Source organism: Vitis riparia, chromosome 2 (genome assembly GCF_004353265.1).
Source record: "Vitis riparia cultivar Riparia Gloire de Montpellier isolate 1030 chromosome 2, EGFV_Vit.rip_1.0, whole genome shotgun sequence".
NCBI lineage: Eukaryota > Viridiplantae > Streptophyta > Magnoliopsida > Vitales > Vitaceae > Vitis > Vitis riparia.
Window position 1 is genome coordinate 10,233,486 of NC_048432.1, and position 121,896 is coordinate 10,355,381.

At 32.9% G+C, this 121,896-nt stretch overlaps 5 protein-coding genes and 1 pseudogene across 6 annotated transcripts in view; 4 read left to right on the forward strand and 2 right to left on the reverse strand.

The window, feature by feature from the left end:
• LOC117905637 (binding partner of ACD11 1-like) overlaps positions 1-7,597 on the reverse strand; it is an 8,618-nt gene extending 1,021 nt beyond the window's left edge. The window contains exons 1-3 of the mRNA XM_034818523.1: positions 7,296-7,597; positions 5,192-5,295; positions 5,037-5,112 (exon numbers count right to left, since the gene is read on the reverse strand). Coding sequence (XP_034674414.1) covers positions 5,037-5,112; positions 5,192-5,295; positions 7,296-7,301 — 186 coding nt within the window. The 5' untranslated portion in view covers positions 7,302-7,597. The remainder of the gene's footprint in view (positions 1-5,036; positions 5,113-5,191; positions 5,296-7,295) is intronic.
• A 49,769-nt stretch (positions 7,598-57,366) lies between these two features.
• On the forward strand, positions 57,367-67,918 carry LOC117932322 (syntaxin-22-like). The gene is made up of 7 exons (XM_034853525.1): positions 57,367-57,700; positions 65,019-65,112; positions 65,447-65,586; positions 65,794-65,868; positions 66,972-67,129; positions 67,215-67,315; positions 67,685-67,918. The coding sequence occupies exons 1-7, from the start codon at positions 57,510-57,512 to the stop codon at positions 67,748-67,750; spliced, it is 825 nt and encodes a 274-aa protein (XP_034709416.1). The 5' UTR covers positions 57,367-57,509; the 3' UTR covers positions 67,751-67,918.
• A 2,083-nt stretch (positions 67,919-70,001) lies between these two features.
• On the reverse strand, positions 70,002-74,618 carry LOC117932309 (phosphatidylinositol-glycan biosynthesis class X protein). 2 transcript variants are annotated; one of them, XM_034853512.1, is made up of 5 exons: positions 74,445-74,618; positions 73,668-73,785; positions 72,098-72,488; positions 71,846-71,997; positions 70,002-70,398 (listed from the first exon to the last, which is right to left on the reverse strand). In XM_034853512.1, the coding sequence occupies exons 1-5, from the start codon at positions 74,462-74,464 to the stop codon at positions 70,105-70,107; spliced, it is 975 nt and encodes a 324-aa protein (XP_034709403.1). In that variant the 5' UTR covers positions 74,465-74,618; the 3' UTR covers positions 70,002-70,104. The 2 variants fall into 2 exon arrangements, with proteins under 2 accessions (XP_034709403.1, XP_034709395.1); XM_034853504.1 differs by having other exon boundaries at positions 71,846-72,012.
• Positions 74,619-96,095: 21,477 nt separating this feature from the next.
• LOC117905061 lies at positions 96,096-98,713 on the forward strand (annotated as a pseudogene).
• A 6,357-nt stretch (positions 98,714-105,070) lies between these two features.
• Positions 105,071-105,889, forward strand: LOC117930321 (UPF0481 protein At3g47200-like). Its single transcript, XM_034850920.1, has one exon. It carries the CDS (start codon positions 105,071-105,073, stop codon positions 105,887-105,889), a length of 819 nt encoding a protein of 272 aa, XP_034706811.1.
• An 11,644-nt stretch (positions 105,890-117,533) lies between these two features.
• Positions 117,534-118,586, forward strand: LOC117930328 (UPF0481 protein At3g47200-like). Its single transcript, XM_034850934.1, has one exon. It carries the CDS (start codon positions 117,534-117,536, stop codon positions 118,584-118,586), a length of 1,053 nt encoding a protein of 350 aa, XP_034706825.1.
• Positions 118,587-121,896: the final 3,310 nt, after the last annotated feature.

Genomic DNA, 121,896 nt, shown 5'->3' on the forward strand with positions numbered 1-121,896 from the left:
TCTGTAGTATTTAGGTTGCCAGGTTAAATGCTTTTAGTATAGAGGTTAGTGTTATGTGAAGCCAAAATTATGAGTTGACAGATTGTAATGTTCTACACCTTTCTCCTTGTATATAATCATTACTCACACGTATGGAGTCTGCTACATGATGCCCAATCCTTAACATCACATTCATCAGAAAATTGGATACATTTTTCTCACACTTCATAGTCCCCTTACTGCTTATACTAGGTCCAACTTGTACAACACTGTGATGCAGCTAGAAAATCAGGCAAGTTTATAACAGAAGTGCTAACCTCTAAGAATGATGAGAAATTAAAGCCATTATTGTGGAAAGCATCCACGAAATCTCAACCAGCTAGTGGTCCATATGGGACACTAAATGACAGGCATAGAAAATGATACAGCCTAGTCAAACCTCATTTTATTTGGAAGGACCTCTTCATTTCATAGAAAATGAAAAATACAATAAAAAAATGACAGGTGATTCTTCAATAAGAAATATATGAACCCAAATGAACAAGACAAAGAAGGCAAAGTACAGCAAACCCCAAAAAGGCCAAGTCAAGATGGTATAAATCCCCCATAAAGGATCCTAAGAGTAGGTCTGTTAACTAGGCAAGAGATTTGTAGTCTGACTGACAAAATGAGGAATCCAGAGGGCAAGAAAAAGGGAAAGAATCAGATACGTGGTAGAAAGACCTCACACAGTTGACAAAATCTAACAAGTAGAAACAATCCACTCCCCAGCAAAATCTAGACCAAAGCAAAAACGTCCAGATAAAAAGGTCCTTTAATGCTTTAGAGCTAGAAAAAGAAGGGGGTGGCTGGAGACCTTATTTCTCAAAGGCTTCACCTTCCCATAAAAAGTTTCTTTGGATCTTCTCAAGTCTTAAACTGACCTTACTTAGGATAACAAACAGGGACATGTAATCGAAAGGCTTGATAAAATGCTTTTGACAAGAGTAAGTCTCCCACCCTTAGAGAGAAATTGTCTCTTCCACATTGCTAGTCTTTTCTTAAATCTCTCCTTCATTGCATCCCAAATCTTGGAAGACTTAAAGGGGGCTCCCAAGGGAAAACCCAAATAGGAAGTGGGTAACTTACCTATTCTATAGCCTAACACTAAGGCTAAATCCTCCACATTAGCTACTCCCCCAGTAGGAATAATCTCGCTATTCTCCATATTAATTTTTAGGCCAAAGATTGCTTCAAACCACATAAATACCCAACTCAAATGTTTCAACTGATCAAGATTGGCATCACAAAAAATTGAAGTATCGACAAAGAAAAGATGAGACACTTCCAACCCCTCCCCATCCCTTCTACCCAGCTTAAAATTCAATATGAAGCCCCCAATCTTGGCCCTATACAACATTTGATTGAGAGATTCCATAGCCAAAATGAACAAGTGATGGGAAAGAGGATCCCCCTCCCTCAACCCCTTAGAACTCTAAAAAAAACTAGACAGAGTGCCATTAATAAGAATAGAGAAGGATGCCATGGAAATACACAATTTTATCTAACTTATCCACTTTTCCCAAACCTCATTTGTAGACATGATTGCCAACAAAAAATTCCAATTAACATGGTCATAAGCCTTTTCAATATTCATCTTTAGGATAAGATCAAACAAGTTGCTTTTTAATCTTAATTCAATGGCTTTGCTAGCAATAAGAACTGCATCCAGAATCTTTCTTCCCTCTATGAAAGCATATTGAAAATTTGAAACCACCTTTCCTACCACTTTCTTAAGTCTATTTGCTAACACTTTAGCTAGCAACTTGTACAATCCCCTTACTAGACTAATCTGTCTAAAGTCTTTTAAATCCTTTGCCCCTACCCTTTTAGGAATCAACACCAAGAAAGTGGAGTTTAAGCTTCTTTGGAAAGTGCCATGAGTGAAAACCCCCCTAAAAATGCCCATAATCTCAAGCTTAACAAAGTCTTAACGAAACTGCCAAAAAGCCATAGTAAAATCATCCGGACCTGGAGCCTTACCCCCACTAAGATTGGAAACAGCAACAAATACTTCCTCCTCAGAGAAAGGCAACCCTAAGCTTCTAGAACTAGCACTCCCCAACACTTCAAAACTTAAGCCCCTGATGCTTGATCTCTAATTTCCTGACTTGGAAAGAAGAGCATGAAAAACACTACATACCCTGTCCTTAATCTCTTCAACCTCCGTCAAAGTAGCCCCATTAACTCTCACTTTTGTCATCAAATTGCTTCTATTACGAGCATTGGCCATCTTGTAGAAAAACCTAGTATATTTGCAGCCCTAATTTAACCAAGTTTCTTTGGCTTTTTGTCTCTAAGAGATTTCTTCCATTAAAGCCCACTTTTTGAACTCGTCCATGGCCATCCTTTTAGCCTCCGTCTCCTCAGCTGAGAGAGGAGAAACTCTCTCTTTAGGATCCTAAAAGCTGATGGTAGAGAAAGCCTTTGCCTTGTTAAAAGAACATTTCCAAAAACTTCTTTATTCCACACCTTAAGGTCCTTTTTAAGGGCCTTTAATTTTACTGCATTGCTAGAACCCCTAGCATCATACCCCGTCCACCAAGATCTAATGAGATATTTAAAGCCCTCAGCCTTAAGCCACATATTCTCAAATCTAAAGAGAGTTTTGCTCATTCTGATCCTCCCTCAAGAACAATGGGACAATGATCTGAAATAGGCCTTGAGGCTGACTAAGAATTCAGGCCTCCACTCCACATAAACAGACCTCCATACAGAGGCAGATCCCTTAAGCAGAACTCCTCAATAAAGCCTGAATACTGTCTCTTTTTTGCAGTGAGTTTGGAACAATTTCTTCTTTCCCCGGGAAATCTGACAGAATTGAAGTTCCACTTAGACACCACGGATCATACCACATAGTTCCCAGCTCTTCCTAGAAGGCCTCTTCCCCCTCAAAATAGACCCGTGCACACCAGTAAACATCCACACAAAGCCATCCTCAGAATTCCTAAAACGACAAGAGATGGAAAATCTTCCACACTCCATATCCAACAACTCCAAAATCTTGTTGTCCCAAAATACCATAATGCCCCTCCTTGGGCTTCCGTAGCTCCCCAGTCCAAAAACCTACCAATTCCCAAACTTCTAACCATCGGTAGCAACACCTCTTGCATTTTTGTTTCTAGTAGGCATATCAAATCAACCTTCTGCATCCTAATCACAGACTTGATCAATTTCCCTTTCTCACCATCATTGGCACCTTTCACATTCCAAGAGAAAATTTTTAACTTCATCAGTCAACCGGCACCAAATCCCAACTGATTTTTTCGGGCCTCCTAGCCACTCCAGCAGAGCCCCCATAGTTGACCGAACAATTCAATCTTCTTACCTCTCTCACAAACCGAGAAATGGAAGACTTCTTCTTCTTCCAACCTAGATTAAGGGCCCCACCACCAATTCTTGCTTCCATTTTCCTCAACAGGCACTGAATTTCCTCTTCGAAACCCTCAACTGGCAGTCCTAAAAATCTACTGAAGGCTGCCCCTATCTGGTGCAATGTTAAAAAGTTTCAGGCTATAATGCCCAAATGCAGTTTTGAAACCTTGAGAGCAGCCACTTCTTAAAAATTCGACGTTAGTGGGACCAACAATATATAGTGGCCTATTTGATAGGGAAATTGAAAAGGGGAGCCTGAACTGGTTATGTAGTTCTTTCAGAGGTTAAAGTCCATTACCTCATAAGGTAATCATACCATACACATCTTTCAACAATGATCCCATGTCAAATGAGAAATTAGTATGACCTATGGAGGTGTTAAATGTTTCTTCCACCCTGAATACTTTCCGTTGGAACAGAAATCAGGCAAAATTGAATGCAAAACCTCGTTCAGGAGGGTGCTAGTGCTCTGTAGGAAACTACTAGCCACTGCTTTACATTGTTGACATTGCTTTCTTTGACTTCTTGTTTTTTGTTTGTCTGCTTAGAAGAGTCACCTTCTTTCCTTTTATTCACACTCTCTTCTTATGCACTTGTGTTCTAAATAGATTCTTGTTCTTATGAATTAAAGAATAGGAAAGAAAATAGATTTTTTGTTTCTGCTCTTGCACACTCCCACTATTTTTACCATGGACACAGACACTAACATGAAGAACCACCCAACTAATTCTGCTTGTGAATCTTTTTTTTTGATAGGTAGTTCTGCTTGTGAATCTCAATTCATCTTTTCACAATGATTCAACTCAAAGAAGGGAGTTTAGTGACAGATTATATCAGATCCAAACATAACTGGATTCTCGTTACAATGTAAAGACCTAGATCATCCAAGAACTCATCCAGGTCTTTAGTAGATGGCAAAGGGTTAGATGTTGTCACATTGCAAATGGGCTCAACAAATTTAAAAATAACCTGTTCAATAAGGATAAGGAATCTGAATTATAAGTTAATCCAGGTTAGCATATGTTAGATGCACTGATAACTGATTTCAGCCATTTCTATTCTAATAAATTGAAACAAATAAGTCCTAATCTTATGGGAAGAACCCATCTTTTTTGACAGATAGTTCATGAAATCAATTGAAACTTGTGAATGTTAATAACTGCTCTGGCAGTCACCATTCTTTATTCTCCTGCACCCAGGCTCTTAACAAGAAGGGTATAGTCACCCAAATATGTGTTTTAATTTAGGCAATTATCCATTACCACCTAGCACACAAGGGAGGATCCAGAATGGATATCTTTGAATGATTTAAAAACTTTTGGGTGTAAAGCCTGAACCCTCTGTTCCAGGAAGACAAATTTTGTGAGGTAAAACCAGTTTCCGTTCAGGTCTCAGACACATTTATATTAGAGGTTATTATACGGTGTTCAAAGATGTTATAAACGCATTAAATAATGAGTTCCAGAAGTAAATTTAGCCAAAGCAGTGAAACTGGAATTTTGGTAAATTTAATCAAAGCGGTGGAACTGGAATTTTGGTAATTTCCCTTAAAAGGAAGCATATCTTCAACCTATTTGGTGTGAAAATGAACATGAAGAGAAAATTTGCAGAACAATGCTAAATTTATAGAGAAGTGAAATCACCGAAAGAAGAGTAGCAGTCTCTGCTCCTTGCATATCCTTGAAGGTAACATATGCAATTTGAGACCTCTCATTATCACTGCATAAACGTATGATATGCTTGTTATCAGCCTTAGAATCAATCAAAGAAACCTGAGGAAATACCTAAGACGACTAACCTTTGCATTTCAACACATTCAATGTCACCAGAAAAAGAAAAGAATTCTTTGATGTCCTGCTCAGTTGCCCCTAAGGAAACATTGCTGACTTTGACAGTTGTTATCTGCAAGAAGAGGAATGAATATCTTTTACAACCTTGGAAAGGGATGATGCTCACAAGTATGATCATCCCAGACTGCAACAACATAATCATTAAAAATCTAACAAGACACTGGCTTCTCAACAATTTAGGCAGTAATACCAACTTCCAGTACAAAATATTTGTGATATTTAGGGTGCATTTGGAAACTCAATGGAATTTAAATTGTCATATTCAGGTTTAGATATCATTTGTGTTCGGTCAGTCTTTAATGACGCTGTTAGAGAAACCATGGTGTTTCTTTCATGAAATCCTGATGTTTGACCCTATATCAACACTTGTACTGTGGTTCTGATTTTCTTGTTCTTTTCTTATTCAGCTGGCGCATTCTGGATTTCCATTTTTTAACTTAAAATTGCATGTAAACTCATGATGCATCCAAGCAAGCCACCAGCAATTGACACAGTCAAGGACTGTAAAAAGCCTTTTAAGATATGCAAGACACTTCCATCCATCAACCAAAAGTTTGACAGAGTCACATGTGAAAAGAATTTAGCAATTATGTCATCTACTCCTATATAAGCAAGGCCCGGAAAGTTGCTTATTTAGTTATCTTTCCAAGTTTGTGTCTTGTCCGGAATTTAGGAAGTTTTGCTTTGTTAGAGGTTTCTTACTTTGATAGTTTCTTATTGTTTGAATCCTAGATATAATTTAACAAGTTAACGCATTTTGCACTTCTTTAATGGTGATGCTGCATTGATTTTCACTTTTTTTGGTTTTAATTAGGCAAGGGCCTATTGATTTTTCTTCTAATTGAAACTCCTAAAAGACCTTAGTAAGATTCTAAATTCTTCTTTTTTATTTTACTTCATATGTCACTGTCTGTGTTACTGCATGGATAAACAACCCTCACATAATCCCAATTTTAGCTTCCACCATCCTAAAAAATAAAAAATGTGTAGTCACTGCTCATGGCCTTACTAATTTGGACGAAAGACCATAAGAGGAAAGAAGTAAAACAGAGCTACTAATTTGAATAGAATTAAGAAGCCCAACTTCATCAACATCTTTTAAGCCCAGAGTGAAATTCAATCCAAGTTGTCTCACAAAAAAATTTCTGTCAATAAAATTGGCCTGAATTCAATTAAGCAAAACTAGCCAAACTTAGAGTCTCCTCCTTCAAGCAAGCTTTGAGCCAAGAATTGCTGTAAGCCAATGGCCCAAACTCAAATACTGCATGTATCAGGCCTAAAATTGAGACAAAACCTAGTTCCCCGGATCAGAACACCAAATTATTGTCCTGCCATTCCATCGCTACATCCTAACTAAGGTCAGTCTGAAGGAAACAATCCACATAGTTGATTCTGAAAGGCTTCAATTTAAATCCCTTATTGGCCATTACAAAATCCAAAGTCCTTTCCCCCCCTTTTGATAGGGAAATGATATAATTATGAATGAAAGTCTTATAGAACCCAAATAAAAACACATTAGTTAACATTAATATCGGAAACCACATCAAGTTAAGTATAATTCCACTTCATCTGCTTCAGCCAGACTGACAATGCCACTCAAGGTCTTATTAGGGGCAAAGTCCACTTTATCATGAAAATAAGAAAAATTCAAATGTGAGTTCAAAATGAAAAATTCAATCTGATATTTTTTTTCATATCAATTTGATGGAACGGCTAAGCACTGATACAACACACTTCTTTTCTGCAACCAAATGGAACTCTGAAACCGTCACAAGATAAATTAGCACAGCTCAGCTCAGCTCAGCTCTAATTCATCCACCTAAACCTCTACAGAAGACTTCAATTGAATACAAACATTAATGAACCAAACAGATCTACACCGATTACTTATCCAAACCCTAACTTGTTCAACAAATTCAATCAGAAAAGAGAAATATAACTCCGAATCATCCAATACACTTCAAAACTCAAAACGAAAAGACAAAAAAGAAAAAAAGAAAAAAAAAGCCAGATGTTTACATAGGCAGATACTGATAAATGATCAATACTAACCGGCATAGCGGTCAAGCAGAAGATTGAGATATGGCCGGTGGCGGAAAATGATGGGAAACTCGCCGGAGAGTCGTAAGCAAGCCGAGGGATCGAAGGCCTGTAGTCTGACAAGAGACTTTATATAGAAAGACTGGAAGGAGGGTGGGCCCCGCAGCGGTGGCACGTGGGAGAAGGATTCCGGCGAGGCACCACGGTATTGGGATTTGGGACTGGGGACAACGCACTGGGAATTTGGCAAAAGAAAAACTAGGCTCCCCGAGGCCTAACCATGCCTTAGTCCTCAAAACGTGGGAGACGGTGTCATTCAAAATTTGACTCTCTAGTCTATGGCGTGTTTGGTAACCATTCTTAAAAACAGTTTTCAATTTTTTAAATAGAAATTTCTAAAAACTATTTTCAAAAAATTCTTCCCAAAACAAGGTGTTTTCATAGAATTACATAATGGCGTGTTTGGTAACCATTCTCAAAAACAGTTTTCAATTTTTAAAAAATAGAAAACAACTCTTTAGGGTAAAAAAAACATGTTTGGCTCCAAAATTTTCTAAAAACTATTTTCAAAAAATTCTTCCCAAAACACGGTATTTTCATAGAACACTAGAAAAAAGTTCTCTTATTTTTGCTACCATGCAAGGAACATAGAACAAAAAAACTCTATTGTAAAAATCATTTAGTGCTTGAACGACTTATTATTATCTTTCAACCATTCTCTCCCAAACTAAAACCATTGTTGGAAACCATTGTTTCATATGAAGATCTTCAACTACTGGTTCTTCATCTTCAGGTTTTTGTTTTAACTTTGAAATTTGGTGACTTTTTCTTAAAACGAATTGATTTTGGAGAGTATATATTTTCTAAATAAAGAGGTTGTTTGGATGGAGCGAGGAATGATAAAGTAGTAATTTACTAATTTTTAATTTGGTTCTTCTTGAGCTAAAAAAGAGTCTTCAAGGTTGATTGTATTTTTGGATATCTTGGTTGTTAGCAACAGCTACACATGTGAAAATCAATGTGTATGAGAAGAAAACAATTTGCATTCCACATTGACATCTCCAAAACAAAGTTGGTTCTTTTAGATGGGTTTTTGTTTTTACTTGATGCGTATTGCTTATGCTCAATACCCATTTGAAGTAATTGCTTGTGCTTTGTCTTTCTACACAAGTTTTTTAATTAAAAAAATTAAGATAAGTGAAAAACTAAAAAAATAAAAAATAAAAAAAATACCAAGATGGATGGGTAGGCTTGAAGCCATTCCATGAAGTTATCTAGGAAATGTAGCATGCTAAATGTGAAAGAGAATGCACATGTAGGTGCATTCTGCTTGAGTAAGCAGTAGTGGGGCAAATGGGAAATGGAAGGAACATGTATTGATGCCTTGGTCATGCTTCATTCATTACCAACTATCACTTTATATTGTCTTTCAAAATAGGATTACAATTTGGTCCTTTGTTTTAAATCTATTAAAATTGGATAATTTTATGTTTTCAACTAAAATCTTGTGTCAAATGTTTTTGAAACTTATTTAAAAGGTTTTAAGTTGATGGTTGTTGAGTCAAAAACGACTCAATCGGTTGAATTGAATGAAGAATTGATCGACTTATTCAACTCAACCGCATAAGAGGGTGCAAAACCTTCTCTTTCTTCCAAAATACTTGTTCAACTAGTCGAGAATGAACCTCAATCAGTCAAGGGGCGGTCGAGGTCCAACGGTCACCCTTATAGAGAAATATACTGCTGGATTAAATAAACTATTTCCTCTTCTCATATTTAATTGATCTGTACGTAAATATATACAACATCACAGAGAACTATTTTAGGAAATATTTACAGCAATTACTATGACAAAATAACTATACACCAATCTCGGCTAATAATCACATAAATAGAAACAGATCAAAGACTTTATTCAAATGGCTTGATTGTAGGCTGAAATCATGAAGGTTTGACTTGATCTTGATTTTGGCAATCTTCCTTAATAGCAATCTTCCTTAATACGCCCCCGCAAGATTGAGCTTCCATTGGCAAGACCAATCTTGGTACGTAACAATTCAGTCCGTTGCCGTGACAAGGGTTTTGTCAAGAGATCAGCAAGTTGATCTTGCGTGTGAACATGACGAACATGAAGGGTCCCATTTTGAACAAGCTCTTGGACAAAGTGTAAATCAATCTGAATATGCTTCATGCGAGAATGATTAACTGGATTAAAACTTAGATGTGTGGCGCCAAGATTGTCACATAGCAACAAGGGAGGCACCTTGAGTGGAAAACCGAGTTCATGAAGTAAGGAGTTCAGCCACACAGTTTCAGACGCAGCATTGGCAAGAGCACGGTATTCAACTTCCGTCGATGAGCGAGCAACATCTCGTTGTTTCTTGGAGCTCCAAGAAATGGGATTTGTGCCAAGAAAACTAATATAAGCTGAAGTAGAGGTTCTGTCATCCACATTCCCTGCCTAGTCAGCATTAGAGAACGTGGTTAAAACTGAAGTTGTGTTTCTAGTAAGCTGAATACCATGAAAAATGGTTTGTTTCAAGTAACGAAGCAGTCTCTTCGTGGCTGTCCAGTGGGCTGTAGTTGGCTTATGCATGAATTGAGATAGCTTATTCACAGCAAACGAAATGTCCGGTCGGGTCAGTGAAAGATACTGAAGACTACCAATGACACGCCGAAAGTCAGTGCTGTCAACAGGTACTGTGCCATCAAACAATTTCAGAGAAGCAGTTGTGGATAAAGGAGTGGACACATCCTTGGCACCAAGCATATTCGTTGTGGACAATAAGTCACGAATGTATTGATGCTGTGACAAGAACAGACCAGCACAAGTAGGAATAACCTCTACTCCCAGAAAGAAGCTAAGGTTTCCCATATCTTTTAGGGAAAACTTTTCACCCAATTTCTGAATTATGTGATCCACAAACTGAATATCATTGCCAGTAATTACAAGATCATCAACGTAAACCAAAAAATAGCAAATGATAGAACCATGTGTATAAATAAACAGAGAAGAATCAGCTTTGGAATTTTTGAACCCAAGTTGAAAAAGAGCAGTTCTCAGAGCTGTGTACCAAGCTCGAGGAGCCTGTCGAAGCCCATAAATGGCTTTTCTCAATCGACACACATGATCAGGCTTACTGGTATCTTGAAACCCTGGAGGTTGCATCATATAAATAGTTTCTGTGAGGGTTCCATGTAAAAAAGCATTGTTGATGTCCATTTGTCGTAAAGGCCACCCATTCATCACGGCTATAGTCAAAACACATCGAATAGTGGCTGGCCTAACAACAGGACTGAAGGTTTCCTTGTAATCTAGGCCCGGTCTTTGAGTATAGCCTTTGGCCACAAGCCTGGCCTTAAATTTGTCCACCGAGCCATCAGCTTTGCGTTTTACTCTAAACACCCATTTACAGCCCACGGGTGTACAGTTTAGGGGGGGTGGAACCAAATCCCAGGTTCCATGTTTCATCAAGGCAATGAGCTCAGTGGACATAGCATCACGCCATTGAGGATGGTTCACGACTTGAGTCACACAAGTTGGCTCAATTGCTAGAGGAATGGGATGTTTGGAAACCAAATGAAGTTGCTTGGGTTTAAAGATGTTGTTCATGGAACGGGTTGTCATTTTGTGGAGACGAGGGTTCCTAGTTTGAACACACGAAGGGGGAATGGAATGGGACTGAGATAAAGTAAGATTAGCAATCGTGTGTGTGTGAGTCGGATGAAGGGAGGAAGGAAGAATAGGGTCATGCGAGATGGGAACATCCGAATGAGAACCGGAATTTCTAAGAGCATCAGTCAAAGGAAAATTAAGAGAAGAGAGAGAGGGGTTACCTGGAGGTGATGGAGATGCAACAAAAACATCGGCTGGAAGCATATGTGGTGGTGCCGAATCAGAGGAGTGCACGGACGGGATCACTTGAGGAGGAACTCGCACGGGCTGAGAAGAAAATGGAATAAAGGAAGTAGGGCACAGATGAAAAGAAGACTCGGGTTGGGCTGGGCTCTGGGCTTGCTCGGATTGAAAAGGCAGTTGGGTCTCATCAAACAACACATGCCGAGACACATAAGTTTTGTGGGTCTTAAGATCCAAACAAATATAGGCATTTTGAGTTGGAGAATACCCCAAAAAAAGACATGGAATGGACTTAGGTTGCATCTTGTGATTATTATATGGACGTGTAAGGGGATAGCAAAGCGAACCAAATTTTTTTAATTTAAGATAATTTGGTTTCTGTCCAAAAAGAGCCTCAAAGGGGGACTTGTTAGTGAGAAGAGGAGTCGGTTGCCTATTTATGAGATAGGTGGCAGTTCGAAAAGCATGAGGCCAATATGAAAGAGGCAAGGAAGCATCCGAAAGTAAGGTGAGGCCAGTTTCAACAAGATGTCGATGACGGCGTTCAGAGACTCCATTTTGTTGCGGGGTGTAAGGAGCAGTAGTATAGTGACTAATGCCGTGAAGATTTAAAAAAGGTTTGAGAGAAATAAATTCACCACCATTATCAGAGTAAAGGGTTTTAATTTTGGCTTGAAATCGAGTTTCAACAAAAATTTTAAATTGTGGAAAAATAGTTGACACACTCGATTTGGTAGCCATGGGATAAAACCATATGTATTTCGTGTAATGGTCCACAAAAAGAAGATAATAACGAGAACCATCAAGACCTGTTGAGTGTGCGGGACCCCAAACATCCGTATAAATAATTTCAAGTGGACCAGTACTCGAAAGACTAGTTGTGCGAAAAGGTTGTTGATGAGATTTATTAATAGAACAAGAACGACATAACATGGACATTTTATTTGTAGTGGTAGGAAGAGAAAAAGTAGAAACAAGATTTTTAACAATGGGATAGGAAGGATGACCAAGACGCTTGTGCCACCCATCAAGCGACGTTCGTTCATGCACATTAGCAACCTTTTGTGAAAAATTTCCCACAAGTGATTCCGGAAAAATGTAAATGCCGTTCTCACATGAACCTCTTAGTAGGATCGCCCCTGTGATCGATTCCTTCACAAGAAAATAAGATGGGTGAAACTCAACATATACATTATTTTGTGCGGTAAAATGATGAACAGAAATCAATTTTTTTTTAAGATTCGGAACACAGAGAGTATCACGCAAGATAAAGGTTCGATTGGGTGAGTGTATAGCTAAAGAACCAACATGTGAAACAGCCAAACCTGAACCATCACCCAGAACCACTTCATCGGTGTCGTCATATTCGGAGTGAATAGATAAATTCTGAAGATCACCAGTGATGTTGTGGGAGGCAGCGGAATCAAGGAGCCATTTTTGCTCTTTCATGGTAGAAGTTGTTGCACTGTTTGCAGTAATTTCACTGGGCTTCAGCTGAGGACAATTTTTGGCCGTATGGCCCAACTCATCACAGAATTGGCATTTGGGCCTATAAGGCCGCTGGTTGTTGCTGGGTCGATTGGAACCATTGGGACGTCGACCATCACGATTTCCACTTCGGGCTGGAGCTTGCCCAGACTGACGCTGAGGCCCATTCGGCTTGCTATAGCTGCGTTGTTGACCTCCCGAAGAACCAGACTTCCTGGTTGTATAGTTTGCAGCGGCTACCAGTTGCTGAGTAGCAGTTTCAAGGCGGCGCAAATAATGTTCGTGGCCGACCAGAAGATCGTGGAGCTCCTCAAAGGCAAGAGACTTTTCGCGAGCTCGGATTGGTGCTGCAATTTCCCTGAAATCAGAACCTAAGCCATTAAGCACATAGAGGGTTAGGTCATCATCAGAAATGGGGTGGTCAATAATGGCAATTTCATCTGCCAGAGACTTCACAACATGTAGATAATCAGAGATAGGCCGATTTCCACGCTGTATTAAGGTGAGTTCCTCTTTTAATTGCATAGCCCGAGTTCGTGATTTGCTAGCATAGAGGGTGTTCAATTTTTGCCAAGCCTCATGGGACGTTTTTGCTGTTGCAATGAGTGGGGTGATGGTAGGGGAAGTGGAAGCAAGAAGGGCACTGAGTATAAGTTTGTCTTGCCGAACCCATTGAGTTTTGTGTAGGGCAGAAACAGAGAGATCACTCGGAGAGGGACATTGAGAGATGCCGGTGACATAATCAAGCAAATCATATCCTATGAGTAAGGCTTCAAATTGAGCACGCCATTGAGGAAAAGTAGAAGGAGTCAATTTTTCATTAATCTTGGCAGTGATATTGAGAGCAACAAGAGTGGTTTCAGTGGAGGAAATGGGGTGGGTGGTGAGATGAATTTGAGGTTGTTCTAGTGAGGAAGACATTGGGGAAATGGGAGGGATCGACTCGTTGGAGAAGGGCTCTTCTGATACCATATAGAGAAATATACTGCTAGATTAAATAAACTATTTCCTCTTCTCATATTCAATTGATCTGTACGTAAATATATACAACATCACAGAGAACTATTTTAGGAAATATTTACAGCAATTACTATGACAAAATAACTATACACCAATCTCGGCTAATAATCACATAAATAGAAACAGATCAAAGACTTTATTCAAATGGCTTGATTGTAGGCTGAAATCATGAAGGTTTGACTTGATCTTGATTTTGGCAATCTTCCTTAATAGCAATCTTCCTTAATAACCCTCCTATAAAGTGATTACCTTAGGTTGAATTAGACTATTTTTCTAACAAGTTGAATCACATTTGTGGTAAAATAAACAAAGAGAAAGATGTGAATATCATATTTGTGAAAATATAAATAAAGTGAAAGATGTGAATGTGTAATTAGTTCTTATAAATGTTTGACAACTTTATTGAGAAAATAAGAGTATATTATTTGCTTTTTAATGCATTGGATATCTACATTAAATGTTTGACAACTCTTTCTAAAGCTCAAAAGTCAAAACAAGGTAAAATTTTATAATTTATAATGTCTGTTGTGAGCATAATACTTATTTAATTGTATATTAACTAAAACCAACACAAAACAAAGAAATAATTTTAATGTTTTTAGTATTAACTAGATAGTTATAATAATTTCATTCTCATTTGAAACCTTGACTATTAATTTTTATAATAAATACAATATACAACTTTTATTAATAGAAGAAAATATAAAACATTTGTTATACGATTGTGGTGGGAATAATGGGATAAATCAACCTTACATATTGTTTTGTTTATTACCTATGCTAAAAGAAGTTGTATATGCACAGATGGCCACTGAGGTAACATATTTTGAGGAAGAAGGAATGTGGAGTGGTTATTAGAGAAGATATTCATTGATATAATTGTAGTAGAAGTGAATAGAGGTAACATGGAAAATGGGACAATCAATAGCTAAACTTGGAAAAATATGTTGGATGAAATGAATGTTAGAGCAAAATGAAATTTTAATTTAAATAATTAAAACAAAAGTTTCATAAACTACATGTCAAGCATCGTGAATTCTCAGACCTTTTAAAGCACATTGGATTTGGTTGGGATGCTGAAAGTAACACGATGCATGCTTTAGAGGAAATGTGGCAAAATTACATTCGGGTAAAATGACTGCCAAAGTAATCATTCTTTGGTTCAATTATTTTCCATTAAAACAATGCTAAGCATAAGATTTTTTATTATTTGTTTTTTTAGGCACACCTAAATGCAAAAAAAATCCGCCTTAAGGGATGTCCACACTATAAGTTGCTAGGACTCATCTTTAAACCTTCTACAGCAACCGGTGTGCTCCATTATTCCTCAACTCAAAATCCACCAAACATTGATGATGAAGATGAGATGGATGACAACCTCAACATGGTGGAGTGCATGTAGATGTAGATTGTGAAAGTCCCGATGATCCTCTATGACTAGTCATTGAAGGGGGCACAACCACTCACTCTAGAAAACGCACTAGTGATTATTATGGGGATTGTAGAGGTAAGAAAGAATCAAGACTAGGTCAAATAGGTGATGCCTTGAAAGCTTGGGCTGAAGCATCTAAGGCTAGATCTGAGACATCTAAGGCAAAAACTGATGCACTATTTGCTAGAGTTGAGAGATATAAGGGTATAACCAGTATTGAGGCTACTAGTTCCTTAGTCACTCATGAATTTAGCATAACCAAATGCATGATAGCCTTGGAAAATATTAGATTGCTTGACAATGACAAATATATGAAGGTTGTTGAAAAGTTCACATCTGCAGAGTGGAAAATTTTTTATTTATGAACATGCCTAATGAGAGGAAGAAAGCATGGATTGAGAGACTTTAGATATGGTTACTCATATTTGAACGGATTGTTATTATGCCAGTAGTGTAGTATATATTATTTATCTTTTGTTAGACTAGTTTTAATATGTTATTTAGTTTTTGTGTGGATTCAACTTGGAATTATGAAACTTAAATATAATATGTTCTTAATGTTTATTAAGCGTTATTTTATATTGTCAATTGTTTTATTTTATGTAGCACGTAATGGATGATGACAACAAAAGTAGTGGGTCATTGTATGAGTCAACTTCATCTTCTGAGGATGACGATGACTTAGATGAAGTATTTATTGCCCAGATAATGAAAGAGTATGAAGATTTTTTTTAAAGCAAGACACCTCAAAAGGACATCTATGTTAAGTGGTGCATAATTTGTAAGAGATATACTAGATGGTCATCCTCAAACATGTTACGAACTATTTCGAATGGACAAACAGACTTTTGTTGTGATCATATGAAGAGACATGAAAACTTAAAGGATACACGATGGGTGACAGTTGTAGAAGCAGTTACTATGTTTTTATTAATAGTGGGACATAATGTGAGAATGAGGGTTGTAGTAGACCGTTTTCAACACTTAATAGAGATTGTCACTTGACATTTCAAAGAAGTTAGAAGAGTATTATGTCAGCTAGCCAAAATCCTCATACGTCCCTATAATATGTCTAATGAGGTGTCTTCATATATTGCCAATAACCCTAATTATTTTCCATGGTTCAAGGTAATATCTTATATATATATATATATATATATATAATATTTCATAATTTAAAGCCATTTTATATAAGTATATCATGTTTATGTTTTTATCTGAAAAAATAACATAGAATTTTTTCTTATAGGATTGCATTGGAGCAATTGATGGCACCTATGTGAGTGTTTGGGTTCCAACTGACAGACAAGCTAGTTTTAAAGTACGAAAAACAGTCATAACACAAAATGTGGCGTGTGTGTGTATGATTTTGACATGATGTTCACTTTTGTTTATGTTGGTTGAAAGTGAACAACAAATGATGCACATGTTTTCTTAGATGCATTGACTAAACCTGAAATCCAATTTCCATGGCCAACTGAAAGAAAAATATTATTTAGCGGATTTAGGTTAGCCTTGTACATTTGGATTTCTACCACCATATCATGGTGAACAATATCACTTACAAGATTATCGAAGTACACATAATCAAACCACAAAATACAAGGAACTTCTTAATTATAGACATTCATCACTTCAAAATATTATTGAAAGGTGTTTTGGTGTTTTAAAAGCTTGATTTCCAATATTGAGGATGATGCCTTCTTACAAGCCAAGTAGACAACCATCAATTGTTGTTTCATGTTGTACACTTCACAAGAAGACCTTTTAGCGCAAGGTGAAGAGGTAACCACAAGTCACTCCATTGATTTGTCAAATGAGAGTGCAATAGCTATGGCAACATGTAGGGATGAAATTGCCCAATTAATATAGGCAAAGTATATATATATTTCTTAATTGGTTTTTATTAGTATGATATATGAAGATTTTAATAAGTACAAGAATTTTTAAAATATCATGAAATAGGCAAAATGCTGCCAAAATTTTGATTAATTTATCAATTGCATGTGTAAAGAGCAAAAATTGTTTATAAATAAATATGTTTACACTATAAAGTTTTTTTTTTAATATTTTTTTTTAAAAAAGATGAAATTACTTAAAGATAGAAAATTCAAAATTAATGAAAATTTTTGTTGTTCTAATCAAGTATGTATTTATATTTTAAAATTTTAATTTCATACATTATTTGTTTTTACTACATGATGTTAATAATAGTAAGAAAACACCCATTTTATAAAACAGATTCCAAATAGGTTTTTTTTTGTTTTTGATGTTTTATAAAACTGTTTTTATTTATTCAACCAAATGTGTTCTTTTGTTTTTAAGAATAGAAAACTGTTTCTTAGAATTCAGTTTCCAAAAGCAATTTTATTTCTGAAAATAACATAAAACATTTTTTAAAATCTCTTCTAAAAAACAATTTTTTAGGAACTATTTTTGAAAATATTCCCAAATAGAGCCTAAGTCTCCCATTCATGCATATATAGGTTGAGGTACAAATAATAAGACTGAAGTATAAAAGAATCAAATTAGGTACAAAGTAATGTGGCACAAATTATAAATGTGACACATTGTGATTGTTTCCACCTTTTGATATGTGATAATTTGGTACACATTGGGATTGGTTTCGCCTTTTGATACATATTATTTTGGTATTGCAATGCCTATATAAAATATCTATTAAACTATTAGGATTTCTTTTCTTTGTTAGAAACTTTCTTTTGTTGCTTAATGTTTTTTTTACTGATTTAATTGGTATAGTTAACAATGAAAATGGTGGCAACTATAGAAGCAAAAAACTGAGAGGAAAAGTGGGGTAAGTGAAATATAGGTCTAAATTGGGTTAATCTCATAGTTTGATGGTAACAAAATAATATTTGAATTTAACATATATATTTAAGTGTGATAGATAATAAGATTTCAAGATAAATCTTTAGGACCTTAATTTATGTAAGATTGTGTGTGTACTAAGTTAGGTTTGTATTTCTTTTTTTTTTAATTAAAACACTTTAATTCATCCAAGTGCTTCAATCTATTTTATACTTTTATAATTTGGATGAAAATCAATTTGAGAAAAAAAACCTAAACTTAAACTAGACAAGAATATAAAGGTTTTTTAAAATGCTAAGGAGTTAAAAACTATGTTCCCCATCTTAAAATCATTCATAAATTTACAAAAATTATCAAATTAATCAAAGTGTAATGGAATTGATTGAACCAATTAGGTTGAACTAGTTGAGGTTGGCTAAAGGCCACAAATTGGCATAAGCATGTTTCAACTAGTTGAGGTGAAAAATCTTGATTGGTTAAGTATGAGTATTACTTAAGAGAAGAAATCTAAGTGCGAGATATCACTTAGGGATTCTCAAATGTTAGTTATCACTTAGGAGAGTGAGATATCTCTTGAATTTATGGAAGTTTTTTTGGAATTAAGAATCCAATCATAAAAGTTTAAAGGCTTTAGCTTTAAAGTCTTATTGATATTGGAACCCTTAGCTTGAGATTGAAGCTTGAGGAGAGTAAATGTAGATTTGGTTGTACCAAATCAATATAAAAATCATAGTTTGCATTTTCTCTTCCTTTCTCTCTTTATATTCCACTGTTTTATTTATTGCTTGAATTATCACTTACATTCAAGTCAAACATAAGTGAAAAAAAGAGTGACCTCAAGCCAAACATGGGAAAGGAATGATAACCAAGGATAAAAATATCGGTAATCACGGATATATTGATACTTCGATCTTACGGATATATCGAAGATATATCGGCGGATATTTTGGAAAAAAATATGGGTAAGCTTAAAATTGTTAAAAACTCATGAAAATGTAAGGAAAACCTCATAATAATATAATTAGAAGTATAATAGACATTTTAAAGTTATTTTATTGAAAATTTTGATATATGTATAACATGATTTATCGTATTTGATAATAATATCGTATGCATCGATAAAAATATGAATTTTATAAGTGTACATTTATTATTAAATTACATATAATATTATGATATTTGATTATAATATGTCTAATTTTAAAATATATATTAATATTAAAATATGATCCATTTAATTCAATTGTATTAAACAATATAAAATAAATTATGATATATATATATATATATATATATATATATATATATATATATATATATATATATATATATATATATATATATATATATATATATATATATATAATTTTTAAATATTTAATTAATTATTAATGATATTAAAAACATTATGAAGAAAATTATATAATTTTTATACTTTTTGATAATTAATTAAAAGAAAATTTGTATTTAATTATAAAATAATTATAATTAATTTGTTATTTAAAATATTCTTTTAACATTTTCTTTATATAATGACTTTAAGTATATATATGTTTGGTGCACTTTATATTACAAGGGCGAGTTTATATCGTGAGATATCGCCGATTTCACACACCGAGGTTAAACATATGAGAAAAATGTGTGGATTGAGCCTAAATGAGAGGAATGATACCTAGGGCATGACTCAGGGTCGAACATAGGAGAAAAGATATCTAAATACATGACTCAAGGCCAAATATAGGAGACAAATGATAACTAAAGTGAAGCTCAAGGCAAAACATAGGAGAAAAAATATCTAAAGGAATGACTCAAGGTGGAACGTGGGACAAGAACGAAACTAAGGTGAAACTTAGGCCCATTATATGAGACAAATGCATTTAAAGGCATGACTCAAGGTTAAACATGGGAAAAGAACAATAACTAAGGTAGGACTCAATGTTAGACCTAAGAGAAAAGGTATCTAAAGGTGTCGATTGAGGCTAAGCATGGGAAATGAATGATAACTAAGGTGTAACTCAAGGATGAATATAAGAGAAAAGATATTGAAGAGTGTAGCTCAAGGTCGTGTTAGGATAAAGCCTTTAAAAAATAACCTAATGTAACAATTTTGGATTTATTATTTATTTAATATGATTTTAAGTTCACTTTTATCTATCCATATTCCTTATATTATATTTTACAAGCATTTTAGCTTGCATCTCATGCATTGTATATGACTTGGGTGCATTAGGATTTATATGGAAGATCTAAGTTATAAGTTCCTTGCAAGTAGATGATTTGTTAACAACTAGTCTATGGACTTAGGCAATCTATTTGATGTTGTAGTGAACTACCTCCAAATTGGAGGGATGACTAGTCTCAGCCATTAGGATGGGGTTTTGATGGTAAGTGCACTAGTATGTATGGTTATGCATTGGATAGGACCTTTGATAAGTCATGAAATAAGGTTATTAGGTATCATTTCACCAAGCTACTATGTTGTATTGTCTTTCAACATTAAGAGAATACTAAGTCTGTGTCAAAGTTAGTAATGACTTTGACTTATGAGTGAGATTCAAAAGTGATCATATATTTCTTATGGATTAACTATTGTTCATGGAAATTGGTGGCAATAGGTATCCTTAATAGAGGAACTATGATATCTCATGGACTTTGAGACAATGTGTTTCCTTAAGTGTGTTAAGATAAACTATAAACATAGTAATTCCTTATGTGAAATTTGACGTTATCTCTTTGTGAGATAACACATGTTAATTAGGTTGGGAATGTTAGATCTCTTTATTTCCTATCTTAGGCTCAAGTTAAGTGCATAAAACTTTTCCTAGGCCTCTAATATTAAGTAATGAAAGAAAAAACAACACTTTTAATAATAAAAGGATCTATATTTGTGCATTAGAAAACTTTACTTTTATTTGGATGTTCCCAAATTGATTTCCATGCGATGAAGACTTTGAAACTGCGGTGGTCGTCGTAGAACTTGTCTACTTAACAATCTTCTACCTAGTATTTCCCTTCATGGATCTTGGCATGAGAGAATGATGAGTTTCTTTATCTCTTTAGAGGGTGGCTAGGGTTTCTCTCTCATTCTCTCTAGACAATGGTGGTAGTGGTAAAAGCCTAAACCTTAGACCCTTAAAGGGGTTTATATAGAGCTCTTTATAGGCTTAAGTGATTTGAGCCCAAATTAGGCTTAGGTCACCTAATCTAACCCACTTGGGTCCTAATTAATTAATTAGCCTAATATACCAATCCAAAAAAAACAATTTATAAGATCTAGTGCAACCTTGCATTTTTTCCAAAACGCTTTTATGCACACGTATGAATTACATTTCCAAAATTCTCTCAAAGCATGCCACCATGAAATAAGAAATCGAGTAGGGGCCATTGAGACCCATAAGAAAATATTGGCTCTTTTAAAATCCAATTATGTAGTTGACTTAACACTCCACTAAAGAGAGTTTATTGCACTTTAGTATCCTATGAAATTACAACGAGACAAAGTTCAGACTTGTGACTTACTATTCATTACATACAGAATCCCTATGAATTAGTTCTCGTAATCTAACAAGGTAGTGTTATCAACCCATCAAGATTACCTCTCTAATATTTGAGTTACAGATCTACCTATTATGTGATCAATTAACATAATCTACCTCTAAGGAGGATATGCCGAATTCCATTATAGGAATTATTGCAACCATAGATTTCATGATCATATGTCCTTTGAAACACCTAAGGCGACATATTATTTCAATCCCATGAGATATTGTGATGCCTTTATTGAGAATACCTATTATCACCAACCTTTATCAATAGTTACTTAATTCGTAGGGAATATAAGACTACTTTAGGGTTTCACCCATAGGTCAAACCCTCTTATTAATTTCAGCACAAACTCAATATACTCTCATGGTTGAGAGTCCATGCAACATAATAGGTTGGTGAATCATGACAATTTGATAGCCTTACATCATGATTTCCTATAAGTCTTGTCTAATGTGTAACCACACACACTAGTGTACCCACCATGGGAATCCCATCCCAACAGGCAAGATAAGTCATCCCTCAAATTAGGAGTTGATAAACTGCAATCTCTATTGGTTTGCTTAAATCCATGAACCGACTATGACTAACTTATCATTTTGCAAGGAACCCATGATTTATATTTTATGTGTAACTACTAATGCACTTAAGTCATGTACAATACAAGTGATATGGGTTGAATGATCGAATCAATGTTAATGCATAAACAGGGATAGTAAGGAGATAATGAAATCTAACTTTGTTATATCTTGTGTTTCTTTTAGGGACTCAATCCTAAAAAACTCCTATTAGCCTTAAAAATAGACTGGATTTCGCACAAAGAATATGTTCCACAACCATATCACCTCTCTAAACTATATCATAGAAAATATATTTGTGGACCCGCATTTTTCACATGCATGCCCACTTGACTAGCGAGACTCACTTTTTCTTAAGGTAAAAAACTGTATTTTTGTAAAAACTTAGAGTCACCACTTTTATTTATTTTTAAAGGGGAAATCAAGTAAAAACAAAACCCCTAAAATGACTCATGACTTTTGGAAAAGCTGTTTATGAAAAACCTAAGTTTGGGTCCGAGGATCATGTTACTTATTGGGAAGGTACCTCAAAGAAGTAGCACCCCTCTAAGCCTTAAAAAAAGTCTCTACTAGCTAAGTTAAGGGGAATATGACAATTAGTCAGTTGATTATGGATGCATAAATGGGTTAAGGTGATTTTGAAACTCTATTATAAGTAGCATGCCAAAGAAAAATTCAAAACACAATCATAAGGAATGATAGTATGCATACCTGAATTGCAACTTAAGTGTTATCACAAGACATCAGTAGTTAGTTAAAAATAAATAAATAAAACACAAAACCTATATTTTACCCTAGTCTCTTAATACATGGCAAATTAAACAATCAATCAAAAAGATATGTTACGCATGTTGACAGTCACATTCAAAACAATGCATAACGATTATATATAAAGCAATACATCATTTATGGGATTAAGATGTGAAGGTAAGAAGTGTACTTGAATAACATAGATAACTTGCAATGTGCTTCCACAAGACATGGGAGGTTGGATCAAAGTTATAATAATAGGAAATAAAGAAAAGTCATCCTATCATGCATGGTATTCGAATAGCATAACAGAAATAACCAGAGTATAAGGAAACACCAATTATCACACATGTCATGTATACAACTCCAAAAATCAACAATGTAACAACAACAACAACAAGTTATGAGATGTCAAATGGTCTTGAATTAAACAACAATGTAGGTATGATGCAAAACTTTAAGAATAAATCCTAAGAAAATACTAAAAACATGGAATTTGATCACACCAAATCACAAAAGACTTCTCGTAAATGTCTATAACAACATACAAAAGTTTAAGCATTCAATTAAATAACATATTCAATTCAAAGTATCTAAAAGTTCCAAAAAGTCCAGAATTTGGAAAAAAATGATAGCCAATGTAAACTAAATTTTAAAACATACCTAGAGGCCTTCTAAATCTACATATATATATATATATAATCATGAAATTCATTTAAGATGTCTAAATTGTGAAGAAAAAAAATCCAAGGTCATAAAGCAATCAAAAGTATTTTAAAACACTACGCTTATTCAATTGTCCGGATTCAGTCATATGCAGTAGGTGTGACTTTGAAAAATCATATCTCCTCAAGAAAGCATATTTTTTAATATTTTATGTATCAAAATTCAATTTTAAGAAGTAAATAATCTAGGAAAAATATTCATTTAAATAAAAAGATTAAGAAGCAATCTAATTTTTCAAAGTGCTCTCGAGTGTATAGAATTAGGCCTAAACAAAGCAAGTTGAAAGAGGAGATCATAACTCAATTTTGAGCAAGGCTTTTTGACTCAAACAACACTCCAAAATCAACTAAAAGAAGTGGAAATCACCATACAATTTTTGGAATTTTTTTTAAAGCATTCTAAAATTATTAAAATGAATTTTTAAAACTGAAGGGTCCATAGTCAAGTGGAAACCAGGAGGAAACGATTAGTTTTGAAAACAATATTTCATGTTGGGGTTTCATCAAGTCCCGATTTGATATTCATAAGTTTAACCTATGTATTCTCATTAGCTTGGGAGTACAAGTTCAAACCTATGTGAAATTTGAAAACCATCAAAGGAGAATGCAACTTAGATTGAAGTGAGTTGCATAATTTCCAAAGAAAATGTGTTCTCTGCCTAAACCTAGAATGAATGTTTTTCTAAAGTCATTTATTGGTTTAAATAATTTTGAAAACAATTTTAAAGGAAGCAAAAGAAACCAAGTGGTTTAATAAACTCCAATCATTATACACAAAATATGTATTTTTTTTATTTCTTTCTTAAAAGAACTTGAAAATAAGATAAACTTAACTTGGATCACCTTTTTTGCTACCTTTCATTTGGGATCTAGAAGCCAAACCTATGATGGAGAAAAATGATTATTTTTAAAAGAAAAAAAGTAATTTTGACTTAATTCAAAATGTAAGTTTCTAAAACTTTTCCTAAAAAAAAAGTCTTTCAAAGATAAATAACCAATATCATGAATGTTAGCTAAATCACAACCAATTAACAAGCTTTCAAATATAAATGATCAAACATGAGTCTTAAAAGGGAGATCTAAGTCACAAACAAAACAATATGCTTTCAAAATAAATAATTCAACACCATGTATTAACAAGGAGATTAAACACTAAACAAATTAACAATACTTTCAAAATATCAAATAATCCAACTTCATACTTTAACGAGCAACCTAAATCTTAAGAATTTTCTAAGCTTTCAAAAATAAAAACGAGAATCAAGACTTTTAGTAGCATGAATAAAACCTAAAAGATCTAAAACCTAAAGAGAAACCAATCTTGTAAGGACAAAATTAAATTTTAATAAAAATAGCCATCAATTTATGAATATAATAACAAGGAAATTTAAAACCTAAGAATTAATAGTCTTCCAAAGATGAGAATTTTAATAACATAGCACAACCAAAGATATACATAATAACAAGAAAATCCAAAAAACTAAGAACTACCAAATTTTGAAAGATGTGAACTTTAAATATAACAGGAAAAAAAAAACTAATAACACCCAAACTGAAACAAGAGAATTAAATACTAAAACTATCCCACTTTACAAAATCAAATTTTAATAGCATGGAAAGCAACCTAATAACTCAAAACCTGAAACAAAAAAAAATTAAGCACTACAATTATCCGACTTTGCAAGATAAGACATCATGACATTGAATCAGTCAAACTAATTAATTAAAACTATAAAACTTCTTAATTATCTTGAATGAAATAAACTAAAATAGCACAATTTTCAAAATAAAAATTTTATTCCATGAAACAATTAATCTAGTGAACTATAATGAAAAATTCTAAACTAACTAAAACGAATTAAGATAAATCAAAACAAGTTTCAAAATAACTTCATCACATAGAAGCCAATTTTCTAAAACGTAAGGAATACTTAAACTAAAAGAGTGAGATCAAACCAAATCAAAGCATGAACTATAACATAATGATTTGGTTAAATTAATGATCACAAATCGCTACTACAAAAATTTCATATAATGACGTTCTCTTTCTTAGCGCTTTTAAAAAGTGTCAATATTTAATATAATTTGTAACACACAATGGCGTTTGGCAGAGACTTGATAATAAATTCTTGTCACTTCCTACAAGTGTTCTTAAATAATTCCTGTTTTTATTTCCTTGGCGCTTTGTAAAGCATCATTTCCTAACACCTTATATATAGTATATACCCATTTCTAAGATTTTATCCATACCGCCAAACAGGTCGAGCTCTCTTTCATACCAACCAAATAGATTGATGAGATACTAAAGATCTACCAACGATATCTTTTTTCCCATCGATACCAACGCTCATGGCAATCCATGAATGATCTCTTTGTCACGCTACTCTCTAACACATCATTTGACTTTGGTCATTTCACACTTTACACCTCTTTTCCATTCCTTGCATTTTATTTCACTATATTTTCTTCTTTTTTTTTAGCCTTATTCTTCCGATCTATGTCTTTTGCTTTCTCTTTTATTTAGATTCACGCTGAAACTGAAGATCAACAATCTCGTTTTCTATAAGATTTCGATTTTTTCTATTTCCTTTGGTTTGTTAATCTTTCCTTCTTTAAGACGTTTGATTTTTTTTTGTTAATTTTTATATATTGTTTGGAATTTGTAGAATTGTTGAAACAGAAGATAACAATTTCGTTTTCCATAAGATTTTTATTTTTTTCTATTTCCCTTGGTTTGTAGATCTTTCTCTCTTAAGGCATTTGATTTTTTTTTTCTTTATTTGTTTGAGGTTTGCAGATTTGCTGAAATTGAAGATAACAATCTTGTTTTCTACAAGATCTCATTTTTTTTTTCTATTTCTCCTGGTTTGTTAATCTTTCCCTCTCAAGGCATTTGATTTTTTTTTTCTTTTAATATGTTTAGAGTTTGTAGATTTGGTATAATTGTTTGAGTAGTGGATTTGCCTGTAATGAGGGAAGTTGTTGGGAATTAATTTTTCAATTCTTCATAAATTAATCGATGCAAGCTTGAGTTAATCTCAGTTCTCTCTTGTTCATGCCTTGCATTTTTCTTTTAATTTCAATTCTTAAGAAACTAGATTGATGACGAATTGTTTTGGAGTTGCAAATTGCATGCTGTTTATTTGGTTATGGTTTATTTATTTAGTTTTTAGGGATTTTATCATTATATTCTATTTTGAAAGAATTTTTAGGGTTTCCTTTTTAATATTATTATTACTATTTTTAGAGATTGGAGCAGATTCCAAGTCATGATTTGGGCAATGAGTAATGTAGATTGATATTGAGGCATGAGTCTTTCATGTTCAATTCTATTAGGATATCAAAATGTCATAAGGAGTAAGCAATTTTAAATTCCATTACTTTTGGTTTGCAATGAAACAAATAAAAAATTAAATTATCTGAAAATTTGAAACCATTCATATTTTTATTCACTATTTTAAAAATAAATAAATTTATAAACAGATATGAGAAGAGAACTACAGAGTTATCATTTTCATTCCGCCAGTTTGTGAAACACATGTATTACTATTTTATTAAATTCATAGCTATCAGGTTAAAAAGATAGAAAGTAAGCATATCTGGTTGAGTTATTGGCATATTATAGTAGGACACATGTAGATTATTTTTGGAAAGTCAAAGAGAATGCATTAAAATATTGGAGGGTCATTTAGTATCTTTGATTGCCTTCCAACTAATGAATTTGATATTATTATTATTATTATTTTTGGTGTTAAAGGGAAGATATAAGTATTGGTGTATTTGGAGGTTAAAACTTTCTAAATATTTTTTTTTTCTGTAATTTGATTTTGAAAATTAATAAATTTACTTGGTTCTTTGTTGAGTAAGATGTCCATGTGATCTCTGATTTCTTTTTTCATCCTAAGTACTTAATCCTACTAAATGACCTAACTCCTATTTCCCCTTATAATTACTTTAATCATGTCTCCAAATGATACTAATGTTACTATTTTAAATATAGAAAATTTTTGAATTATAAATAAGAAATTTCAATAGAAAAAAATTGAAGTCATGGTGCTGAAAGACTAAAATCACTACTAGAAAGTAAAGCTGGAGCAAAAACAACGAATGAAAAAGATAAGAAATTGATAGCTCCAAAATCTTGAACAAGATCCCCATTTTCTCTAGTACTTCTCTTTTTATATTCAACATTGTTTATCAACTAACCAATAGAATCCTAGGGTGAAAAGTTGATTTTCCCTTAAATCATTCTCTTGGCATATTCTAGGATTCTTCCCAATCCTAAAGTTTGTATGCTCATTCAAATGAGCTTTACCAAGAAGGTTGGAAACTTGGCACATAGTAAAATGAGTTTATGGTGTAAAGTACCACATCCATTACTATCTTAAGAAATGTCATATACCAATACAAGCAGTTGAATTCTAATTCTGCTATTTTGAATCATCATATATATCTGTTTCTTAAAACCGAGTATATTACTATTGACCAATCATTTGAACCTCATGACTTGTAGGAAAAAAATTATGCCAATTTCTTTACCGAATATATACCATTTTATTGGCACTAAGGTTTTCTTTTTAATTATCCTGATGAATGCCTTTTTTTGTTATTTTCTTATTCCAGGAAATTCCTTCGGTCATGGTTGGATGGAGATTTGGTGATGCTGAGATTGTTTATGCATTAACCAAAGCAAAAAAAAAAGGTTAAACTGGAAGTAAGTGCTAACCTACATGCAAACATTGAATTTATTTTATTTATTCTTTTTCTAATGCAAAATTTCATATACCAATTTGATTCCTATTACATCCTAATATAATATAAACTAGCTATTCTTTGTTTCTTAAAATTAGTATGCTTAAGATTCAATTTAGGCTTATCTTTCTTTTTAGTACTTACTTTTTTGTTATTTCAATTGTAGAAACAAACAAAAGAGTCTTCATTCCATCTTTTTCTTGTATATATATACTCTTCCTTTATGCATGTTTCTTATGATTTGTGAAGTGGGATTTTGATATATTTTTGTTTTGGAAAAAATGGAAAAGTGGGGTTTTCTTTTCATGCTTTCTATTCTATTGTTTGGTTCATTGATTAATGGAGGAATGTCCATGGCTTATAGAGGCTAAGATAGATCATAAGAGTGGGGATATGTTTTGTTCTTGTTCAAAATTGAGATAGGTTTGCTATGTTATTCAATACTCGAGTTTTGGATTTATACTCCTAGCAGATTCCACAAAGAATTCAGGAAATGACACTGACGGGCTTGGACACTACTTCACTAAAGCTAAAATATTCAAGAATTCAGTAATTTTAAGTTAGGCAATTTGGGAAATTTTTTCAAAGCTAAATTATTGGTTGTTGAATAATTTGGGCAATTTTATCAATCCAATATTGAGCTTCATCACTAAAGCTCCAGGTTAGTCAGATGCTTGTAGAAATAAAAATTTTGAGCTCCTAATATAGATATTTTGTTTGTTTTTCTTTATTTGATTTAAAATAGGAATATTTTATTCATGAAAAAAAATAATCCAAAGAATAGAAGGATTAGAGATCATTTCTAATTTTTATTTTTTAAGTGGGTCTTCATTTAAAGTCTTTTGATGTCTCTTTAAATATTAAATATATAAATTATTTTATTGCTAAAAGTTACTCTAGATGGCTAACTAACCACAACTAACACTAGTTTAAAATTTTAAAAGTTTCACTATTCTTTATGTAGGTTCATAAATTTGTGTTCTCCTTCTCTCCTTACCATGTTTCTATTTTTTTTTTATATATATATTTGAAAAATATTTATTTTTAATAAATGACAAGAGATCCAACTTAATATTTATTTCTAAGAAAAAAAAAAGATCCAAATTTCAATGTTTTATAATTATATATCTTCATGAATGTTTAGTGCAATGAGATGTAGTGATTAGACAAAGTGGTCTTCTATTTTTTATATAGGAAAAAAAAAGGTTATCATTTTATATGACAATTAGGAGTAGGAGGTAATGATTGTGATAGCTAGGAGTAGAGGTCTAGATGCACATAAGACATTGCTTTTAAAAACAAGTATTTCCTACTATTTTTGAAGGTACATAACCCACCACTATACTAGAAACTTCTCTCTCAAAGATAGAATAACTTGAAAGAATAACTAAATAGAAGATAAAATTTTATTTCTATTATTACTTTGTACAATTTAATTATTTACTTTTATAATTGCATGAGAGTTTTATGATATTCTAAACACGACAATGCTACATTTCATAGTTTTGTTGAAATAAAGTATAAGAATAATTTTATATTTCTTATCCTTGGATTTTTGTCATACACTCACCTAATAATTTATATTTTCAAAAACTTTGAACAATCTCTTCTTATGAACTCGAGAAAAATAAAAAATAAAGGAAGTAGAATAAAAGTAAAAACTAATCAAGTAAATAAAAATAAAAATATAAGAAATTAAAAATACAAATTAATGTTAAAATAGTGATAATAAGATGGTTTTCATCTTATTTGGACCTTGGTATTTTTTTGAATTGTACATTGTAGGTTTTATGTTATTCTTTTATTTGATAATATTTTAAGAGTTCACTATTAAAAGTCTATAAGGAGCTGCCCTAACTCTTATGCTTCATTAATTAGCTTTTGAGATTTGTATTTGTTAATATTGATAGAAATTAACTCTGTGTTTCTTTCTTGTAAAGTAAACAACTATTATCATTGCATTTCTTGGAATTGCTACTTTTCACATTGCTTGTTGGGAACATGCAAGTCTGCTAGTTGAATGATATTCATGTTAATCCACAAGGGGTATATTTGAGTGTATTTTTTTTTTTTGCTTCAATTAATTTCTCTCATGAACTCTATACCAATAGATGAACATTACAATAAATGAGTGTTCAAGTTCATTGCAATGCTTTTTAGATATATTAACTTAATTCATTCATCCTTCATTTGCTTCAATTTAGTTTTGATTTTTTAGAATAAATATTTGATTGACTCTTGTTTTTATTTTTATTAATAAGTTTAAACTCAGTAATTGATCAATTCTCAAATCTTATATATGATTATTAGGGCATTCACTTGCTAGTATGATTAAATAAATTTTTTTAAATTTTGAATTTCATCATCTGGTTAGATTTGGTTAAAACTCTTCATAATATAAATTATTTTTTCTTGTAAATTATTTTTTTTTCTTGCAATTTTCTCTCATTCTCTCTAGTATTTAAGAGGCTAAGGGGATTTAGGGTGGTAAGTAAACTTGATATTCTAAATTAATTTTTTTGAAGGTTGTAATTTCAATTATACTTATTGGTTGATACATGCATAATTTAGAGATTTTATATTCTTCTTATCTTTGTTTATAGGTTGGAAAGGAAATTGATTAGCAAAAGAAAAGAAACCATTATGTTAAAGGAGAGGATATTGAAGACCATGAAAGATTACATCAATGACTCATTACGAGGTTGAATCATACTTTTGTATATTATGGTTTATCTTAATCTTGTTGAATATTTTGATATAATTAACAAATTTATATGTGATTGGTCTATATAAGTACTTACATTAATTATTTGAACTAAATTATTGTATATAAATATTTGGAGATATTTTAATCAATGAAATTCAATTTGATTTTATGGCTTGCAATTGTTTTCTTTTATTTAATTATATGATAAATTCATTATTTTAATAATATGATATAAATATTATTTTTAATAGAAAATTATGGAAGATGACGCTTCTAGAAGTGTCGTTGATAAAATTAATCAAACACGATGCTCATTTAAGTGTCAATATAGGTAATTTTACAAAAATAATTTCAATAAAAATGTTCAAAGATGATGCTTTACAAGTGTCATTGTTAACATTATTCAGTTATGACACTTTTTAAAGCATCATTGAAAGCATTGATAAAGATGGCACTTCATAAAAGTGTCATTGTTGATTAAAACATACAAGGATAGGGCGGAAGATGACGCTTTAGGGAAGCATCATCTTTTACCTTTATTAACACTTAAAAAGTGTCATTGTTTCGCCTTTTTCTTGTAGTAAATTATAATTGGACCTAAACTAATATAATAAATTAAACTAAACTAAAGTGAGAATTTAAAAAAAGAACTTACCTTCAACTATGTAAAAGAGACTGTTGTTAGGATGCTCTTAATACTTCCAATTTGATGCTTTATTTGGGCTACACATTCTAAAAGAAAATCTCAAGATGTCCTCAAAGTGGAAGCTAGTTATCATCGTCTTTCCATGGTACGGTTGCCCTCCAAATTCCATCAAAACATGTGGAGAAGAGTCAATGCGTGGAGGCTGTGTAAATTCCTCAATATTGTGCTTGTGGAGAACTTCAATGGTGCAGCTGTAGAACCCCTTTAAAGGTTGTTGTGTGATCCTTGGAGAATGCATGGAGATGTGTATGAATGGTAGCTATATGCTATTCCATATGGATGGTTGTGTAGTGCCTTTTTAAGAGGTGCAACAGCCTCTATTGCTCTCAAAACGACCTCTTTTGTACAACCCCTTATTTCCATTATCTCAACATAAAAAATCATCCTCCAAGACTCCCTACAAAGCCACTTCACTCCATTATTTCACCATACAAAAATCAACATTCAAAACTCCATGCACAACCACTTTATTCCATTATTTCATCATAAAATTTTCAACCTTCTAATCTCCATGGAAAAGCCACCGAATTTCATGGTTGCATGATCATTAAGGAGAAATTCAAATAAGCTCCACCAAATTCCATAGCCACATGATCTTTCATAACTCTCCATCGAATTCACATTTAAGATAAAGGATCCCTTTTGGGCTGTAGTCATATTCATCTCTATTCTACCCAAAAAGTGGCAGTCTCTCTCTAACAAAATCTCTAGATGTTGTGTAAAATCTCCGTGAGTATTCGACTCTCCAAAAGGAATCATTTTTCATATTTCTCTATTGTGTCCCTCCAAAGTGATAGTGTAGTGGACTCGTTTTCCCTAAAACAAAAACCATGTGTGCTAATCCTCTTAATATTCATGGTTGTGCCTAAAAAAATCTGATATCTCCACCATAAAAATCCGTGGTCTTCAATTTTCAAAAATGAAATTCTAACTGTTCTCCACCAAGAGAAATCTCATCATCATCTTCCAATATCCCACTAAAAATTTTGAATTTTTCTCTCCTATTTTCCCTCTAGCCTTTCTTTCTCCTAGTGTCACTCTTACCATAAGCATATTAGAGCACAAACCAAAAGATATGATCTAGAAACAAAGACACAGATTTGATATCCAATACATAGATGAATGCCCCAAAACAAAGCATGATCAAAAGAACAAACAAACAAACAAACAAGAGACTTCGTGAGTGGAAACCCATTTCATGCTAAAATCAATGAGCTCCAAGATTAGTGGTACAATTGAAACTATATACAAGTTTATCCTCAAATGAAAATCGAAAGCAAATGAGAAAAAAAGGCAAAGTAATATCACATCCATACTCAAACAATCAAACCATGATAAAAACAACTAGAGGGAATGAAGAACAAAGTGACAATATAACTCTTAACAAATGTACTTGGAAGTGCTCCTCTCTAGCAAGATTTGCTAGGCTTCTCGTCTCTGTCTTTCTTTCTCTAAAAAAGAAAAAAAATAAATAGAGGATCTCCAATCATTCTCTTCTTTGTTTCTGCCCATCTTCTTTCTCATAATTCTCTTCAGTCAAAAGGTCTCTCTCCCTTCGAAAAACCCTCAAACCTCTATTTTTTCAAAACTCATTTTTCCCATTAAAAAAAAAAACTAAAACTAAAACTCTAATATTCCCAAGATGGCAACTTGCATATATGTTCCAAAAAAAGAAAAAGAAAAACAACCTTAACATGACCGACTATCTTATTCTTTTCTTAATGTGTGTTGCAAAGACCTTCAAAAAGATGTAGTCCACATTTCCAATGCATCTAGTCCACATATCAATCAAAATGCAACCTTCCAAAATATCCTCTAATCTCATTTCCATATGCTCTCGTACGTGTCCTTTTGGAAAGGTGATAGCCATTGTCTTTCATTTTGAGAGTTATCGAATTCCCATGCAAAAATAAATAAATAAACTACAAGAGATATAAATTAAAAACCTTATAATAGAAAAAGATGAAAATCATGCCAATTTGGAAAAGAGAAATAGAAAATATCGATACATACATATATGAGAAAAACTTAAGAATTAATTCATGCAATAATAATAATAATAATAATAATAGTAATAATAATAATAAAATAAGATCACTAATCACATGCAATTTTCTGAAAATAAATAAATAAACATAAACGAAAAACTAAAATAATAATAACAAATAAATAACTAAATAACTAAATAAATAAATGAAATAGATAAATAGATAAATAAATAAATAAAATCAAGCGCATGCAAGTTATGCAAGAAAAACTTGAAAGGTGACCTAAGTGGGCATAGTGAGCCTAAATGAGCCTAGTGGGTGTCCAAAAGGTACCTGAGTGACATAGACTGATCGAAAATATGTCTAAGTGACCTTGGGTGATCTAGGATGTGTCTTAGTGACCTAGGGTGATCTAGGATGTGTCTAAGTAGCCTAAAAATGTATCTAAATATGCCTAAGCATGTTTAAAGAGGGAAATGGGCCACCAGGAACTACCGAGGAGTACTAAAATAGCACTTAATCAGGGCATGTGCAAAGTGGGACAAAATGGAGGGTCTATAGTATCAACTCCTCTTTATGCACTTTCATTTCTAGCGGTCCTTTGGTTCTTTAGATTTTGTCATTGCCTTACTATTATCACGTAACATCTTAGATGATACAACCATGTGAAGTACCCATAGTTCCTATAAGGAACATCTTAAGCTAACCGACTTCTTTTGTTGTTTTAAAAGCAAGTAATACCACTTAAAGTGTACACATACCCAAAGGTAAACTTTTGTGGGTCCTCATTAGACTAAAAGTCTAATTCTTGATACCTAAGAAGTACCAACTCATCATAAAGACTTACAAGCATATAATCCCCCATTCTCCTAAGATACTTAAGTATATGCTTAACATTTGCCCAAAGTTTTAATCCTGGATTGGACTAATATCTACTTACTATTCCTATAATAAAGCAAATACTCACTCTAACACATAACATCACATACATAAGGCTACCCATTGTAAAAGCATAGGGTATTGTCTTAATGTGGTTTCTCTTCTTAGATGTCTAAAGACACTGATCTTAAGAATAACAACTTCAAAATCTAAAGGTAGCAAACCCTTCTTGGAGTCTTGCATCAAGCACTTGACCAAATGCTTTTCAATGTAGGTTGAATAACACAATTTTCCTATTCTTGTAGTTCTAAAAGACTTTAATTCCAAGAATATATTGCACATGTTCTAGATTTTCATCTAAAATTGAATAAATAACTAAATTTTGATTGATGACAAGATCCATACATCATTCCCAATGAGTAGATTATCATCTACCTACAAGATCTAAGAACACCACCATGCTTCCTAGTGCCTTCTTATACACACAAAACCCTTTGATATGAAAATGTTTGGTTGTATCATATAAATGCAAACATTAAGATGACCATCCAAGAACGTTTTTTTAATATGCAATTGTCATATCTCATAAATGAGATATACTATAATGGATAGGAGCGCTCCAAAGGATTTGAGTATGGTTGTTTGTTAAAAAGATTTTCCATAGTTGAAATAACATTTCAAACTATTACTTTTAGTTATAGCCTAGCCACATAAAACTCAAGCTTTCCATTTGTTTTATTGTTCATCTTTTAGATCAACTTACACCTATGGGTTTAATCCCTTCTAGTGCTTATATAAGAAGCATGAATATGTTATAATACAAAGATTTTAACTCTCTTCTCATATCTTATTGCCAAGAATGAGTATCAACATCGCTTATTTCTTCATCATAATACATAGGACACAAACCTCCTACTATAATGCGTTGGGAAATCCTAGATTGCTTCATCCCCTAACCCTAAATCGTTAGGGTGCATGAAAATCTATCTTAGGCTCTCTAAATCTATTGCAGTGGAACTTGGTATTTATAAAGAATCAAAATACCATAGAAAACATAGATCTAAAGAAAAATGTTACATACTTATGATCCAGATGTTCCTAGATTGATTTTAGTCGGTGTAGAGACTCCAAAGTCATAGTAGTTCTTGTAAACGTAGTAGTCTTTCATGTGATGACTCCTCCTTGAGTCTAAACACTAAGATAATGGAGATCTCAGGGTTAGATGATAAAGTTATTTTTTTCAATTGTAAAGAAAGAGGGGCAAAAGTTAGAAACCCTAATCCTTAAAGGGGTACTTATAGGTTTCCTACTAGGCTTAAGTGACTTGAGCCCACCATGAGCTAGGGTCATTTAATGTAGCTTAAAAGGTTGTTAATTGATTATTTAACCCAATGGGGCTCTAATTAATCAATTAGCTCAGTCCAGTGATATCGTTCACTTACCCATATACAACCTTGCATAATTACTAAAATGTTCTTATGCACACAAGTGAACTAAAAACTCATCCAACACTCATAAACTGTGTCATCAAATAATATGAGCTTAGCGGGGGCTACTAAGAACCATAGGATAGTATTGGCTCTCTCATAATCTAGTTCCAAAGTTGACTCATCATCTTACTACAAAGATTCAGTTGCACTCTAGTACCCTATGTATATTACAACTAGGCATCAATTGTTTAGGTCCATAGCCTGCTATCCATTGCATACATGTTCCCCATGAACTAGTCATTAATAGCTTAACAAGGTGAAAACTATCATCTTTTCAAGACTACCTTTACAATCCTTGAGTTATAAATTCTCCTATTATGTGATCAAATGATATACTCTAACTCACTAAGAGCATATGTCAAATTCCAATAAAGGAATTATTACGAGCCCATAGATTTCATGATTACATGTCTTTAGGATCACCCAAGAAGACACATTATCTCAAAGTCCATGAGATATTATAGTGTCTCTATTGAGAATACATGTTGTTATTAGCTTCCATCAACAATGACCTAATCCATAGAGAATATATGATTACCTTACAATCTCACCCGTAGGTTAAAGCCACTACTAACTTCTATACAAGCTTAATATTCTCTTAAGATTGAGAGATTATATATTATAGCATCTTAGCAAAGTCATGACTACCTGATAACCTTATGTCATGACTTACCATAGGTCTTGTCTAATATATAACCATATGGACTAATGCACTCACCATAGGAACCTCATCCCGACGTCTAAGACCAGTTATCCTTCCAATTAGGATGTGGTACACTACAGCTTTAAATAGATTACCTAATTCTACGAACCGATTGCGAACAAATCATTTACTTGAAAGGAACTCATGACTTAAATCTTCAATGCAACTTTTAATGCATCTGAGTCATGCACATGCAAGAAATGCTAGGCTAAAATACTCATAAAGTATAATGCATGAATTAAGGATAGATAAAAGTGAAGTTGGAATATCATTAAATGAATAATGTATTCTAAATTTGTTACATCATGTTATGCTTTTAAGGGCTTTACTCTAACATGATGAGGTACTGGTGTACTAGAAGTAATAAGAAATGTATGTCTCTAAACCTTTGAATCTGTAGTATCTTGTGCAAAAGTGGGACTATTTTCCAATGTATTCTCCTTATTTCCTCCTAGATAACCAAGATTTTTTATTATAGAAAAAATGGGAGATTGTTAGCCTAGTGGTTCTCTTAATCACATTTTGATTATAACAAACCATAGTTAGTTCACTAACAACTTAAAATCAAAATGATTTTTAGGTTTTATTTTGAGAAATTCAAATAAAAATTCAAGATAATCATCAAAGGATCAAAAGAGTGCAAGTCCAAGTGTGCGTAAAAACCATTCAAGTATAGGAATCCTTTGTAAAGTGAATACATGGGTGCACCTAGGATTTTCATATAAAATCATGCATTTTTCAATACTCGATTTATGTACTAAAGTTGATTTTTCATTAAAACCCAAGTATTCTCACATGAACCTTAGGCAAATTAATTTAAACTTGATTTATTAAGGTGCCTAAAGACCTTACCTAAGTGTTTGAAGAAAAAAAAAAACTAAAAAATATAGATTTTCGAGCTAAACTAGGTAAACAAGTGAAAAAAGTTGTTTAATCAACTTGATCAATTAGGGACCTCGTTGACCGGTTAAGCCTTCTCAGTCGAGAATCGATTAAGGAATGCAAAAATATTTTCTCCTTTCCAATTGTTATTGTTAGGATAGAGCCTTTAAAAATATAACATGATGTAATAAATTTGGAATTCGTTATTTATTTAATGATGTTCCAGTTTCACTTTTATCTATCCTTATTCCATGTATCATACTTTATGAGCATTCTTGTCTGCATCTTTTACATTGTACGTGACTTAAGTGCATTAAGAGTTGCACAGAAGATCTAAGTCATGGGTTCCTTGCAAATAGATGACTTGTTCACAACCGGTCCATGGGTCTAGGCAACCCATTAGAGGTTGTAGTGCACCACCTCCTAATTGGAGAGATGGTGGGTCTTGGCTATCGGGATGGGTTTTCCATGGTGAGTGCATTAGTGTGTGTGGTTACACAATTGACAGGACCTACGGTAAGTCATGAATTAAGGCTGTCAAGTCGTCATGACCTCACCAAACTGCTTCATTATGTTGTCACTCAACCTTGAGAGAATATTGAGTTTGTGCTAAAGTTAGCAATGACTTTGACCTACTAGTGAGATCGTAAGCTGATCATATATTCCTTATAGATTAGGTCATTGTTGATGAAAGTCAGTAACAGTAGATACTGTCAATAGAGACACCATAATATCTCATGGGATTGAAACAATGTGTCATCTTAGGTGATCCTAAGGAGGTGTGTTCATGGAAACTATGACCATAGTAGTTCCTTAAGTGGAACTTGACATAGATTCTTTGAGTGCTAAGACATGTCAGTTGAATACATAATAGGAGGATCTGTAACTCAAGAATAGTAGAGGTAGTCTAGAAAGGCTGATAGCTTTCACCTTGTTAAACTATGGATACCAGTTCATAGGAAGACTGAACACAATGGATAACAAGTCATGGACCCGAGCATGTAGTGTCTTGTTGTTATTTACATAGGATACTAGAGTTCAGTTGATTCTCTATAGTGGGATATTGAATTAAATTCAGAATTGAATTTTGAGGGAGCCAGTACTCCTATGGGTCCTAGTGGTCCTCGCTCTGAGCTCATATACCTTGTTGGCATGGATTATGAGGGTCGAATTACCTCTAGGTTCACTTTTGTGCATAAGGGTGTTTTGGTAATTACTCAAGGTTGCATAGGAATAAGGGAACAAGGTCTCTGGATTGGACTAATTGATTAATTAGTAGGCCCTATTGGGTTAATTAATCAATTATGACTCGTTTTGGGTTAGATTAAGTGACCTAAGCCTAATTAGGAACCTTATAAATACCCAATAGGGGTTAGGGTTTCCATAACTTTTGTTTTCCACCATCTAGAGAGAAAGAGAGTCATAGCCTTCACCCTCCCTTCCTTTTCACTGGAAGTGTGCCAAGAACAAGGTTAAGTCATTGGGCGAAAGATCGTGGGTTTACAAGACTTCCAACAACTTCAAGGTCGTCTTCAACAATTAGAATTTAAGTTTTGGGAACATCCAAACCTAAAGGTTAGTACTTTAACCCTAAAAGATCATTTTCTAAAAAAATTGGTATTGCTTCCATTGCTTAGATCTAAGATGCCAATAGCTATGCATTCTCATTTGAAAGGAAGCTCTTCCCAATTGAGGTCCGATCTAGGGTCCAATGGTCACTTGTTGTGTATTTAATTACCAAACAACCAGCCAATCGGTTGAACCAGAGCTCAATCTGATAAGGCTAGTTTTTGCCACTTTTTGTGCTTGAAGCTTTAAGGGCCTCACTTCATTTATTGCATAGAGAACACATGCAATCATCTTCATAACTACTTATTTATCATTAAAAGCTCTTTTTTCCATACTTGGTGCATTGATTGTTCATTTGCAAACTAGCTTAGTGCACCTTGTCATTCATCTTAGCCTTCCATTGTATTTGTTCATTTATTGAGCTAAGGTGAGAGTGTTTTTTATCGTTATTGAAGTGAGGTTGTGAGTATTAAAGTTTCAAGTTGAGGTATACTTGAAGGGATCTTGTAACACCCATTAGAGCCGAGATCCAAGTGTAGAACATTGGAAGCTTGGTTGAAACTTCAAAGATAGTGGAACTTTCTCACTCAATTGAAGCTTAAGGAGAGTGGACGCAAACAAGAAGTGTCGAACCAGTATAAAACCTTGTGTTTGCTTTCTCTAGTTTTGTCTCTTTATTTATTGCTCTTTAATCCATTTAAATTTGGTATGTTTGGAAAAGATTTTTAAAAACCTAATTCACCTCCTCTTAGGTGATTTTCTTAATTGATTAGCCTTAAATTCATTAATCAGATGACTACAAAAATGATCATGCTAAGGAGAAAAGATCCAATCAAGGGAATAAGTGTCTACCTTTCAACTGCTACTTATAATACTATATTTTATTCCAATTATCACTAGCCTTAGCCAATTTCTAGACCTTTTAATGGTTAATCTCTTTACTCAGGTTCCCTAACATCTCATTAAAATAAAAAATTCCACTAAACCATAATTGAAATCCTTGCACTTGAGGATTTTGCTCACCTCTTACTCCCTCAATCTTTTAATTCATAATTTGTTTTTAAAAATCATAAGAGGGGTAAAAGCAATTTTCGATGTTGTTGCAAAGGAATGATTTTTTTCTTTGATTTCTATAGGACTTATACATAACACTATTGTATATAACACTAATTTTATTTTCTTTAATTTGTTTATTTTATGCTTTGTTGGACTAGAAATCTTGCAAGGAGATTAGTAAGAATTGATTTCATTAAAACCCCCTATGGATACTTCCATGTCGATCCACTTCTATCAAATCAAATAAAAGAGACAAATGTCAATAAGGCTCATGTTCCAGTCCAAGATCACAAGATAGTGACTGGAAGTGTTGCGAATGAAAATTTGAAGTAAAAAACACCATCTTTTAAAACTTTGAGGATTACTTTCAACCTCTTAGATTCAATTCATTTTCTCGCATAATTTCTTCTTACAATGCAATAAGAGTGCATGTTAGACATCAAATGATATAGTAACTACCCTAATACTATGGTATAAAATGAGAAAAACCTTATAATGACCTCAATGAGTTTACGTGTGATCAAGATTCAAAAAACATAACTACTACCCTGACCATTTGAAACTAAAGTTATTTTCTTTTCTTCAAAGTAAAAAAGCCAAACATTTGGCTACACAATCTTAAGCCTAGACACATAGGAATCTAGTATGAATTGCAAAAAACATTCTTAAGTAGATTTTTCATAGCTAAAAAAACTATTATTTTGAAAAGACAAATTTTGAATTTTTCATAAATAAAAAAAGACTCTTTATGAATTTTGGGACAAATTTAAAAAATTGTTGATGAAGTGCCCCTACCATTGATTTGATCCCTGGAGGTTGGTTTCATCTTTTTTATGAAGGAACTATTAAGATAAAGTCCTTAAAAACATGACATGATGTAATAGAATAAGTTTTATATATTATGATTTCGGGTTCCCCTTTCTATCCATGATTGCATTTTATTATTTAAGCATTCACACTTATATCACTTGCATTATACATGACTTAGATACATTAAGAGTTGCACAAGTCATAGGTTCCTTGCATGATGATAAGTTGTTTATAGTTAGTTTATGGAATTAGATAATCTATTTAAGACTATAGTGCAATACCTCTTAATCGGAGGGATGACTTGTTTTGATCATTGGGATAGGTTTCCCATGGTGAGTACACTAGTGTGTATGGTCACACATTGGATAGGATATATGATGAATCATGACATTGGCTATTGAGTAGTCATAATTCACCAAGCTACTATCATTCATGAACTCTCAATCGTGAGGGAATATTAATATAATGTTGAGGCCTTTAGTGACCTTAACTTATGAGTGAGACCATAAGGTGATTATATATTCCATATGTGGATTGAGTCATTATTTATTAAAACGGGTGACAATAGGTATTCTCATGATAGTTACCATAATATCTCATGAGTTTGAGATAGTGTGTATCTTTGGGTGATTTTAAAAACTTGTGATCATGAAACTTATGGCTACAATGATTACTTTAGTGGAATTTAATATATGCTCTTTGTGAAATGAAGTATGACAATTAATAACATAATAGGATGATTGAAAACTTAAGGTTTGGAGAGGTAATCTTGAGAGGTTGATACCATCTATCTCATTAAATTGTTAACACCAATTCATAGGGAGCTTGTATGCAATGGTTAATAGGTCATAAACTTGAGTTTTCCATTTCAATTTAATATCATAGGATATTGGAGTGTAGTTAACTCTTTGTAATGGGATATTAAGTTAATTTCATAATTGGATTCGAAGAGTGCCAATATTTTTCTTTGGTCCTAGTAGTCCCTGTTGAAACTAACATTATTTGTTGGCACATTATTTTCAAGAACTTATGGTTTTTCTATTCATATGTATGAGTAAAGGCATTTTGGTAAAAACGTAAGATTACACAAGAACTTATGAATAGTCTTTCTAGATTAAGATAATTAATTAATGGGTAACCCAATAGGACTAATTAATTAATTAATTATGACCTAATGAGCTAGATTAAGTGATCAAAACCTAAGATGAGCTTAAGTTGCTTAAGCCCATAAAGAAGTTTATAGAAACTCCCTTAAGTATTTAGGAATTGACCCTTTTGTTCATTGTCTTATAGACAAAGAGATTTAACCTCTAGCCTTGTGGAAACAAAAGTTCACCCTTCTCAAGTTCCAAGTTCCAAGAGAGAGCAATCAAGTGGAAGTTCCATTAGTTTTGAAGATGCACTTCACCAATAGGATTTGATTTAAGAACATTCAGATCAAAGGTAAAAATTTTAAGCCTTAGATATAAGTATTTATGTTTTAAATGTTTTCTTGCATTAGATCTAGTATCATAAAAATAGTTTGTCTAAATAATTAATTTGAATGAAACTGGACTTCTTAGTTCTTATCAATAATTGAAGAAATAAAATATTAAGAATTCCAATCTATTGTCTTAAATGATACGAGCGCTAGATCTTCAGACATTCCAACACTTGAACTCACTCAAGCTAATGCATAGTAAAATCCACTTCTAGTGGAGGTGTTTTGAGATCAAACACTAAGATTGATTTCCAAACCAAAATAGTTGTGCTAGCCAAGAGAGTTGAGGAGTTAGAACTCAACAAAAACAAGGAAACCAAGACAGTGAGAGAGGTTTGATTTCTAATTATAAAGAGATGTTCACAAGGCTATTCATGATTTTTACATGCAATTGTAAAAGTGTAATAACTTTGAACTCAAACAATAGATATTTTTCTTTGCGTTTCTGCCTTATTTCTTCACTTAACAAGTTGTGTATTCACTTTTAGTAGTGGTAGAGTGAGTAAAATATTATTCTTTCATAGGTTAGGACAACAAATTTTTACTCTTTAATAAATTGGGGGGCAAAATGTTCGATTTCAAATGTGAGGAGAAAAAGCGTAAAAAAAACACAAGATTAAGGGATAAAATCTATTTAATTCTTGATTTTATTATAGTTTTATAGAATGGTTATTTGCATTTTAAGCATCCTTTAGCTACATCATTCTTCCTCTACTACTTTTTTACTTACATGCTAACCTTCACTTCATACCCTTAGTGACAGATCCTCCTTAAGACATGGCAACAAATGAATAAACCACTTCAAATCCAGTTATACCTGTGGAACATTAATTTAACACTTAATAAGAAATAATCTCAGTATTAGAAACTTAATTTTCAATTAATACACTAAATTAATTCATGTCTTATTAAAACTTGCAGTTGACTAAACAAAAAATGAAAGCACAAAAGGTGGGGGAGGATGGATTTGGGTAAGGATGGATGTGGGTAGCAATAGTAGTATTATGGTGATCTTCCTGGTATGTAGCAGCAGCATAGGAGGGCTGGAAGCAATGAGCTGGTGGAACATGCCGTTCAAGCCCACATGGTTTGACATCCATTTCGGATACAGGGAGCCATTTACCGGGGTGACGAAGAGTGCAATTGCTTGTGGAAGACTATTAAGTCCAGATTGTGGTGACCAAATCTACAATCACATATTTCGGTTCACGGGCGTTTCCGATGGCTGCTGCAAAAGTATGGTAGAAATGGGAGAAATATGCAACACACGCATAATCATCGCCTTCTTGGCCATTGGCAGATTCAAAAAATACGCCTTCCGCATTAGGACTTCCAGTCTCGCGTTGTTTAGTGAGTGCAACTGCCGTGGCCACTAATCATTCTATTTCTTCTTTCTACTTTGCGTCAAAATCAACTCAAATTTCGCCAATAATCCTATCTGGGATTAGGAGTAGTGGCCTGAGCCTCTTTACTTTCTTCTTGAAAATTATAATTAATTGGAATAAAAAATAATTTTTGCATACACATACTTATACGTATGCCTTGTTCCATCCACCATTCATCGGTCTCCATGTATAATTTGTTTGAATCAAAGTAATCTTCTCCTTGTGCCTTTTCTTTTAAAATATATATATATATATATATATATATATATATATTTATTGCTTTTATATGAGATAGTTAACAACAAAAAAATTCTTATTATTCATCATTAGTTGAAATTTGGTTGAATACCTTTCTTATTTTTTATATCAACGAGGAGATGAATAAAAATAGATATGATAATGAGATAAGTTTTTTCAGGTACTCACTTCTAATAAGAAGGTTTTGAGATAAAGATAAACGGATTTGGGGTAGAATTAGGAAGTTTTAAAAAACGCAAGAAAGGTTCCGATATGACTTTATCCCACCCCGCCTCATATATAATTTTAAATAAAAAATTGTTTAAGCTGATTTTTTTTTTCATTTTTCAACTTTCCTAACATAAATAAAATATTACTTTTCATAAAATTAATTATAAATATTTATAATATATTTTATTTACAAATTATATTTATTTTAAATAAAAAAATTTAAAAATTAAACGGAGCAGGATGACACCTAAAAGGCACCCATCTGCCCAACTCCAATTCTATTGGAAAACAATAGTAGTTATTGCTAGAAAAAAAAATTGAAAAGTGAGTTTTGACTAACTAATATCAATATATGAAAAAAAAAAATAACTCCAAATTTTACAAATCAATATTATTTTCATCTATTTAAAAATAATTAAAAATACATGAACTTTTTAATGACTCATCTAATTATTTCCTAAAATGCTCGTTTTACTAGTCATGTCATCAACATCAATTGACAACTAACTCATCCACGTAAATGTTTCCCTTCTTTTTAGATTTATTATTATTATTATTATTAAAAAAAATGCATGTATTTCAAATTATTTTTAAATAGATGAAGATTAAACTAATTTAAAAAAAATTGGGTTTTATTTTTTTCATATATTTTCATATTAGTGAATCAAAATCCATTTTTTCCCAAAAAAAAAATTGTTAAGAAAAATAATTTTCTCATGTTTGGTTTTATTAGGAAAAATACGGGGAAAAAAACCAATTATAATTAAAATTATTAAGAAACTTATATATTTTTAAATTATCTAATATTTATATAAAAGAGTTAAATAACTGAAAAAAGTTTGAAATAGTATATTAAAATAATTCATTGAATTTAAATCTATTTTCTAGTTTCCTTCACCTTTTCTTTTTCTCTATTTTTCCTTTTTTATTTTATTTTTCTCACATTTTTCTTCAAACTTTCTAGAACCAAACATAATTTATAGATATTATCTCAATAATATCATCATTACTATTACTAGTGTCACTTCATTATTATTCTTAATTATTTGAATTTAGGTTTTAGAAGTAAATAAATTTTGAAATAGAAATTTAATATTTATACAAAAATTACCTTATCAGACCATGATAATTTTGGCTTTCTAATATCATGTCATTTTAGTTGGTTATTTATTTCTTACTCTCATTTGTCTATACTAGAAGAGGAAAGTTTTTTTTTTACCATCCTAGGTGTATATATATATTTAAAAAATATTTTTGAAGAAAAATCATGTATTTGATAAAATTTAGAAAATATTTTAATTTTTTTAAATCATAGTTTTTGGAACAATACTTGACAAGTGATTCTCCTAAAAACACTTTCAAAGAAAATATTTTCATTAAAAGCACTTCAAGTAAGAGCCCGTTTGAAAGTGATTTTAGGAAGTGTTTTTAATTTAAAAAGTGTTTTTGAAAAAGAAATAAGGTGTTTGACAAATTTTTTGAAACACTTCACTAAAAACAATTTTAGTAGAAAAAATATTAAACGCACCCTAAAACACTTACAAATGATGAATGGAACACTTAAAAATCCAAGTTTTTCAGAAGCCATGCTCAAACATCCCACACAGAACATTTGAACTTTACTCATCAACCACAAAGTAGGAAATGATGGTTTAAAATAAAAATTCAAATTTAATCCATAATTTTAGAACTTGAATTGATATAGTGTTTTTATTATAATATACTAATCATTACTTTCATATCTAGGAACTCTAATTCTAGTATATAGGAGTAAATAATAAAAAATATATTTTATTTTTACTTATTTATTGAATATTATATATCATTGTTTTTTCAAATAATAATAATATTAAACTTTATTTTTCAAGCTCTCAATTTATTTGTTAAAAAATATAGATAACATAATCTAATAAATTGAGAGTTTGCATATATGTCCTATATATTGTCTTAGCAACACAAAAATTTCACTGAATAGAAAAATTGTCAATTTATAACTTAAATTGGAAAATCAAATTTTGATTAATTTGAAACTTGCCTTTGAAAGTATTTTTATTGAATTAAAATGGGGGTATTTTGTTATTTAAATTGTAAATATTGAATAAATAGAGATATAAATGATAAAATAATAAATAATGTAAACATGATGGGGAAAATATAACCATGTTGAAAAAAAAAATGCTAAATAAAAACATAATTGTGCTGGGAATGAAAATATGTGCCTACTAAGTTGGTGAGATCGTAGGGTGTCCATATATTCTTTACAAATTAGGTCATTGTTGATTAATATAGGTGGCAATATATATTCTCAAGATAGATATGATATCTCACAAGATTGAGATAGTGTGTCCTCTTGGGTGATCTTAGGAACTTGTGATCATGAAATCTATAGTTGCGGTAATTTCTAAATGAGATTTAAGATGTGTTCTTTGTGGATTAGAGTATGTTAGTTGAATATAAAGTATGAGGATCTAAGACTCAGAGATTGTAAAAATAATCTTAAGAGGTTGATAACTACTACCTCATTATATTACAGGGCCGGTTTGTAAAGAGTTTTTTGGAATCTTTGGATTACCCCATTCCAAGCCTTGGATCATTGGGGTGTATGTAAAACTATTTTATAAATCTTTAGATCCATGCATTAGAAATATATATCACATCAAAACTATAGATCTAGGTGCCTAGAAGACATTCCTACGATCTAGATATTCACAGATCAATTCTAGTTGATGAAGTTAGTAAAAATCTCAAAAACCAAGAGATCTTTCACCTAATAGGTCTTTTTCTTGGATCTAGGAACTTGAGGATGATGAAATCCTCTCAAATGATGGAGACTAGGGTTCATCTCTTTAGATGCTCAAAAAACTGAAAAATAAGACTAAAACTCCAACCCTTAAGAGGGTTTATATACGTTTCCTTGTGGCTTTAAATGACTTGAGCACATCTTGAGCTTGGTTCACTTAATCTAGCCCACTTAGGTCCTAATTGATTAATTTGCTCAATTAGGCTCCAATTAATTAATCAGCTTAGTCTAAAGATATCATTCCTATGCTCTTGTGCAACCTTACATTTTTACCAAAACATCCTTATGCACACATGTGAATAAACAACTCAATTAACCCTCAAAAGTTGTGTCACCTTGGAATATGAGCTTAAGCAAGGACCACTAGGACCTATAGAAAAATATTGGCTCTCTTAGAATCCAATTCTGAAATTGACTCAACATCCCATTATCAAGTGTCAACTACAAACATTAGATCGAGATAGAACTTTGGTATGTGACTTACTATCCACTATATGTAGATTTCCTATAAACTAATGTGTAATCTAATGAGGTTTAGGCTATCAACCTTTCAAAATTACCTCTTAAATATTTAAGTTACAAATCCTCTTAATATATGTTTAACTAAGATACTCTAACTCTCAAAAGCATATATCAAATTCCACTTAAGTAATTATTACGATGTCATAAATTTCATGATCTCAAGTCCTTAGGATCACCAAAAGGGATACACTATCTCAATCCCATGAGATATCATGGTGCTTCTATTGAGAATAATTATTGTCATAGTGACCTATTCATAGAAAATATATCACCACCTTAAGGTCTCAACTCTCACCCATTAGTCAAAGCCTCTTATTGATTTCAACACAAATTCAATATGCATTAAAGGTTGAGAGTCCATGTAGTCTAGTAGCATGGTTAAACATGATTACCCAATAACTAATGTCATGATTCACCATAGGTCTTATCCTATATGGTAACCATACATACTAGTGAAATCACCATAGGAAACTCATCCCAATGATTAAAACAAGTCATCCCTCTAATTAAGAGATAATGTATACTACAACTTGATATGCATTGGTGAAGTCCATGAATCAGTTGTGAACAACTCATTAATCTTGTAAAGAATCCATGACTTGGATCTTTTGTGCAAGTCCTAATACACCCAAGTCATGTACAATGCAAGTGATATAAGCTTGAATGCTCAAATCAATATTGATGCAAATAATGGATAAATTATTGGAAAATCTACTATAATTTTGTTATATCATGTCTTGCTTTTAAGGGTTCTCCTAACAAACTCCCACTAGCCCTAAAAGTATTGGGTATTATAGAAAAAGTTTGCTCTACAATCACATCACCTCTCTAAAATATCTCATAAAGTAAGTAATACTTTCTCTTTATGTGTTATCTCTTCCAATGGTACTTTGGTTATTTAGACTATGCCACCATCCTACTATTATCATAAAATAGGATCATTAACAATATTGATTGGAATCTTGGATTATCTCATTCATAGGCCCTAGAATTTGTTAAGTGCATGTTACTATTCTTAAGGCTACTAGATCCTAAGCACAATAGAAAAAATTAATATTAGAAATTTTTATAGGATCTAGATCTATGGATTAGAACTTACCAAAGATCTGGATATTCCTAAATCAATTTTTCATGATGAAGAAACATAGTCGAACGTTGCAATAGTCATTGGAGATCCCACACACCACTGATCTTCCACCTAATAACTCTTCCTTGAGTTTAAGTGCTGAGATAGTAGAAATCTCTAGAGGTTGGAGGGTAGGGTTCTTTTTTTGGATGTATAGGAGAGAATTAAAGAAGTAAAAAGTCTTTAGGCCCTAAACCCTAAAGGGGTATTTATAGGCTTCCTATTAGACTTAACTGACTTGAGTCCACTTTGGGCTTAAGTCACTTAATCTAGCTAAAAAAATGATCATAATTAATTATTAACCTAATTAGACTCTAATTAATCAATTAGCTCAGTCTAAAGATACCATTAATTAACTCTTATGCAACCTTATGCAATTAACAAAATGCCATTATGCATATAAGTGAACAAATAATTGATCCCAACCATCATAAACCATGTTATCAAGGTATATGAGCTCAAACGAGGTCCACTGAGACCCATAAGTATAGTATTGGCTCCCTCATAATCCAATTATGAAGTAGTCTGAAATCTCACTATAGTGACTCAACTACACTCTAGTACCCTATGTGTGAAACCAATGTTTGGTTAATCTCGATTTTGATGATAACAAAATAAGGTTTAGAACTAATTATTATATTTCAAGTGTGATTAGGCAAGACGATTTCCAAAGTGGCAATCACAAAGACAAATCAAGCCAAAGAGAAATCATTAAGAAGAAGAAGACCTTAAACAAAAAGTGTTTTTCAATACCCAACCTTCATAAGATCTCTTTGTAAGGTTGTTGGCGCACTAGGATTTTCATGCATTACATTCTTTACTTATACACCAAAATCATAGAAAAGTTTTTTCATTTTAAATTATTTAAAATTGGATGATTTCACGTTTTCAACTAAAACCTTGTGTCAAATGTTTTCCAAATTTGTTTGAAAGGTTTTAAGTTGAAAAAGTTGGTTGTTGAGCCAAAAACAGCTCAACCGGATGAGGAACCGATCGACCCCCAGTTCAATTGGTCGAGGAGTGCAAAAAAAAACCTCATCTCTTTTCCAAAACAGTTGTTCAACCGGTCAAGATTGAACCCTAACCGGTCGACCCCCACTTCAACCAGTCGAGGTCCAATCAAGGGGCGGTCGAGGTCCAACGGTCACCTACCAAGCATTAAATGCTAACGGCTAGTCAACCGGTCGAACCCCCAATGGCTAGTTTGGCATTTTTCCTTTATAAAAAAGGCTTCAATCTTCATTGTTTCTTGAGTTTAACCTTCCTAAACCTTTCTTGAATATATTTGAGCATTGGAAGAGTATTTTTTAGTGTACCATTGTTCTAAAACTTGCATATCATTGGTGCATCATTCAATCCTAGTTTTCTTGTATCATTTGAGCCTTAAAGTTTCATACTAGGATTTAGTGAGATTATTTATTATCTTCATTTGTAAATCTTTGAGAGGAAGAATCTAAGTGTGGGGTATCACTTAGGGATTATCAAGTGTGGGGTATTACTTGAGGGGTTATTCAAGAGTGAGGTATCTCTTGAGGTTTTTAAAGGGTGCTTGGAGCCAAAAATTCAAAAGGTTGGATTGTTTGAAGGCTTGGTTTGGAAGCCTTAAATTAGTGGAACCTCAAGCTTGGGATGGAAGCTAGAGAGTGGATGTAGGCCGAGTTGTGCCGAACCACTATAAAAATATTGTATTTACATTCTCTCTTCCCTACTCTTTTACTTTATATGCAATTGTTTTTATATTGTTTTATTATATATGATTACTACCAAAAAGTGCTATTTTGTAGACCTAATTATAATAGTTTTAAGCACCTTTGTGTAGTAATCATATTCATTTAACCCAATTAATTCATTAAGGTCCTTAGTAATTGGTTTTAACCATTTTGTGGCAAGTTTACATGTTTTTATCAGCTTATGAATCAATTCAAGCATGCCAAATGATGGAGGAGCTAATTGGACAAGTTAAATCAAGGATTTTGGAAGTTTACAGGCTTGAATTTCAAGTGGAAACACGAGCACAAGCAAAGAGAATGCAAAGAGGAAAAACAAGCAAAGTGAAGAAAACAGAGGACAACAGCTACAGTCTTCTTTCGCACTTTTGGGGCACTTTCCGAAGTCTATTTTCTACATTCTATATACCATTTCAAAGCTCAGGAAGTCAAGAATCCAATGCTTCAAACCGTGTACAATTTGGAGCTGAAATGAGGAAGATATGGCCTTCGGAAGACAACTGCATCAAACCTTGCGGGAATTTCGCAAGGTGAATTTCTCCTTGCGAAATTTCGCAAGGGGATTTTCCTCACGATGCGAAATTTTCGCAAGGAGAAATTCACATTGCGAGAATGCCAAATCTCCTTTGTTTCTCCACGCACGCACCACCGACTTCCCAGATATTTTTAGCTTGATATTTTCTCATGTAAATTCCTTTTGTAACCTTGTATTCAGCCATCATAAGGCTTTATCTTGTAATTTTGCTATATATAGAGGTGCACAACACCTCCAAACGAAATTGGATTGGAATGGATGGTTGGGGGATCGATCCTCTGTACAAAAATTAGAAATATATAAAGCTCTTTTTTTTCTCTCTTCTCCTCTTCTTCCTCATTTCTATTTTCTTAGTAGCCAAACAGCCTCTGAGGACTTTTCCTCAGAAGATGATTGGCTAAAACCTTTAAGTTTCTCAAAGTATGGATGTTATGTGATGACTTGGATGCAATCCCATAGAAATTTCTCGCACCCGGAAGGTAAGGTAGTCGTTTTTCATTAATGGTTCATTAATGTAAAGTTTGGTTTTTATTTCCTTTGGACAACTTCCAACGGCCAATACTTGATAAGCTTTTGGATTTCTATCCATTAGTTATCTCCTACGAGCTATTGGAAGGTGAGGTTTTCAATTCCAAGTTTTGCATTAATCCATTAAAACCAATTTCAATGGCCATTGAAAGGTGAGTTTATCACCTGGAATGACTTTGAGTTGCCAATATTTGGTAAGCTTTTGGCTTTAGACCATTAGTTATCTTTTACGAGTCATTCAAAGGAAGTCTAAGGTGAATAACCATTGATAAAATTCACTACCATCTGTTTTGCCATTTTAAAGGATTAAAACTTGATTTGCTAAATCCATACCGGTTCGGGAAGCAAGCATCACCATAGTTGCAACCCCAACGCGAGGAGCCTATCCTGAGATTTCCAATTTGCATAAGAGCCAGAGCATAGCTATCCTATCTTTGAGAAACTTGTTTTTACACCCTTTCATTTTAGTCTTTAATGTTAGCTTAAATTAGTTTAAATCTTTCTAAAATATTTACATCTTCTTTTAAAGCTAACATCCATAAGAAAATCACCTATTTTCCTAATTTGAATATCACTTGTGTTTGCGAAAACCCTTCCCAGTGAACGATCCTAGAACCACTATGCTATAGTAGCTTGGCTACTTTAGTAATAGTATTTAAGGTATAAATTTTGTTGATACGCCTTTAAAGCTAAGCTACCATGAGTCGCATCAATATATTTACATATAATTGCCTCTTGCATTCATACAATTTAAATTTTCAAAAAGAGACCATCACCTTATTCACCCCCCTATAGGGTGATTACATTAGATTGGATTAACCTAATTTTTCTAACACTATGTATATTACAATGAGATAGAATTTTGGGTATGTGACCTACTATCTGTTGTGTATAGTCCAATTGGTGTCTATAATCTAATAAGGTGAAAATTATCATTCTTTCAAGATTATCTCTAACATCCTTGAGTTACAAATCTTCCTATTATGTGATGAATTGACATATCCTAGTTCATAATTACACATGTCAAATTCCACATAAGGAATTATCATGATCATAGATTTCATGATTACATGCCCTTAGGATCACCTAAGGGGACCCACTATCTCAAATCCATGAGATGTCATAACACTTTATTGAGAATACCTATTGTTATCGACTTCCATCAATAATAACTCAATTCATAGGAAATATATGATCACTTTAGGATCTCACTAGTCAAAGTCACTGCTAACTTTGGCATAATCTCAATATTTTCTCAAAGTTGAGAGACAATACATCATAGCAGCTTGGTCAAGTCATGACTACCTAATAACCTTATGTCATGACTCATCGTAGATCTTGTATAATTATACACACTAATGCACTCACCATGGGAACCTCATCCCAATGGCCAAGACCAGTGATCCCTACAATTAAAAGGTAATGCACTACAACCTCAAATGAATGGCCTAAGTACATGGACTAGACGTGAACAAATCTACTTACAAGGAACTCATGACTTGAATCTCTCATGCAATTCCTAATGCACGTAAACTCTTATCGATCTTCCTATGATTCCTCATAAACAATATTCACATTTAAAAAAGAAAAAAAATGGGTGAGCATTTCCACATTGCTCAATAGGGTGTCTTGTACCCAAAAGAGTTAAAAATTCTAGGTGAATACAACGCAATCATATACCAAAATATAATATTTCATTTACATTATATATATTAAATGAAACCTCAGTCATATAAAATTGATTAATTTGGATTATTATTTTTGTTATTTTAATCATATAAAATAAATAAATCACTATATTCCCTAATAATATATTCAAACATATATTTGATGTTATTCAATCAATTAATATAAGTCTTTCATTTAGATGTAGATATGATGTAAATATTTACACACAATCAAGCAATACACTATTAATACTGGGCTTTCATCAAAGCATACACGTTTATATCGAAAATAAACTCCTCATTCTAAGCTTCCTAGGGTAAACTTAAATGTCTTTTACACTAGAAATCTCGTTCCCCTTTTAATTCATCATCTCTAAGGTACTTTCATTTCTCATTTTCTTTTCTTTTCATTTTTGTCATCTTCAAGGTCTTTTCATTTTCATTTCATTTCTATTTCTATTTCATAAAACCATTTTTTTACTTTCTTACTACCATGGATACAAAATGAATGTGACATAATATCACTGTCTAATCCATACTCAAAATAAGAATGCCTAATAATATAAAACAATTATTTTAAACATGTAACCATTTTCAAAATTTTTGGCAAATAATTGTCATTATTTTCAAACTAATATAGCAATAGTAAATGTAAATTTCATTTTCCAAACACAATCCAAATAATTCTAATGTTTCTCACAAATATTTCTCTTTGATTCACATGAATTGTGTCATCAAGAGATAATTACAAAATTTTTCTCTAATGTTATTGCCACTAAAAATCAATTAAAATTTTGCATAATTGCAAAAAAAAAAAAAAAAAAAAGGTAAAACAATAACCATGTATGTAAAATCACTTGCAAAATATCACAATAACAAGTAAATTTGATTTCTAATAATAACATCCATAAGCCTTTCCCCTAAAATTATGTTGATAGAAAAGGTTTGGAAATGGAACATCCTACCAAAATTTGAGAATCCAACTCTATAACTATGTTCGCCTTGACAAATTGAGAAGCCTCTTAAAATTTCATACAAATCAAAGTATAAACTTATTTTTTATCTTAACTCTTGCAAAATTATACATGGAATCCCCTTTCATCTTCCCTTTTTCTTTTTCTTTTTCTTTTTTTTAACTTTTGCAATTAGACATGGAATCTTCTCTCATCTTCCATCTTCTTTTTATCTTACTCTGGAATTAGGCACAAAATCTTTTTTCATCTTCCATCTTTTTTTCTACGTTACTTGAGTTTGAACTTTCCAATCTTATCACACAATAATTAAGGGTTTTCTCTTTCTCAAAACTTTTTATTATTTTTAAAATACATTAAACTTAATTTAATTAAATCCACTATTAACTTTCTTTACTAAGCTATTATCTTAATTCCCTTATAATCTCTTCTTCTCATTGTTGTTGTTTTTCCCTTAGATAAGTTTCATGTTTTCTCCTCAATCTACTAACAAGATCATACTGTATATAAGATTCTTCACTAATCCTTAAAGAGTTTATTCATTTTCTCTTGCAATTAGATTTTTTTTTTTTTTTTAACTCTTGCAATTAGACATGGAATCTTCTCTCATCTTCCATCTTTTTTCCTATGTTACTTGAGTTTGAACTTTCCAATCTTATCACACAATAATTAAGGGTTTTCTCTTTCTCAAAACTTTTTATTATTTTTTAAAATACATTAAACTTAATTTAATTAAATCCACTATTAACTTTCTTTACTAAGCTATTATCTTAATTCCCTTATAATCTCTTCTTCTCATTGTTGTTGTTTTTCCCTTAGATAAGTTTCATGTTTTCTCCTCAATCTACTGACAAGATCATACTCTAGATAAGATTCTTCACTAATCCTTAAAGAGTTTATTCATTTTTTCTTGGTTTTTCATGCATTCTATGGACTCATAATTCACTAATGACGTATATCTTATAAATAAAAATGCCCTAGTGTTCGTCTTTTTTTTTTTTTTGTTACCCAAAATATTTTCTCAAATGTCCCAATAATTATAATGTAACTTGATTTTAATTCCCCATTAGAATCCCTCATCCTTCAAAGTACCTTCAACACTTTCTTTTTGTAAAATCTCTTTTTTTGAAAAAAAAAAAAAAACTGTCATTGATATATTTTAGAAGAAAAAAAATTATGAGGTACAATATAAGCACTTTTTCCAGTTATTATTATTATTATTATCATTATTATTATTGTATTTTATCTATAATATGGTAATTTATTTAAAGTTACAAATTTATTAATATAATCGCCTAACTATGTATTTCTCTAATCTAAAATGTTAGATGTTCTTTAATCAAATGAATATTATTGTTACTTGTATAACAACATATATCTATTTCAAAGAATAATAGTTAATAATACATTTTTTTAATGAATTTAATGATAATTTCATATCCGATAATGATAATTAAAAGCAATAATAATGAGCTTTGACATTGACAACATCTATATAATTTAGGGGATATATGCTTAATTTACATAAGCAAATTGTGAATGAATTATTTAGTGGTCGACCAAATTGCAATGCACTTGATATTTTGATTCGAATAATAATTTTAATATATATTTTAAATGGAATTTAGAAAGAATGTTTAAAATTTATCATATAATGAGGGTTAATTTTGTAAAATAAATTATTTTTAGTCTTTAGTGGTATTTATTATCAAATATTTAAATTAAATTCAATACTTAAAATTAAGATGATACTAAATATTTTTCATTTAGTAATTCAACACTTATAATATGTAATTATTTTCCAACACTAAGGTTATGCTTGGTTCTCGGAAAATATTAAAAAAAAAAAATTATTATGAAAGATTATTTTCTTATGTTTAGTTGTTTTATGAAAAATATCAAAGAAAATTAAATTTAATTAAAATTAATTAAAAAATTATCAAATTTCAAATTATTTAATCTTTATATCAAAGGGTTAAAACATGTGAAACGAGTTTGAAGTAATATATAAAAATATTTTATTGACTTAAAATTTTTTTGTTTATTGGGAGAATTATGTTTTGAGGTAAGATGAATTTCATAATTGGCTCAAGATCCTCATATCCTCATATCCTTTTTATTTGAGCTCATGACCTACTGGTGAAGTGAAAATTGAGTTGAAGGACATCATCTTTCAAAATTCCCTAAAACGCCCTTAGCTATCAAAAAGAAAAAGTCAACCAGCTTCCCCACTTCTCTCTATAAATACCTAAGGAGTTGGAACAATTTATCATTGCTTAGTCAAATGAGTAGTTTTGTCTATTACTATTTTATATCCTTCCTATTAATTATAGGTAATAGAAGGACCTTTCGATAGTTATGAGACCAAATTAGATTAAAAACACAATTTTCCCTTTTTTATATTTTCTTTCGTTTTTTCTTTTCTTTCGTTTTTTCCTTTCTATTTTATTTCCTTCACATTTTTCCTCAAAGAAAACCAAATATAGCCTAAAGCTTTTCAAAACTTAATTTTTAGTTTTATTAAACATTTGTTGAGTCTTAAGTGAATAAGGAATGGTCATAATCATGTGTTGGAAATGCAACGCCAAGTCTTATGACACAACACCTTACAATTGACTATATCATAACAAAATTCACATGTCACGGGTATGAAATAATTCATCTATTTGAATTTTTTTTAATAGAATATTAACAATGTTTTATTTAATTTAATAAATTACAATTTCTTTCAAATTATAATTTTAAAATGTTTAAAAATTAAAAAAATTAAAAATTTTCATACATCTACATTAATGGTTTCCAACAATACAATTGATGGTTAGTCTTCTCTTTTTACCACATCTTTTAATTTGTGAGCACAATTGTTCAAGGTGGGCCTAAGTCTAGAGACCGTGATGCCCCATCCATGGCACTGTCGTCAATCAAGGCACGTAAATTGTACCAATGCCCACGGCAAAGTCCAACCATGTCTTTCGATCGTGTATTCCGCTACGTGTCATTTCGCTGTAGACAGCCAACGTGCCGGCAGCAAGTTAGCCGATTATATACATATTTATATAATCACGTGATTATATATAGGTCAGGCCGAAGGTTTACAAAAAATAATTGTGATTTCATTTTCATACTGTCGATATCCCCTCCAATTCTCTTTTTCTGCCCTCGATATCTGCCCTCGTTAGTCCAATTTTTCTAGGGTTTGCCGGAAAATCCTCTCCAATTTTCCCGAGAAAAATTCTAGGGCGCGCGCAGATATGAGCTTTCAGGATCTCGAATCTGGGCGCCCTTTGGCTCAGTCCCGGCGAGATTACATCAACGCTAAGCAAGATCCGACGCAGGCCGTTGCTTCTGGCATTTTCCAGATCAACACCGCGGTTTCAACTTTTCAGCGACTCGTTAATACGCTTGGAACCCCCAAGGACACGTCAGAGCTACGGGAGAAGTTGTGAGTGTTGTGAGGCTTGGCTTGGTTCGATTGAATTGGTTTAATTGGGTTTTGGTTAATCGGTTTTAATGCGGTTTCTTAATGGCTGCATTTCGGTGCTTCAATAGCTGATTTTTTATTAACATTTCTGAATTCTTTTGTTAATCGTTGGAATATATTTGTTAACTGACCAAGCATTAAGACGTGTATTTTCTGAAGAGGAGAGTCTGTTTGAACTTTAAGTCGTCTCATATCTTATGGTATGAATTGAGTTTGCACTGCGGCCGCCACTCTCACTTCTGATTTCTATGTGTTTGAAATGCTGGTATTTATTAATTTTTTTCTATGAAGCTAATGCTCCATCAATAATACCCATTAGAAATATGTTAGAAAAAAAAATAAAAAAATTCAGAGTCAGTTTAGAAACATTGATTCTGTTAACGACAATGTTACCAGTTTTGTAGGATAGGTTAGGAGAAATGGGGCTCGAGGAAATTGAGATTAGGGCTTAATAAAGGTATGGCTAGTGTGTCAGGTGTGAAAAGGGGTTTTCCGTAGGTTGGATGAATAGTTGGTTGAGTTGGTTTTGTTGAGAACTAAGTGCTACAAGTTATTATCTTAAAAATATAATTAAAATTCGTTTTCCCCTAAGCTTTCTGAAGTCATCATCACTGAAGGGGAGTTGGAATTTCCTCAGTTGAAAGGAGACGACCAACAGTTACGATCTGAAAGGAAAATGGTTCTTTGTTTGTTAGGTAACTGTTCAAGAGTGACCTTAAAAATTTCCCTATGTTAATAAATCAAATTCAGCTTACTTAAATTTGAACAGTCCATCAAAATTTTTGTTTTACCAAGTTTGCATACATCATTTAAAGGTAAAGATGACCAAAACCATAGTTTTAAAAGGCACGCTTAAAGCGTGCTGAGGTCCAAGGTGCAACCACTCCCCAACGGCTTTGCTTGCCAAGACATGTGCCTTGTTGAAGAGGCATGCCTCTTCTACTTTAATTTTCCTTTTTAAACATTTTTATTTTTAAAATTTCTAATGGTATATTGAAATTTATATATATATTTTTGTTAAATGTTTCCTTTAAGAGTTTAGATTCTTAAATTTTTTATTGATTGAATTAGTTTTTAGTTCATATTTGATAAAATCGATATGTGTCATAGGTTTGGTTTCATTTCACTCAAGCATGTACCTTGTGTTGCGTCTTGCACCTCAGCTCTAGGAGACTTTTGCACCCTAAGTAGGCCTTGCACCTTTTAAAACTATGACCAAAACAATAATCTAGAGGAAGGATTGGCTTTGGTACATATATTTTACTAGAGTATTGCAAATTCAACAGAGGTTGCACCTGTCTATGAGGAGGAATGGAGGATGGGATATGAATATTGTCAGCTCATTTGCTTTCATCTTCTCAGGATGATCTATGATTTGGTAGCAAAAAGGGGTATAGCACTGGGTCCACAATGTCTTAAAAAACACTCCCTTGGATAATGGGGATTACTATGAAAAGGAGCTTCTTACATGATTTTATTAGTCAAATCTATTGGTTCCACTTGGAAAGGGACCATTGAGCATAAAACATTAGGCACACTAGTATACACTTAATTCAATTTTGTAGATTGGGGGGGGTCTAGTTGAGGAATGGAGCAGTTTTTTGTATTTTCCCTTGTTATGGCTACGCCTTTTGTGATGCACAACCTGTGTATTTTGGTATATGGCTTTTTTCATTTATATATTTTCTCCTGCTTACTCTATTTTTTTTATAGGCAAAAAGTGAAATATATTAGAAATGCCTAAGTAAAGGTGTATCAATGTATACACCGTGTATAGTGTATACATATAACATCCACATAAGACATCCTGAAAAAGGAAAGGAAACACAAAAATGAACCTCCCTCTCCTTAGATTAAGCTAAACCAATCAACAAAGTCAATCATGGACAAGGAATGATCATCTATGGACACTCTAATCTATTCCTAAAAAGTATTCAAGAAACAGGCTTTGATTTTCTGATTAGACTGTTGCAAATCTTCAACAACCTCCTGCTTATTTCCTTCCACAACAAAGGAGCGGCCCTCCAAATTTTTTTCCCTTTTTTCCCCATGAAAGAGTCGTGTCAACTCAAAAGATTATCTCTTTCTATGGACCACATCACCCAAGCCACACCAAAAAATGGGAAAACCAAATGCCATGGATACTAGCTTTAGGCCAATGGAGAAGTAGATGATCAATCAATTCTTCCTCATTTTTGCACACAAGGCAACAATTAGCCATTACCCATCTGCTCCTGTTAAGCTGACCAATTGTAAAATCCTCTCCCAAGTTGCTTCCCATGCAAAGAAACTCTTTTTTACAGGCATCCATGAGTTCCAAACATTACTTGAGAGGAAACACTCACTCCTTTCTCGAACAAAAATATGGTAGAAAGATTTCACTGAAAACACAACACTGTTGAACTCTTTCCACATCAATTTGTCCTCTTCCTCACTCCTAATTGAGCTCTTCTGTAGGGTCTGCAGAAAAGTCATTACTCCTTCAATTTCCCAATCATGAAAATGCCTCAAGAAGCAGGGCCTCTACCAACCCCTCTCCTCCTTGTTCCCACACCTCTAGTACTCAAGTCTTTATCACAGGCTAGAGAGTATAGAGATGGAAAGGACACTTCCAAAGATGAGTCACCACATCATCTATCTTTCCAAAATTTGACCCTTCTTCTGTTACCAAGAATGAAGTGTGTTCTACTAACAAAGGATTCACCCATTTCTAATAGCCTTCCACACAGCCAACCCATGATCATCCCTCACTGTCTTTGTGCACCATCCCTCTTCTTCTTCCCCAAATTTTTGTGCAGTAACATTTTTCCAAAGGGACTCACTTTCATATGCAAATCTCCTGCACCATTTGCCAAGGAGCGCCTTGTTAAGAGAAGAGAGATTCCTAATACCAAGGCCCCCATTCTTTTTATTTCAGAAAACTATGGACCAATTAACCAGAGGAAGCTTTTTCACTGATCCAGCCCAACCCCAAAAGGAAGTTCCTCTGGGTCTGCTTCAATCTTAGACTCACCTTTTTAGGGATTAAGAACAAAGACATAAAAAAGATAGGAAGACTTGACAATCCACTTTCTGTTGCTTATCAGAAAAAAATAAAAAATAAAAAAAATCAGTAATTAAGAACACCAAATTAACTAATAAAGATACAAAATGAACAATTCTAATATCTTGCTTAATAGCAATTTTTTTCGGTTGGAGTTTTTATAGGGTCACATAGGTCAAGTGGTAATAGTAGGCCTGAATCTATGTTAAGTTCAGGGCTTGGGTTTGATGAATTGATGAGAAATTATCCTTAGTGATTGTTGTAAGAGACTCAAAGCAACTTATTAAAAGTTTAGAATCTCATGGATGAACATCTTCCAGCTTGAGCAATGCTTCTCTGAATTTATTAGGATTTTGGAGACTAGATATATAAGATTAATGAATTTTATGGTATAGTATATGTATAACTCGCCTTAGCAGGTTTATATCAACTTGTCAGGTTTTAAGTTTCTTATCTTAGAAAAGGATGCTTATGTAGGACTGAATCAAACCCATCCAAATGAGGCTCAGTTAGTGCTGATAGGGAGTTGTAAGTGCTATTTTTCCTTTTTCTTTTTCATTCAAAATTATCCAGTGTGTGATAAGTTAAAGGAGAGACAAAGTCTCTATGGGAATCCATCTTATAAATTAGGTTAATGACATAAAAATATAGTTGAATGGTCGCCCATCTAAAATTAAAAAAAAAAAAAAAAAAGGTTTAACTATCATATATTCATGTGTGTCTGTTTTATTTATTTTGTGTGTTTGTTTGGTATTCCTAGTTTGAAATTGGTTGTCTGGTTGGGTTGGTTTACCTAATGTATGAGCACAAAACCGACCTGGCCCTTGATTGGTCCTCCTTTTCCTAACTTAAAAGCAAATATCCATGCATGTTTAACTGGGAAAAATCAACCAATGCTAGGATGGATCAGTAAATTTCTTGGCATGTGCTAACCCATATAGGTAACATCACACCCTCTTTGAAAGCTGCACAGCTTGCCCTTTCCCTTTTGTAGTTTTGTATTTTATGCTTTTTACTTTTGAATGCTTGGATGATCCACTAGAAAGCTGAGCTTAATGTCACAGGATGCTTCAAATGACCCTCCCTATGGGCTTATATAGAGCCCAGGAAGCTTCTGGAGACTCCTAGAGCCATCTACACTAAGCCATTAGTGGGAAGAGTATGGAAGGTTCTAGAGATGTCTAGAGAAGTCCACACATCTCTACACTATGGTGGAAGGCATGAGAGGAGTCCAGGGCTTTCTAGAGAATTCTAGAGATTTCTTGTATATTCTTGTACATAAGGTTGTACATAGATTAGTGTAGGGAGTTCTAGAATATTCTTGATTTGTAAGGAACCCTCCAAGGTTCTAGAGAGTTCCATTGGTGCCTATAAATAGGTGAGACCCTCATTTGGCCAAGACACCACCCAAATCACTTCCTAACCAAGAAAGTGAGCTTCCAAGCATTGTAAAACTTCCTTTGAAAGCAATAAAGCTTCCATTCTTTAAGAGTCGCCTACTACGCCTTCTCAAGCTTATGAGTCTTGAGCATCTTAGCCTAGCAAGCTAAGCGTTGGGAGTAAGGCTGACTTAGCAAGATCAAATGTCTTGACTTGTCTAAGTGCCGCACGAGCTTAAGAAACGATTAAGTCCGTGACATTAAACTCTCTTTCCGGTGTGCTCTAGTTTGTTTTGTATGTAAGCGGAAGACCTTAACAAAAACAGAGACCTAATTCTTGTTCATAACTTCTTGATGTGGGACACCGCACTCAATCTCTATTGGTGGGTCAAGGTCTAGGATGAGCTTATGATTCTGGCATTCTGTAGTTCTTGAAGATGGAAGCCAATTATTAAGGTTTAAGGCTAATTTTTGGAGGTTAATAGAGGTTAGGCTTTTGGGGGGGAAAAAAAGTTGCTGGAATTTCTGGACAATGAATAATTTAGGGCCTTTGGCGTTTGGGTGATGGTCTAATGATAGAAATAAGTTTTGGAAGACTAGTTGTAAAATGTGTGAAGGTTTTCTGTAGCATAGATACAACCCAATTGATCAATGCAAGATATAGAGTTTAACATGCAATTTATATAAAATTTGTAAATTTTTTCTCTTTGATAGACCGTATAAAGTTTGTAAATTTGTACCCATAAAAAAATGACTAAATATGATGACATTTTTCTTGTATCACTGTTCAATATTTGGGCTCAACCATTATAATACACAATGTATAAATGGTCATCCACATAGCAATACTATTACACCTAATAGATCTGAAATTCCTAGTTCCAAGCATAAAAAAAAATTCCAATCATAATTAATAACAAATATGTGAAGCTTTGATTTCTATGCAAAGTAATTATTAGGAAGGGTCCTATAAGTAATTTCAGCAAGCAATTTGGGAAAAATCAATGCAGAAAAAAAGGTGCCTAAGTGTACCTCATGAAACTCCTAAATGATACCCATGCTGGCAGCCTAACAGTGTCAAAGATAGGGAGAGATTGTTTGCTTGTCACACAGAGAGAGTGTGTCTGTTGTGTTGATGAGAAAGGATAAAATAGTTGGGGTTTGTATTGTTTACTTTTCCAGCCCCTAACTTCTTTGATTGAGAGAGAGTTCTGCCCATTGGGTTTCTTCGTCTTCTTCTTCAAGAAAGAGAAATAAAAATAGTGATAAAAGAGTGAGATGATACGGAAATATTTATTTATTTTTTAAAGAAGACTTGACACAAAAGAGAGCGATCGAGGGTAGAGAGACCCAAGACAAAGAACAGTCATTTTCTCTATAGGGAACCATGAGTTCCTTTTGAATGAGAGAAACCTATGATTTTTGCAATCTACTTAGAGCCATTCAAAGGCTCAAATCATGTGAATTTCTTTTAAATGAGAACCATCTATGGCTTTCTATGACACACAACTATTATGAATTTTATCTCTAACAAAAGCAGAAGATTAAAGAAGCCACACCTAATGTGTGCCTTGGCCGCATGTGGTACTTGATTAGAAGCATAGCCTGATCCAGTGCCAAGTGCCTCCTGTCCTTGTGCATTTTTTAGCACTTGAGTGTGCCTTTCACTATAGTGATTTTTGGTTGAAGTATGGGATGCTTTTGTAGTGGCCAGCAGATCCTTTTTGTGGTTTCGTTGCAAATCAGTCTATCAGACATAATTGGGTGATTTGCAAATCTTATCTTGAGAAGCTTGTGACCATGTAACATTTGGGAGCTTCTTTGTTGTGTATATGGGAGGATGTGTTTTGGGAATAAATGGGTGGGCAGGGTTAGTAATAATTGTTAAGGGGTGTTGACTAGGTTGTTTCATAGATCAAGAGGATTAGTCAAGGTGATCCATTGCCTACTTTCATGATTGTGATGGGAGGGTTTTAGTGGGATATTGATGGTTTAGGGTGGGTTTGAAGGGCCTTAGGGCGGATTTGTTTTTCATATTCCATGTGCTGAGGCAAGTCAATTGACATTTGTTATTGTATCCGTATTTGTTCTGAATCATTGTCAGGTTTGAGGGTTAACATGGAGAAAAATGAGTTATTTCCTGTGGGTAGGGAAGAGGAGGATGTTGATGGGTTGGCTTCTGAGTTCTACTGTAAGTTGGGCTCAGTGCCATCAATGTGATTAGGTCTTCCATTGGGAGCTTTCTTTAAAGCAAAATCAATTTGGGATCTGATTGTGGAGAGACTGGAAAAATGTCTTATCTATTTGTAAATGTGATATCTGTCTAAAGGAGTTGGAATCACCTAAATTCTGAGTTACAGCTAGTACTCTTAAATATTCCATGTTTACTTTGTGTGCTTTAGGTTAGTTTCAAGGAAGATTGTGAAGCTGCAAAGGGATTCATTTGGGGTGGGCTTGGGAGAGAGAGGAAGGCTTACGTAGGAAGCTTAAAGGTGCTTTGTGGGCCAAAAGCAAGGGTTGGGCTGGGAGCCAGGAATATGGAGATAGATAAAGCATTCTTGGGAAAATGCTAACAGAAGTTTGCTGACAAGGATAGTAGCCTGAAGAGAGTCATGCTTATTGAGTGTCTGGTAGAAACCAGGAATTGGGTTATTGAGGAGGCAAGAGGGGCATTCAGATGGGGTAGTGTAGGGCAATTAGGAGAGGCTGGGGTCAGTTTAGTGCTCTTGTAAATATATACTTTATTACCTTTTATTTGCATTTCTTTTTGAACAATTTCAACAAGAAGATTGCATGATAATTTTTTTTTTTTTTTTAACCTCTTGTGATTCTCATATTAGTTCTACTGATCTGGCAGGCACAAGACGAGGCTACATATTGGGCAGTTAGTCAAGGATACATCTGCTAAACTTAAGCAAGCTAGCGAAACAGATCATCGTGCAGAAGTTAGTGTAAGTTTGCTTTCATGATACGATACTATTGATTTTGCAAGAATTTCTCTCTCCCTTTCTTACTATTTGTTTGTACTCAGCAATTGTGGCAAACTTATCAATTCCATCCAAGAGGCATCTATGGTACCGACTTTAGTTTCAAAAACAACATGATTGTCTATGGAGATTTTTTTGCATAAACCATTTTTTAATAAGAGTTTCTGCTGAAGTTTTCTGGAGCAAATATTTTCAACTTTTGGATATGTTAGAAAAAGGAAACAGAAGAGGATGCTTCCAGTGCTGTGATCTTTTTTGAGGGGTGTAATTGCCTTGAACATTCTCCATCTAACTGCAGGCCAGCAAGAAGATTGCAGATGCTAAACTGGCAAAAGATTTTCAAGCAGTTTTAAAAGAGTTTCAGAAGGCTCAACGGCTGGCAGCAGAAAGGGAAACGGCATATACTCCTTTTGTTCCCCAGTCAGTTCTTCCTTCCAGGTAATTATTGTAAGTCTTATTTGTAGTTAGTTTTTGTGCACAACATATTAGCTGTCAATTTTAATCACCAAATGTTGAGTCTTACAAAATCTGCCTGATTCTTTCAATGCAGTGATATCATTTTAGTGGTTCTGAGTGCATTATACTTGTCTACAATTTCAAACTTGCATTTCTGTCTTGTGCTCATATTATTGGTTTGATCTGCAGCTATACGGCAAGTGAGATAGATGTAGGTCCAGATAAGAGTCCTGAACAGCGTGCTCTTCTTGTGGAATCTAGAAGGTGAATTCATATTGTTCTGTGATGTTTACTCCACTCATGGATTGGTACCCTTTTCTTTTTTTGGTGTTCTTAATTTTATTTTTTTTTTAAAGCGACTGTTGTTTACAAAAGTTTATTAGGATATATCAGGAAATATTTTTAGGAAGGGACTGCATACTACAACTACTTCATACACCAATAAGGGTGTTAAGAACTTCTGGTTAAATTTTTTTTCATTAGTTTTCTGACCAGCAAGGTTTTTATTCCAGATCTGTCAGCATGGATTTTTTAATTGCCAAAAACCATTTGTTATCTCTTCTGATCAAAAAAAAAAAAAAAAAAAAAAAAACAGAAAAAACCATTTGTTATCTCATATATAGGTCCATGCTTGCTATCTATATGGTGATGCTTCTATTGAGATATGCATGTTAAAGTTGATGATGTGTAAGCTCCCAGTTGGATAATAACATGGTCTCCCTTCTTCTATAAGACATCTTACAATTAGAATCAGTGATGTGAAACTAAAAAACTAAGGGCTAAACAAGAAGCCCATATATCGAAGACTTTGCCATCAACTGGCAATCCTCTCTCCTTGGTCTAACCCCATCAAAAAGTGATCTTACTTTTACAATATGATCAGGAAAATCTTGCTGGGTCTCATGTTAATAGGAAGGATCTCCATTATATTAGGTTTCATTCTTTCGGCCTGCATTTTGTCTCTAGTGCCAGACAGTATGTGGAGCTATAGATTAGATAATTTTCCAAAATTTAATCAAATTCTTAAAAACTCCATAGGGAAAAAGGTGAAAACTGGCGGACACCTCAAAACGGCTAGAATTAGAATGAAACTCAAAAGTGGGACCACTACCCTCCCTTTTCTGAAGATACATTAATTTGTGTTTACTAATGGAGTGTCAAAATTCTGAACAAAACCTCAATTTGATGGTTTTGATTTCATTGTAGAACAGGGGTGAATGGGCCTACCCTTGACTAGGGCCTGCCTTACATCTTATCCATTTGAACAAAACTGGGCACATGCCCTACATTATATCATTTCTAGGCATTAAGAATAGGTTCTTCTAATATGCTCTCTCCCCTAAACTATTAGATGATTTGTGCTGCAGACAGGAGGTCTTGTTGTTGGACAATGAGATTGTCTTCAATGAGGCTATCATTGAAGAAAGGGAGCAGGGAATACAAGAAATCCAGCACCAAATTGGCGAGGTGAATGAGATTTTCAAAGATCTTGCTGTGCTGGTCCATGAGCAAGGAGTTATGATTGGTAACTCATCTGACTGTCTTGTCTAGAGTTCGCTATTCCCTTTCTGATTCAGGCTGCTGACTCTCATTTCAATTTCTCTTTTCAGATGATATTGGCTCCAACATTGATGGTGCCCAGGCTGCAACAGCACAGGCAAAATCCCAACTTGCAAAAGCATCAAAGACCCAACGATCAAATTCATCTCTGGTAATCTTGAACTCTTTAATTCTTTTTCTTAAAAAGCATAACTTCACAACAGGAGGCACTTTTTAACTGCAGGTCATTTCTGTGGTAGGACCAGTTAAATGGTCCTGTAATAGACTCATGCTAAAAATTGAAAACCACATGAATATATTAAGAAATACAAGGTGGATGATTAATGGGGTGAATTTGATCTCTCAGAAAGACTGGTGCCTACTCTTTTAGGTCAACATGCAATGATTCAGTTGGCTTAGTTTATCAATTAAGAGACTCGTGTTTAACAGAGATAAATCTGCCATCTTCATCTATCATCTCCAACCTTTATATTTCCACTAAAATAAATGAATCCTGACATATCATTTCCTTTTCCTGCAGACCTGCTTGCTGTTGGTGATATTTGGGATCATCCTCCTCATTGTGATCATCGTAATTGCAGCTTAATCAGAAAATTCTCAGAGTCCAATCATAGAGCAGACCTGTAATCTGCTTGGCAACAAGGTGTGGTCTCTTTGTTAATTTCTTTGGTTTTGATGTTTTACGAGACATGCATGATGAGGGACTGAAACTTGGCTTCAATTTCAAGGGAGTATATAGTGTTGGTATCTGGTTGTTTTTATTTGAGGGGGGTTGGGTGGGGTGGGGTGGGGTGGTTGTGAGTTGTGGTTGATATCTGTTCTCATCTTACTGTAAGTTGCTGTTTTGAGGGTATATGGGTCTGGTTGTGTAATGTTTCTTTTATTTTTATTAATAAAAAATTATAATTCTTTGTGTTTCATTGCTACCATTTGAATATGTTCCCTTGGGGTATGAGGTATGCGGCGGATTCATTGTTCTAGATGATGCCAGTAGGGTTAGTGTCTGGAAATAGACGTCTAATAGAAATGGATTGGGTGAATTACTTGGAACAATAGATTTTTATTTATTATTATAACTATTTGGATGTTCTCCAGATAGTTAAGAATCCTCTTAAAGAAATGTGGTAAATCATTTTATTCGACAATAAAAAAGGAACCCAAGTAGCTTTAATTTTTTATGTTATTTAAGAGGCGGGGGTCGAAAATTGGGAACAATGATATCATTAAGAAGACCCCATGGCCTTATGGACGGTGGCTTTGTCCATTTATAGAAGCATCACCGTTCTACATTTGCTGCAACGGACACATATTGGCGGGATCAAGTTGACACCTTCACGCCACGCGTCCTTCCATCGAACTTCCCAAGGGCTCGTATTGAAACCTTTTCAACTCTTTATTTTCATTATTTACATTCATACATTAAATTTTGTGAAATGTTTTAAAAAATACCATTAGCCAGTTCACCCCATTTATTGTGAAGAACAAGACAAGAAGGAAAGGAAATTTCCCTGAAAGATCGTTTAGCAAAATAATAAGCCAAAATTCCACCTCAAAGCGTATAGATTTTTTTTTTTCAAGACTCTTAAATCATGTGGCCCTTACATTAGCTGTAATCAAGATCTAATTTTTAAGCTAAATCAAAACATCTAATGTGTTTTCTTGAACATTTTTATTTTTCTTTTAAAAAAAAATACAAGTTTCATAATTATGTAAGAAGAATGATGATTTTTTTTATTTACATTTTCTAATTTTAAATTGATACATCATGTTTTTGTATAGAGTTTGAGGAAGAAGAAATATCTAATTTTTTGTTTGATAGTCTAAAAGAATTAGAAAATGATATAAAATGCTTAATCATCTTTAGCTCTTTATAATTAAATAATTTTAAAAAATCATATAATTTTATATTTTTTCCCATTTTTTCTTTTGTACAATGTTTTATCTTAATTTTTATATCTATTTTTTCTTTTAATGCATAAAGTGGATGATATTAATACCTGTTCGATGTCGATGAGGTATAAAAAGTATCTCTAATGTTATTACTTTGTCATAAAATACAAGTATAACCAAAATATATTATATTTATATAATAAAGATAGTAACATTACAATACAACAAAACCTAGAGAAAATTTTGAACTTCTTTTATGAAACTCATAATTTTATACTATCATCTTATATTTCCTAACATACTTATATTATAAAACATCTTCATTACTATTTGTTAGTATTCCTTAACATAATTTCTATTTGTTATTTAGAGAAAATATTTTCACTAAAAATACTTAAAAAAAGAAACACTATCATCTTGAAATTCTCACAAACCATCCAAGTCTCCACCTCTAAACCTGCGGAAATAATTATCAAATATCAATGCTAACAAATCCTTGCAATCCACCAAAGTCAAATTAAATATAAGAATGAATGCAAAGAGAAAAATGCTGTCTAGTGCAGAGAATGAGAGGTACCTTGATTTCATGAGAGCAGAAAGAATTGGGGGCTAGCTTACAAGATTAGGAAGAGCACCACTATGACTGATAATCTCATGACTGAGGGGTCAACAGCCAAAAGAACAGCCATTTGTGACTATATCTTAATTTCCTTGTAGCCTTTCAAGTGTCAAGTCATTTTCAAACTCCTGGGTGTTTAATGTCAACCCCTTGATTCCATATCTTCTAATAACAATTCTAACAAGCTGAGAGATTAAGCTATTTCCAATTTGGGAGACTTGTGCAATCTATGGATGAATAATCTTTGTAGCATTAGGAATCCCATCCTCACTTTCAAGGCCTAATGTTATGAAAATACAACTATTAAATGCAAAGAAAGCAGATGATAGAAGGAAAATAAAATAATTTCACCCACAGGACATTTTCTTCCATTAGAGCAGTGTTTTCAAGGTACATGCAAAGTTATCAGGGCCCAGAAAAGGTTTAATGAATTAAGATTGTTTTAGGTTTTTGCACAATTTGGTACTTGAATAATACACAGATGTCAGCACAATTGAAAGAGTCGACAATATGGCTGAGATGAAAGTAACAATAGACACTGCTCTGGCATGAGCCTTAATTCCAGAAGGTACTCTCCACACTACAGTGCCATTCCCTAGTGCAACACCTTTATCTTTTAACATCAATAAACAGCTCTGATTATGTGACTTTGCTTCAATGCTGCAGCGCATGAATAAGTCTGGTGCACCTAGTTCAATATTTGAATAGCCACTCTCTTCCAAGGGCTGCAGCACAAGAGAGAAATATTAGATAGTGCCTTCCAAGATTGCCTTGTAACTGTTAGGTCATCATAAAAACAACTATCCACATTCCCTATACACAATAGACTGTAAAATAAGGTCCAGACAAAACCACCTGACAAACTTCATTTGTTATATGAGTTTGCATCTTTACTAATCATTTCTTTATTTTTCTTTCTCATATTTTTTAGACTAACTAGGCAGATGACAAAATGTACATATAGAATCTGAATTGGAAAGATACATAGGACAAGCAAAGCAGAGAAAGATGTTTAGGTAAGCCAAAAATGAGTGGGAAGACTACGAAAGGTGGAACTAGAAGGAGGAAGCATACAAGCAATTCAAGGATTATCAATAAGATAAAGAGTATCCTAACTGTATCACTGGGAAAATGCCAATTAGAGATTGCCTCAGCAATGATAAATAACCCTTTCCATGGACCCCTATATTCAATTGCAGACTAGGAATTTTTTTGGGAAACAGGAATGTAAGAGTACAAAGAGAAAATAAGAAGGAATTACAAATATAATGTTATCAAGTTGTTTTGCAGAATTTTTGTTTTATAATTGAAGCTATTTTTACTTTAAATAAAGTTACTTTATGTAACTTATAGCTTTAGATCCCTCAAGTGATCTCTAAACCTAAAGGTCGTGATTTTTCTTAATTTGTTTCAAGCCATAAAGAAATGGCATAACTTATTATCATTCAGTTTGTAATATTTAATTCAGAGGTTCTCCAGCAATTAGTAGTGTTCATGGGACAAACTAGCAGTTTTCTTACAATAAGTAAGGGTTTGAATAAATTTTGAAAATTTCACAGGGTCAAACAAATTAGCAAAATGATGTGAGTCTTGAGCAGGGGTGTAAATTAGACTGATGGAAGGCGGGGCCCACATGGTATTAGTGAAAATTCTATAGAGGCTACTTCATTAAGTTCACTTATGGTTACAATTATTTACATGGATTATATAAATACCTGAAAATTTAGGAGGTTGGGGACGAGAGCAGGGGCATGACCTGTCTAACTCTACCATTGCCATCCATTCTCTCTAATATTACATTTGGGTTGTCAATTTCCAAAATAAGTTTCTGTAACAACCCTAAAGGCTAACCACATAGAATCATCAATGGGGACAATCTCAGGTCCATATCAATTCAATTTTCATTCAGATGACACAAGAAACGAGTTTAGGAAAAGAAGAATTGTTAATTAAAGTGCACCTTATGTTTTTGATATTTGGGAATAAAATTGATCCAGCACTCGACACATATACCCAGATCCATGTAATTCAGATAATTAAAGATGCGAAAATAGTAAGTGCTGAACTCTTTAAATACTGGGCAGATGTCTTGTGGAATATTAATCAAATTTCAGGGAAAAAAAACCACTGTCTATTTTTATTTTCACTTTCTGTGATCTCCTTTTCACTTACTGGATAACGTATATGCATTGGAAGATCTATGTTGATTTCCAAACCATCCTTGTGTCTTGAAAAAGTGTTGAGATCGACATCCATGTGAACCTCAACAAGGGACCGGTTGGAATGAACAGATGGCAATTCCAAATTTGTGTCTCCAAAAACAGCTGCATCCATAAATACTGCACATGTGGTTTGACTCAAAAATCTTGGAAAGGGAGAAGAGTGCTCAGATGTGTTGCTTGAATGATACAGAAATTATTTTACCTCCACGCTGAAGAAGATGTTGTAGCTCAAATGGGTCAGCAAAGATTCCATAGGGTAGTTTTTCAATTATTATGGCCTCACAGAAGTGTATTGGTAACTCAGCTATTAACTCCGACTGGATATTAAATCTGAAGGATGAAGAAAGGTGACGATGAGAACCATCACCAATCAGAGAGCGTTGTTGAACTGACAGTCTCAGCACAAGATTCAGATTATCCAGTAGCAGTTCACAAGAGCCAGGAAAAAGTTCATGTGATATGAAATCTAGGAAATCTGAATCAAGCAAGCTATCATATTTATCAAAATATGATTTTGTAATATGTTTCTGAAAATAAGGTGGGATGTTTAAACTTTGGTTGGTGGAGCCAACATTTGAGGTACACCCGCCCACCTGAAAATTAAGAAATGAGGATAGAGGATAGTCAACAAGTTTATCAAACAAAAGGCGCTAATTGAGGCAAAATTTTTGTGAAATGGGACTTCTACATAATGCAAGATGCTTTTTTTCCTCAAAGATAGGAGAAAGTGAAAAGAAAAAATAGTTCTATGGGATCCCAAGATCACAAGGAAATTCCCCCATTGTTGCCCTATTCTTAGCATTAAAGGAAGAGACTAATAAGTATCACAGGTAATGATAATCAGACAACTATCATTCTTGATAGTAATAGTGATAAAAATCTAGTTCCAAAGAAGGTTGTTGAAAGTCTGAAATTTTCCATTAAAAAGCATCTTAATTTTTACAAACTTGCATGATTTCAAAAAGGGAACAAGGTATTGGTTACCATTGCTTCGTTAAATAGGGTGAAGATGCTAGATGCATGCCATGCCCTTGAAAATGCTTATCGCATTGTATACTGGAAAGGTCAAGGTTTTATAACAAAAATATGGTCCACCATACTAAAGCCAATATGTATTCAATCTGAAGGGATTAAAAGAAGTAAACCTTGCAGCCCCAGAAGAAAGGACTTTCTATTACCTCTAAAACAAACAAACTAATGGGTTTTGGATTGCTCAAAGGTTTGCAGTTAAGAGTGGGGCAAGAAGCCTGCAAACTGAAATTCTTATGCTGCAATGAACTAAGAAGATGTTCCATGCTCTCATGAAACTACAACTAATAAAACCAGAAGTTTGATGCATATCAAAACAGTTCATGACCACATAGTGAATGTTAGAAAGTGGTAATCCTAGCATGAATTCTAGAGAATTTAACCTCATCCATACTTCAGCCATAATTTCTTAAAATAATACAAGAATTTAAAAAATGGGTTCTGGTATGGTTTCAGTAAGCTTTCTAACAATTCAAAAGAAAATAAAATTTCCTAAGATTGACAGACTATTAATCAAGTTCAATTCATATCAATCGAACACGCATACTGGGTAAAAATATCAGATGTGCAGTGAAAGCATAGACCAACTCAAAGAATGGACAAAATTCTAGACATAGATGGTTGGCAGAAACTTTTGCAATACCAGATAAATAGTTGGATAGAAGCCCAGAGCTTTGACAACAAAAATTCATCATAAAAAATAATTAAAAAAAATGCAAATACAAGAATTGTGTTTAACCAACCTCACATGAAACGAAAGAACTACTCATGCAAAAACCAAAACCAACAAGGAATATCAGCTGGATCCCTAAAATCCGACAAATGTGCACTTGGACATGTTGCCAGCTTTCCATATGGTAGCTGAAACCAAGAAAAGAAAGTAAGAATGAGACAATAACTGCAGCAATATATATATATATATTGAAGAAGAAGACCGAAGTAAGTGCTTGCAAGAAATTAATGTGGACGGGTTTTATGCCTACACTCAATTAATTTGGGCGCTCATAGGGCTTGTTTGGTAGTCAAAAAACATAAAGAGAATAGAAAAAGAGAAGAAAATTTGATCCTCTTTTGTAAACAGAAAATAAAATTTGGAAATTACCCAGTGTTGCATGTTTCTAAAGGCAGAAGAACATAGAAACATTAAGTATAAATACAAATCGTAGAAAGTGATATCTTCAAAGGATTCATGCATTAACCTCAGCCAGAGTACAGTTGTCTCCATGATCCATTAAACTCTCAAAAAATTAAAATCAAGAGTTTCATAAAACAATCAAAGTGCAAATAACTGGAATGGGAAAAACATCACAAAACAATCAAAGAGCAATCAAAGGCGAGGCACACTTCCAATGCGCCTTCAACGCGCCGGAGCTTGAGGCGTAAGCCTTCTAGGTGTTTCTATGATTGAGATGGCTAGAAATAAATAAATTTAAAAGAAAAAATGATGTCTCGTAACCCAAAACAGCTCGTGGAGAGCAAAATCAAAGGAGAGAAAAAAAAAATGCAACCCTAACTCTGACCTTATTGTCGATGGTGACATCTCAGGCTTCTCAACACCATCGGCGGCAGCTCACTCCGGCCTAGGTAGCTTCGACATTTTCACTTTGCTCTGGAGAGATCTCCACTGGTGCTCCTCGGTTATTCCCTCCGTTCTCCCCACCTCTAATTCATTTTCCCCTGTTCTTCTTCAAACATTCCCCACCGACCTCTCTCCTTTTCTATTTTTTATTTTTCTCATATGAAATTAAATAATTGATTTTTCATATAGAAAAAAAAATTAGTTAATTGATTTTATTTTATTTTTTGAAATTCTTTAATTATAATTGCAAAAAATTATACAATGATTATGCCTTTACTTGTGGTAAGGTTCTTCATTTATTTATTTATTTATTTTTTTATACATTTTAAATTATTTTTAAATATTATTAATTATAAAAATAAGGGTATGGAAAGGATACCTTCAATGTTTTGGCCTACGCCTTGCCTCACATTTAGAGATGACAAGGTAGGTTTCTGGACAGGTCTCTCTCCTCATAATCTATCTTATTTATTCAAAATAATTATCGTCTCCACGCTAATAAGAAAATTAAATGGGTTGGGTTGAGTAACAATGCAAATTTCACATACTCGTCACCTTGTCCCTTTTAAATTTTTTATTTTTTGAAAACATAATTTAAAAAAAAATTATTACATTGAAAAATAAAAATATTTTATAAATAATTAAAATATTATAATTTTTATAACTTATTATATGAGAAATAAAAAGTCTCAATTAAATTATTTTTTAAAATTATTTTTATATATAATTTGAATTGGACAGACAAAGTAATGCTAGAACCCACACTAGGTTTTAAAAAAAAAAAACTCAAATAAACTATCAACACATTTATTTTAATCCTAAACTCATTAGGGGTGAGTACTTGAAAAAACCTTGTTCCATAGTTGTTCTTGCTCACCTTGCTAACGAGCACATGCTTAAACCTTTTTTTTTTTTTTTCAAAAGCTTCGATCTTGACTAAAAGCACTTGTGAGAAACAATATTTTTACTTTCTTATACCTTCCTTCAACCCAAATGAAAAATAAGAATTTTTGCATTAGAGAAATGCAAAGACAATAAAAAATTTAACATTTCATCCTTGATCCCTTTCCTTGTTTATGTTGAAATTTATATAGATGAATGAAAATTATGATTTCTTTTTTCTTGAAAGACATGTTATCTCTAAACAAGAGACACAACTTGTTTTAAAGGATGTGTCTTGTATTTAAGACACAACCTCTTTCAGATGATGTGTTTGGTGTCTTAAAATACAATCCTTCAAAAGATGTGTATAGTATTTTAAAGACACATCTCTTCTAAAGGTCACCATCAAATCTATAAATAAGGACTTCCATGACATTTTTATTCATGCATCCATTCTTTCCACTCTTTCTCCTTTCTTGTCATTCAAGTCATTTTTAGTTTTAAGTTTAATCATTTCTATTTTTTGCCATTTGATATACAGGAGAGTACAAAGCACCAAGTAATTCCTTGTTTCCTGTGATTTGAAGTGTTACTATCACAAAAAATTTATTGTTGTATCTGAAAAATGATTGTCAATAAACCGTAAGCACCTAAGCGGGATAAATTCGTCTGAAGGACATAAAGTCAAATTGTAGCTTCAATCAACTATATTTGTGAGTTCTAATTTTCTATTTACTTCATTTTATTTATATATTTATTATATACACTTAGTACTCATATATTCAATTATTTGGATAATAATTGCTCATTAACTTACCCAATGACAATGACTTACATAAGATTTTTTTTTCTTGTTTTGGTATAAAAATCATAATGGTTTTTAAGGTAAATTAAAATTAAAACTTTAACTTTATAAGAATCATTTTTTCCTAAAAAAGTTTCTTCAAACATTACATAGATTTTCGTACAAGTCAACTTACAAGAAGTAATTTTTTTCTATACCTTTCTAAAATCAATTTGTAAACCCCAAAATTTGTCGTGAACTCTTTTCATTTTATTTTATTTATTTTTATTATCATTATTATTTATTTTATTTTTATTTTTATTTTATTTATTTTAGGAATTTTGGTTAATGTATATTAGGCAAATTCCTTTTGACTTTTAATCCAATTTTTATTGGAGAATTAAATCTTGGCCTTCCTTTTTGCTTCAATCCCCACCGTTCATCTAATAAAAACCCTAAAGACCACACATTCCTTCACCCAGTTGTCCATCATATATCTCCTTTTTTCTTTTCCATTTCCTCTTGGTTTCTTCTATTTCCATTCTTCTTTTTTTTTCCTTGGGAAAGTTGGGCTTTAGGCTTCCCATCCCAACATAATAGCATTTTCAAAACCCAACAATGGGAAATATGACAATTAGCTTTTAATATGAAAATTTTTATCATTTTTGTGCACTCTGAGCCAACTCCATCTTCTATGCCCAAATTGCCCCTCCGTTTCTCCAGCTCAACATCCCAACCTCCATATCACCCTCTCTCATTTGGAAACTTTCTCTCATCTATCTTCACTCTCGAAAACCCAAAATCTCTCATTTCAATTCAGAAACCAAATCCAAAACTCCAAGACGATGTCAAAATGCGTCTTTCGGCTCATCTAGGAGCCATGGGAGTCTAAGAGAATCCGAAAAAAAATGAAATGGAGCTTGGGTGGAGAGAGTGGGTACCCAAAAACCGAAACCCTAACCTCCAAATGTGTTATAGACTTGCAAATCCGTGTCCAAGATAGCTCTATTAGCAAGAAATATCATCAAACATCTTTCCTAGACCATTAAATCGGCAAAGCCCTTGAAGAATCAGAGAAAATAGTGTAGAAAATGAAGCACATGAGACTCTTAAAGTATTGGGTCCTGACGAACCGATTGACCGGTCCTCGACCAATGACTATACCTTAGGTACTACCTTAATAACCCTTAGGTACAACCTTAACCTACCTTAGGTACTACCTTAACTGACCTTAGGTACTACCTTAGTTAAACTTAGGTATTACCTGTGTGAAGCCTCAAAACTTCATTTATGGATATTACTTACTTCATTTGTGACCTTTAGAGCATGTCATTTTGTGATTAATTAGTGTGATTAGTTGGTTCAACTTTGGTATTTTGGTGATTGTACCTTAGGTACTACCTTAATTGCCTTAAAGTACTACCTTAATCTACCTTAGATACTACCTTAACCGACCTTAGGTACTACCTAAGTAAAACTTGGGTACTACCTATTTGAAGTCTCGAAACTTTATTTGTGGATATTACTTACTTCATTTGTGACCCTTAGAGTATGTCATTATATGATTAATTAGTGTGGTCAATTGGTCCATCTTTGGTATTTTGGTGATTGTACCTTAGGTACTACCTTAATCTACCTTAAGTACTACCTTAACCGACCTTAGGTACTAATTAAGTAAAACTTGGGTACTACCTATCTAAAGCCTCAGAACTTCATTTGTGAATATTACTTACTTCATTCTCGATCGAACCTCGACTGGGAAGGGGTAACCAGTCAATCGGTTTTATGTTTAAAACTGAAAAAGACACCAACTCGCTCCTAGATAGTTGAATGAGCTTAACTAAAGTAGTACCTAAGGTCGGTTAAGGTAGTACCTAAGGAGATTAAGGTAGTACCTTAAGGCTATTAAGATAGTACCTAAGGTACAGTCACCAAAATACCAAAGATGAATAAATTGACCACACTAATTAATCACATAATGACGTGTTTTAAGGGTCACAAATGAAGTAAGTAATATCCACAAATAAAGTTCCCAGACTTCAGATATATAGTACCCAAGTTTTACTTAGGTAGTACCTAAGGTCGGTAAAGGTAGTACCTAAAGTAGATTAAGGTAGTACCTTAAGGCTATTAAGGTAGTACTTAAGGTACAATCACCAAAATATAAAAAATGAACCAATTGACTACACTAATTAATCACATTATGACGTGCTCTAAGGGTCACAAATGAAGTAAGTAATATCCACAAATAAAGTTCTGAGACTTCAAATAGACAGTACCCAAGTTTTACTTAGGTAGTACCTAAGGTCGGTTAAAGTAGTACCTAAGGTAGATTAAGGTAGTACCTTAAGTAGAGTCACCAAAATACCAAAATTGAACCAACTAATCACACTAATTAATCACAAAATGGCATGCTCTAAAGGTCACAAATGAAGTAAGTAATATCCATAAATGAAGTTCTGAGGTTTCACATAGGTAATACCTAAGTTTAACTAAGGTAGTACCTAAAGTAGATTAAGGTCGTACCTAAGGGCTATTAAGGTAGTACCTATGAGTCTCCTATGCTTCATTTTCTACACCATTTCCTTTGATTTTTCAAGGACTTCGCCAATTTAATGGTCTAGGAGAGATGTTTGATGCTATTTCTTGCTAATAAAGCTATCTTGGACATGGATTTGCAAGTCTATGACACATTTGGAGGTTAGGGTTTCAGTTTTTGGGTACCCACTCTCACCACCCGAGCTCCATTTCATTTTTTTCGGATTCTCTTGGACTCCCATGGCTCCTAGACGAGTTGAAAGGCGCATTTTGACATCGTCTTGGAGTTTTGGATTTCAGTTTCTGAATTGAAACGAGAGATTTTAGGTTTTCGGGAAAGAAGAAAAATAAGAGAAAGCTTCCAAATTAGAGAGAGTGATAAGAAGGTTGGGATGATGTTAAGAATGCTGAGTTGGAGAAACAGATGAGCAATTTGGGCATAAAAGATGGAGTTGGCTTAGAGTACACAAAAATGATAAAACTTTTCATATTAAAAGTTGATTCTCATATTTCCCATTGTTGGGTTTTGAAAATGCTATTATGTTGGGATGGGAAGCCCAAAACACAACTTTCCCTTTCTTTTTCATTCTTTCCATTTCAATATCATTTCCATACACCCTTCTCTCTATTTCTCATCTCATTTATTCTTTTTTTTTTTCTCTCGCTTTCTTTTTTCTTCTCATACCCATTTCTCTCTCACCCACGCATGCACCACATTCCATCACCGACAGTCACAACTGTCACTACCAGTGATGTGATGTCAACGCTGCTATCGATGATATGATGTTGGCATCATTGCTGACGACGATACACCATCTCCATCTGACCAACCATATTTCTTTCTTATCTTTATTTTCTCTTTTTCTCCCTTTCTCGCTCATTATTTTCTCTCTCCACCCCTCTCTTCCACATGCACTAATACCACACGTCTTTCCATCTCCAACGACAACAATTTCACTTTCCATGGCCACCACCTTTCTATATCTATCCGATAACAGCTACCGTGGATACTTTCTCACTACACCACTCTTCTTCACGTGATTTCAAGAACATGAGGTAAAACCCTTGTGTTGATTTGCATAGTGACTAGTTTTTGTGTTTGGGTTGTTTGTGGGTTTTGTTCACATTAGTTGATGGGCTTCAGGCAATTGTATTGGGCTTGTTAATACAATATTTTAGTTAATTTGATATAAGTTTGGGCCCATCATGGATTTATAATTTACTTGGGTTTAGTCTTTAGATTTGCTTTGGACCTACATTGTTGCTTTAAGGCTATTATTGTTTAGTTTTAGGTTGTGTTTGTTCTCATATTCTTCTATTCATTTGTTATTTTATTTTATTTTGCATGGATTGATTGTTGACGAGAGCGGGAAAAGGCAAATAATGCATAGTGTATTAGTTGGAGCAGTTGGAGGTAGGGCATGGGCAGAAAGTTGGTGAACTTAATTTGGGGATAGAAAAACCATCTTGCAACTAGAAAAAGAAATATGACTCTTTGGATTTTTTTTGGAAAAACTCTCTCTGTATTTTCTTTGTTTTATTTATTTATTTATTTTCCTATGAGAGGTTTGAGATGTTTGTGGATATTTCTAAGCTTTGTTGTAGAAGCTATGGAGGCCACTAGATTTGGGATTGCATTGCAAAGGGTATGTCGATTATCCCTATCCTCCTCTTTATTTTTATTTTATCTATATTTATTTTTGTATATATTGGATTTATTCTGCATGCCATTTTGGTATATATTAGTGTATGTATATGATCCATTTCCTTTCATATTCTGGTAAATGTTTTAAATTTTTGCTAGTTTGGTTATCATTGCCTATGCATTTGAGTAATTTTCTTATTTATTTATTTGTTTATCTATTTGTTCGTTTATTTTGTGTTGTTCCTAATTCTCATATTATTGTGTAAATCTAATGATAAACAAATAATATTTTTTTTTTTTGTAGAATATTTCAATGAACTTTTTTTTTAATTTTAAATTTATTTATTTGTTTATTTTATAATAATAATAATAATAATAATAATAACAAATTTAATTATTTGTAATAGCCTTTTTTAAGTAAACCAAAATTCATATTTCTAATAAACCAAAGTCCTTTTTAAAAAAAATAAATTGTTTTTTTTTTTGTCTCAAAAATAAATAAATATGAATTTGGAGTCATGAAGATAACTTTATTTTATTTTATTTTTAATATTTAAATTCAATTCTATAAAACTAATTGTAGACCCCATTTTAAGGCCTCACTTTCATGTATTTTTTGCAGCTCTTTTTGCCAGTGGAGGGCTCTTAAAGAGCCACGTGTCCTCGCATGCTTGGTGGACAGAGAACCAGGTAATGGAATCAAGGAGCAAATGAGACTTGGGCACGTGTCAAGGGGAATCAGAAAAAAATCATTTTTTTGTTATGAGGAGCGTATGAGGGAGAGAGAGGTGGCTGGCAGCTGCAGGGTAGTGGAAGTGGTGGCTGTCGCTACAGAGATGGTTAGAGGGGCAAATCCGAGAAGGAAAAAGAGATATGGCAGGTAGGTTGTTTTAGAAAGGTGGCAGAAAATCTTTAGGGAGGGGGGAGCTTTTGTTTGGTTATTTTTGGTGAGGAAGGATTCTGGAGAGGAGGCTGCAGAGCTGAGGGAGGAGGAAGAGGGGCCAATGAGAAGAAAAACAGGGGAGCTTGGGGGGTATTCTTGGGGAGAATGGAGAGAGGTAGAGGACTGAGCTGCCGTGAGGTGGGTGACTCTATTGCCATAAGAGGGAGACCCAGGTATGATTTCCATAGCTATATTTATTTTTCCATGTTCATGTCCTTTTCATGGGGATATCTGAATATCAAATGAGATTCTATCTAGATGTTTGAATGTGTTTACCGGGTATTTTCGTCGGTTTTTGGGATCTTGAGCTTGCTTATACTCACCTTTTGCTTGATTTCTATCCCGTTTCAATGTCCCCTGTTTTGAGATCTCTCGTGAGATTCCCACCTTTGTTTTCGTTTTAAAACTCGTTTTGAATTTTTTCTTGAACTGATTCTACATCCGAGCTCATTGAGGGGCATGGGAAATGAGGCTTGTATGAACTCATTTGGTTCTTATCTGCTGTACTATGTTCTGGCTATATTCCTTTGTTCTTGGGACCCATCTGTATCATGCATCAGATCTGCCACTTTCGCCTGAGGAGGAAGGGTATTATGAGATATAAGTTCTCAGTTTCTGGGCATGAAAAGTTGCAGTTGTTTATCTCGTTGGGCCCAACCATTTTGACTGAAATAATCTTTTGAGAAGGTAAATGAAGAGGGTGTTTCTTCGTCATTCTTTCTTTAGTTGTCTTGATGGTGTTTGATCATGTTGGTCTAGTCTCTGTGCCTTCCTATACCGAGATGGGTCAGTTTTCAAGAGGAGAAGGGTATAAAAATGGGATTAATCATGAATGAGGGTGGTGTGGTAGATGTTGGAGCTCGTGGTTTTGGACCTAATGATACTAGACGTGGCTAGGGAGGTGGCAGGTGCTTCCCACTACAATATGCAGTTTCAAGTCTCCAGTTTGGGATTCATCTCAATGTTTGAAGGACTAAGAGTGTTGATCCCAAGGAAATCTCCAGAGTCTCGATGAAAGACACCTCAAGTTTTCATGCAGCCTTTATCAGGTTCAGATTTTGGGCGGACATAATTTCCTACAATGGATCAACATGGCAATCCATTCTGGTTATCTCCACGTATGGCATGGCTAGGCTATTTTCCTCAATTCCTCTATTCCAATCCCAGTTTCAAGAAATGAATTATGTTCCATCCTCAAGGAAACTTTCATGACCAGAGGAACTCGAGCACGAATGACAATGAGTAGAACATTCAAGCTCTATAAGTTGTCGGATTCAAAAATGACCCCTGGTTTCAGAAAAATAGAGTTTCGAGGCGTGCCTATCATTGCATGCCGCTGGTGTGCTTGTTCGTATTTGCTACCGCTCACACTCATGCATATTTCAATACTGCCGACGACGTCACTACCGTTTAGAACCTTCTATATTATGACGACTCCATTGTCAATATCATGAAAAGTCTTCCCAGTTTCAACAGAGCAGTGTTTATTCCGAGTGTAGGACGCATTATTCAAAAGCCTCCATTGGACCTATAACCAACTGATGCATCTGATTCATATGACGGAACACCTTCGTTTATCCTTCACACCCATCTCTATGCCACATACCCATCATCTTGAATCTCTTCAACCGATACATCTCTCTCTGCACCCTGTTATTGGCATACCCCACTAATCACCTTGCATTCCATCATACCCATCCCTCACCCATTCATCGATCTCTCTATGCCATATGATCTTCATACCCATTTTCTTTCAAGCCTACCATACACGCTCCTCCCATACCCGTCTTTCACGCTACCTATACCCATCCCTCACCCATTCATCTCACTAACTCAATTGCCATACCCATTTCATACAACCCACTCCACTATGCCACCTTTTCTCTCTCATCACCACCCTCATATACCCTTTCTCTCTCTAGTTTTTCATACCCATTTCTCACCGCCCACTTCATTCGTCTATCTCTTCATACCACATGTTTTTCATACCCAGCTTTTTATTAAATTCCATCAAACATAGCCACCCCATGCATATCTTCTTCATACCTATATCTTCCCGCTTAAGCCCATGTCTCATACCCCATACAAGCATATCCGTTTTCTCATTCTCTCTACACCACCATGCACCACGTCATTCCTCTTCTATTTTTTTCGTCAAACCTTCCCTGTACCCACCTCTCTCTCTAATACTTTCATATCCACTAAACCCCTCAAGCCCATTGTTCATACCCATCATCACTTCATTTCCCCACTCCTCTATACCCACTTGCGCATCCATGCTTTCTCACTACATGCCTCTCATGTCCATTGAAGTTTCTGGCGCCAGTAACTGAGAGGACAGCCGGGGAGGGTGAGTCCCTTCCAGACCGCGATCAGGATTTGAAACCTCACTTTCATTCTTCTCGGTTTCATGGGTCGGATAATGCGGAAGATGATGATGATGATACAGTCAGCATTTGGAATTTACGGGAATGCAGTGCAGCTGGGCTAGATGTTCTCTCAAATGTGTTTGGGAATGAGATTCTTTCAACAATGATGTCAATAATGCAGGCTAAGTTATCAACTACTAATGATGAGGCCTGGAAAGAAAGAGAAGCTGGTCTGTGAGGATTCTGGCGTGTTTTACTTATATGAAAGCGGTTTTAATGGGCATGGATATTGTGATGAAGAGTCCCATTAGGCTTCATGCAGAAAAGACTTGGTGGATTTCAGTTCCATGCAGATTCTGTAGAACACAGTCAGGGTGTTTATGAGTACATCGCGAGTTCTCTGCTGCCTCTGCAAGGTTTCTCTCACAATCCAAGAGCTCTCTGGGTTGAGATTTTCTGAGAAAAATAGGGTCTCATATGGTTCGGATTCCCTACAACAATTTCTTTTGCACATGCTGGTAGATATGTTTCCTTAATTTAGTAAAGGCTATACATGAGAGCCATGCAAAAGGACAACACTACCAGCACCCTGCCAATACCTGTTGCATGGGTTCGGTCGCGTAAACGTTCAAATGAGGTTCCTCCAGAAGCTAGCAAAGCAAATGGAAACCATCTACTTGTTGATGATAGGAACAAACATAGGTCCATGTGGATCCGGGCACACTCAACAGTCTGGATGATTGGGGGAATTTGCATTAATCATATACATGGGTCAATTCTACATTTGGTGCATTCGTGATTGGCTTAAAAAGAATGTCTCAGCTGAAGTTGCTTCTAAAACACGAATTATTTATGGAGGTTCAGTGAATGGGAGCAATTGTTCAGAATTCGCCAAACAAGCGGATATTGATAGGTTTCTTGTTGGCGGTGCTTCCTTAAAATGGTCCTGAATTTGCTGTGATTGTCAATTCTGTAACATCCAAGAAAGTTGCTGCTTGGTCACTCACACTGGTTTTTGCACCGAAAGTGGCAATAAGAGAGCTTGTGATGTATCTCAGAAATTCCTAGACAATGGCGAGAAGCATTCAAGCTTTGATGAAGTCCTTTATCCCGATGAAGAAGAAACAACATTTTTGCCTTCATTTAGATGTGAGGGAAATGGAGAAGATAAAGGCCTCATAGAGGAGTGCTAAGGTATCTCCACTGCTCCACTGCTCCACTGCTCCATCCTCAAACCTTTGCAAAGGGTGCTGCCTAAGGTATCTCCACTGCTCCACTCACAAATGGGTAATGTTGCTGGTGCCGTGTCTGGATTGAGCTCATCTGACCTTGAGTTGAAAGCTTGATTCGCCAAACCCCTTACCTGACTTGAAAGGAGCCAAGTTTGAAGGGGTGTTGAATGAAGAAAAAAAAGTAATGGCAATCAGGTCAAGGGTTCAGAACCTAACAGGCAATCTCCACATGCAACGGCAGTTCAGCGTGACAGTCCAGGTGTCAAGATCACCACCATCAATGCCAATTCATGCTCCAACCAACTCCCCCACTCAAGCACTTTTGCATGACCACCTTAAGTCACGTGCTATTTTTCTCATCCCCGTTTCTTTAAAATAATTTCTCTAAATCTCATTTTGTAAATATTTTTTCAAATTCAGCCTTTCAAATAATCCTGACTCCTCTACTTTTCCATCTTTTGTTTTTTTTAGATGCCAACAATCCCATTTTCAATAAAATATTTTCGCCTTTTTTTTTTCTTCGGCGAATAGTTTTCATAACTTTCATGATTTTAAAAACTGCTTTAAAATAAGCAAGAATTTAATTCCATAATTCCGAATTATGGAATTTGTGGAATTAATTCATGCAAAAATAAACGGGCTTTGGTGGGGGCCCTACATAAGTGATTTTATGATTGATTGATTTGATTATCACACATGATTGATTCATTCTGCTCTATGACATGTTTGAGATTATTCTTTAATTGTGTGCTAACCCTTGTTCTCGATAGCGCATTGATCATTTGACACCAAGGTATGCCCCATCCTCACTTCGGTCGTTCTTTATTAAGTGTTTTGATTCCCACATGTGCATGATCGCTTCGAGTATTCATTGATTTTCTCATTGATTGCCATGTCAGCTTCATTCTATTAGTAGAGACTCGACTTTAAGGACTTAGAGGGGTGCTACGGTCTTTACTGTACCTTCCCGATAAGTAACCTGACCCTCGAACCCGATCCGGTTTTTCACAGACCGCTTTTTCCAAAATAAGGAGTCACACTTAGGGTTTTTCTTTCTTATTTTGTTTACCCTTTAAAATAAAACAAAAATAAGTGGCGACTCCAAGTCATTTTTCAAATAATAAATAAAATCAATTTTTCAAATAAAAATCAAGCTCGCCACCAAGTGGAAAACGCATTGAGCCGAAATGCAGGGTCCACACTAATTTTTTAATTAAAAAACCATTTTAGATATTAAAAAAATTAAAGAAAATAATTAAAACCCAAAAATCATGTTTTTAATAAATTTGAGTTTTTTTTAAAAAATAAATTTGACATATTCCTTTTATATTAAATTAAAAATGACATAAGATAATAATAATAAGTTGCATAAAAAGCTTTTTGTAAATATAATTTGAAAGTCTCTTTTAAAAAAAATAATACAAATAGAAGTCTGATTTTGGATAAGTTTGTCGAACTTCTCTTCAAAAAGTAAAAAATTCTTTCTTTCTTTATTATTATTATCATTATTGTTATTATTTTTATTTTTATTTTTATTTTATTTTATTTTATTCTTAATAAACTTGAAAAAAAAAAATCTCTTTTTGGTAAATAAATTTGAATCACACTATTCCCACAAATAAACATTTTTTTTTATAAATAAAATTGAATGGGGTTTTTTTACATACAATTGTGAAAATATAAATTTCTTTACTTAAACAAAATGCAAAATTTTAAAGTTCCATTTTTTTAAATAAAAATAAGAAAAAGAAAAATCAAAATCAAAAATCAAATTAGAATGCTTTTGTAAATAAAATATGAAAAATTCGTTGAACTCTTTATTTTATTTGATTTTATTTTTATAAATCTCAAATCTTTGAAGACAAGTAATAAATTTGAAATCTCATTTTTATAGAATTGAAGATAAGTTTTCTTAAGCTTTAATAACATTATAAAACTTTTTCAATAAAACCTTTCTTTTCAATATATATATATATATATGATTTTTTTTAATAAATTGAAATCATCAACTCAAAATTGTTTTTTTTTAATGCAAATAAATTCTTTCAAAATTTTTTAAAATTGTTTCATGACATTTGGATTAATAAAATCATTTTTTAATTAACTTAATAAATTGATTCATGTATTTCTCTTTCTATTTATTTTGTCCATTCTTGTAATATGATTTTTACCATGACTTGTATTTATTTATTTGTATGATTCATTTTCTCGATATTCATGATAGTTCATTGTCACAATTCCTTCAATTCGTTTAGTAGAGACCGTGTGTATACGGGCTTAGAAAAATGTTACGACTCATCACCATACGTTTCTAATAAGTAACTTAACATCCAAATCTAAACTCAATTTTTGCAAACATGTCTTTTCTAAATAAGGAGTCACACATGATTTTCTTTTTTATTTTGTTTTCCTTTAAAAAAGGAAAAAAAAAACTAAAATAAGACTCCAAGTCTTTTTTCTAAAAATCATTTTTTTTTTCACAAATCAATAAAAAGTGAATTTCGTCGTTCGAGTGGGAACGCACGTAAAAAATGTGGGACTACAAAATGACGACTCTGCTAGGGATATTTAGAGGGTCAAATTTGAACTCGAGTTGAGGAAAATGTGGCATTTGATTGGTTGATCAATGGATACCTCTTTCTATGTGTCTTGGTATGACTGGGTGTTGATTACATGTTGAGAGCTTTGATATGTTTATCTATGGTGCATGTTTGGTTAATATTGTTCATTGGAGTTGTTCACATGTTAATTATATCAATTGATTCTCTTACCTACTTTTGCATAGTGACTCTTCTTGTTGTATGATTATCTTGTTTTCCTTGACATGTATATTCTCATTCATCTTGGCATGATTGATTCTCTTTGTTGTATAACATCTTGTTTGTCTCAACATATTGTCTATTTTATTATATACCTATTTTACTTGTCATATTCTTGCCTAATTTGTGTGTAGATATGAGTGATATACATGTTATTGGCATGATTGCTCTTTTTCTATGTGATGCACGCATTGTTTATCTATGTGGGACACACATCTATCCTCTTACCTCCAGCTCCCTAGTCTATGCCAACCTTGTTTCCATCGATCTTGTATTTGATACGAGACTTATTACTTTGTTTGCTCTTCGACTGAGCTAGTTATTCGGAGTAAGGTTCAGTGATGGGTTATATCTATGTTTGGGAGCATTCTAGAGGAGGCCAACACATTAATAATGCTGATCGGAGTATGATATTTGAAGACTTTTAAAGGCCAGAGCTAGATTTTAGGATATTTGTGTGACTAGTGTGTTTTCTTTCCGCTTAATTTGATAGGATTTTCATATGCACCCACACCGTTCACTGTGCATGCCTGCATCATTAGGAAACCCTCTAAGATGCGAGATAGTGCATGTGTGGAGGTGATGACCACCTTGCATGGAAACACTCTCATATCTTCAGAGGAGTGCAGGAGGTTGCGCATCGCGAGATGGTACAATTGTTTCTGCTAAGGATCCTTTAAAGTCCACATTTTCTTTTTATAGTTGCCTTGACCTCATAGGTTAAGCCTTAAATCTTTTGATTAGGACTCATTTCCTACAAGTGGGTGCATTTGAGAGCCTTTGGAGCAGCTTTAGTCACAGTTTGGATCCAATACTCCCTCTTTCGTCTCCAGTTGAGAGTGCTTAGAGATCAGTATGACTTTAAGTTATATTTGGGTCACCCTTCTGCTTTGTGTTGACTTGTTTCTTCCAGTTCAGATTAGAATTTCTTCTATGTTTTCCCCGTGCCATACCTTATCCTATGTTTCATGCTTTGTAGGATTAGCTCTTCATTCTCAATCTAGATTTACCATCTTGGGTTAGAGTATAGGGCAGATTGATTCGCACTCCTATGAGATCAGACGTGGATTAGCAATCCATTACAATTGACCAGTTCATGGCCGCCATGGCTTCCATTCAAGAGGCCTTGACCAATCTTAGGCAGGAAATGGGTAGTCAATAGAGTAGGTAACCTATAGCTCATGACGAGGTGTCTTATGATTCATTGTCGCCGCCACCACCACCACCTGGTTAGAAAATGCCATAGGTCCTACCTTATTTATTACACAATCAGTTTGAGGTCATCCCACCTACAACAATACACACCACAGTCCCTAAGGATACTCACACACGCATGGATCGTAGTCAGCAGTATATCAGACGGTTGATAGTATCTGGCAGTTCAGTTGTTTGGGATAATCTTGATAGTATACCAGTGGCCAGTCTACAAGTCAAGTTCAGGATGTCTGACATCAAGAGGTACACGGGCGTTGGTTATCCCCACATTCATATTCAACTCTATAGTACTGTAATGAGGGCCCATGGGTTAGACGAGTTGTAGATGATCACCATGTTCCTTTTATCACTGAGTGATGCAACCCATCATTGGTTCTCATATTTGGATTCCTTGCGACGCAAGAAATGGGATGACCTATCTCTGGAGTTTTTACAATAGTTTTCATTTAACATTTTCGTAGATGTGTCGAGGAGAGAGCTAAAGGCTTTGAGATAGAGATCAGATGAGTCCATTTCTTCTTTCATCTCCTATTAGTAAGGGAAGATAGTAGAGATTGTTGATAGACCATCAGAGAAAGATCATATACAAATGATTTTGAGGAGTCTACAGCCCAGGATTGCTAGACATGTGGTCGGAGTACCTTTTATGAACTTTGGATCTCTGGTTTCAGCATTGTATAACGTGGAGGATGGCATTTCGAGATAGTTATGATCTTATTCTTCCTCTATTGATGCTAAGGGAAAGAAACCAATTGGATGACAAAGGTCAGATGTGGGCACTATTACTTTTTCTAGTCAGAGGCTTCTCGGGCGTCATCAACCAGTTTCACAGCCTACTAGGACTTACCCTTCTTACTTACCTCACCTGTATAGGTCACGAGCACCTTCTCAGCTGTATGATCAGACTTACCCATCTCCCACACTAGTACAGTCGTATTATGTAGTATCGGGCACAGAGAAGCCTCCAGTCTCATATCCTACTCTATTATAGCCATGCTATGTAGCACAAGTCATAGAGAAACCTCCAACTTTATACCTTAGAGTTCCATAGGCATCTACTCCTTTTGCTTTGAGGACATTGAGACAGTTTTCATAGTTGGGTATGTTGTTGAGCCAAGCTCTTCGGAAGCTCACAAATGTTGGATTATTGATGCTTCTTGTTCCTAGGCCATTGCTTCAGCCTATTCCGCCACAATTTAGGATAGATCTACACTGCACATACCATTAGAGGCCAGGGTATGAGACTGATTGTTGTACTGCTTTAAGGCATGCTATCCAAGACTTGATAGATCAGGGTTTGGTTCACTTGGGTCAACCAAGTGTAACCACTAACCCTCTACCAGTTCATACTTCATATGTAGTTCCTCTTCTAGTTGGCGGTGTACGCTTCATGTATTTCATTGAGTTTGTTGATTGTATTTACATGCTAAGTTGGGATGATTCTAAACCAGAGCCTATAGTAGTGGATAAGAGCTATGAGGTTGATGGAGTGATCTCATACCTATAGGCATCTGCACCATTTAGACTAGTTCCTGACACATCACCAGTGCAGTTGACCATGGTTGGGTCGTTGATTCGCCCATGCTATAACATTCCATCTTCGTTTATATTAACTCAAGATTCTGATGAGATGGTTACTCAGGATGCTCAGTATGTCATTCGTGGGAGTAGGGTAGTACGACAACAACCTCCCATAGTTGCTAGACCTTTAGATAGTGATGCCACTTGAGAGGAGATCATATGAGAGGATGATGAGATTTTGAGGCAACTTTAGAGCACTCAGCTTGTATCTCCATTTGGAGTCTTTTGGCATCATTTACATCTTACCCAGAGGCACTGGTCAGGGTGTTGAGACATCCACCTCCCTTAAGGGATTGATCCATATGTTGACAGTTGACAGGGCCACATGCATTGTCTTTTCTTCTAATGATCTACCCCCTAGGGGTTTTGAACATACTCTACCTCTCTCTATATATATATTTTTTTGTTCCAAGTATTGAGTTCCATCTATCATTCTAGACAATGACTCTGCCCTGAACGTTTGCCTACTAGCTACAATAGTCACTCTTGGTTTTGGACCTTCGAACTTTGAGCCATCTTCTCAAATAGTTTGAGCCTATGATAGTACACGTAGAGAGGTTTTGGGTACGTTGACATTAGACTTGCAGATAGGCCCGATCACATTCTCTATTTTGTTTCAAATTTTGAGGATCCCCACATCTTTTAACCTATTACTAGGTCAACCTTGGATCCATAGAGCAAGAGTTATACCATTTTCCCTTCATCAAAAGGTAAAGTTTATACATGAGGGCAGAGTCATTACAATACAATCTATTAGAGACACTTATTCTACTTCAGAGCCAGTATTGGAGATTAGTCATGGAAATGACAACCTGTTTCTTACTAGCTTCACCTTTGATGAGATACAGACTGTGGAGGCTGAGCACTTCTATAGAGATTATGTGGCACTTCCTTTTGATGAGCATGGTAGTACTGTGGTCCTGAACATGATGAGATCTATGTTTTTCTTACCTGGTTTGGGTTTAAGGCATTGTCAGCATGGTCCTGGAGAGTTCATTGCCACAATTGATCATGGTACTCCTTTCGGTCTTGGTTTTGTTCTTACAGAGGTTAATTATAGATACATGGTGCTTCTATGCAATGAGAGACTCAGAGCTCACCTGCTTGACATTCCATTTGACTATCTTGTTCACTCATACAAGATGCGCTTAGTGGATTACTTTGTGAGGGCACCTGAGATACAAGTGCATTCAGAAAGAATCACCAGTGGACATAGTGTTGATCAAAAGGCTAAGCTTCAGTGTCTCGTTCATCAATTGCAGTTGAGTGATGGAGCTCCTAGCACTTCCACTTCTATTTTGGTCACTCTTTCGTCTTTAGGTCATACGAGCCTATTGGCACTTTATTTCCTAAAGAAGACTAATGAGTATGAGACATCTATTGAGATTGCAGACATGATAGATGGGGTTGTTTCATGTGACGAGTATAGTAATGAGATGTTCATGGTAGACATGAGTCAGATTACCAATGATGTTCAACTAAAAACTATTTCTTCACTCGATCTGTTTGGGGTACTTGCTATTGAGATGGTTAAGGATGTTCAACTTGTCCTTGCTCGTGGGTTGCTTACTGATGTTATTCATGATGATGATGTATTTGAGGGCATTATTAGCCCAATTGTGGTAGAGTTCAAGCATGTAGACCCACCACTTTCTTTTGATGTTCTATTAGCATTTATCTCCCATATGGATTATGTACCGGCTCTTTCTTCATATATGGATATGAGTTTAATGATTTTTGCAAGAATGAAAGTATTGTGAGACATCACACAGTTAAGCATACTCCACAACAAAATGGTGTTGCAGAATAGATGAATAGAACTCTTTTAGAGAAAGCATCATGCATGTTTTTGAATGTAGGGTTGTCAAAAAGGAATTTTGGGTTGAAGCGATAAATTCTACTTGTTATCTTGTGAATAGATCTCCTTCAATTCCTATTAATTATAGGACTCCTAAAGAGAGATGGTCTGGTTCTCTTTCTAATTATGGTAATTTAAGATTTTTTTTTTCTTGTCCTGCTTATACTCATGTAAATGAAGGCAAGTTGGAAACAAGGACAAGGAAGTGCATATTGTTAGGATATGCAGATGAAGTGAAATGGTACAAGTTATGGTGACTAAATTCAAAATTCTCTAAATTTACAATTAATAGGGATGAGACTTTTAATGAGTTTGAAATGTTGTGTCCTAGGAATGAGTAACTTCATGTAGGAAACAACCCTAGTATGAGAGAAAATGTGGAGTTTGTGTCTAAAGCTTTAGAAACCATAGAAAAAAAAATTCAATAAAGCCAAAAGAAGAAGAAATGCAACATCTTAATGATAAAGAAAACACACCATGAGAGCAACAATATTGTATAGCGAAATATAGAACAAAGAGGCAAATTAAACCACCACAAAGGTATGCTTATGTAGATTTGGTTGTTTATGCACATAGTATGGTAAAGAACATTATTGAAAATGAGGAACCATACACTTATCATGAAGTCATCACTAGTAGATGGTCTACACAATGGAATGTTGCTATGAATGAGGAGATTAAATCTCTTCAAAAGAACCATACTTAACAACTAGTTGAGAAACCTAAAAACTCAAAAGATTTTTGGTTGCAAATGAGTCTTCAAAAGAAGGGAAGGAATTTCGGGAGTGGAGGATGCTAGGTTCAAAGCACACTTAGTGGCAAAAGGTCACACACAAAATAAGGGGGTGGATTTCAATGAAGTGTTTTCTCTAGTTGTGAAGCATAACTCAATGAGAGTGTTACTTGTTATGGTTGTTTTATTTAATTTAGAATTAGAGTAACTTGATGTCAAGACTACTTTTTTACATGGTAAGTTAGAAGAACAAATTTATATGCATCAACCTAAGGGATTCATTATTTCGAGAAAGGAAAACCATGTTTGTTTGCTGAAGAAATTTCTTTATGGTTTGAAGCAATCTCCTAGGCAATGGTATAAAAGGTTTAATACTTTTATTATTGGTAATGGCTACCATAAGAGTGAGTATGATAATCGTGTTCATCATAAGGAATTGTTTGATGATTCTTTCATTTATTTATTATTATATGTTGATGATATGTTAATTTTATACAAGAATATGTTTGAGATCAACAAGTTGAAAACTCAACTTCAATGAGAGTTTGAAATAAAAGACCTTGGAGTAGCGAAGAAAATATTAGGTATGAAGATTCATAGAGACCAAGAAGCAGGGCAATTGTACTTATCATAGAAAAAGTATATGGAGAAAGTGTTGGAACACTTTGGAATGCAAGGGTAAAAACTAGTGAGTACTCAACTAACAACTCACTTCAAACTTTCAAGTGCTTTATTACCATAGACCAAAGAAGAAATGGAGTACATGTCACATGTTCCATATGCTAGTGCAGTTGGGAGCATTATGTATGTCATGGTTTGCACTAGGCCAAACATTTCACATGTAGTTAGTGTGGTAAGTAGATATATGCATCGCCTTAGAAAGATCCATTGGGAAGCAATGAATGGATACCTTGGTACTTGAGAGGAACATCATATATTGACTTAGTATATGATAAAAGTAGTGACATCTCTGAGGAAATTATTGGTTATGTTGATTCTGATTATTTTGGAGATTTTGATAGAAGAAGATTTTTAATAGGGTATGTATTCACTTTATGTGGTAGTGTTATTAGTTGTAAAGCAACTTTGTAATCTACAATTGTTTTATCAACCACTGACGTAGAATACATGGTGGTCACAGAAGCAGTGAAAGAAACTATTTTCCTTAAGGGTTTGGTTGGTGATTTAAGCTTACAATAGGGGTTGACTGTTATGTATTGTGATAGCCAAAGTTCCATATTTGACTAAAAATCAAATGTTCCATGAGAGGAGCAACCATATTGATGTCAATGCATTTTATTATGGATGTGATCGCATAGGGTGCTATTATAGTGAAAAAAAAAATCCTTATAGTGGATAATCTCATGGATATGATGACTAAGTCCATTTCTATAGTTAAGTTTATGCATTGCTTAGACTTGGTGTTAATAGTATCTAAAGGCCCTTTTTAGGTGTGGGATCAAAGTGACATGGAAGACTTTTGACTTTTTTTTTTTTTAATCTTGAGAATTTGAGCCAAGGTGGAGATTGTTGAAAAATGTTTTAGATTCTATTTTTGAGTCAATTGGAAAGTTGTAGATAGTTTTCTAATAGAAAATATTCTGTAAGAGTGTTTCCTATTATTATAGAAGAAATATTCTTTTAGTAAAAGACATCTTTGACAATTATACAATTAGTGTTTTATATGGAATATTTCTATGTAATTAGGAAAATATATATATAGGAAGAGATTTTGACCAAAATAGTGGAAGTCGCTTTTTAGATGTAATTGGGACTTTGGGATTTGAAAGCTCTAAGGTTGTAATCTCCTTTAACAATAGTGGAAATTCTTCTTTGTCATCACCTGTGGATGTAGGCTTGAGGCTAAACCACATAAATTGTTATGTACTTTGTGTGTTTTGTTTTCATTTTCTTATTCTTTTCTCCCTATTATTATTCTTTGTCATGATTTTTCCCAATAGAAGTATATATATAGATACCATAAGACTTGCATGGCGGGAAGGGTATATTTCATATTAGTGACAAGAAGTAAAGCTTACACAATTGTGTTTTTTCTTTTAGAATATGGAAGGGGTTTCCTTATGCTCAAGAAATGCATAGATTCAATTGAATAAATTGATGAATGCTTACTCAATTGTGTTTTTCCTTTCAGAATATGGAATGGGTTTCTTTATGCTCAAGAAATGCATAGATTCAATTGAATAAATTGAGGAATGCTTACTCAATTGTATTTTTCCTTTCAAAATATGGAAGGGTTTCTTTATGCCCAAGAAATGCATAGATTCAATTGAATAAATTGAGGAATATGATTGTTCTTTTTCTTTTTCTTTTTCTTTTTCTTTTTCTTTTCTTTTTCTTTTTTAAATAATAGATGAGCCAAGATGGAACTTACGTGGAGCACAATGATTCCAGTCATTTTCTTGGACAAAGATATGCCCAAAATATGGGAAAAGGACATTTTAAAATTAAAAATGATTTTAAATTTAAGAATTTCTTTTTTATATGTTTTAAAACTTTTTAATGGGTAGATTTGAATTGTAACTTGCAATTTATTCTAAAGAACATTCGAAAATTAAAAATTACAATAATGAGATTTTCAATCCTTCAAAATGAAATTAATTTAATCCCCTTTCTTTGTAAATTATCCCTCAATTAAATCAATCTTTTAAAAATTAAATCTACTAAATGATAATATTCATATTTAATCAATTTATTGTTGAAATTTATATAGGTGAATGGAAATTAGGACTTTTTTTTTTCCTTGGAAGACATGTTATTTCTTAATAGATACAACTCGTTTTAAAGAATATGTCTTGTATTTAAAAGACACAACCTCTTCCAAAGGATGTGTATGGTGTCTTGAGATACAATGCTTCAAAAGATACTAGACACATCTCTTCTAATAAGTCACCTTCAAATCTTTAAATAGGACCCCCTATGACATTTTCATTCATTCATTCATCAATTCTCTCCACTCTTTCTCCTTTCTTGTCATTCAAGTCCTCTTTTAACTTCAAGTCTGGTCATTTATCTTCTCTACCAAATATTTGGTATACAAGAGAGTATAAATCACCAAGTGATTCGTTGTTTCTTGTGATTTGAAGTACTACCATCACAAGAAAGTGATCGTTGTATCATGGGAGACAATTATTAAGAAACCGTAAGCACCTAAGCGGGACAAATTCGTCTTAAGAACACAAAGTCAGACTCTAGTTTCGATCAACCATATTTGTGAGTTCCAATTTTCTATTTACTTCATTTTATTTGTATATTTATTACACGCACTTATTATCCATATATTTTGAGTGATATGGATAACATTTATCCTTTTGTATAAATTCCTAAATTTATATAACATAATTTAAACTTAATTTCATGTTGATTCAATTTTGTTTCATGTTTTATAATTCTATAAGGTTGAATTCCAATCATAATTAAAAATTAAATTGATTTGTTATAATATTAAATTAGATATCTTTTGAAAAAATTATTATAATCATTTAACATAATAAAAATTTCACCAAGTTTTTCTAACTATGGTTCTCTAATAATTACCTTATAATAATAAAATTAATTCTTACAATATATGTAATATTCAAATTTCAAAAATGCAATCTCAAATAATTTAATAGCTGAGTTCAAATTTATTTTTTGCAATTCTTAATTTCCAAATGTAACTTAACAAGAATTTAAACTATTGACTTTAATTTCGACTAAGGTTTTACACATTTTGCCTAATTAAATAAAATATTGACACGTGAATGTTCACTAAAGTCACGTGATTCATTGATTTAGACGATTCATTTTGATGTTGAGGATAGTCATCGGCAGTAGACTAACATCTTCTCGACCAATTAACATACCAACAGTGATTAGGCCAAGGTGGTGATCCAATTCCATGGAAGAGCAGCAAGAAAGGAGGAACGTTGGAGAGATAGAACTAGAAGGCGGCCAACCAAGCAGGAACAGTGGCCAAGCTGGCCTCGAGCCTGAGGAGCATAGGATTGACATTGTTGAAATCAGTCATAGAGTGAAAAATTGGATTGAGTCTCTCAAAAAGGCAGAAAAAAGCACTCAATCTCAACGTCAATGGCGAAGGATACCAAAGGTTCCTCAGTTGCTGAGGGGGACCCAGGATTTCAAGAAATTGTACGAACCGAGGGTAATTTCAATCGGTCCTTACCACCATGGCAAGCCCCACCTTCGCCCAGTGCAAATGATCAAGCCTCTATGTGCCTGAAACTTCCTGGCTGATAGTAAGCAGGAAATCGAAGCATTGTACACAAAAATTGAAAGTAATATCGAGGCAGTGAGGAAGTGCTATAATAAGAGACCGACGATCAAGTATGATAATGAGGCACTCGCCTGGATGATGCTTCTGGATGGGTGTTTTATACTACAATTCATCTGCAGCAGAGTCGACCCCGGCACAGTCGATACGAGTGACGTTCTTAGAAATCACCAAATAAGTTTTGTGGAGCAGGACTTGTTCTTGCTGGAGAACCAACTTCCCTTTGGAGTTCTCGAGTTGATTTTTGAGAGAGCAAAATTCAATGATGGTTTAACAATGGAAAATATGATAAAAACATTCATCACTCTTAACAACGGAACACAACTAGCAGCGGACTACAAAGAGCCCTCTCACCTCCTCGACCTTTTGCGAAGTGCTCTCCTAGGCAATCATAAAAAGAGCAGCAAGCAAGAAGTGGGGATTCAGCTAGAACAAGAGCAGCAACCTGAGAAAAAGGGAAAGTCGTCGTCGTCTCAAGGTGGAGATGGGAAACAGGGCGAAAGGCCGTCATCTTTTAGACACATCATGGAGCTTAAAGCAGCCAGGAAAAGGCCGTCGTCTTTTAGACACATCATGGAGCTTAAAGCAGCCGGGATCCGTCTCAAACCAAGTACAACGAGATTCTTGACAGACATTTCTTTCAAATCCGACTTCTTCTGTGGCCACCTGAAACTTCCCACAATAACCATTGATGACTCCACGAAGCCCAAGTTCTTGAACATGGTAGCCTATGAAATGTGTTCAGAAGGCCCAGATGACTATGGGGTCACTTCTTATATATGCTTCCTTGACAACCTCATTGATCATCCAGACGATGTCAAGGAGCTGAGATCTAACCACATTCTCTACAATCATCTTGGCAGCGATGAAGATGTGGCCAAACTTTTCAACGAGATCACCTATGACTTGGGAGATTCCGATGCTTATAGGGATGTGAAAGCTAACATTCAGGACCACTACGACGAGAGATGGAATACTTGGATAGCCGAAGGCTTTCACGACTATTTCAGGTCTCCATGGACTGTCATTGGTTTCATTGTAGCTTTTTTGCTACTATGTCTTACTGGGCTTCAGACCTACTACGCTCATCCCGGTAAAGGTATAGAAGTTATATATATGTGGTTATGTGGGGTTGCGATTATTCTTTTTGTTGTTTGGTATATTGTTCGGCTTCTTTGGGATTAGACAAATAAAGATGTATAAATTGTTAAGTTGTATACTGTGAAGTGTTTTTATTCTTGTTTGGCGTATATAATTCGGTTTGAGAAATGGAAGATTGTACGATTAGATAAATAAAGATGTATAGATTGTTAAGTTGTATCACTGGATTTCATGCATGCATGCAATATTATTAGTCTTTTCCTCTCCATGAGTTTCCTATCATCTACAAGAAACTCACAATTTCCAGCTAGCTTCTTTGTATTCTTTTTCATAGACCAGGATCACAATAGAAAATTTTCAGTCAACAATATGTAATTCGTGGATGGGATGCGATTGAATTTGCGCACACAATTTTTTTTTTTTTTTTTTCAAATGAGAAAATTGTGAATAAAATCATAATTTTGATATATTTATAAATTGAGGGAAGAATATCAAATATGCCCTCTGATTTTTAAATTTTCTTTTTACAAAAGACAGATATATCCTTTTAGGCAATTTAATGTTTGATTTTGGATCAAAAGAGATTTCAGAAATAAATACTACATTTTTTTAATTAAATCTTCCAATCTTCATTGAAAGAATCTCCAAGTTTTCAACTTCTTTAAGGAATATTTGAATATTCTTCAACTCTTCCACAAAAAATTAATCTTCTTGGAATCTCTTTAAGAGCTCTTGGACTTAAAAAATAACCTATTGCAACACTTCCAACTTGTGAAGCAGAATTTGTTTCAATAACACCATGTGTATGTTATTGAAACATCACATGTATGTCAAACAATTTAGTTCAAAAAATTGTTGAAAGAGCCTAATTTGCCATAAAAAGAACCAACATAGATTTACGCTGACAACAAATGAGTGATTAAATTATAAATTAAAAAAAAAAATCCAACTTTCGATGATTAAAGTAAATACATCAATACAAGATATCATTTTATTAGAGAGTATTATGAAGAAAGAAAAACAATTAAAATTTGCAAAATCTCGAGATTAAATTACTAATATTTTTACCAAATCTATCAAATTTGAAGATTTTAGAAGGTAAAGGATGCTACCTTAAATTTGAAGATACAAATCAAGATGTAAAAATTTTCTATATTTTATTGGGAGGATTTTTAATTAATATTCTAATAAGAGAGTAGTGAAATACAATAAATTTTTAATTCTTTCCACTTTTTCTCTCCTTTTATATAATTATATTTATATTCCACTCTCAATCTCATCACTTGGACACAAATGGGGGCCAAACAGGAGCTTGGCACGCATGCTTACCAAAAAGTAATGAGATATTGCATAGAAGGCATGAAGATAGCCTTTCAATGCTGCTACTCATCAATTCCAGGAGGCCCAACTTAATTAAAGGGCGATAATTGCGCATCCTAACATTTTCTATGAAAGGACAATAATTGGATTTGATTATAAATATATCCTGGAATCGATCTTGACATTTTCCTTGTGAATTAATCGTTTTTAATGCTATGTTAGGTTCCAAAAAGTACTAAAGAAGAAAGAAAAAATGTTAAAAAAAAAATTCTTATATTTGGTTTTACCATGAAAAATATGAAATAAAGTAAAATATGTTTAAAATTATTTAAAAAATTATATATTTTCAAATTATTTAATCTTTATATATAAAAGTTAAATTTATGAAAAAAGTTTAAGGTAGTATACAAAAATAATTCAGTGATTTTAAATCTTTTTTTTTTTCTTCATTTGTTTTTTTTTTACTTTTTTTTTTCTTTTTCTTGTATTTTCCTTCCAACTTTTCAAGAATCAAACATAACCTAAATAACCTACTAATTTGTTTTTTTTTCTTTTACTTAAATCTAAATAAAATATAATTTAACTTAATTCTAAATACAACTTAATAGTATTAAGTGTTAAGTATTAAATCATTTATTTTTTATTATTTTATTTCTATTAAGTATTAAGTATTAATAATGTGAGAGTTGTGTTAAGGTTGTATTTTGGTTATTTTAAAAAAGATATTTTTAACATTAAGAGAAAAAATCAAATATTTTGACTTTTTCTATTCAATAAAAAAAATTAAAAATAAATAATAACTAAAAAAAAGTTAAAAATGAATCATCTAAAATTTGAAAGCAAACTGCATTCAACATTAAATGAAAAAAAAAACAAAAAAAACAAACACCAGGTAAGATTTAAGATTCAAAATTATTACTAAAGGTCACTATTGTTGTTATTCATGGTTTTCCATGATAAAAAGCTTGTAAAATCACTAAAACTCAAGAACCATATATTTTACATTTTTTTTTTTCCGAAAAAAGAGTTCTTGTTGCAAATTCAAGATATCATCATGGACTGTGTTGCGAGAAAAACGATTTCAATAAAGCCAAATGAGGAAAAAGTGCAACATTTTGATGATAATGAAAACACACCACAAGAGTAACAATATTGTTTGGTCAGAGATAGAACAATGGGGCAAATTAAACCACCACAAAGGTATTCTTATGTAGATTTGGTTGCTTATGCACTTAGTGTGGCAGAAAACATTGAAAAGGAGAAGCCTCAAACTTATCATGAAGCCATCACTAATAGAGAGTCTACACAATGGATTATTACTATGAATGAGTAGATTGAATCTCTTCAAAAGAACCTTACTTGGCAACTAGTTGAGAAACCTAAAAATCAAAAGATTGTTGGTTTCAAAGTCTTCAAAAGAAATGAAGGAATTTCAAGAGTAAGGATGCTAGGTTTAAAGCACACTTAGTGACAACAGGTTACACACAAAACGAAGGGGTGGACTTCAATGAAGTGTTTCTCCAGTTGTGAAGCATAGTACAATCAAAGTGTTGTTTGCATGGTAAGTTGGAAGAACAGATTTTATGCATCAATATGAGGGAATCATTATTTTAGAAAAAGAAGACCATATTTGTTTGATGAAGAAATCTCTTTATGGTTTGAAGCATTCTCTTAGACAATGGTATAAAAGGTTTGATACTTTTATTATCGGTAATGGCTACCATAGGAGTGAATATGATAATTATGTTTATCACAAGGAATTGTTTGATGGTTATTTCATTTATTTATTGTTATATGTTGATGACATGTTTAATTGCTTGCAAGAATATGTTTGAGATCAACAAGTTGAAAACCTCAACTTCAAGGAGAGTTTGAAATGAAAACCTTGCAGCTACAAAGAAAATGTTAGGTATGGAGATTCATAGAGACCGAGAAACAGGGAAATTGTACTTATCACAAAAAAAAAATATATATATATATATATATATATATATATATACATTAAGTAAGTGTTGGAAAGCTTTGGAATGCAAGGGTCAAAACCAATGAGCACTCCACTAGCAACTCACTTCAAACTTTCAAGTGCTTTATCACCATAGATCGGAAAAGAAAAGGAGCACATGTCACATGTTCCTTATGCTAGTGCAATTGGGAGCATTATATATGTCATGGTTTGCACTAGGTCAAACATTTCACATGCGGTTATTGTGGTGAGTAGATATATGGTTTGCCTTGGAAAGATCCATTGGCAAATAGTGAATGGATACTTCGATACTTGAGAAGAACATCACATGTTGGCTTAGCATATGATAAAAGTAGTGACATCTTTGAGGAAATTATTGGTTATGTTGATTATGATTATGATACAAACTTAGATAGAAGAAGATCTCTAACAAGGTATGTATTCACTTTATGTGGTAGTGTTATTAGTTGAAAAGCAACTTTACAATTTATAGTTGTTTTGTCAACCACTAAAGTAGAACACATGGCGAACACATAAGTAGTGAAAGAAGCTAATTTGTCTTAAGGGTTTTTTGGTTATTTAAGCTTACAATAAGAGTTGACAGTTGTGTATTGTGATAGTCAAAGTGTCGTACATTTGACTAAAAATCAAATGTTCCATGAGATGAGCAAACATATCGATGTCATAATACATTTTATTAGGGATAAGATCATACAATGTGCTATTATAGTGAAAAAAAATCCTTACAATGGATAATCCCACATATATGATGACTAAGTTTGTTTCTATAGTTAAGTTCATGCATTGCTTGGACTTAATTAATGTTAATAGTATCTGAAAGACCCTTTGGGGTGTGAGAGCAAAGTAATATGAAAGACTTTCAAGTTTATTTGAATCTTAGGAATTTGAGCCAAGGTGGAGATTAATAAAAAATGTCTCAGATTCTATTTATGAGTTAATTGAAAAGTTATAGATAGTTTTCTAATATAAAATATTCTAGTAAGTGGGTTTCCTATCATTATAAAGGAAATATTCTTTTAGGAAAAGACATCTTTGACAATTATACACCTAGTTACTCATAGAATTTTCCTATATAATTAGAAAAATATACATAGAAAGAGATTTTAACCAAAATAGTGGAAGTTTTTTTTTTTTTTTTTTTTTTTTTTTTTTTGTGATTGAGACTTTCAGATTTGAGAGCTCTAGAGTCATAGTCTTCTTCTACAATAGTGGAAAATTTTCTTTGTCATTACCTATGGATGTAGACCTGAGGCTAAACCACATAAATCATTGTGTACTTTGTATGTTTTGTTTTTGTTTTCTTATATATATATACACACACACCCATGAGACTTGCATGGTGGGGACATGGGGAGGTATATTTCATATTACAAACAAGAAGCAAAGCTTACTCAATTGTGTTTTTCCTTTAATAATATAAAAGAGGTTTCCTTATGCTCAAGAAATGCATAGATTCAATTGAATAAATTGAAAAATGCTTACTCAATTGTGTTTCCCTTTCAAAATATGGAAGGGGTTTCCTTATGCTCGAGAAACGCATAGATTCAATTGAATAAATTGAGAAATGCTTATGCAATTGTGTTTTTTCTTTCCGAATATGGAAGAGGTTTCCTTATGCTCAAGAAATGCATAGATTCAATTGAATAAATTGAGGAATGCTTACTCAAATGTGTTTTCCCTTTCAGAATATGGGAGGAGTTTCCTTATGCTCAAGAAATGCATAAATTCAATTGAATAAATTGAGGAATGTTTACTCAATTGTGTTTTCCCTTTCAAAATATTGAATAAATTGAGGAATACGGTTGTTCTTTTTTTTTTTTTTAATAATAGATGAGCCAAGATGGAACTTGTGTGGAACACATTGGTTCCAATCATACTCTTGGACAAAGAGATGTTTTGAATATGGGAAAAGGACATTTTAAAATTAAAAATGATTTTAATTTTAAGATTTTTTTTTTATATGTTGAAAAACTTTTTAACGGACAGATTCGAATTGTAACTTGTAATTTAATCTAAAGAACATTCGATGATTAAAAATTACAATAATAGGATTCTCAATCCTTCCAAATGAAATTAATTTAATCAACTTCCTTTGTAAATTACACCTCAATTAAATCAACCTTTTAAAAATTAAATCTACTAAATGATAATATTCATATTTAATCAATTTACTCTTTTGTATAAATTCCGTTTTATAATTTTATAAGGTTGAATTCCCATTATAATTAAAAATTAAATTGTTTTGTTATAATATTAAATTAAATATCTTTTGAAATTCCCATTATAATAAAATTTTCATTAAGTTTTTCTAATTAAGGTTCTCTAATTATAATCTTGTAATATTAAAATTAATTCTTACAATACATGTAAATTCAAATTTCAAAAATCCAATCTCAAATAATTTAGTAATTAAATTTAAATTTAATTTTTGAAATTCCTGATTTCCAAATGTGACTTGGAAGGAATTTAAACTATTGACTTTGGCTTAACTTTTCACAAATTTCTCCTAATTAAATAAAATATTGACACGTGAATGTTCACTAACATCACGTGATTCATTTATTTAGACGATTCATTTTGTTTGATGTTGAGGATGGTCATGGGCAGTAGACTAACATCTTCTGGACCAATTAACATACCATCAGTGATTTGCCCAAGGAGGTGATCCAATTCCATGGAAAAGCAGCAAGAAAGGAGGAACGTTGGAGAGAAAGAAGGCGGTCTACCAAGCAGGAACAGTGGCCAAACTGGTCCCGAGCCTAAGGAGCATAGGATTGACAATAATGAAATCAGTCCTAGGGTGAAAAATTGGATTGGGTCTCTCAAAAAAACAGAAGAAAGGACTCGATCTCAAACTCAATGGCCAAGGACACCAAAGGTTCCTCAGATGCTAAGGGGGACCCAGGATTTCAAGAAATTGTACGAACCGAGGGTAATTTCAATCGGTCCTTACCACCATGGTAAGCCCCACCTTGACCCAGGGGAAATGATCAAGCCACTATGTGCACGAAAACTTCCTGGATGATAGTAAGCAGGACATCGAAGCTTTGTACACAAAAATTGAAAGTAATATCGAGGCAGTGAAAAAGTGCTATGATGAGGAACTCGCCTGGATAATGCTTCTGGATGGATGTTTTTTACTACAATTCTTCCGTGGGAAAGGTATGAGAATCTTTCTTAGAAATCACCAAATAAACTTGCTGGAGAACCAACTTCCCTTTAGAGTCCTCAAATTGATTTTTGAGGAAGCAAAATTCTATAAAGGTTCACCAATGGAAGAGCTGATAAAAAAAAAAATCGTCACGGACACCGCGAGGCCAGAAGGGTCGACATCAGAAATACAGCTGAAAGAGGAGAACAAAGAGCCCTCTCATCTCCTCGACCTTTTGCGAAGAGCTCTCCTAGGCAGGGATAAAAAGATTAGGGGGAGTCAGCCCGAACAAGAACAGCAACCTGAGAAAAAAGGAAAGTCGTCGTCGTCTCAAGGAGGAGATGGGGGGTTCCGTTGCCCATGGAAAAAAGGCAAACAACGAGGCATTTGGCTGTACTCTTTTCGACGCAGCAAGGAGCTTAAAGCTTCCGGGATCCATCTCAAACCGAGTAGAACGAGTTTGTTGCCAGACATTTCTTTCAATTCCTACTTCTTCTATGTCTACCTGAAACTTCCCCCAATAATCATTGATGACTTCACGAAGCACAAGTTCTTGAACATTGTAGCCTATGAAATGTGTCCAGATGCCCCAGATGACTATGGGGTCCCTTCTTATATATGCCTCCTTTACGACCTCATTGATCATGCAGACGATGTCAAGGAGCTGAGATCTAAGCACATTCTCTTCAACCTTCTTGGCAGCGATGAAGATGTGGCCCAACTTTTCAACGAGGTCGGCAATGACTTGGTAGATCCCGAAGCTTATAAAGATGTGAAAGATTGTATTCAGGAACACTACAACAAGAGAATGAATACTTGGATAGCTCAAGCCCTTCACGACCATTTCAGTACTCCATGGACTATCATCGCTTTCATTGCTGCTCTTCTGATACTATTTTTTACTGGGGTTGAGGCCTACTATGCTCTTCCCGGTAATTAATATACATATATTGGGTTAATTATGACTGTGATGCGCCCATCTTACTCGAAGCTTGTATCTATGTGCTTAGGATTGGTAAAAGCCACACCATAAACATAAGAGTTTTTTTATTTTTATGGGAAAATCATGTTTTCATTCACTAATAAAAAAATGTTTTTAAGAACTCCAACTTTTTGTATGACGAGAAAATTTTCATTCCAACATGCACTTGAATAATATTAATTCATAATAAGGGCTGAGAAAGGTACGTCTTTTTAATTAAAAAAAAAAAAAAATCAAAGAACCACAACTCCTTCGTGTCACCTTCACTTTTAATATCCTATTTGTTATTATTATTATATCATTTAACGTTATTTTCACTTTTAAAAAATTCCTCCATATTCGTTTTGATATATTAAGACCGCCATAGTTTTCCTTCTAATTTTTTTTTTTAATTTCAATTTTTTTAATGTTTTATCTTTTCATATTTATTACATATTAAATAAAAAATGATAACATATATAAACGATAATTATTGAGAATAAATAAAATATAACCTAAAATGCAATAGACAAACAATTGAAGTTTCTTAGTTTTTGTAAATATCCAATTTATAATTTAAAAAAATAAATAAATACTGTTGAGAAAAAAATTATTATTATTATTTTATTGTTCTTAATGATTAAAAATAATATTTTATTTTGCTCCATTTTTTGTATAATCTAGTAAATTATATTTTTTGTTGTCAAATTACTTTTTATTATTATTATTTTAAATTTTAGAAATCATACATATTTTTCATTATCTCATAGTGATAATTAAAATACATGTTAGATATAACTTCTAATTTTTTTATGTTCGATATATGGCTATGAAATTTTTTATGTTTCATAATATTTTTTTATTTAATATAATTGATATTTTATAATAAATTTAGAAGAAATATATTAATAAAGTTCATCATACACCTTCATGAAATAAAATATTCAAAGAATATTAAATTTTAGATGATCTTGTTATTGAAACTAATTTGAGAGAATTGTATTTTACACCTACTTGATCTTGATAATTAATGAAAAGTCTTTCAACTACTCATAATTGATTACAAGGATATAAAGTTAGAATAGACAAAAATACCCCATTGACTTATACCATAATTTTTGTCTTCATACCACCGCTCTTTACATGCCCCATCCATAAAATTCTCCTTTATTAAATATTTTTAAACTCTTTTAAAAATAATTGAAAAATCAACATTATTTTCTATTTTTAAATTATAAATAAACAAAAATTATATTAATGATTCAAAAATTATTTTGGAAAATACTTTAGAAAAAAATTATTAATTTAAATGAATAAAAATTATTTTTTACATTTTAGAAGTTACTATTTTTTTTCTTTTATACTAAAAAGCATTTTAAAGTTTATTTTTTTTTTACTATTATAAAATAAAAAGTTTAAAGTTTTTTTTAAAATTTTTTTCCTTCCATATTTTAATAATTTTTTGAACATAAACTTTTGGTAATAAATTATATGAATGTTCCAAATTTGTTTATTAAGGAATTTTTTTTAATGATTTGAATTAATTGAAAATTTATTGAAATAAGAACAAAGAAAAAGAGAGAAAGAGGATAGATGAAGAGTTTTTATTTTAAATATCCAACTAAAATGTTTTTGTATTTTAAAATGGATTATATTAATACATAGTACAGTAGAGATTGATTTTTTCTCATATAAAAGGGTTAAATGATATATTTACTCATTTTAAATGAAAACAAGTTGTTAAAAATTATATAGATTATGTTTTGAGTTTGGTTTTGAAATATTTTTTATAGTTTTTATTTTTTTATTTTTAAAAATAATTTTTATTTTCTATATTGTCTCTTTTTGAAATACATTTTATTAAAAAAATATGAAAACTATTTTTAAAAATGAAAATTGAAGACCTTGTTTAATACTATTTTTTATATGAAGATAATAAAAAGAATTAAATTTCATTTATTGATTATTTTTTTTTTATTTTTAAAATATAATATGTTCACATTAAATAAGGAATTGGTCAATTGCATATTTTTTCACAAAAATGTAATGTGTTCATAAAAAAATTGGATTTAAGTTTTTCGTCATTTTTTTAATCAAACTTTTAGAATCATGTTTAATACACATATAGGCATATATGCACTACGGGGATATGAAATTTGTGTCACTATTTACTAACTATACTAGAGAAATGTACTAAGTGTACAAGCAGTGTATAAGATTACCATTTATAAAATATTTCATTCTATTTTGAACCACTCATTTATTTTCCTTATCACCCACAAATTGCATACTCATGTCATGCACTTTATTTAACTCCAACATGGAAATTCTGATACTTTCCCCAGTAATGATGTTTGGGGAAAAAAAAATTAACCCTAATTATCCACCCTTTTCTCAGTTAAACCATTAGAAATATGGTTAACACACCTACGTGGACACATTACTTAGGAGAGATATATTGCACCATTGTACAATGGTATTACGCTAATTGTACAAGGGAAATGCACTAAGTGTACAAGGGTGTACAAGGCTACCATCTATGAAAGATTTTAATCGATTTTGAATCACTTTTTCATTTTCCTTGTCACCCACAGATTGCATACCCATGTCATGCAATTTATTTAACTTCCACATGGAAATTCCGATACTTTCCTTAGTAATAATGTTTGGGGAAAAAAATTAATCTTAATTCATCCACCATTTTGTCAGTCAAACCATTAGAAATAAGGTTAATATACCTACGTGGACACACAACTTAAGAGGGATATATTGCACCATTGTATAATGATGTTACACTAACTGTACAAGGGGAATGTACTAAGTGTACAAGGGTGTACAAAACTACCATTTGTGAAAGATTTTAGTTGAAATTTACAAGGGGAATTAATCATTTCTTTATTTTCTTGTCACCCACAAATTGTATATGAAATTTACACTATTGTATATGAATTTACACTATTGTATAAGGGTGTTACACTAACTATACAAGGCAAATATACTAACTGTATGAGGCAAATGTACTAATTATACAAGGGTGTACAAGGCTACCCTTTATGCAAGATTTCAATCAATTTTGAACTTTTTTTTTTTCTTGTCACCTAAGGATTGAACACTTTTCCCCCAAACATTCCTTCACCTAAAAATTGTTTTAGTTTGAAATTTTAAATTTCATCATCCAAAATTTGTAATTGCATATTTCATTTAAGTAGTTTTAACAATATTTTTTCTTACTACATTTACATCCTATATAAAGAAAAATTAACCATAATATTTAGGTATTCCTTTTTTTGTGAAATCAAATTAATATAAATGGATAACACATTAGTGTTATTGTTTCAAATGACTTAAGACAATATAAACAACATATAATAACCATTGAGGAAAAATTATCAATATTTTTTTTACCAAACTATGTCATTTAGATCTTCCTACCAAAATTAAAACATAGGAAATAAAATTAAAATTAATCTCATTTAAAGTGTTTATTACAAGTAAACTGAATGAAATATATATTTTTACTATTTTACCTTTATAAACATAATGTCAGCAGAGATTAAAAAAATCATATTTAAATAGAATTAAAAATGATAAAAAATTATCTTTGTAACATTTGTAATTAAAAAAATCATTAATTTAAATTATCAAGTTAATTTAAAATATTTTTTTGTTGTAATTATAGTTTTGAAGATTCTACGATTTTTATATTATTACTTTTATTTTATTTTCTTTGATTTTTTATTTTAAATTTCATCTAAACTTGTTTTTTCTTGCATTTACATGTTTTCTATTATATCCCTATTTTAGGTGATTTTCATCTAATTTGTGTTCCATTATATTCTCTTTTCAATTTTAATGTGTTGTTATACCTCTTTACATAACAAAAGATTTTGTTATTTTTTATCTACAAAACTTTATATAAAAGATATCATGTACGAGGAAAAAATAAAAAAAAAAAGAAGAGAAAATTATGATATAATTACATACAAATATCTTAATATGATACATTTGCTTGACTTAATGGTATTGTGCTTTAATAATTTAAACCATGTCAAGTCCACATCTATTTTAGATTTAAAAGGGTATTTGAATATTTTTCAAATTATTAATGTTATAATACATTATTCAATTAAAAATTAATTATCACCATTAGTTAAAAGATGATCATGTTACAAACTAATATATTAAGACAATATCTATGTATATTGTCCATAAAATAGAGAAAATATTCAAATAATTGTCTATAACAAGGTTAAAGATATATATGTATTGGATAAAAAAGAATAATAATATTTTTGAAGTTGTTTAAAAAATATTTATTATATATGTTGTAAGTTTTAAAAAAAAATATTTTATGAGGTGTTTAAAAAATATTTACTTTAAAAATGTAGTAATAATCATTTTTAACCATTGATTTCCAATATTCAATTTATTAGGCATGGTTTTTGGGAGAAAAATAATTGATGGAAATAGTAACACCTCTCTAGTAAGGAATTAATTTACATGTCCCACCAATTAATATGTGAGAGAAAGATAAGGTGAATGATGAAAGAGAGAGGGAAAAAGAGAATGAGAGAGAGTGGGAAGTTAGTTGTTTTTTTTTTCTTTTTGATAGCCAAGGGCATTTCAGGAAATTTTGAAAAGTAATGTCCTTTAACTCAATTTTCACTCATCCACTAGGTTTTGGGCTTAAATACAAAGGATATGAGGATCTTGGGCCAATTTTCAAGCCCAAGTGGGTGTAAAACTCAATTCTCTCAACTAATTTCGTATGAAAAATGTTGTACATTCTTCACAAAAATATGTACATTCTTTTAAGGAGAATCGGGACACTCACACTTATTATGTCCTAAATTTGGGGGACCTCGAGGAGTGATTTACGACCTTACCCCCAGAAATCAAATTTCAAACCTCACATACATCCAAAAGAAAACTACATACATTCTTTTTAGGGTGAACTAGGACCTCAACCACCCTTATTACATCCTAAATAGTCATTTGGGGGACCTTGAAAAGTATTTTGATTCCCCCACCCCAAAATTAAATTTGGAACCCGATGTATATCCTTAAAAAAAAACATACATATTAAGAAAAATGAGTACATTTTTTTAAGGATGAACTAGGACCCCAATCACACTTATTATGTCCCAAATAGAAATTTAGGGGACCTAAGGGAGTCATTTGCCACCTTTCTCTCACCTTGAAATCAAATTTGGAACCTTGCATATATTTTTCACAAAAATATATACATTTTTTTTTAGAGAGAATCCCAATTACCCTTATTATGACCTAATATTTCTTCAAGGACCATTGGGAAGTGATTTGAGGCATTTCACCACCCCAAAAAGGATGTTGCAACCCCATGTACATCTTTAAGAAAAATAAGTACATATGTTCTTAAGTGAATTGAGACCCTTATATCCCTTATCAAGGTCTATATATTCCTTGGAGACCCTTGAGAACTTATCGGAGGCAAGGATGAAAATATATGTATTTACAGATATATCAATAACTTCATTTTACAAATATATTGGGAAATATTGGTGGATATTTTGACACAAAATATTGGTGAGATGGAAATTGATCAAAATTCATTAAAATGTTAATAAAAATTGTAAAAATGATATAAGAAATAATAATGAATATTTTTAGGTAATTTGTTAAAGAAATTGATATATGCATGCTATAATTTATCACATCTAAAAATAATATTCAAAATTTAAAAATATATTTTTTAAAGATTTGTCTATTTTGGATATATTCAAAAACATAAAAAAAAAAATGATGATATGTGTATAAATATTTTTAATTTTCAAATTTTGATAATTTTATTTATTTTATATTTAATTGTTATACAAAATACATAATAATTAAAATTAATTTACTTAATATATTTGATATTTTAATTAATTTATAATATATATATATATATATATAATATTAATTTATGTCTATATAATTTATTTATATATATAGAGATAATATTTATAATATAAATACATAAGTTATATTTACTTTATGAATCTTATACATAATACTTGTTTATAACTTAAATATATATAAATGCACGTCATATATGTCATAAATAGCAATGTTGGTTTGGCGGCATGGTTAACCCATTTTGAACTTGAGGACATAACTCAAATGGGCCTCTACACCACCTAGTTGCTTTTCATTGCATCCTTGAAATGCAATCCCACTTCGGTTAGGAACAAAATCCAAAACCAATATTTAAACGAAAGTGTTGCTATAGGTGAGGTGAAGTGACAACGAGTTGGGTAGCTAAGCTAGGTTAAGTTTTGGAAGCCATTTCAAAATTTTGAAAGTCAAAATTCAAAATACCAATGACATGGCATTAAAATCGCCAAAAAATGGGCAAAATCTCAATATATCATCAATATTTTAGCGATAAAAACATGAATACAAGGAAATATCAAAATGTCAATATTTTGAAGGGTATTATCTTATCAATACCCTCTGATACATGATATTTCGATGATATATCACCGAAATATCATGATATTTTAAACCTTAATTGGAACGCCTTCTCGAAACGAACTTTAATTTGCAACTCTAAGTACATCCTTAAGAAAAATAAGTACATCTGTTCCTAAGGGTACTAGGACCCCTATCTTCTTTATCATGGTTTATGTATTCCTTTAGGAACCCTTGAAAAGTGATTGGAGGTCCTTCCTATCCCCAAAATGGACTTCGAAAACCCAAGTACATTCTTAAGGAAAATAAGTAAATTTGTTCCTAGGGAAATTGGGACCACCCCTATCTCCTTAATCATGGTCTATATATTCCTTTAAGACCCTTGGGAAGTGATTAGAGGTCATTCCAATCCCTAAAACAGACTTTGGAACTTCAAGCACATCTTTAAGAAAAATAAGTACATCTGTTCCTAGGGAAATCAGGACCCCTATCTCCTTTATCATGGTCTTTATATTCCATTGGGGACCCTTGGGAAGTGATTAGAAGTCTTCTCCATCCCCAAAATGGAATTTGGAACCCTAAGTATATCTTTACGAAAAATAAGTACATTTATTCCTAGAGGAATTGAGACCCCTATTTCCCTTATCATGGTCTATATATTCCTTTGGGGACCCTCAAGAATTGATTTAAGGTCCTTCCTATCCTCAAAATGGACTTTAGAATCTCAAGCACATCCTCAAAAAAAAAAAAAAAAAAAAAAAAAAAAAAAAAAAAAACATATGTTCCTACGAAAACCAAGACCTTATTACCCTTATCATGGTCTATATATTCCTTTGAAGACCCTCGAGAACTTATTAGAGGCCATTTCTATCCTTGAAATGGAATTTGGAACTCCAAGTGCATCCTTAAGAAAAATAAATATATCGTTAAGAAAAATAAGTACATATATTCCTAGGGAAATCGATACGCCTATCTCCCTTATCATGGTCTACATATTCCTTTAGAGAACCCTTGGGAATTGATTAGAGGTCCTCCCCATCCCTGAAACAGACTTTGGAACCCTAAGTACATCCGTAAGAAAATTAAGTACATCTGTTCCTAGAAGAATTAGGACCCTTATCTCCTTTATCATGGTCTATACATTCCTTTGGGGATCCTCTGGAAGTGATTTGAGGTTCTTCCTATCCTTAAAATGGAATTTGGAACCCCAAGTACATCCTTAAGAAAACTAAGTACATTTGTTTCAAGGAGAACTGGGACCCCTATATCCCTTATCATGGTCTATATATTCCTTTGAGGACCCTCAAGAATTGATTGGAGGTTCTCCCCATCCCTAAAATGGACTTTGGAACCCTAAGTACATCGTTAAGAAAAGTAAGTACATCTTTTCTTATAGAAATCAAGACCCCTATCTCCTTTATCATGGTCTATAGATTTCTTTAGGGATCCATAGGAACTTATTAGAGGTCCTCCTCATTCCCAAAATGAACTTTAGAATCCCAAGTGCATCCTTAAGAAAAATAAGTACACGTTTTCCTAAGAGAACGAAGATTCTTATCTCCCTTATCATGGTTCATATATTCCTTTAGCGACCCTCTAGAAGTGATTTCAAGCCATCTCTCACCTCGAAATGGACTTTGGAATCCCAAGTATATCCTTAAGAAAAATAAGTTCATTCTTAAGGGAAAAGAAGTAGATGTTGTTAGGATATGTGAATGGAGTTAAAAGGTATAGGTTATGGTGCCTAGATTCAAAATTCTCTAAATTTATAATTAGCAGGGATGTGACTTATAATGAGTATGAAATATTGAGTCCTAGGAATGAGCAACTTCATGTAAAAAACAACCCTAGTGTGAGAGAAAATGTGGAGTTTGTGCCTAAAGCTTTAGAAACCATAGAGAAAATGATTTTAATAAAGCCAAAGGAGGGAAAAGTGCAACATCTTGATGATATAGAAGATGTAGCACAAAACCAACAATATTGTCTGGCCAGAGATAGAACGAGGATGCAAATTAAACCACCACAAAGGTATGCTTATGTAGATTTTGTTACTTATGCACTTAGTATGGCAGAAAAGATTGAAAATGAGGAACCTTAAACTTATCATGAAGTCATTACTAGTAGAAAGTCTACACAGTGGAAAATTGCTATAAATGAGGAGATTGAATCTCTTCAAAAGAACCATACTTGGCAACTAGTTGAGAAGCCTAAAAATAAAATAAAAAATTGTTGGTTGCAAATGGGTCTTCAAAAGAAATGAAGGAATTTCAAAAGTAAGGATGCTAGGGATAAAGCACGCTTAGTGGCAACGGGTTACACACAAAAGGAAGGGGTGGACTTCAATGAATTGTTTTCTCCAATTATAAAGCATAGCTCAATTAGAGTGTTACTTGCTATGGTTGCTTTATTTAATTTAGAATTAGAGCAACTTGATGTCAAAACTAATTTTCTACATGGTTAGTTGGAAAAATAGATTTTATGTATCAACCTAAGGGATTCATTATTTCAGAAAAGGAAGACCATGTTCATTTGTTGAAGAAATCTCTTAGACAACAGTATAAAAGGTTTGATACTTTTATTATTTGTTATGACTACCATAGGAGTGAGCATGATAATTATGTTTATCACAAGAAATTGTTTGATGGTTCTTTCATTTATTTATTGTTATATGTTGATGACATGTTAATTGGCTACAAGAATATGTTGAGATCAACAACTTGAAAACTCAACTTCAAGGAGAGTTTGAAATGAAGATCTTGGAGTTGCGAAGAAAATATTTAAGTACGGAGTTCATAGAGACTGAGAAGCAAGGAAATTGTACTTATCACAAATAATAATAATAATAATAAAAAATACATTGAGAAAGTGTTGGAAAGCTTTGGAATGCAAGGGTCAAAACCAATGAGTACTCCATTAGCAACTCACTTCAAACTTTTAAGTGCTCTATCACCATAGATCGAAGAAAAAATGGAGCACATGTCACATGTTCCTTATGCTAGTGCATTTGGGAGCATTATGTATGTCCTAGTTTGCACTAGGCCAAACATTTCACATGTAGTTAGTGTGGTAAGTAGATATATGGATCACCCTAGAAAGATCCATTAGCAAGCAGTGAATCGATACTTCAATACTTGAGAGGAACATCACATGTTGGCTTAGTATATGATAAAAGTAGTGACATCTTTGAGGAAATTATTGATTTTGTTGATTATGATTAGTTTAGAGATTTAGATAGAAGAAGAGCTCTAACAAAGTATGTATTCACTTTATGTGGTAGTATTATTAGTTGAAAAGCAACTTTGCAATTTATAGTTGCTTTGTCAATCACTAAAGTAGAATACATGACGGCCGAGAAGCAATGAAAGAAGCTATTTGCATTAAGGGTTTAGTTGGCAATTTAAGCTCACAACAAGAGTTGACTGTTGTGTATTGTGATAGCCAAAGTGTCATACATTTGACTAAAAATCAAATGTTCCATGAGAGGAGTAAATATATTAATGTTAATGTATTTTATTATGGATGTGATTGCACAGGGTGTTATTACAGTGAAAAAAAATCCTTATAGTGGACAATCTTACAAATTTGATGACTAAGTTTGTTTCTACAGTTAAGTTCAGGTATGGTTTGAGCTTAATTCGTGTTAATAATATATAAAGACCCCTTTGAGGTATGAGAGTGAAGTAACATGGAAGACTTTCGAGTCTGTTTGAATCTTGGGAACTTGAGCCAAGGTGGAGATTATTGAAAAGCTAGTGTCTCATTTTCTATTTTTCAGTCAATTGGAAAGTTATAGATAATTTCCTAATAAAAAATATTTTTGTAAGTGGGTTTCCTATCATTATAGAGAAAACATTCTTTTAGGAAAAGACTTCTTTGATAATTATACATTTAGTTTCTTATATGGAATCTTGTTATGTAAAAATATATATATAGGAATAGATTTTGACAAAAATAATGAAAGTCTCTTTTTGGGTGTAATTGGGACTTTGGGATTTGAAAGGCCTAAAGTTGTAATCTCCTTCAATAATAGTGGAAATTCTTTTTTGTCTTCACATGTGGATGTAGGCTTGAGGCCGAACCATATAAATATTTATGTACTTTGTGTTTATTATTATTATAATTATATAATAGTCATGTGATTTGCACGGTGGACAGAGTATATTTCATATTGTAGACAAGAAACAAAGCTTCCTCAATTGTGCTTTTCCTTTTAGAATATGGAAGGGGTTTCCTTGTGCTCAAGAAATGCATAGATTCAATTGAATAAATTGAGGAATGTGATTATTCTTTTTCTTTTTCTTTTTCTTTTCTAAACCATAGATGAGCCAAGATGGAACTTATGTGGAACACATTGGTTCCCTTTTCTTGGACAAATATATGTCCAAAATACGGGAAAAGGACAATTTAAATTTTAAAATGATTTTAAATTTTAAATTTTCTTTATTATATGTTTAAAAGTTTTTTAACTAGTAGATTCAAATTGTAACTTCCAATTTAATCTAAAGAACATTTGAAGATTAAAAATTATAACAATGAGATTCTCAATCCTTCAAAATGAAATTAATTAAATCCAGATCCTTTGTAAATTATACCTCAATTAAATCAATCTTTCAAAAATTAAAAAATATTAAATGATAATATTCATATTTAATCAATTTATCTTTTTGTATAAATTCCTAAATTTATGTAACATAATTTGAACTTAATTTCATTTCAGTTCAATTTTGTTTCATGCTTCATAATTTTATAAGGTTCAGTTTATCTTTTTGTAAAAATTCCTAAATTAATTTGTTATAATATTAAATTAAATATCTTTCAAAAAAAATTATTATAATCATTTGACATAATACAGATTTCACCAAGTTTTTCTACTATGGTTGTCCGATGATTACCTTATAATAATAAAATTAATCCTTACAAGCTCAAATAATTTAATAGCTGAATTTAAATTAATATTTTGAAATTCCTAGATGTGAATAGACAAAAATTTTAATTATTGTCTTTCAACTAACTTTCCACAAATTTCGCCTAATTAAATAAATTTTCACACAATGTTCACTAACATCACTGATTCATTTATTTAGATGAATCATTTTGGGTGATGTTGAGGATAGCCATTGGCATTAGACCAACATCTTCTCGACCTATTAACATACCAACAGTGATTAGGCGGAGGTGGTGATCCAATTCCATGGAAGAGCAGCAAGAAAGCAGGAACGTTGGAGAGAAAGAAGGCGACCAACCAAGCAGGAACAGTGGCCAAACTGGCCCTGAGCCTAAAGAGCATCGTACTGGCATTGTTGAAATGAGTGACAAGGTGATGAAAAATTGGATTCGGTCCCTTCAAAAAGCAAAAGAAAGGACTCAATCTCAAACTCAGTGGCCAAGAATACCAAGGGTTCCTCAGATACTTAGGCGGACCCAGGATTTCAGCAAATTCTACGAACCGAGGGTAATTTCATTCGGCCCTTACCAGCACGGCAAGCCCGACCTTCACCTTGAGGAAATGATCAAGCCTCTATATGCCGAACAATTCCTGGCTGATAGTAACCAGGACATCAAAGATTTGTACAAAAAAATTGGAAGTAATATCAAGGCAGTGAGGGACTGCTATGATTCGAATAGTACAAAGGAGTACGATGATGAGGCACTCGCCTGGATGATGCTTCTGGATGGGTGTTTTTTACTACAATTCATCCGCGAGACAGATACAAGTAACGTTCTTAGATATCACCAAAGATGTCTTGTGAAGCTGGACTTGTTGTTGCTGGAGAATCAACTTCCCTTTGGAGTCCTCAAGTTGATTTTTGAGGGGGTAAAATTCAATGATGGTCCACCAATGGAAGAGATGATAAAAAAATTCGTCACTAACACCGGAAGGCCCACAGGAATACAGCTGGAAGAGGAGAACGAAGAGCCCTCTCATCTCCTCGACCTTTTGCGAAGTGCTCTCCTTGGCAGGTTTAAAATGATTAGGAGGAGTCAGCCCGAAAAAGAGCAGCAACCTGAGAAAAAGGGAAAGTCGTCGTCGCGTCAAGGAGGAGATAGGGGGTCCTGTTGCCCATGGAAGAAAGGCATTTGGAAGTCTTTTCGAAACATCAAGGAGCTTAAAGCTGCCGGGATCCATCTCCAACTGAATCGAATGGGTTCCTTGAGAGACATTTCTTTCAATTCCCACTTCTTCTATGGCTGTCTGAAACTTCCCCCAATAATCATTGATGGCTTCACGAGCCCAAGTTCTTGAACATGTTAGCCTATGAAATGTGTCCAGAAGCCCCAGATGACTATGCGGTCACTTCTTATATATCCTTCCTTTACGAGCTCATTGATCAAGCAGACGATGTCAAGGAGCTGAGATCTAATCACATTCTCTACAACTGTCTTGGCAGCGATGAAGAGGTGGCCAAAATTTTCAACGAGATCGCCAATGACTTCGTCAATCCCGATGCTTATGGAGATGTGAAAGCTCGCATTCAGGAACACTACGACAAGAGAGTGAATACTTGGATGGCTCAAGCCCTTCACGACCATTTCAGTACTCCATGGACTATCATGACTTTCATTGCTGCTGTTTTGGTACTATTTCTTACTGCGGTTCAGACCTACTGCGCTCTTCCCGGTAATTAATATATATATATATATCATCTATAACATCTGTTTGAACTCACAATTTCCAGCTACCTTCTTTGTATTCTATTTCACATGCCAGGATCAGACATAACACACCATCCATAGAGAAAATTTTCAGTTAACAGTATGTAATTCCATGGATGGGATGGGATGGGATGGGATTGAATATTGCACACAATTTTTTTTCCAATGAGAAAATTGTGGATATATAAAATCATAATTTTGATATATTTATAAATTGAGGGAACAATCTTAAATATGCAATTTTTTTTTTGCCAAAATACATCACTCAACTTGTTTGAAAAAACAAACACACACACAGATGGAGAAAAGTACTCGACAGTTTTGCATACGGCTTGATAATGGCACTAAAATACATCTTGTAGCACTTAGTTATCGAAGTCTGTTTTTCATCCTCCTTACTTCCTGTTTAGACATGGAGAGGTGAAACAAACTTGAGATATTCAATGATTCAACAAAGCATTAATCAAATACTAAACTGTTTGCTTTGATGGAGGAGTTAGTTTCATGAGGGATGCACCCATCTTACTCGGAGCTTGTACCTATGTGCCTACGATTGGTAAAAGCCAGACACCATAGACACGAGAGTTTTTGAATTTTTATGGAAAAATCAAGCTTTCATACACCAATAAATTTTTTTTTGAGGGTTTTAAGAACTCCATAAGAAGAGTTCCACAATTTCCCTTTTTGATGTGACGAAACAGTAAAAAAGGTTTGTCTTTTTAACTAAAAAAAAAAAAAAAACGAAGAACCACATGTCACTTCACTTTTAATATCCCTTTTTATCTTTTAATATTATTTGCTCTTTAAAAAAAATTACTCCATGTCCATTTTGATATATTAAGACCGCCATAGTTTTCCTTCTAAAACTTTTTTAATTTCAAAATTTTAATGTGTTGTCTTTTCATATTTATTCGTTTGAATCATTTTATTGAACATATTAAATACAAAATGATAACATATAAAAGATAATTATTGAGAACAAATAAAATATAACCTAAAATACAATAAACAAACAATTGAAGTTTCTTAGTCTTTTAAATATCCAATTTATAATTTTTAAAATAAAAGAGTATATAAATACTCTTGAGAAAAAAATATTTTTTTTAATAAAAAACAAGTACTTTTATTCTTTATGATTAAAAAAATAATATTTTATTTTCCTCCATTTTTTGTACAATCTATTAAATTATATTTGTTGTTGTCAAATTTCTTTCTATTATTATTATTTTAAATTTCACAAGTCAGGCATATTTTTCATAATCTCATAGTGATAATTAAAATACATGTTAGATATAACTTCTAAGTTTTTTATGTTCAATATATGGCTATGAAATTTTTTATGTTGCATAATATATTTTTATTTAATATAATTGATATTTTATAATAAATTTAGAAGTAATATATTAATAACATCCATCATACACCTTCATAAAATAAAATATTTGAAGAATATTAAATTTTAGATGATTCTATCACTAAATCCAATTCAGTAAGAAAAATGTGTACATTCTTCATCAAAATAGGTATATTCTTTACAAAAATACGTACATTTTTTTAGGGAGAACCGGAACACTCATACTTATTATGTCCTAAATAGTCATTTAGGACCTCAAGGAGTGATTTATGACCTTGCCCCAATTCCAAAAATCAAATTTCGAACCTCACATACATCCAGAAGAAAACTACATACATTCTTTTTAGGGTGAACTGGTACCCCAACCACCCTTAATACATCCTAAATAGTCACTTGGGGGACCTTGGGAAGTGATTTGATTCCCTCACCTCAAAATTAAATTTGGAACTCCACATATATCTTTTAAAAAAATACATGCATTATTAAGAAAAATATGTACATTTTTTTAAGGATGAACCAAGATCTCAATCACACTTATTATGTCCTAAATAGTAATTTAGGGAACCTCGGGGAGTCATTTGCGACCTTCCCTCACCCTAAAATCAAATTTGGAACCTTGCTACGTGTATTCTTCACAAAAATACATACATTTTTTTAAAGAGAAACCCAATTACCCTTATTATGACCTATATATTCCTTCAAGGACAATTAGGAAGTAATTGGAGGTGTTCCCCCACCCCGAAAAGAATATTGCAACTCCACGTACATCCTTAAGAAAAATAAGTGCATCTATTTCTAAGGGAGCTGGGACCCTTCTATCTCTTATCAAGGTCTATATATTCCTTTGGACACCCTCGAGAACTGATTAGAGGCAAGGATGAAAATATCGGTTTTTACGGATATATCGATAACTTCATTTTATGGATATATCAGGATACATTGGAAAATGTAGGTGGATATTTTGACACAAAATATTGATGAGACAAAAATCGATCAAACTCATAAAAATGTTAATAAAAATTCTAAAAAAATTATATAAGAAATAATAATGAACATTTGTTGGTGTTTTGTTAAAGAAATTGATATATGCATGACATAATTTATTGCATCCAATAATATATTCAAAATTTAAAATATATTTTATAGAGATTTATCTAATTTGGATATATTAAAAACATAAAAAAATAATAATAATGATATATGTATAAGTATTTTTAATTTTAAAATGTTGACAATTTTATTTATTTTATATTTAATTATTATACAAAATACATAATAATTAAAATTAATTTACTTACTGTAATTGATATTTTAATTAATTTATAATATATAAAAAAATATATGTTAATTTATATATATATAATTTATTTATACATATAGATAATATTTATAATATAAATAAATAAGTGATATTTACTTTACGAATACATAATGCTTGTTTATAACTTAAATATATATAAATGCATGTCAAATATATCATAAATAGCAATGTTGGTCTAGTGGCATGGTCAACCCATTTTGAACCATGGGTTCAATCCCATGCCTT

Bases quoted from the DNA above. Each gene is read 5' to 3' on its own strand.
- LOC117932322 (XM_034853525.1), top strand. From the start codon at position 57,510: ATGAGCTTTCAGGATCTCGAATCTGGGCGCCCTTTGGCTCAGTCCCGG. The intron at 57,701-65,018 runs GTGAGTGTTGTG...CTGATCTGGCAG, and splicing joins TCAGAGCTACGGGAGAAGTT to GCACAAGACGAGGCTACATA. The intron at 67,130-67,214 runs GTAACTCATCTG...TTCTCTTTTCAG, and splicing joins TGAGCAAGGAGTTATGATTG to ATGATATTGGCTCCAACATT.
- LOC117930321 (XM_034850920.1), top strand. From the start codon at position 105,071: ATGGAAGAGCTGATAAAAAAAAAAATCGTCACGGACACCGCGAGGCCA.
- LOC117932309 (XM_034853504.1), bottom strand. From the start codon at position 74,464: ATGTCACCATCGACAATAAG. The intron at 72,489-73,667 runs GTTGGTTAAACA...CTTAATTTTCAG, and splicing joins GTTCTTTCGTTTCATGTGAG to GTGGGCGGGTGTACCTCAAA. The intron at 72,013-72,097 runs GTAAAATAATTT...CCACATGTGCAG, and splicing joins ACATCTTCTTCAGCGTGGAG to TATTTATGGATGCAGCTGTT.
- LOC117930328 (XM_034850934.1), top strand. From the start codon at position 117,534: ATGGAAGAGCAGCAAGAAAGCAGGAACGTTGGAGAGAAAGAAGGCGAC.